Source organism: Onychostoma macrolepis, chromosome 02, assembly GCF_012432095.1.
Source record: "Onychostoma macrolepis isolate SWU-2019 chromosome 02, ASM1243209v1, whole genome shotgun sequence".
Taxonomy (NCBI): Eukaryota; Metazoa; Chordata; class Actinopteri; order Cypriniformes; family Cyprinidae; genus Onychostoma; species Onychostoma macrolepis.
The window spans coordinates 13629656-13737627 of NC_081156.1; the positions used below are offsets into that span (position 1 = coordinate 13629656).

Here is a 107972-nt window from a genome sequence, read left to right on the forward strand (position 1 = left end):
ATTCGAGTGCCCAGCGTGGACTTGAAAATGATTGCCGTATCACGACTGCGTGTTATGCCTCGCAGTGAGTGACATTCTCCAATCCATATTTCGTCAACACACTTCTCTTACTCATTCGTTTTGTGATTTACATTTGATTTCAGTCTCTGCTGGAAAACTTTTATTGCCGTGTCCTCAGATCCGGCCCTGTTAGTACTATATTTATGAATAGATTTCAGTTGAAATTTGAGCTTTCAGAAATTATGCCTTGACTGTAGAAAACCAGCTACTGAGTAATAGGGCCATTTACATTAACACCTATTCATTTTGCACACACTTTTACCCAAAGCGACTTGCATTGAAGGTTTTTACATTTCACCAGTTCATGCAATTGAACCCATGACCATTGGTGTTGCTAGCACCATGTTTTACAGTTTGAGCTACAGGAATGTCATCCAGTAATTGATAATTTGGGTACATTAAAAATATAGTTCACCCAATCATTTACCCACAAAGAGAGAGAACTTAAAATAGAACTAAAAATATAAGCCAAATACAGTATATATTATATACTACAAGCTTGTCAATAAGATTTTTAAAAATGTTTTTGAAAGTCACTTGTGCCCACCAACACTGTATTTATTTGATCAAAAAATACAGTTCAAATAGTTATATTACAAAATATCATTACAATTTAAAATATTTATTTTCTGTTTTAATATTATTCCGATGATGGCAAAGCTGAATTTCCAGCAGCTGTTACTTCAGTTTTTAGTGTCACATGATCCTTCAGAAATCATTCTAATATTTTGATTTGGTGTTTAAGAAACATTTCTCATTATTATCAGAGTTGAAACCATGATAAATTTTTTCAGGATTATTTGAAGAATAGAAAGCTCAAAAGAACAGCATTTTGAAATAGAAATCATTTGTAACATTATAATTGTCTTACTGTCACTTTTGATCAATTTATTCCATCCTTGATGAATAAAAGTATTAATTAAAAGAAAATCTTTCTGATCCCAGATTTTTCAACAGCAGTGTATATCAGGCTATTTACCAAGTACACACAATAGCATAGTTGCAGTGTTTAAATTTGGTAAGTTACCATCTAATAAATAGGATAATGATACTGTCAAGTAGTCATACTCTCTGATCACCCTGATGTGGTTTATTCTGGATAATGCTAAGTCTAAACAGAATCTGTCAATGAGGCCCATCATGTTTAAATTCCTTTTTCAGAACACTGACATAATTAAGCCGAACATGTCTTTCATCTATTTCAGTTTTCAATTTTGAGTTCAAAGTGTGCATACTTTGACAGATGAACGTTTCTAACATTTTTGCACCATTCTTAACAATTGTAATGTTTGGGAAAGTGCTAACCGCTAAATTCAATACACCTGCAATTTGTACAGTTTCTAAGAGCTTTGAAAACATGCCTGAACTTCTGAGAACATATGAACAGAATACACCTCTTATCTTTGAAGATTTGCTTTCACGAAATGGCAATAAAGTTCTTTTTTCATCTTTAATTCACAAACATAGTTGGCTTCAAGCAACAAAGGATTTCTCACCAAAGCCCTTTGGTGAAACCTTTCATACAGTTCGGTCGGTGAAAATGTAAACGTATGTTTTAAGCAAAACAATTAGCAACTGAACAGGAATATTCAACTTCATCAGGGCAATAAATGACCAACCCAAATTCTACAGGTTGTTGCAGCGATGCAATAAATCACGTTGCTGATCAGGGTCTTTCTTCTTGTTCCAATTCTCATTGCATGAAAACATCCCAGTACAAAATGTCAACATTTGTCTCTCATGTTACTCTATATTTGATCTTACACCAGCTCTGACTGATAATCTGGATCAATTCTTGTGTGACATACATCATGGGACTTTTACATGACTTCACAGAGTTACAAGAAGAAGCAAGAGGGTCAGGAAAAGGTAAGGTGTGAGAAGTTTGACAACCAGTCGTGTTGGTGTGTGCGTAAATTCAGGTGGCAGTCTACGAGTACATCTTGATTCATCTTCACATTGATGATTTGTCTCCAAAAAAAAATTGTATTGCAGTGTTTCTGCGCTCTGAGGCTTGAGATGAAGTTTTATCTGAAGGATGGCTTCAGAGCAGTGTAACAGTGTATTGATTTGATTTCTTCCTAACATTTTCAACAAAGACAAAGACGGTCATTAGTGTCAGATTTTTTTATGTTGTTGCTGTTTTTTGGGGTTTTTTTTTTTTGGAAATTTCCTCTTGCAGTTTCAATTTTTTTCAGTTTATCCATCATCTCTGGCAAACTTTAATTGACATAGTACTGAGTAGAAAACTTTACGGTTTCCTAAAAAGATGTTTCATTTTTTTTCCCTCATCAAAGGAGCATTTATTTTCAGTCGTTGTGTGTCCTCTAACAGGAAGTCATGATTGGAGCCCCCATGGAGAATGTCTTTGGGGCAAAAGCGTTCCCCTTAGAGTGATGTAAGGCCCCGGGTGGCCAGCAGGGAGGAGATGAGAGATAGAAGAGCCAGCGGGAGAGTCTGGGCCGTGGGCGGGGGGCGGAGGGACGGCTGGCTGGATTGCAGATCCTCGCAAGAGTCACCCTGGCACTGGGCCTTCTCACACAGTATGCCGCCAAAACCAGCCGGACACTGGCAGCGCTGGTGGTGGTGACACACACCACCGTTCTGACAGCGCAGGAGCACATTGTCACACACTCGAGCTGTGGGGAGCAGAGAAAAAGAGAGGTGAACATGCATCGCTTCCCTCCCCCCGCCAGGAAACACTTTCCAGGAAAAAAAGTGCATCCATCAAGATGATCATCAGGTTGCTGTGTGTGTGATTGTTTATGATGGGCGCTGGCGAGAGGCTCAGCGGTGTATTTTAAGGACACCACGGGGGATGTTAGTCCCACTGTAATATTGCAGAAGTGATATGATTAATCATAGAGTGAGAGGTGGGATTTGGGACAGGAAATATATCTTTGTGTGACACATTTTTCAGTGTGACCAAAATCGAAAACACCATTGCTGACTTTTGGCAAATATCTAGCATGAAGCTACCAGTGAAAATCCAAATGCTGCCAACACAATCTCACGGCAATTCCCAACTGTTTTACATTTTGGCAAATTGGTAGCTAATTAATCGAATTTTACTACTTCATAATTATTTTTTTCTGTCACACTTTATTTTAAGGTCCAATTATCGCTATTAACAAACCATTAACTATGACTTTTGCCTCAATAAATTCCTAATTTGCTGCTAATTAATAGTTAGTAATGTAGTTGTTAAATTTAGGTATTGGGTAGGATCGAGGATGTAGAATATGGTCACACAGAATGTGTGGTAACACTTTAGAATAGGGAACACTTATTCACTATTAACTACAACTTTTCCCTCAATAAATTCCTAATTTGCTGCTTATTAATAGTTAGTAAGGTAGTTGTTAAGTTTAGGTATTGGGTAGGATTGGGGATGTAGAATAAGGTCATGTAGAACAAGGCATTAATATGTGCTTAATTACTACTAATAAATGGCTAATATTTTAGTAATATGCATGCTAATAAGCAACTAGTTAAGAGACCCTAAAACAAAGTGCTACCGAATATGTGCTTTATAAATACCAATAAACAGCCAATATGATAATAATAGGCATGTTAATAAGCAACTTGTTAAAAGTGAGAATTGGTCCTTATACTAAAGTGTTGCCTTTTTTTCTTCTTAAAATAATTAGTTTTCGTATGAATTCATATGTGATCACCTTGTAAAGTTGTTGATTTTTCGTGAGACCGGGTTGATGCTGCATTGCTAGTAACTCCAGGTTGATTGGTGCTTTTTAGCATATGAAGGTTACAGCAAACTCAATCAACACCTATTGTTAAATGAACCGTTCAACAATGCTTTGACACTTCTGATGTTGGATCCATAATCTAATCATTGCAAAATGAAAAATAAACACCACATAATTAAGATTCAAGGCTTTTCCACCCCTTCAAATTTCAAGTTCAAATTCAAGACAAACAGGGAAGTGGTGTGCAATGAAATGTACGTCATGGTGCCAATCCAGTCCGAATTGCTCTAATCTCCCTTCCCTTGACCTGTAAACAAGCTCTTTAGTGGAAAAAAGATGATTGCTATTGCATTGTACTAGCTTCCATTATTGAGGAAAATGTTTGCTTTGGGAGGAGAGACGGGACTATTTGCTCAGAAACTGGGTGTAATTACATGCTGCTTTCTTCATTCAGATGGATTTCATCTTGGTCCTCTGAGAAGCAGGGACAGAACAAAACTAAAGAAAACCAGCAATGAGCAATAGTCCTAATAAACCCCATTTAAACCAGCCAGCTTAGATCTTTACGATGGTCTCCCAGCCTGGCCAAACTAGAGTTTAACTGGTTTAGTTTTTTAGCTGACCCTCTAAAACCAGTCTGACCAGAGGTGTGTTTCCCATACATAAGATGTAACTCGCTGCTTAACTAACATTAATAACACTGCTTTATTGGAGAAATTAACTAGCTCATGACTGTTTGTTTAAACTGCGGTAACTCTTCACAGTTGTTGTTCGAGCCACGTTGCTTCAATAATCAACAACAGTTGTTAATGACATCAAGCAGGCAGTGGAGTAATAACTTTGAAAAATTAATCGGTTCAGGATTGAATTCATGTCAGATTATTGTTGTAAATAATCAACTTGGCATCTGAGGAATCCTTTGCTGTTTGTTCTCCATTGTTTTGCTTTATTTCCAGATGATTTATCCAGTTGCAAGTTCTCTCTCACGTTGTCACATAGGCACTCACAAGATGTCTGCATACTCTTGAGATTTTATTGAGAACAACAGTTCAACTCTTTAACTCAGTCTCACGTACAAAACTATATCTTATCCGTAAACCCTAGTTCCCAGTCACATACACTGACGTAACCTATCCCAAAGCCTTATGGGTAATGTAGTGTAAGACACACCCCAACACACACGTCATACTCCTGAGCTTCCCGCGGTATTAAACCACTTGTTCACATGCACACTCTTCATTCTCTTGACAGACTAATAAAAGATGAGTTTTTACATATTTAAAATTAAAAATATGGATAGTGCAACATGTTTGCTTATTTTGTTCATGAGCATGATCTATTTAGGCCCACATGTTGAACTAACAAAAAAACATATTTCTAACCACAGACCAAGAGCTGCATTTCCAATCACACAAATTTTTGAGGCTGTTGATGCATGTTCATTGAATCTATGGTTTTTGGAAATAAAATCGTTAAACTGTAATATGCTGATAACGACAGAACTTTCGATCATATATTGGATAACATTGGTTTCGGGAAACACACCCCCACTCAGGGAGACTAATAAATCACTAATGTAATCACAGTTAAAAGATGCTATTAGGCCCAACACAAGTGTGTACAATGTAGAATGGCCACGAAAAGATTGCTAAATAATACTTAAACTTATTATAGGACAAATTATGTATTTTATTTTTTATAATGATCAGCTGTGTGAGCTGCAAAGTGACATGGTGAAGAGGTTTTCCGCATCAAAATCGTTACTATATTGTTCATTTTAGCATTGCTGGAGCAATGTATCGATCAATCAGAAGCCATTTTTCATTTACATATTATTAAAAACGTAATATACAGTAATTTGACTCATTTTATTATTTTCACTCTGTTTTTCCTTAGTTTAAATATAGACAGTTTTTCTGCACTATTACTAAAATTCTACTATTATACAAACAAACAGAAATGCATCACTTCAAAAGAGACACTTTTAAGCATTTTAAGTGCTGAGGGCAATTTTAACACTGAAATATCATTTTTTTTATCATATCTCTCCACGAAAAGCCCATCTGGCATGGTTTAACTGGTGCTCAGAAAAGCTCAGTGTCCGTTTTGAGAGACAACTCTGGATAGATTTTGCTGGGATTTAAACTTTAAATCTCCAGGCTTGGAGTTTACTTTGTTCACTGTGTATGGGATTAACCAAATGCTGACAGGCCTCCAGAGGACCCTACAGAGCTATTGTCTTTCCATGAGCATCTGTACCCAAGATTAGATTCGAGGGAAGGGTGAGGTTCAAGTGTACCCAGAAGACAGACCCGCTGCTGCTGCTCCTTTGACTGCTTCTTTCTTCAAATATGTACATACGCACCGAGGGAGCATTGAACACACAGACACACACGTCTGTCCCGGTTCTTCATTTTCATTGTCAAAGACGTGCAAGGTCATCCGTCATATGCAGTGTACAGTGGCTTAGATTGCATTTGCACTTGTGTTGCGCTTTACCTTCTGACCTAAGAAAAAACTGAGGTGTGAACTCTGGCCGAGGTCTGTCTCTCCCTGGGAGACGTGTGCTGTATTGCACCTTCGCCGACTATGGTGACTTTTTCACACACTAACGGAACAGAACAGGCAGCTCCTGAGTTGAGCAATAGTGACGCATGCATGCGACAGATCCATTCGTTCCCTGACAGGTCAGAGAAGAGGTTTCAGTGCTCCTTTTTGAGATGAACCTCAGAGTGGTGTACTATTATGGATGAGACTGAGATCTTCTTCAGTTTAATGATAATGCTTTAGAATAATGGTAACACTTCAGCTACTACTGTCCTATTAACTAATATGGAAACAGGATTAACTAATTATAGCGAGAACTGAGATAGTGCTTAATTAGGTAATCAGCAATGTCTAAATGAGATTAAAGTAAACACAAAATTAACAAGTCTTAGATGTGTACAGTTTTCTGTTTTGCTGTGAACGTGGTCATAAAATGCACCTTTAATTACTCCAGTGTTACGTCGTTGCTCTGCAGGAATTACTAATGATCTGGAGCATTATTTTAAAGTGAAAAATTTTACAGTATATGGCCCAGTTCACTAGAAGTTACTGCAGAGTAACTAGATAACAGGGTAATTAGTGGTGCATTCTATGACCATGTTTAAAATTTTGGTTACATATCAGATAAGTTAATGTTAGTGATTAAATGAGGAATTTCTCACAAGTGCTGTAGGTAAACAGTGCGCTGATATACAGCCATTTCTTCTTGGGTTGTGTTTAAAGACAATCTTTTGCACAGAAGTACTTCCTTCCACCACAGAGCCCAAGCCTCCATTACTAATTCGAAAATGTCAATTCAATTTAGTCAAAAGTACAAAGGCAGCACTTTGATATACAGCATTGAAATTACACAAAATATAACGTGATTAGATTTTGCCCTCTGCCAAAACTATTTGCTATGGATCAATTAATTAATTAATGAGACCAAAGACTGCCCATTAGATTTACCCAAAACAAATTATATCTCATGTTTAATCACTATAGAGACATCAGAGCCAGCAGCAAATTCTAGAAGAACTGGCTGAGGTAAGGTTGCTCTCGGTGGGTTTATGAGCACTGAACGGCCGCTGATGCCCTGGAGCTCACATCTCCGAAAACATTTAAGCAAATTTTCAAATAGACGTTATCTTTATTAACAAACCGCATATTTGAAGTCTATACAAGTAAATTCTTGCCTAAAAGTGTTAAAACTACATTCTGTGACAGTATTATTTATAAAATTATAATGAATTTGGGCATCTGCCATGCCACTCGCTGTGAGAAATACTGCAAGCGGAGTGATACAAACGGTGAAATGGTTGGAGCTCTGATATCCCTAGAATATTGCACTCTTGTTGTATAATTGGTAATATTTAGGTAACACTTTACAATAAGGTTCATTAGTTAACATTAGTTAACAACATTAGTTAACATGAACTAAGAATGAACAATACTTCTACAGCATTTCTTAATCTCAGTTAATGTTAATTTCAGCATTTACTAATGCATTATTAAAATCACAAGTTGTGTTTGTTAACATTAGTTAATGCACTGTGAGCTAACATGAACTAACAATGAACAACTCTATTTTTATTAACTAACGTTAACAAAGATGAATAAATAGTGTAATAAATGTATTGATCATTGTTTGTTCACGTTAGTTAATACATTAACTAATGTTAACAAATGACACCTTATTGTAAAGTGTTACCAATATTTAAAAATGTATCATAGTTATTTACTAGATTGTAAATAAGTTTAATTTCATTCAGTAATTACTGATTAGCTAATATGGAACTATTCCTGTCCTAATTTTGCTATACTTACTGATTAGTTAATCCTGTTTCCATTTTAGTTAATAGTTTTAAGTAGCTTAAGTGTTACTGTAGTACAACTCGTTGGTCTTGCATTGTATTGCCTAGATCAGTCATTCTCAACTGGTTTTGTTTCAAAAATAGGGATATTTTTTTTATTTTCACTGTTTAATGTAATAATTAACTAATGTCAACATAACTATTCACTTTCCATACTGTACATTATTATTGATTGTAGTTTTTATTGTTGTTTTTTTAAAAACAATAAACAAGGCACATTTATATGGTTAGTTTAATTTTATTTAGAATTGTTCTTTCCCCCCTTGCAGAACAGAACAGACCTTTAAGACATTTTTAGAATAAAATAAAATAAAGATAAATTTCACTAATAGAATATTGTGCCTTCTGCTCATCATCTACAAGCTATTTTACTGTAAGTTCCCATATATCATACACTGTCTTTATTGATTTTCAATATTTACTCTAACTCATTAACAAATTTCAGTGTCCACACTGTAAAAAGTGATAAGTTGACTTAACTTTAAAAAATTGAGGAAATCTGTTGCCTTAAAATTTTAAGTAAATAATAATTCAATTAACAAAACCTCCGTACACCTGACGGCAATAAATAGGTGCGTCGGAAACAAAGACCAGCCAGGTCAAAACTAGTTTCCATCCGACTTCCTTAAAAAGGGACTTCCTAAGAACCAATTTTATAGATTGAGAAGGATTTGTTATTCTGATGAAGACTTTATTGAAAAATCGAAAATCATGAAAAATAAGCTTCTAGATAGGGGTTACCCTTCGGGATGGATTGAAGAAGCGTTTAATAGTGCTTTTCAAAAGACGCGTCTGGAGTTGTTAAAAAAGAAAACGAAAAAAGTAAAAAAAATTTCTTTCACGTTTGTTACAACACATTCAACTAAGTATTATTTTTTAAAAACCTTTTTTCAAGAAATATTGGTATTTGTTGTCCTCTGACCCGGAGTTGGGTACCATTTTTCGACATCCACCTTTGATTGTCTATAAACGTTCCAAAAATTTAAAAGATTCTTTGGTACATGCTCGTTTTCATACAGATACGCTTGAGTCGACTCAGAGATTACTTACCCCGATACCAAATGGTAATTATCGATGTGGTAATTGTGCTCAGTGCAATAATACATCAAAAACTTCTTTCTTTTGTCATCCAAGAACCGGTAAGAAATATAGAATCAACTCTGTTATTACCTGTGTGTCTACGCATGTTGTTTATTTGATTCGTTGTCCTTGTGGTTTAGCTTATGTTGGAAAAACATCACGTCAACTTAAACAAAGAATTAGTGAACACAAGAGTTCTATTAGGAGAAAAGATTTGAATTATCCAGTTGCAGCTCATTTTCATGCCTTGAATCACGATGTTCCTACGTTACGTTTTTGTGGTATTGAAAGGGTTAATGTGCCACCTAGAGGTGGCGATATTGAATTGTTTTTACAGCAACGTGAGCTGTTTTGGATTTTTACTCTTCAGACATTATCACCTAATGGCATGAACGATGAAGCTCTATTCAATGTGATGTTATAATGTAATTTGTTCCTGATATGTGTGTTAGTATGTATGTACAGGATGTGTTTATGTGCATATATATATGGGTTAATGTTGTTAATGATGTACCCATGGTGGGTTGTTACCAATTAATGGATCTCAATAGAGATTGGTCATGATTTTGTTTTTAAATGTGGTTCACTTTGTGATTGTTTGAAAAATTCCTGATGAAGGTCATGCGACCGAAGCGTTGTTAATAAATATTTTGATATAGATATTTTTTAAAAATTGAGGAAATCTGTTGCCTTAAAATTTTAAGTAAATAATAATAATAAAAAAAAATAATAAGTTAAGTGAATTATCAAGTTCGCTTAACTTTTTTAAAAATTATTATTTACTTAATAATTTTAAGGCAACGGGTTTCCTCAATTGTTTTAAGTTAAGTCAACTTATCACTTTTTACAGTGCAATGCACATATTTCCCAGCACACTTTTCTACCCTGGGTATCTCTTTTATTATTTTTATGGTCTGAGTGATGGTTTCTCCACTGTATTCATCTGCTCGACATATTAATTTCAATCAAGCCTTTGAAATCTGTGTTCATAAACCTACCACCATCTCATCTTTTTTTTTTTTTTTTCTCACTTTCACTCTTCTATTCCACGAAGAGGCCAGGCAGAAGAAAACAGATACTTGAGCCTAATTACATTTGAGAGGTTATTAGAAGAGCCTGATATCCGGGAGGTCATCATTAAACACTACTGTCCGCTGGCTGCTTACTAAAAGAAGGTTTAGATCTAGAAGATGTGAGGTGTTGAACAACCAGACAGATTCTCACAATCTCACAATCCTCTATTTTGTTCTGCTTTTGGTCCTGACAGAAAAGAGACCACTCTCTGTCACTCACAATCAGCAGGAGAGCTGAAAATGAGAAGCCTTCAGTTTTTTCAATCCTCTTTTCTTAAAGACCCCATAAAATAAAAATGTCTTTTAGTTCATCCTTAAGCTTTGAGACCATCTATGTACTGTATATGCTAGTGACAAAATGCATTTTAGCAGCCTCTGACTAGCATTAGAAACTATCAAATCACAGTTCATAGCCATGGTGGGTTTTTGAATATGACAACGCTAACATTTTTTTCATGTTATATTTTTCAAATTCTAAACATATTGTTGTCATCAACAACCTAACAACAAACAACACAGACAATGAGTCACTCAAAACTGTTTCTTGGACAGTCTTTTGAGATTTGAGGCTGGACTGAAATCGTAGAGGAGATCAAAGTAGACATAAACAAAGGCACTTTGTTAGTATGAGGGTTTGGATCCTCAAGCTGGAAAAAAAAAATACAAATGTGTGGTTGGATGTTTTACAGGTATTAATGAGACGATTTCTGAAAGTCTTACCTTGATTTCGGTTTGCTGCTCCAAGAGAAGAAGCATTCGGTCGAACTAGATTAAATGAAAAATAAGAATCTAAATATTTCTTGGCTTTTATTCAGTATTATTTATTAATCGAGTGTTAATCTACTGGGTTTAAGTCACTTTTATCACCAGACCTTGAATTAGTATGTTTGAATATTCGAAAGAATTCAGTTTTACATATTAAGGTCTCCTTATCTATATAAACACAATACAAATGATGTCCATTATGCCATGAGTGAAAAACTCACCAGAGGTGCCAAGATTATTCGGGATACCTGGGGAAAAAAAGAAAGAACTTGCATGAATTAAACTCAATTTACAGAAGCCTTTTCAAAAAGTCAGATAAATATGTGATAACCATGCATCACAGCTTCATGTTTTCAGTGGCGACATCAGATATGGAGGAAAAAACATAATCAAACCAGCTCATATGATTCTGGCCACTCTCTGATTGTAATGAGCAGTTCTGTGTGCCACAGTATCATCACTGGCAATTACAAAACTGGGTTGAAAACTGTTATTTGTTTCAAAAAGCACACGTGCATTGGCAGGGATCAACAATGAGGGTTTTTTTTTTTTTTTTTCTTGACCTTTTGTGCCAGTAGTTCATTTTTAAATGTATTTATGTATGTATGAATGTATACAAAAAAAGTTATATATTTCAAGCACCTGGTTTATTTCTAAAGAATATTTTTTAATTATAAAAAACAAGGCTGAAACTCAAGGACAGCAGTTAGAAAATTATGGGATACTTTGCAAAACATTACATTTAGCCTAAATGTAAACTAATCACATTATAAAATAACACCAATGGCAGCATGCAGGATTTTTAAACTATATTGAAGGAGTTTCCATACTTGTTGACTGGTTTTCTGCTACTACCCATTCCAACATTTAGAATAAATACAGATGTTAATTTTGTGATTAAATGCATAGGCACAGTTTGCATTTGTCTACAAAATTAATTGTGTAGCTCTTTCTTTTAACTGCTGGAGTACATGCGGCCTGCCAGAGTGTTTTATGTTATTTATTACTCATTAATCAGCGGTGCTGTTAGTTAGCACACATTTTAATAAATGATTTAACTTTCCTATCCATCAGATTATTTTTTTATATTATTATTTTCAATCATCAACTATTATGACAGGTCTGACATTTCAAACCACTGCACCTACGTGTTGCTCTCCAGTCAGTCTACAGGACACTGTTCAAAGAATAACAGCACTGAATATCTCAGCATGCAATTGCTTCAGAACCACAGACCACTGAGGTGCTTTACACTTTATGTGATCTTTTGTATTATAGTTTCCAGGTTTTTTTAGTACAATGCTTAACCCAGCAACAGCGACTAACAGATATTTTATCGCCACATTATATTTAGCCCCAAAAGAGTTCAGACTCTGACGTGGTTGAATTCTTGCGTTCGACTCTCACAGCACATCATAGGCCTCATTACAGCATTAGCGACTCAAAGCTAATTGGGAATTCTGCTCACCTGAGCTATGAATGACAAGTCTGGAAAACAGGCAGAAGTGGACAGCTGGTAGATGAGCTCAGTGTGCATTGATTAAACCAAAACACATCTTATTTATCACAAAAGTACCGAACACACATAATTCTTCGCTTCTCAAGCACCTGTTCTTCCCACATGGGACACAACAAGAGCACAGAATTGAAAATCCTCCTCTGCAAACATAAGATCAAGATCTTAAGGTTCTGCCTGGTTAAGGCTGCCACACACGCATAATAAGCATTTCATGCATTTTTGCTGTTTATATGAAGAATGCATCTGTATGCAATGCTAATGTGACATTTGTGCATAAACGAATATGACCAATTCCACAAAACTATATACTGTAGTACACAGAGCATAAATTAATCGGCATGAATTTCATGAAATGAAATCGGCTTCCTTTCAGTTCATGAGCTGGAATTTCAATTGAATTTGTCACGTCCCGCTGAATGTTGAATTGGAATTTGAATTGGAATGACAGGAAATTTACAGAACTGCAATACAAAAAACTTAATGTAGTCACAAAACATTGTGTTGTTCTCGACTAATGAAAGAGAGAACTTCTTAGGTTTCATGTGGTTTGAATTTATCCTGAAACTATTCAGTTCTGTCATTGCTTGTGATGATGTGGAATCTGCAACTGCTCATTATAATCAGAACATTATATAGACTGTCCAGAACCTCGTTTGATTGTTTGTTTTGTTTTTTTTCCCCCTGCATATCTGATGTCCTTACTGAAACCTGGAAGGTAAATAAAGCATACCATCCACAATATGTATATATTATAAACGACCAAACAGGAAATGATATATACAGTATATACAGTATATACAGTATAAAGTCAGAATATATAAATGTAAATCATGAATATACAGAACTAAATCTGAATATGTAAGTCCGGATATATAAATGTAAATCTGAATATATAGTTATAAATTTGTATATATACATAAATATGTACAAATATGTATATACAAATAAGAATATATATTTAATATCTATATATTATAGAGTTATTATTATATATTTACATTTTAGTAAAATTACCCATTAACGGGATCATAGACATAACATACCTGAATGAAATTTTCATTCACAATAATAACATTAATTGTAATTGTTATTAATGTTAATGTAAAATAACATACAGGTTATGTATCACAAAAATCAGTGTTGGGAAGGTTACTTTGGAAATGTAATAGGTTACAGATTACAAGTTACCCTATTTAAAATGTATAAGTAGTGTAACTATTTTAATTACTTTAATAAAGTAATGTAACTAATTACCTTTGATTACTTTTTGATTACCTTTCTAAATTTCTAATGAATGTTTTCAACTGTTAATCATTTTAAAACATTTAAATCAGTCAGGGTTAACCTTACATAGGACTCAAACACCGATTACTCTCAGACACTTGAATTAAGATTATAAAAAAAATTAATTTAAAGCACAGTCACCACAAAATCAGTCTTTAGCACTTCTTACTTTGAGATAGTTCTGAGGTTAAACACAGATTGAAAATCACAAGATATAGTTTAGTGGTTATGATACTGTTTTTGAAATCAAATCTTTGCATAGCTATGACAGGAAACACTGGCATCTAACAATGCATTGGAGAAAAAACAAACAAAAAAACAATTCAACTTAAAAAATAAAGCATATACATAAACCCAAATATGAAATAAAACAGTTATCGAATAAGCATGTGTCCTATTCTGTGTCCTAAACTCCTGAAACATTGATGTCCCATATTTTAGAGAAGTCAATGCAATTTGGGAATGAAATCAAATAAATCTGTCTGTGTGTGTGTGTGTGTTTGTGTTTGTATGTGAAATCTCCTTTGTAATCACTAACATTTTCATATGTAACTGTAATTTAATTTAACATTTATTTTGTAATTAAATTACGCAATTCCGTTACATGTAACTACTCCCCAAAACTGACAAAAATACACTGAAATTTGTCTATATCGATGTCTTCATAAATTTTAAATGCAATGTTAAAAATCCAATTTAAACCCAGGAAATAAATTGGACACATTCTCAATCCTCAACCACGACGATTAGCATTTTGTTGCAGCAAAAAAAAAAAAAAAAAGAAAAGAAAAAAGAACAGTATCCCAATAGTTAACTCAAACCCAGTGTAACCAAAAACTTATCCCTTTCCAGCCTTGTTTGATGCATAGAGAAATCTCCTCTACTGTGTCTGGCAGTATGGTGCTGGTGTATTGGCACAGCAGGACACTTTCGCTCTCAAACAGAATGTTCCTTCCTGACTCTTTAAGCCCACCCCACCAGACAAAGTCATGGATTTCATTTCCTGCTGAATTATTAGATGTGAGGTCACATGCAGCCATATATCTGCATGAGCAGGGTCCTGCATACCATGAATCTTAACATAGAAATAAATTGCCCTTGTGATCAAGAAGACTTGATGACAGATGAAAGCTATTACAGCTTAATTAAATTCTGCACTTTCAGCAAATTTATCTTTATGTGAGAGCCATATGTTTCATAACCTCACATGTAATATGAGCAGCGTAGGAGAAGCGGCATGTCGCTGCGATCGTGCTCATTTGCGAGAAGGGGAACGATGCAACAGTCGAGGACTATTGATTTCACCAAACCTGCAGGGGCAATAATGTTATTTTGATTTCATATGCCTGTTGCATTGTGGATTTCTTGCCAAAACAGGTGCTAATATTGCTTTTGATAGGTGGTCCTTGGTTTGCTCTGTTGGGCACAGATGTGTCCTGGTATTGGGTTTTTAATAACTGGCTGTCAGTCTGAGCTTTGCCCCTGCATTATGAGGGCCTTCATAACGGGGGGAAAGGCTAGAGCGATATTAAAGGCTTTCAAAAACATGTAAACTCATACAAAACCACCTACACACTCACACAAAAGCACTTCAGGTGCACTGAATCTAATATTGCCATAAAATATCACGCATGCATCACTGCAGTGTTGAGAATGCAGAAAAGAACATTCATAAACCGAAATGTCGCTGCCGCATTCCTCCTTGCGATGCAGCATCCGGTACAATGTCCTTTGCTTGGGACTGCATAAGTATATGGCTTGTGCTTAATGGCAGTGACTAAGTTTTGAGTGGACCTGCACTGAGGGGGCCAGAGGGTTCTCCTCCCACCATCTGGACAGTGCCGAGCCTCTCGCTGTCCCTGAGCTACAGTTACTGACTTCATTAGATTTATTAGGGCAATGAGCCCCCTGCCTTGGGTTGAGAACTTGACAGATGTGCCACTACTCAATGCCAAGATGAAGCTAAAGAAGAGGATGACTTCTGGCTCTCACAGGTTGGGAGAAGCACAAACAAGCTAATAACAGAAAATTTTTGAGTTTATTTCAGGGGTGTCTGAGGATGCAAGAGTGGCAGTGCAGACATGCAGAAAAATAAATATTATATTATATTATATATATTAAGTAAGTCTAATGCTCATCAAAGCTGCGTTTACAGTATTTGATAAAAATACGTAAATAAAAGAAGATATTGTGAAATATTATTACTATTTAAAGTGACTATATTATTAAAATGTAAATTATTATATTACTAATATAACAATTACTAAAATTAAATGTTTGTTTATATCTTTACCTCCTAATTTCAAGTGGGGTTATTATAGTTAACTAAAACTAAAACTGATAACTAAATAAAATGAAAACCCACCTTTTAAAAAATCTTAAACCTATTTTAGCTTGCTATCAAGGCAACATTTCTTGAAGTACTAAAACAAATAAAACTAAATATAAAAAACCTACTAAAAACAACAAAATGACTAAAAACCTAAAATTCAAAATATTCACAAACCTTAATAGTATATCAGTGATACTAAAATAACACTGATTTCAGAAGCCTGCCATTTGCTACTAGTTAGAAATTTTTTGCAGCTGTAGGAAAACCTGAGTTGCTGTAATATGTGCTGCCTACAGGCTTATTGTCGGTCCTTTTTTTTTTTGTTGCTCTCAAAGTAAAATGTCATTTGGAACACGACTGAAAAGGTCACGTATCGGTGCTTGATGGAGCACTATGCTTTCCCATGAGTCATGTCAAGAAGGAGATGGCAGGATGTACTCACAGATATTGGCAGTACCCTTGGGGATGGGCAGGTAGGAGCCCATGCTCCAGGCTCGGCCCTGGTAGTGTCTCTTGCAGCGTGCGCAATCCGGCCCTGTAGTGTTGTGCTCGCACTCGCACCCCAGCTTCCCTTTGTCAAAAACACAGCTGTTGGCATGCAGATTGCACTTGCACCTAGCAGGATGAAGAACAAAACATCATTACAAACGGGAAATGTCAGCCCAGGCTACCGTTGCTATGTTGGTGGCACGAACAAAGAACCAGCCACAATGTTTGACGTCTTATCCGAAACGTAATATTAATTTCTTTTGCAATGCGTTCGGAGCCTCTTTGTGGCATATCCATTACAAACTCCAACCTTTAACGTTGGCTTCCCATGATGCTGCGGAAGAGAGCTTCATTATGCCATTAAAAACAGAGCTCATTTGAGTGTGCCCCTGCGGAGATACTGAATAGAAGCGTGGGTCACATCTGTGACACAAAAGCAGAATGAAAGCCTCTCAGTGGTTGGGCTTTAACATTGAAAAAAGGGAAAGAATAAAAGAAGAGGAAAGTCTATCGACACTAACAGCACCTCTTCAAAGTTCCTCTGATGTCTGCTGGGAAAGAGATTTTGACAGAGTCACTGTTTTTTCAGAGTGTTTAGAGAGCATTAAATGTTAGAGGAAATCACGATTTGTGAAGTCTATGTCAAAACAAGGATGCTTTCCATGAATTTTATTTTATAGGAAGCCGCATGCAGTGACTTTTCAAAGCTGTAAACTAAAACAAAGATTAGTGGAGTACATTTTACACAGAAATACTGTTCCAGTGTTTTTAAATTCCATGTTTGATTCGTTGTTTGTGAAATTTACTAGCAATTTCTGAGTGAAATTTGTTTCTTTTTTAATGCATGTGTAGTTATTCATCCTAATTTCCTAGTTAAAGCGGCGAGAGCTTCAGAGACACTCGGGCGATTGCGGATGATTATCTTAGCTGCCACTCGAGATGAGTGGTCTCACTTTCCATATCTACTCTAAATATAATTTGCAGTCATTGATTTTGCCAGGAGACAAAAGGTTACAACCGTGTTGTGTACTTCTGACCTCCGCCTCCCTGTGAGATGGGCAGCGGTTAATGAGATCATTGAGCATTCAGGATATGCTACACCTCTCTGGAGGGTTTGTGTTCGGTATGATATCAAGGCAGTATTTGTTTTTCTGCAATGCGTTCGAGGGAGGACTTTTGCTCTTTGGAGAACCACGGCGGTGAGGATACATGGCTGCCTCCCGCTGTGAACTCGAGACAGACGTGTTACAGAAATACATCCATTCCAATTGACTTTCTACTTTTCGTGACATTGCGCATAAATGATTAATAACTGCGGGAAAACAGTGGAACAAAACCTCTAATTTCAGCTTTCATGATGGTCTATTTAACGTCAAATGGAGCTACAGTAAGTGCTTTCATCGGCATTGACTTTGATGGACCCATTCAATATCGTCGTTCAGTTAGACGATTTTTTCAATAGGGCATTTGGTATTATTATGCAGTGTATGTTTTGGCATTAATACGAATAGGCTACTTTCCAATTTCAGCATTACGGAAGTGCACGTATTCATCGCCTCTCTGGAGTATCATAAAGGGTAGTCAATTAAATCTCCTCCATATCTTTAATCTGTGGATGTATCTAACCGTCCTTCATCCAGATAGTAAAATTCCCTAAAGTGGTGTGCTTTGAGATCTGACCCTCGGGTTAATTAAAAACCAGCCGAAACTGGATCATCAAGCCGATGTCACGAAGTTCAGTGTATCTGCGGCGCAGTGGCGAGGGACGTGATGCTTTTGCCGTTGGCATTGTCATATTGAAATTGGAGGGACCGTTGAATATCATTCGGTGGGTGCCGCTGGGAGAACGCCTGGCACGGCAAGCGTTTGTGCTGGCAGAAAGATGAAAATCCATTTAATAATTTTTTACTGGCCTTTTTTCTCCTCGCTCTCCCACAGTGGGCTTTGTCCATTATCTAAGAGTGGCACCACTCAGTGACTCATTTAACTCCACTCTCCTCCCTCCTGTTATGAATCGAGTACGTAAGTGTTTTGCTTTGCGCGCGCGCTCTCTAAAGATATGGCTCAGGGCGTTATACTGAGCTCTATTGTCTGTGAGGTGTAGTTCATAACTCATATTCATGAATTTTGGCCACAAAGGGGCTTCTTTTCACTATTCGAATGAATCTGAGAAATGGTTTTGAATAAGAATAATATACCCTGTTTTTTAACGTTTTAACAGAAGACGTGTGTGGCTTACGTTATGAAATCTTATGATGCAACGCAGTCTAAACGTTAGCCCTCACACAGAGGCGTCTATACTCCCATGCCTCATTACTATGAAACATAGCAATGACTGAAACATATAGTCTGTCTTCAGAGCAAGTAGAAAGCAGACTTTCATGTCAGATCCTCTTGTTATGTTCCTGACCTTGGTTTCTCCTGGAATGTGTTTTCCTTCAGAAGCCTCTCCCATTTTCTGTTTCCCTATAGCTCAATGCACAGTATTTGTGAGACCACCCACTATTAAAAATAAATCCTTTGCAATTGCTATATTTAATGAAATTACATATTTAAATTATTGTGAAACTCTGTTATAGTCCCAATCAGAATGTAATATAGGAAATTTGATGATATACCTCTGCAAGCTCCACTCGATCTAATAGTTTATTGTTTTATGTTTGTGCTTTCCTTTTTATTATGCTCTATGTCTCATAAAAAAAATAATAATTCCAGTGTGGGAAAACAAATACCAAAAACTATTGTGTGGCAATTTCTCCATTATTGTTATTGTGCTTGAATACCATAAGTATATTGCTGAATAGAATGCATGTTATCTTGTATTTTTATTACTCAATGGCCTCTGCAAATGAAACTCAATGAAAGAGTTCTTTTCAAGCTGATGTGTATCACAGGCTCATCACAGCCCTGCTGTTTACTATCAATTGTAAACCTTATTTTATATTGTTTGCAAATGCCTAAGGCCATGAAGGCTGTAATGTGAAGTCTTATCAGGCAAAGCTAATTGTTCAAATATGAGATCATAATACCATTGGTAAGTTAAAGGTGGAATTTTTTACCTTGTTAAAAAGTTTGGCCCAAGAAGAAATTATTAGTACTTCTTTAAAATGATAAATATATATTATAATAAATGACCCTTCCCTAATGTGTATTGTGAGCTGTGACTTGGTAATGGTAATGGTAAAACATCTCCTTTTAAAATCATAATTTATATGTTGTTCGCAAAAAATGACTTTGTCAAAATACATAGCTAATTTTAAATGGCAGCCATTGCTCAAAAATGCTTTTAACCTGCAGAAGTGTGTAACTGAACTGCCTGCACCAAATAAATTAAAATAATTTCTAGCAAAAGTATAATTTAAACAAATAGTTTAAACTACATGTTGAAAAATGCTTGAATTAGTTTATTAATTGAACTAGTTTATAAATGCCAAAGAAAATGTTGCTTCTTTGCCATTCATCAAACTGTATTGCTTAGAATTTTGAAATGTTTTCTTTTTCAATTTTAAGGGTTAATATTTTAATTTATTTGAATTAAATATATTACATATTCTGAATTTAGAATATTGATAATTTAATGAAGCATTTGTCATGCAATTTAAATGAGGACTGAAAACTGCCTAAAACTGAATAATATACATATTTTACAGTATATGCCATCACTGCATAAATGCACATTGAACTCATACCTGCAGCAAGTAGAACTTAAATATTTATAAGCGATCTTAGGAGAATTTTGAGCATGTCCAGTAAGTAAACTTTACCAGTATCTGTGAGTGTCATGGTTTTACTCATGCTGTTTGACCCCTGGAAACTTTCTTCACCTTCTGGCCTTGAGGATTAGAGAGTCTTAGATGTCTTTGTAGTGAGAAGCAGACTTGGACTCCAAATGTAAACTCTAGTGGAGGCACAGAGACATCTGACAGCCATCTCATCAAAAAGGAAGGCGAGAGAACTCCGTAGCTGTCTGTCTTCCTGAACTTCACAGATGTAGCTGAAGGTTCGCTCGCTTTTGTATGTCAACCAACCTTAGTTACTGGAGAACCTGCCTGGCTCTCGACATCTGCCCTAACATGTTTTGTTGAGCGACAACTGTGATGTGACCCGTATCAAGAGGAGAGGTAAACACAACTCAAGTGAAGACGGGAGAAGAGGAAATGTAAATGTGCCGCAGGAAAAGGAACAAAAGTCTCGATAACAAAATTGCTGAAGAAAATGTTTTATCTTTTTTTTTCCATCAATGATAATGAACTAGGGAGCCTGTAAGATGAAATGTTGGTTCAAAAAGATATATATATATATATATATATATATATATATATATATATAAAATAAATAAATAAATAGATTTGATAGATAGATAGATAGATAGATAGATAGATAGATTAAAAATCTAATTTCATTTTGCAGTTACAAAAGGTTTGTGACCAAATGCAAGTTTTTTATGGAACACAAAAAGTTTTGCAAATAAATGCAAAAGCATTGAAAAACAATTTTCCCTGTTTCAAACAATCCAATCATATTCAATAATGTCGACCTGCTTTGAGCTGCTTGAGCTGAAGATGAACTAAATAAACTGATCAGTGCTCAACATTAGATCATGTATTAACTAACATGAACAAACAATGAACAATGCATTTATTACACTATTTATTAATCATTGTTAATATTAGTTAATGAAAATACAGTTGTTCATTGTTAGTTCACAGTGCATTAACTAATGTTAACAAACACAACTTGTGATTTTAATAATGCCTTAGTAAATGCTGAAATGAACATTAACTAAGATTAATAAATGCTGTAGAAATATTTTTCATTCTTAGTTCATGTTTACTAATATTGTTAACTAATGTTAACTAATGAACCTTATTGTAAAGTGTTACCGAATAATCAGATATAGGCCCTATAAGAAACACAATGTTTTTGATTTGCTTCTGCACAAAATAACACAAATGCATTAAATTTCAACTATGTACTAGTAGTTAGTATGTGTAGGCACGTTGTGAATGTACTCTTTCCATAACAATGCACTAAAACACAGACAATGAATAACTAACAAAGAATTAAACATAACGGCAAGGGAAACATAAATTTTGTGTGTGTGTGTGTCTATACAATAATAAGGAATTTATGCACTTCAGTGTTTTAGATATGTGGAGTAAAAATTATAGTTTTTATTTTTAAGCAAAAGAAGGCACAGAAAGCCCCAAGTGGTATGTTGTTCCTAGTATTATCATTTTTAAATTCAATACTTATTATTTATATTATTGTTATACAATTATGACATTATTATTATTATTATTCAACATTTCCATGAATTAGATGTACATTTCAGACATTACATTTACATTTTACATTTAGTCATTTAGCAGACGCTTTTATCCAAAGCGACTTACAAATGAGGACAATAGAATCAATCAAAACCAAAAAAAGAGTAATAATATGTAAGTGCTGTGATAAATCTCAGTTAGCATAACACAGTACACATACACATTTTTAATAATAAATAAAAAGAAAACAAGCAGACAGAATAGAAAAGGAATAGGGAATGCTAGTGTTAGAGGGTCATTTTTTAGAGTGTCATGTTAGAGGGACATCTTCGGTTTTATTAAAATATAGTATAGTGAGTGAAACTCTTCAACTTGAATCCATAGTGTCGTTATTGTGACATATTACATTAAAATATGGGCAATTAAATATGAAGAGTTCAGATGTAAAAGCCTCTAAGTGTCAGTCCTGTCTTGTGTGTTTCCCCCTCTATGCCCATATTTGGTCCGTCCTGTTCCTGTCCTAATTTAGTTTGATAGCTTAGATTCTGTTCAGCTGTGTTTAATTATCATGTGTATTTAGTTTCTGCCTGTTTAGTTAGTTTTCGTCTGGTCTACTCGTTCTTGTGTGTCTGCCCTGCCTTGTCTGGATTAAAGACTGTTAATTTGAGTTTCCTCCTTGTCTCGTGTTCCTCGTTCCTCCCCGTGTGTGTGCACCGTGACAGAAGACCAGACCTAAACCGAAATAAGTGGCGCCCCCTTTTCACCGTGTTGTTTTCCGTTTTTTGAAAGTTTTTTTTTTTTTTTTTGTTCCTGTTTGATTTCCCCGCGGCATGGAAGTCGCCACTCGTCCTTCCGCCATAGCCTGCAGATAATGCGTGGGAGTTCGGCGGGATCACCACGAGCGCTGCAAGTCCACTGGCCGCTCGTCAGTCAAGTCTGCCGGCCGTTTGTCTATTTAGCCTGCCGGCTGTGGCTAACCCAAGCCCGCCTGCCTCTCCTGTCACGGAAATGGAAGCGGTTCCTGAGTTTACCCTGTGAGGGCCCCTGACTCCACGTCCAGCCCAGTTCTGAGCCTAGCCCACGGAGGGCCCCGGAGCCCGTAAATTCCCCCAAGGAATTTTTTTGGGGGGGTAGTAGGGTTCTGGCTGAGGTCACGGCCATAAAGACCACCTGCCATGGCCTCCAGAGCTCCTTTGCACCACCATGGCCCCCTAAGATCCCTGATCCACCATAGCCTCATGGGCTCCCTGCCCTACCATGGCCTCCTGAGCTCCCTGCACTGCCATGGCGCTCCGAACTGTATGTGGTACCGTTACGTCACGGATCGCGCCTTCTGGGAGGGGGGAGTTATGTCAGTCCTGTCTTGTGCGTTTCCTCCTCTATTCCCATATTTGGTCCATCCCGTTCCTGTCCTAATTTAGTTTGATTTGTTTAGATTCTGTTCAGCTGTGTTTAATTATCCTGTGTATTTAGTTCCTGCCTGTTTAGTTAGTTTTCGTCTGGTCTACTCATTACTCCCGGTGTTCCTGTGTGTCTGCCCTGCCTTGTATTGCCCTGCCTCGTCTGGATTAAAGATGGTTAATTTGAGTTTCCTCCTTGTCTCATGTTCCTCGTTCCTCCCCGCTGTGTGCACCGTGACACTAAGTGCCGTTTGAAACTTTCTTCTAAAATGAGCATTTTTATAAGGCTCCTATGTCTATGTTCAATTATTGCACTTAAATGGCAATGAAAAGATCCTATTCATTGCCATTAAAGTGAAATTACTGAACCTACACATATGAGCCTGATAAAAATGCTCATTTTAGAAGAAAATTTCAAACAGCACTTAGGGGCTTTTGCATCTGAACTCTTCATATGTAAATATTTATATTTCTGTATATTACAGAGTAAATGTACCTGCCATTGATTATTCAATTAATAATGACAAAATTGTCAAAATACAGTATTAAATAGAATAATTGATTTAGTATCTTACATTAACAACACTATATATATGTAATTTATACATTCATGTAAAAATTTTGCCTGGGGCTTCTTGGCCCAGGTAGGGAGGTTATCTTACGTCAACAGTGGGGGTAAAATGATCTCTTTCAATTTAATTTTTTTTGCTCTAGCAACTAAATTAGCAAATTTATAAATATGCACAATGTCATTTTAGTCAGAGTAAAACTGACTTAAAGCATAAGTTCACTGCAGAATAAAAATGCTTTGATAATTTACTCATAACTCGAAAAGAAAAGGTTTTTGAGGAAAACATTCCAGAATTGTTCTCCATATGGTGGACTTGAACAGGGACTTTTAACCACAAATGCTCATCTTGCACTAGCTCTGCATTCCACGTAGGCGGAAGTACCGACCCAGTGTTTACAAGTATAGAGAAGGAGAACCGTTCAAAATTTGTATGTTGAATGACACATTTATATTTCTGTCATGACAAATCTCAGAAGGATTGGCATGGTAATGTACATGACAATGTTAATGTATTTGGTCTTGGCGGAATAGATCTGCAACACTGCTGCTGCTGCGGCAGAACAAGTACCAAGACTTGCTACTGCCAATACATCCACAACATGCTGCTATGAGCAACTAAGAAATACTGCTGCTATACAGGTGGAGCCTGTGGAAGGTGGAGGGTTTCTGAAGCACGCTGCAAACTGCTACAGCAAGCACTAGTCATCATAGCCGCGGGAACATATTTTATCTGGGGGGTGCTGGGGGGCGGGGCTTGATGTTGCAGGGCGGGGCCACGGTGGGGGATTTTAGACAAAATCCCAATATTAAACAGCCTAAACTCATACAAATGAATGAAGAGTTATATGCAAACCAATATATATTTGTGCTTTTGCAATTTTAGTTATATAATTTCTTTAATAATTTCTTAAATATTTCTATTATCTAAGGGGATTTTACTAAATATTAACATCGTTGATATGCCAAAGTTGGTCAGTGCACTTGCAGATGTACATGCGATGTAAATAAGAGATTAATTAATCATACACTGCAGACAGCTTCACTTATTATATTATTAGGTATTATAGCCTAACTGGAGCTTTTTTTTAGAGTGCTCTAAAAAAAAAAGACTCATGCTAGACTGAATTCAGTGATATTCTTTGATCATGCAAATGTTCTTGTCTCGCTAATTTGTTTGTTGTTTGAATAATCGTGGACATGCGGCTTACAATTCAACTTAAAATGTCTTTTTATTAAACATGCGATCAGGTGAAATACAAATTCAATCTTATTAAAATATTTTATGACATAATATGGTAGGCTACTTGCCTAAAATGTTATGCTTTGCGTGGTTAAGATTAGGCTACAGTGGTTTGAGCGCGTTTGACCAGAGACTAGAGTGCAATTAAAGAGCTGTGCTTAGGTGATTGTCGGTGGCCGTCTTGAGAAGCGAGAAAGCTTCGGAAGACGGCTCATAAAAAGGAAAAAGACGTAAATAGTTTTTACAAGTTGGAATCTAAATTTAATCGCATGAACATTTCACATGAAATTCTGTCAGTGAGAGGCAGATGTAGGGACGCGGGACGCGCGGCGTAAGGCGCGCAAGAAAAATACAGCCGCATATTTCTGGTCAGTTTAATATAATCACAAAACTATCACAAAAATCAAGTATATTGGGGATGATCGAGGGGCACAAGGAAAATCTCAGGCCCGGCCCTGCGGCGGGGGGTGCTGCAGCACCCTCAGCACCCCTAGTTCCCGCGGCCATGCTAGTCATATATTTGAATGTTGAGCAGTGAGCTTATTGGCTACCAATACAGCACAGAACCAATCAGCTGTGCCATGTGATAATGATGTCGTTAGGTCAGATTGAGTTAGACCTATCGGACTGTGCCATCTAGAGTTTCATGCCAGAACTCTGTATATTTTTGTGTAAGTTTATTGTTTAAAATTGTCCAGTTGAGTGCGTATCCTGGGTGTTTAAAACTTTTGAAACTTAAAAGATTTCTTCCACTAGGAAAAATCTTAACCTTTCCAATGTGATTACGTAATGCGTGAAGTCGTGGACGCACATCGCAGTGCAAGAATAGCATTTGTAGTTAAAAAGTATATAAATCTGTAATTATTTAATTTTTTTTTTTTAAATGACCGATCGTTTCACTAGATAAGACACTTATTCCTCAGCTGGGATCATGCAGAGCCCTTTGAAGCTGCATTGAAAATGCAATTTGGACCTTCATCCCTGTTGGTCCCTGTTGAAGTCCACTATATGTAGAAAAATCCTGTAATATGTTCCTCAAAAAAACAAACCAAAAAAAAACAAAAAAAACAATTTAAATTAAATTTACAGGATTTTGTCCTAAAAAAAAAAAGTGTAATCATAATACTGTATATGACCATGAACACAAATCTGAGGTCAGCTACTATGTCTAGCTATTTCCCACAATATAACAGCAGCTCCAGTGAAATACTTTAAGCCTAGCCTATGTTATTCCGTTTTATTCAGTTTTACATGATACTATAAGCAGCAATGCGCAAGTCTCACAATTGTATTTTGACATGCCTTGTGGCTTGGGTGTATTGAAACTTCAATAATGATGCTAAAAGTCATAGCCACATAATTTGCCATTGTGATGCTGTTGAAATGAGGATTCCTATTAGGACTGACTGACTCTGCGCGGTGGCCAATTTCCTCACTCGTCTGGGTGGAATGTAATACATCTCAGGCAAATTGTTTGTGTCTCACCTCAAAATGTAGTCGACCCTGGAGGGGCTCTCCAGATTTCTGGGGAAATATTAGGAATTCATCACAGCGTAATTCGCCTACTCCGATTATTCCACCGCGGCCAAATCCGATTTGAATTTGTGGCACTCTGGTTGGCATTGCTGAGAGCTACGCCTGCAATTTGTTTCAACGACAGGCCCTATTATGGAGCATTTACTCTGATCTGCATGAATATTATGCTAATAAGGGACTCTGTCCCATCCCCGCTTTGATCAAACACAACCTCTGCCTCATCTTCAAAGCTGTTTGGATAAACAGTGAAGTGGGGACACAGCATATGTGGAATATGTGATAAAGTGCTATGATTATTGATAAGTATAGCGCGGAACGGTTTCTGGAAAATGGGGAATTAAATGGTGCGTAAATATAATAGAAATAATTGACATTACTGTGCTTTTCAATCTAATTTGATCAGCATATGCGTCTGTGTTTATATTCACGTAAGTTCTGTTATAAAAGAAAACGTGCATAATGTTGGCTCCAAAGCAGCTGGGATAAATGAATAATGTAGTGTTATTTTTGAGAATGCAAAATGTGTTGATATTCAAGTTTACTGCAGTGCCTCAAGGGAGAGTTTATGTTGATGTTATTTTTTTCCACTTGCTCGTTTATTATTGATGACTGCAGCAAAGCTTCTCATTAGGCATAATTAAATATCTTAGATGTGAATCAGAAATGATTGGCAGGGAACATGGTCAGTTGTGACAAACATCTGTACTCAAAGGCTCAGTCTATGACTTTCAAATCAAGCCTCATGCGAATAGAGCAATTTGCCGTTTAACAATCTGAATTGCCATTCTGAATTGCACTCCGAAGAGTTCACGAGGGCATGTTATCATCGACTGACACCTTCTGAATGAAATATTACATTCAATATAAAAGTAATTCAGTTTTTATGAATTAAATTGAGAAACTCTGTGATTGTTGATAGTTTCTGAAAAAACGTTTCTGAAATGTTTTCATATCCGCTGTGGTTTTGCATCAGTATGAGTTCAAGGAACATAAATCACATGAGTGAAAAATGAGGATAACAGAATGGGTTGAACGACTAGATCTTTGTGCGAGATGCTGTAAGTTGGCACTCTTTGACGTATGAAGCATTTATTTTAGTATTACAACGTGAGAGTCTGCTGGGACTGAAACAGCCAAAATGATGCAGCTTTTTTAGAGATTTTTCCTTTGGACTGTTTCATCTGAATAATCTCTCCTCAGATCATGCATATTTAAATTGGGATGAAAAAGTTGCAATGGCCTAAAAATATATTTTATTGAATGTGAGATAATCCTAAAAGTGGAGTGCTATGGAAAGGGATCTTGAAGGCAGTTTTTAGATCATGAGTCCTTGCATGGCCTGTTCTCATTTAGCTGTTAAAAATCTAGTTAACAGCAGTCAATATATGGATAATTCACCTACAGATGAAAGTTCTTCCATCATTTATTGACCCCCATGTCATTCCAAACCTGTATGACTTTCTTTGTTTTATGGAAAACAGAAGGTTAATTCTGAAGAATGTTCTGGTTGCTCTTTTCTATATGGACTTACAATAAAGAAGACGGTTTTTTAAACTTCAAAAAGGAATCAAAATATCACAAAAGTGGTTCATACAACTCATGCATATTCGAAGTCTAGAAGTATGACAGCTTTGTCAAGACAAGTAAAATTTATTTCTGCAGCACTTTTCATAATGCACATTGGGCCATGTGCTAGTCTGTTTTTGTGCCATTACATAATGCCCCAAAAAGCATGTATTAACCCATTTTGCGGCTGTGTTGTTAGTAGGTTGCTCCTGATTATTGTGCATTGTCAGTAGATCACCCACAGAACTTTCCACTCCCATCTGCGCTTTTATGGGATTGCGGAATTAGACTAATTTTAGTATAATAGATTTGGGCGATGATAAAGTTTACATTTTGCAACTGTATAAGCAATCAAGAATTTGCTATATAACATATATTATTCTACATGTGTATATCCAACTTTATAAAGGAGTTGGGTGATAATATTGCTTATATTTTGCAACAACATAAAAAATCAAGAATTGAAGATTTGCTATAATGTATATATACACTTAACAAAATTATAAACGCAACACTTTTATTTTTGCCCCCATTTTTCATGAGCTGAACTCAAAGATCTAAGACTTTTTCTATGTACACAAAAGGCCTATTTCTCTCAAATACTGTTCACAAATCTGTCTAAATCTGTGTTAGTGAGCACTTCTCCTTTGCCGAGATACTCCAGCCACCTCACAGGTGTGGCATATCAGGATGCTGATTAGACAGCATGATTATTGCACAGGTGTGCCTTAGGCTGGCCACAATAAATGGCCAATCTAAAATGTGCAGTTTTACTGTATTACTGTCCGAAAACCAGTCAGTATCTGGTGTGACCACCATTTGCCTCACGCAGTGCAACACATCTCCTTCGCATAGAGATGATCAGGTTGTTGATTGTGGCCTGTGAAATGTTGGTCCACTCCTCTTCAATGGCTGTGCGAAGTTGCTGGATATTGGCAGGAACTGGAACACGCTGTCGTATACGCCGATCCAGAGCATCCCAAACATGCTCAATGGGTGACATGTCCGGTGAGTATGCTGGCCATGCAAGAACTGGGATGTTTTCAGCTTCCAGGAATTGTGTACATTCAAAATGCCATCAATAAAATGCACCTGTGTTCGTTGTCCATAACATACGCCTGCCCATACCATAACCCCACCGCCACCATGGGCCACTCGATCCACAATGTTGACATCAGCAAACCGCTCACCCACACGACGCTATACATGCTGTCTGCCATCTGCCCTGTACAGTGAATACTGGGATTCATCCGCGAAGAGAACACCTCTCCAAAGTGCCAGACGCCATCGAATGTGAGCATTTGCCCACTCAAGTCGGATACGATGATGAACTGCAGTCAGGTCAAGACCCCGATGAGGACGACGAGCATGCAGATGAGCTTTCCTGAGACGGTTTCTGACAGTTTGTGCAGAAATTCTTTGGTTATGCAAACCGATTGTTGCAGTAGCTGTCCGGGTGGCTGGTCTCAGACGATGCATGTGGAGGTCCTGGGCTGGTGTGGTCTGCGGTTGTGAGGTCGGTTGGATGTACTGCCAAATTCTCTGAAACGACTTTGGAGACGGCTTATGGTAGAGAAATGAACATTCAATTCACGGGCAACAGCTCTGGTGGACATTCCTGCAGTCAGCATGCCAATTGCACGCTCCCTCAAAACTTGCGACATCTGTGGCATTGTGCTGTGTGATAAAACTGCACATTTTAGAGTGGCCTTTTATTGTGGCCAGCCTAAGGCACACCTGTGCAATAATCGTGCTGTCTAATAAGCATCTTGATATGCCACACCTGTGAGGTGGCTGGAGTATCTCGGCAAAGGAGAAGTGCTCACTAACACAGATTTAGACAGATTTATGAACAATATTTGAGAGAAATAGGCCTTTTGTGTACATAGAAAAAGTCTTAGATCTTTGAGTTCAGCTCATGAAAAATGGGGGCAAAAACAAAAGTGTTCTGTTTATAATTTTGTTCAGTGTAGATTTGCTATATTGCTATATTACATGAGTGCACCATGTATATGTGGATAAAGTTGGGTATACTATAGATATGCTATATATATAGTTCTAGGCAACAATGTAGTTTGAAGTAAATTAACAAACAAGCAGTGAGTAGATGTAAATAAAGACAACTTTTGTTTGCATGATTAAGTTTAGCAACATCACTTTGTACAAAGTTATATAAATGCTAAATGTAAGTTAAGGTCAATAGCAAAATGTGTTTAGCACATATACATTTTTGTTCATTTTCACAGTTTAGCTTTGCATGTTAATTAGCATGTACAGGTCCATTTATGTTTTGATAGAGAAACTGGAGAACAACCTGATGATTTCAGACCTGGTTTTCTTGTTATCAGGGTTTTTTTAATGAGCCTTATTTTTCATTCTCAGTGTTGAAAACACACTCAATCTTAGTTTTAAAATGTTTGAAGGACATGACTGCAGTTTCATCAATCTACCATTAGAATGTAAATGAAAAACATCTAATTAATTTACAGCATAACATTATTATGAAGATGCAGATCTTATTAGAAATCATACCTTTCTAAGCTCTTCGGAGTGCTGGGGACTTCTGAGGCATTGCTTCCTTCAACACTACTAACCCCATCCAAGTGAATAACTACACAACCCTGGTCAAAAGACCTCCACTGTAATATTCTTCTCTGTGTCAGAGATTTTTGGGATTAAATTGAATTGAAAACCCACAGGCAGGAGAAGTTATTGGATGTACCTGTATTCACCTCTGATTTGCCTCAGGAACTCATAAATGGCAAAATATGGTGACTGCAAAGAAGCAGAGACCTCAGATTTAACACTTTAATCGTAAACAAAAGTTGCTTCCTGAAACATACATTACTTTTCCTTCCTTTCTATTACCTAAAGTAGTTTTTCTTCATCTGAAAAGATAATTTTCTCCATTATAAACAATGTAAAGACTTTCTCCTTACATTATTAAAAAAGAAGATCAAAGAATTTCATTTTTTTTTCATAGAAGACGGTTGCCAGTAAATTTTAATTGATGCATCACAATTATAGCCTTTTTTTTTTTTTGAAAACAGAAAGCAGTATTATTATTTATTTATTTATTTATTTTGTATGAGGACTCAATTGTAGCTTTTAATGAACCTAAGACTGCCTGCGAGGATAATTTAGTCTAGACTGTGTGAAAGCCGTAGTTCATAAGGAGACTATAGGTGGAGGTCCTTCCCAACATCAAGCACTGCCACCTCCACACCTCCCTCTTGCAGACTCTCAACACATCAAAGCCAAACAACAGCATCCCCTCGTGCCTTCATTAAGACATAGAGCAGCCCACTTATCTCTTTGCTCTATTATAAGTTCCAAAAGTGAACATTAGGGGTGCTGACAAACTCATTTTAGATGTGCACGTTCAGTGTCTTTTTACACAAACATATTTAGAATTAATTGCAAAATCATATTTAGAATTGACTGTTCTCTTTTTTGGGGAAATTTTGTTAATGAATTTGGACATACAGGTTTGGAACAAAATGAGGCTGAATAAATGATGACAGAATTTGTCCTTTTAAAAGGTAAATGTTTTGTAAATGTAGTAAATTCAGTAAATGAAAATAGTAAATGCACTCTAGGATATTTTGTAATATTGTGTTGTTGAAACAAAAGTGAAAATGTTTGCATCAGGTAAAACAATTTGCCAAATGTCAAACATTTTCTTTTCCTTATTTTGTTTGTTTATGCCTCAGTGATGGACCATGTGCATGATTTCCCAAGCCTAACTTAAGATTTGTCGGCTCATTCAACTCAATAAGCAAACAATTCCTGACACAAGAGGAGTACTGTCTACTGGGGCGTGCATGTGTACAACTTCCTTTGAACTATAAAATCAGTTTGAAATATTGTGCAATGGGTCTTCAAATGAAAATGTGTGCTTTAAAGTCTAAAGGAATACAATATGAAGGATCAAAAACCATGCACCACCATCTACATAAAATACCCTCAGTAATCATTACAGATGCAAAGTCATATTAATGTCGCCCAACAGGCACACTTGCATGGTGATGCGTCCCCAGTGGTTATTATTTAATCAGCAGTAAATGGTCTTAATTAGTAGATTAGTCTCTTTCCAATTAGCTCACTCTGTAATTGCCCTAATCTACCACTGCAGTCCTTTGAATCCTAATTTAGAGCTGTGCATTTAGATTCACAGGGGACCTATCAAATGCGTCATTATGAACCAAGTTATTCTCACATAAACCAACTGCTTATGAGACATTCCGGCCCAATTTGGAGAGCAGCTGCTGTGTTTTTGTTTCTATTGTGCCATCATTTGACTTGTGAAGACATTGCGAAGTCATGCTGCACTTTTTTTTTTGCTCTAAATGAGACCTTTGAGGTCCATTTTATTCTTTATTGCCCATTGCAATGTCCCTCCATCCGGCTTGACTTCTAATTTTAGAGAAGAATATGAGTGGTCACTCATTATGCGTATTCTGTCATTGACACCATGTGGAGCCTTGCAAAAGCTGGGCTGGGCCTACATGCATAAAACTTGGCAATCCTGAAAGTTTGAGAACACACAACTGAGCTTTCCAAAAAAAAAAAAAAGAACAAAAAAAAAAAAAAGTTAAGTAGATCCTTTGCAGATCCTACTTTTGGCATTGTCATTATATCATTGTCATTACGAAATATTCATCTCAATTGTGCATATAATCATTTAATGCACATTTTATGTTTCCATCTAGTTATTTTTTTAATATAAAATAATTTTATTATTAACATTTTTAGTTTTAAGTAACATTTGACAGAATCTATGCTGGGTTCATTGTATAAATTTTGCCCCTGAAGTAATTGTAACCCTTAAGTAGTTACATTATCAAATATTTCTGGCAAATGATATTATGCGGCATCTTGCATGTTTTGTGATATTCACGTCACAACATTTTATTGCGTTGATTGTTTTTAATGCTCTATGGCATTTGAAAATTACTTACCACCTACACTAAACCCTACCTTAAACCCAAACCAATGTGTTAATGAAAGCAGTGTTAATAAAAAGCAGGCATGAGATAAAAAAACACTTCTGTCTTCTGACTTCACTTCAAGTCTTTGAGCTCTTTTATCGTGACTGATTTCACAGGATTCGTACCTGAGCACTCTGCACCACAAGTACAACGCTGTTCCAGGTGAGCTACCTAGGAAGTTTACTATGTCAGAAAAGCCATACATATGAAGCTAGTTATGTTATGCAAACAGGAAAATGCATGATTTAATTAATGTAAAATCATGAAAATCATGTAAAAGTATTTTGAGATTATAACTGCATTTTGCAAGAAACCACATGAAAATAATTTGGTAAAACTCTTGTATGGAGCAATTCTCACTATTAACTAGTTGCTTATTAGTATGCCTATTATTAACATATTGGCTGTTTATTAGTACTTATAAAAGCACATATTCTACCTGACCATATTCTACATCCCTAATCCTACCCAATACCTAAACTTAACAACCACATTAATAACTATTAATAAGCCGCAAGTTAGGAGTTTTTTGAGGCGAATGTCGTAACTAATGGTTTGTCAATAGTGAGAATTGGACCTTAAATTAAAGTGTGACCAATAATTATTTTTTTGCCCTGTAATCATAATTGCATTGCAGTGAATTGTATGTATGTATGTATGTATGTATAGTAAGTAAGTTGTGCAAATATTTAGGTAAGAGGCACGCTCTTCCAATGAGCCTATACTGAACAATTATTCCACCTCAATATGTTTTTAATGGGCATTTTATTGGCATTTTATTTATATACTAATGTTTTTATTTTCAGAAGTAATTATGCAAAATTTTTAAAACTTACCTGCCCTGCACTTTAATGTCCGAGATGGCATAGAAGTATCTAGAAAGGTTGTTCTCATCCACCATTGTGGCTCCGGTGGCAGGCCGAAGAAGTCTTATGCGAAGGTCAGTGAGGGTGAAGAAATCCCTTAGGTTCTTGGTGGTGTCCAGCTGCCCATACAGAGAAGCCATATTGTGCAGTCTCGGGCCAGCAAGAAGGGCGAAGCGGTCTTTGATCTCGAAGCGCACAGTCTTATCGTACTTCCACACATAGCCTGTTGAATAGGCCTCAGTGCAGATGATTTCTAGCATTGTGCTTGGGGTCAGCTGATGTACTGCTTTTGGCTCCATAGTAAAGGCATCCAAACAGTCAGATGCGTAAAACTGATACGGCTGCCACGTATGACCGTAATCTAGCGACTTCTCCAAGACCAACTGCTCGGGTCGGCCAGACTCAAAGGTGAGGACAATGTCATCTGTGAGTTCTATTGTTTTGTTCCAGGACAGCGTGATGTTGACCTGAAGGGGCTTGGGGTATTTCTTCCAGGAGGTCGACTGCCAGAACGTGGTTGGGTTTCGTCCTTCAGAGTCAAACATGAGCTCGGGCGGGTGGGCCAGCTCTTCGGTATCAGCGTCGCATTCGTTATTACACATATATGGGTTTTCCTGAAATACACACAGAGAGACCGGATGTGTTAATTATGCAGTACGCTAATAGTAACGGGTTTCCCATTAGACAGTGGCACTCATTTGAGGTGAACCCACACTGAGATGTTTGATTGTCCACATGAATCACAATGTTAATGAACATATTCTTTGGTGAAAACACTTCAGCCTCCATTAATGCAGTAAATTGGACGTTTTCCTGACTTGACTGCTGAATACGACGCTTTGAATGGCCATCACCTGCTTTCAAAGCGGTGTGCCTCATGAGAGCTGCTCAACGGTTACCCACTAGCTCACTACCACCCAAATTGCTAATATAATTGATATTCTTGCTTGTTGGCCAGTTGGAATGGGAGTGGAATTCCGATGAGTGAAGTTGGAGGTACACACGGAGCTCCATGCATTTTTCATGCGTCTGTGTCTGCTCTGCACCGCTGAGCCACTGTGTTTCAGATCAACTTTTTCATTAACATTCTGCACACCTCTGAGCCACAGCACAAATGACAATCAGCCATGAACTTTGAGGAGACGGCCATTAATTTCCATCTTGTATACATGTTTGATCGGCTGCAATTGTCATAAATCTTGTTTTGTTTCAGGCACAAACAGTGGCGGAATGCAATTACAAAAGATGCATAACATCTAAAGGCTCTTGGGACAAAATATTCAGCTTTGTTTGTGGAATAATTTTATCCCCATCGCTGCTGTCAGTGGAAGAACTGACAGATTGTGATGCTTCCTCTCATCAAATTAATTATCTACTCTGCGTTGTTGGATCAAAATGTATTTCCCTTGTTTGTTTAGTCCAGGAATGTTCACAGGGAGATTGGATCTTATGCTGTGCTGAGCAAAGTCAGGCAGAATAAACACATCTTTAAAGGAAAATTCATTTACTGCTATTCATGTCACTCCAAACCCATATACTGGTTTCCATGAAGCACAAAATATACATTTTTGAAGAATCTTTACACAATTCTTGCAATATAAAAACAATTAATATTAATCAGAGGCTTTCAATCACATTGTCACATTCCTTCTCTTACTTCATATACTGTAATTGTGCGCAATTCAGAATTGTTTTTTTTTCTGAAACTGAAATGTGGTAGCAAGCAGAATATTTTATATATTTAAGTTATTTTAGCTGTCTGATATGCTGCTTGATGTTGCAAATTGGTATTTGATATCATATTATTTTATTTATTATTGTAATCATAAACACACTGGTTTGTAGCCCAAACGGGTTAATACTGTTTAAACAGTAAACGTTTCCTGCACTTTGTTATTCTTTTAGTTATAGCGACTAATTCATTGGAAGTCTCACGCACTCACAAGAAATTGCTTTCATCTACATTGAAAAATAAGGTGAATATAACTGTATACTGAATTTATTTTTATTAAGCCAATTTATGGACCAAGATGAAAGACTTAATCTCCCAGAATGCCAGTACCTGCTATATTTCTCAGAATTGTTATTAAGTAAATTCTCTTTTTTGAATCCAATTAAAACTCCAATTTGTCTTCCTCTTGGCTGTGGTAAATTGAATTAAAGTTCACTCATGAAATGGAGTCAGTTCTTAAATTCACGATTCAACTCACCCCCCCCCCCCCCACCCAATCCCCCTGTCATTTAGCAACATAGCCCCACAGAAAATACATAAGGATTTAAGAACAACACGAGGAAGATAGAATTCATTTTTAGCTTAACTATTGTAAGTCTACATGTTACTAAATGATTGGTCTCCTCTCTGTGTGCATGTAAGGAAGAGAAGTGAATTACTACCTGCACACACACTATCATTGATTTCTTCCTCCACCACATTACAACACTTACATACCCTGATATAGACAAAACTGAGTGGCTAAATGTGACAAAGAGGGCCAGACCTTCCACTGGATTCTCCTGCAGTGGCTCCCTGTCCAAAAACAGCTGCCTTATCATGATCAATACGCTCTCTCTTCTCTTAACACTTGGGGATAGAGTGACCAGTGTTGAAGGTGGCCATTGAAAAATCAATGTAGATTATATCCCATTCCACGTATAGTCTCTGTTAGAGGGGGAAAGACAGTGCAGTGGTCTCATTAGAATAGCTGACATCTCCATCAGCTGCACTGGACTACAGCAGTAATTTCCAAAGCTGCTCTCTATTAATCCCTGTTGATTAGACTACCGCCATAGAAGTGTGCATCACAGACACTTCAACATAAAGGTCATGTTAGACTGGTCGCTAATGAGGTCCTGCCTCATAAAGCCAAGGGGGCAATCCAATATTGTGTCTCTGTGAGCGGGCCAATGGTTTGAACTAGGATGTTAGGGCGTTCATCATGCGAGCCTGTGTTAATTGAGTATTTGTGTGCTGTGTTCCAATGAAAGCATTTAATGTTATTACCCCAACTGACCCAGAGCAGAAAAACAGATTGTAAATTTCAAACTTAAAATGAATTATGGTACAGAATTGATAGATTAATATATATGGTACATAATATCACGCACACATTTTTAATCATTTGGCCACTGACACAAGCCTTCAATTAAGTATATGGTTCAGGTGATATGTGCAAAATTTGAGGTGATATGTTCACTTTTACATAAAAGCATGAAACTTTGCACAATTGTACAGTTTAGGGCCCTGAACATTTTCAGAAATGGAGCCATCGCAAAAACACCTCATGGTTGCCATGGCGACCATTTTACTTTCCGCCATAACCAAATTATGTATTTTGTGTCATATCTCCTGAACCAAACATGATAACACAGAAAAGGTGATGTCTACCCCTATGTTTTGATGGTCAAGGATTACAATGATACAATACAACAACATAAACTGTTCAGTTGATGGTGAAATCAGCAATGTGAGAAGGAAATAACAGTATCTGAGCATCACAGTATCACAGCATTTACAATAGTCCATAGTAAGTCTATTAATTTTTTCTTTCTTTGATAATTAACTAATATTTTATTCAATAGTACAATAAAAGATTGTTTTAATTAATTAATTAAATCGTTACATTTATGTAGCGCTTTTCTGAGTACTCAAAACGCTTTACATGGAAGTGGGAATCTCCTCAACCACCACCAAGCAAATGGTTTCTCCTAACATTGCTATGCTGATGACACACAGCTCCATCGTTCATTTTAACCAGACAATCTAATAGTAGCTGCATGGATCTCAGGCTGCCTGGCAAACATCTCGGCATGGATGAAGGAACATCTCCTGCAGCTCAACCTGGCAAAGAATGCTTATCGTTTTCCCTGCCACTTGGACTCTACAGCATGATTTCATCATCATTCTTGGTTCATCAAAAATCATTCTTTGGTGACCAGCTGAGCTACAAGGACCATAAAGACAGCTCGATCATGCAGGTTTGCATTGCACAACATCAGGAGAATCAGAGCATGCTGCACAACTTCTTGCCCAGGTCCTTGTCATTTCTAGGCTGGACTATTGCAGTGCTCTTCTAGCTGGACTTCCATCGTGCGCAATCAAACCTTGGCAAATGTTTCAGAATGCAGCGGCACGACTGGTCTTCCATGAGCCCAAAAGGGCCCACTTCACTAATCTTTTTATCTCCCTGCACTGGCTACCGGTTGCGACTCGCATCAAGTTCAAGACATTGATGTTTGCGTACAGAACAGCCACAGGCTCAGCATCCTCCTACTTCCTCCTCACTCTTATGAATCTACATCCCCTCCAGAAGCCTGAGATCTGTAAGTAAGCGTTCACCTTTCCTGGCTGGTGAAATGATCTTCCCACAACCGCAGTTATAAACAGAACACCCAACACGTTATCTGACAGCAACACTAATTTAATCCCATACCTGACCATTTGACAAAAACTGGGATCCGAACCATACCTGCATTAAATCTCCTATGTGAGGTAGACAAAACTCATTTATTAAAACTTGTATTAAAATTGTGAATAGATTAAATACAGAAAGCAAGCAAAGAGCGCTCACTTTAATATAATCACTACAGCTGTCAATCTGTGGCAGCGTGATTGGCTACACTGCTCAGAGTGTACTGGGCAGAGCCGAAATAGTCGTAGTTACTGGACCCGCAACCCGCCCGTGCTTGTCACCATCTGGCCCGCACCACACCCTACACATAAATATTATTCCACCCGTTACAGCAAATATTAGCAATTCACCTGCGTTTACCCACCTGCATGCAGGACTCTGGCTTCCCCCTTTTGGACAACATAATAGACAACTCTGGCCCCAGAGAGTGATTGTAAATTAAGGTTTTAAATTAAATTTCATTCAGTATCTTCTGAGATTTCATTGTAATCCTTCTCATAACGTCACTGAATTAACCATTAACTGTTCACCCGATTGCGTTGCCGTCTGCGTGTGATGTTAGAGCTTTTTTGAGAGAGTACAATAATATATTTGAAACACACTACCACTTACCTGACTCTGCCTGAGAGTCAAGGAAAAATACACTTACTTGAGATAATTTTCTCTGAAATATATGATAGTATTCTTGAAAATACAAATGCCAATCGGTTGTGCGGATCACTCCACTGTGGCAACCCCTGATAAAGGGAGCAAGCCGAAAGGAAGAGAGAGAGTATTCTTGAAAATAATCTTTTCATGTATTATTGAATAAAATATTAGTTAATTATCAAAGAAAGAAAAAAATAATAACCATAATACGGACTTTTGTAAATGCTATGATACTGTGATGCTCATTGCTGATTTCACCATTAACTCTTCACCTGAACAGTTTATGTTGTTGTATACTGTATCATTGTAATCCATCAAAACATAGGGGTAGACATAACCTTTTCTGTGTTATCATGTTTGGTTCTGGAGATATGACACAAAATACATAATTTGGTTATGGTGGAAAGTAAAATTAAAATATGCACTACCATTCAAATGTATGGGTCATTAAGATTTTAATGATTTTATTTTTTTTTTTTAAAGAAATGAATACTTTTATTCAGCAAGGATGCATTAAATTGATAAAAATACATTTATAATTTCAAAAAACCTATTTAGAATAAATGCTGTTACTTTGAAATTTTTACTAATCAAGGAATCCTGAAAAAGAAAAAAAGAAAGAAAAGCATTACAGTTTTCAAAAAAAAAAAAAAAAAAAAACTATGCAGCACAACTTTTTTCAACATTAATTATAATGAGAATTGTTTCTTAAAAACCAAATCAACATATTAGAATGTTTTCTGAAGCATCATACAAAAAAACAGCTTTGCCAGAGGAATAAATTAAGCTATCAAACTAATGCAATTATTGTGTTTTTGTCTTATAGAGTTAGTGAAATGACTGAAAAAAAACAATAATGGCAGCAGATGTGATCGACTTGAAGGCTGTGAGACTGACAGGCGGAGCCTCTGTTGATGCGGTCTGGGACAGAGTATGTGGATGAGGAACATAAATTCATTGCCCAGTGACAGCAGGGCCTGATGAAGAGGTCCAAGCTGCCCCACAAATCAGCTGATGTGACAAATGTTTGAAAATCGCACCCCAGATAACACACTAAAGCCTCTAAATTTCCCATTTCTTCCATGCACCGAATCACTACCTGAAACATAGACTGAGTTTTTAAGGGACAAACTGTTTCCTGTGATAAAATACACCGAACCACATGCATGTAATTTTCAGTCACATAAGGAAAAAGAAAAGGCCTTTCAATGAAATTACGGAGATTACGGAGGTTGTGTGATTCACTGTTTAGACTCAGATCAAGGGAATGCCTGAGGAAGTCTGGCTTTAACGTCATGTCTGATTACTTGTCTTTATTAATCTGTCTTGTTTCCTTCCTAGACAAAGATGGGATATGCTCCTTGTGGAGTTTACAAAGCAAGATTATTTTATAATATTTTACTTACAATTCAGTTTCTTTAAGCATGGAAATCTTTGTCATGTTATTGATAGATATAATGCAGTAAAAATATTTGACATTGTGGTTATGAGTCTGGTGACTATGAGCCAGAAAAGGTTAGTATTAACATTTCCATTCATAAACTAAAACTGGTTAACTGAAATAATTCTGAAATGAAATAAAATAAAATATTAATATTAGAAAAACCTGTTTTAAATAAATGCTGCTTTTTAAATTTTCCATTCATCATAGAATCCTGAAAAAAAGCTAATAAAAAATAACTAAATAATTAAAAAACTATTAAGCAGCTCAATTGTTTTCAGCTTTGATAACAATCAGAAAAGATTCCTGAGCATGAAATCAGCATATTAAAATGATTTCTGAAGGATCCTGTGACACTGAAGGCTGCTAAAAAAAAAGGCTGCGAAAAATGGCTGCTAAATATTCAGCTTTGCCATCACAGGAATAAATTACCTTCTCAAATATACTGAAATAGAATTTCAAATTTTAATATTTTATCTCTTAAATCTTCTATCGTTCCAATTTTTTGGGAAAGTGAAGCTAATACAAATATTGTGTTTTTGTCTAATAATGATACATTATATAGTGTGCTGTGGATCAAAAAATAAAATAAAAATTATATATATAAAAAATAAAATAAAAAATAAAGCAGAGGAATTAAAAAAATAACTAACTTCAAAAACAAAAATTAGAAATGTTGCAACATTAATTGATGGACTGGAGTCATGTGGATTATTTTGATGTTTTTATCAGCTGTTTGAAATCTCATTCTGACGGCACCCATTCACTACAGAGGATTCATTGGTGAGAAAGTGATGTAATGCTTCATTTCTCCAAATCTCTTCTGATGAATGAACAAACTCACCAGAGTGTGAGTCAATTTTCAGCAAACTTAATTTTTTGGGTGAACTATTTTGTAATTTACAATATAATTCAATTTGAAATCTGCTATAGAAAAGTGATACTGTATGTTGCTTCCAAAATATGCGTTTAGTCAGAAACATGGCTTATTTCAAATGGCCCCCAACCGGGCAATTTTCCCTAATGGGAAAAATTTTAAAATCAGATGGTGTAGTTCTATTATCTACCACCAGGGGTGACTGCATCAAGCTAACTAGCCAAACCTTGACCCCTTGTTATGTGTAAAACTTCTTCACATCATTCCCCTCTCTGAAACTCAATGATTCCTTCTTTATCTGCTCTTCAAAAAGGCCTTCCCCACTGCTATAGGAAGGATTCACTCGTCTGTTTCATGACGCAGAGCCTTGCTTCAATTACTACAAGGGTCTTCACAAGCAACTATATGAGATTGAGTCCCCAATCTCTCCCAGAGGAGCAGAATTGCTAAGGCTTATATTGATGAAGGGTTATGTGTTTGCCCAGAATCACAAGGATACATCACATCCTGCCTCACATAGACCTTAAAGCAAGGGTTCGATGGCTGAAACTAATGCAGACGCTGTCAAGGTAAGGCAGTCTTAGCTATGTCTATGGTGATGTTGAGCCATGCTGGCTGGAGGGGCCTGATAATGGAGAGGGCTGAGAGCAGGGACAGTGAGAGATTGTTGGTGTTGGCGATTTGACAGAAACTCAATAGCACTTTAATGGTCCATAGTCATCGAGGTGCTTTACTGCAGCACAGGACTTACCCCACTGACCATGGGAGAAATGAAGCAAAGCGGTGGTGAACTGTGAAGCCAGCGAGACCTGCACACGCTGCAGAATAAGATCTGTGGCGTAGGCCTGACAGATTGCCAATCGGATATCTGGAAATCACTTCATTGGCCGTAAAATGAAAACATTATGATAAGACCCACTCGGCCAAGTAAATCCCCACAGGATCTCAGCATGTTAAATATCTGTGGCATTGGGTCACACAGGAAACACAACACGGTTCTGATCAGGTGCGGGAAAAAATGATGGATTTGAACAGTCTTGCTGCCATTATATACCATACAATTCAAAATTTCAGTAAAACCAATTTTTTTATTTAGCAAGGACACATTAAATTGATCAAAACTGGCAATAACAATGTTGCATGAGATTCTACATGAAATTCAAGCACACACACACGCACACACACACACACACACACACACACACACACACACACTTTCCAATGGAGCTTAGATTGATCAAAAGTGACAGTAAAGAATTTTATAATTTTACAAAAGAGCTCTATTTCTAATAAATTTCTAATAAAGAAATGTTCATCAAATTCCATTCCATTTCTACAAAAATATTAAGCAACACAACTGATGTCAACATTTATAATAATAAGAAACATTTCTTGAGCAGCAAATCAGCATATTAGAATGATTTCTGAAGGATCATGTGACACTGAAGACTAGAATAATGGCTGCTGAAAATTCATCTTGACAATGACAGGAATAAGTTACATTGTAAAATATATTAAAACATGAAACCATTATTTTAATTTGTAATGATGTTTTACAATAACTGTTATTTTTGATCAAATAAATGCTGCCTTGGTGAGCAAAAGAGAAAATCTTACTGACCCCAGACATTAATGTGTCTTAGCACACTCTTTAATGAAGAGATAACCAAACACTTGTACAAAAATATGTTATTTTTAAATACAAATAACACAAAGTCCAAACAATGACAAATATCAACTATACCTATTTCATGGGTACTATTTTGTGTTACTATTGTGTTGTTTCTATTTCTGCAGTGTCAGGGCACTCCAATGTTTCTTTGGACCTTGGACCAAAATACCTCTCCTTATGTATATTAATAATACAACATCTGTGAGAAGAGACTGATTTTGTACGTTAAAAGTAGTAGATATTACATAACCAATCCCTCATCTTCCACAAGAAAAACCATAAAAAGGATGCTGTCTGGAGAAACATCGCAAAGTCATAAAAATACAATGCGGTTTCTGCTGTGCAGAGTGTTGTGAATCCGAGAATCTGTGCACACAAACAGAACTCTTCCACACACTGTTCTGGTTGCTTGTGATTTGTGATTTTGTTGAATCATGCAGCATTTTCACATTTAGTGCAGACAGATAAATGACTTTTCTCGTCTAGTTAGGACACAGTGTTATTATAATGATTTGACATGTGAGTGGTAGAAGCTGTGGTTGCATCTAAACAGAAGTGTACACATTGCTGTCTTTCCTCCATGCCATGCAGTGTGCCCTTTAGTATAAAGACTCCAAGAAAGCAGGGACTCTGAAAACAGCAGAAGGAGCCTGAGCTTTGAAGTGAACTAAAAAAAAAAATCAAGTGCAACATGTTGTTAAGCTTCAGACTAATTGGGATTCACAGAGCACACAGAGACCAGGAGAACTTCACATTAATTAACAACTGGCCTCATTATCTATCCCATGGGGCTTCGTCCGGCTGGGGTAAACTTATCACCACTTCATTATCCAGAGGGGGTGGAAGAGGCCGGATACACCAAGCTGTCAGAATTCAATCAACAGTTCTTCCCACCACTTCACTCTGCTAGTCCTCTGTCTCATGTTTAAAAGCACATGGGCTTGGGTTGGGTTGGGTTTTTTCATTTTATGCTCTGTTTATGCTTTTTAACTCATATCACCTACCCATGATGTACGGAAGAGGATTAGGATCAAGACTGTTTCAAGAGAGAAGAAAAAAAAACTTCTAAAAATTCTATAAAAATCTACATAAAATGTTAAGAACAAACTCATTAAATTAAAAGAAACTCATTGTGTTTTGAGAAAAAACTCTTTAAATTTCGAGAGAAAAAAAGTCAAAATAAAATGTTGAAAAAAGTCATGTTTTGAGACATCCTATTACTTTAGGATTGTTGATGGTTGTGTACACCTCTATCTATATAATGAAACAACTGTAACCATCTGTACAGCCATTAATGGCAATGCAGTATGATTTTAGTTTAGGGCAGCAGCTATTTGCACTAGGTGAAAATAGCAATAGATACTGTTTACACTAAAGTGGAAATAGCCATAGATGCTATTTACTAGGGTTGGGTATCGTTTTTTTTTTTTTTTCGATACCGATGCCAAATCGATACTTTTAAAACGGTACCGGTGCCTAAACGGTGCCTGAACCGATACTTAAAAATAATTTAAAAAAAATAAAAATTACCAATTAATAATTGGATTGGCCATTAGCACTAAACACATGATGTCTTTCTTATTCATACTGGATGCCAGAGAGCACCCTTGCACAAAGAATCCACATATCCAGTCACAGAAGTAGCGGAACTCATGAAGCTCCAGGAAATCCCCAAAATGGACAAATGCATTGCTATGGATGTAACTGAGTAAACAAGATATAAACGTTTTGAATGATAAAACAAATACAATAAACACTCGACTACGACAATATATAGTTTATCTGTGTTATTCAAGCCATCTCAGGTATTTTCATAATAATTAAGTATATTTATAATCCATTGCCAATCGATGTATTAGTAGCCTATGGAACATATTTTCTGCCTCATTCTGTGACAAGAAGCTACATCAGATCACAAAAGGAAGCATTTAACTGGTGTTGTGGACTAAAAAGGTTATAATGTTCTCTTTTGTTGGACAACAGGTTTAAAAACGTGAATGCAAGATCATTTTAGCTTTTGGCATTTTAATTTAAGTATGTTTAGCTTAGCTAGTTAATGGAGGGCTACCTGTTGCCGTCAGAGCAAGTGTAATTTCTGCATTCACGCGCTCCTTGGATGCTCTCATTTCCCGAGTTGTGCTTTTAAGTTGGAATGTGAAAACAGCACGCTCGTGTTACTACAAAGATTTGTTGGACTTGTATTATTAGAGCTTTCCAATTTGAGTTCAAGTGCATTTTCTCAGTCGGGAAATTATTTTTCACATGAGGTACCGGTGATGATGCTTCTTACGTTCATTTTGGAGAAACAAAGGACAAATATTTCAATCGATCACTCAGGCATAGCACCGAAATGAGGCACCGAAATCTGCATTCTGATTCGGTTCTAGTACATACCGGTTACATAGGTACCGGTGCCGTATTGGTACTGGGTTTCGGTACCCAACCCTACTATTTACACAAAGTAAAAATAGTGATATATTCTATTTTCACTAATGGAAGTAGTGATATATTCTATTTACACTAAGTGACAACAGCAGCATTTGTTAGTGATTCTATTTACGCTATGTAAAAGTCGCTAATCATTTCAATAAGCGTAAATAGTAACTACATGCTATTTCTACTTATACATATTGACCGATACTATTTGCACACCAGTATTGTTGTACATTAACAGAATGCAATAATAATATAGAGTGTACATTATTTTATATATTAAAATGATTAAATAGACACTGCCTATTGGGACAACAAAGTCATCTATATATCCTACCTACCCCTGAACCTACACATTCACTAGGCAATTGATTTCCACTTTTCCAATGTGATAAGTGATGAGAAAAGGAAGAAGAGAAAAGTTTGGCAAAAGGCAGATTCGAACTTGAGTCGATCGCATCATATGCTACATCCATAAGCATTACTCTCTATGACCTATGCTACTGCAGACCCAGTTTAACTGTCACGAATCCTGTCCGTGGTTTTCCGTCTGCTCGCCACCAGATGTTGCCTTCCAATTACATTGACTCTCACACTACACAAACTGTTGCATGTCACCCCGGACTACATTTCCCATCATCCATTGCACTGATTACACACACAGCTGCAACCAATCAAACACACTTTATAAGTCATGGACTTCCTCTTTTTGATGTCCGAGTATTGTTTGCGTTTATCTTGATGTTAGCGATACCAACATTACGGAGCCTGTAACTAAGTCTAGTCTAGTCCTGTTCTTTGCCTGTTTACCCGAGTTTTGTATCCTAGCCTGTTTATCTTGTCTTTTCTGCCCTGGAATTATTGCCTGTCTTGGATTATCCCTTTGTCGAGCCGTTTGGACTCTGTTTGCCCCTGCCTGGATTATTACCATGTACCTGGATTATCTCTCTTTGTCTTGCCCTGTTGGATTACGTTCGCCGTCGATTGACCCACGCCTGTGTACTGGACTACTCTTTTGTGTGCCTTTGTCTGACCCTAGCCTGTTTCATGACATGGATAAAGCTCTGCATATGGATCCGTAAGTTTCACGCTCTGATTACTGCGTTACTTTAACACTGTCCAGCAAGATAAAATAAACACGATATGAGTGTATTTATTTAACATTTTATTTTATATTAACATTTTATTTATTTAATTTTCTCAAGATGTAATGTTTTTTTTTTTTTTAAATACAGTAAGTTTATTCTCAACATTTTATTTGGACTTTTTCCCTCGGAATTTGACAAGTTTTTGCGTGAAAAAAAAAAAAACAATTCTAAAGACTAAATTTTTAGTCTTTAATCTTACATTATCTTATATTATATATTATCTTTTTATCTTGTAGTTATAATTTATCAAAGCAGTCCCCCCCCCCCCCCTGTGGTGGAAAGGGGACAACAGAACCATTAGATTTTTATTTGTGCACAATGCATGCAAGGGATATTATGCCTCATTGCTGTTGTCATGAATACATCATTATCATATCTTTTGTATGCTTTCTCCTGGTCCATGCATAAAATGTCCTTGAGGTTCATGTGTGGCACATGGCAGGGCTGCCAGCAAGCCAGTGACCTCTGAGCCCATCACCAACGTTGTTCACCCATACCACAACAAAGCTGTTATGCTCGCGCTCCTTGAACTTTCACATCTGCCCTCCTGACGCTTTACTCCCCTTTCACCTCTTTGTTATTTAATTGTATAACACAAATGCAGCTCTGAGTCATATCAGCTCTAAGCTCTCTGTTGCATTGAACAATACAGAGGTAGTTTCTGTAAAACAAGTGACCCTCGCTAATAATTTAAATATGTCACACCTATGAAGAGAATTATACAACAGACTCAGCTGATTAACCATCTGACTATTCATGTATTCTTGATTGCCACTTTACTGTAGGGTTAGTCATAGAAATGTCATAGCATGATTAATGAGCTGTTTCTCAAATCAACTCTAGTGGAGAAACTGAAGATGAGTTCAAGCATTGTGACTCATTCTGATTAATATTAAGTCCTCACTTACTCACACCACACCAAGTGTTGTCAAAGGTCCCTTAGAACCTTTTTGACTCCATATCTCAAGGTTTGGCTGTCTAGCATGTCTGGCCTCGTTCACCCATCCTGGTACGTATATTCTGTAAATACACCATCTGCTTCATTTTTGCATATTTCTTTATTAGCTGCGTGTAAATAATTTTTTTTTTTTTTTTGCATAAATATATAATGGGAGCGATCAAATTACAATGCTCGTTTTCAGTGTAGTGTCTGTGTCAGAAAGTTAAAGTGAAATACTACTACTTTTGAAATGGGAGTGCTAAAATTTTGATGCTCATTTTCAGTGTAGGGTTCAGAAATTCAAAATAATACTCTTGAAATTGTGAAGTGGGGTTATAGGCTACTAGAAGTGGTCCACCTTGTGGTCCAAAGTATTTTTCATCTTCTCCTGGTGTCATTAACCAATCAGCATTTTCATGACATAATTTTTTCATGCAGATTCAGAGTGATTATTACTGGTCCCTCCTTGAGCAAAGATGTCACATTTCAAACCATGTACTTCCAGAGGGTCTTGTCAACCAATGGGAATGTTAACAGACAGATTTTTTGTTCAGGTATTATAGACAAGGGGCACATTTCTTGAAATATAATGTAACTCGCTGCTTAACTATAGTATGATGCTTTGTTGGAGAAACTAACTAGCCAGACAGCTGTTTCCCTAAGGGCTTTTGGTGCAAAAAAGGTGAATTGCACATCCGCGTTGCATATTCGCGCTCAAACTGTTGTTAATGATATCAGTCAGGTGGTGGTGTGATAACTTCTGCTAATTAATTAAGATCAAATTAATGTCAGATTATTGCTGTACATAACGAGCATGTAGGACACACAGACATGCACACTCTTCAAATTCTCTTTAATTCTTTAATCTCTACAAACTAAAAAACTTAGAATATAAATGTTAAATGTATGGAACGATTGTACTACATGTTAATTAACTTCTTTTGCTCAAGCGGATGATCTATTTAAGACCATGTCATATGACAATAAATTGTTTCTGCTGAGAAATGTAGTTCCAACCACACAACTTTGTGATGCTGTAAATTGCTTTTATTGGAACTTGTGATCATAGTTAGTTAATGATGCTTTTGGGAAACACACCCCGGATCTCTCCCAGTTTTTTTTTTTTTTTTTTCCCAAGAAGCTCTCCATAATATGCAGGCTTTCAACAAATCTCTCATAATAACAGCCTGTTTTACACATAACATGTGCAAGGTGTTTTCACAAGGCTATTGCAGGTGAAGCTACTAAGAGATATAGGACGAATCCTTTTTAGCTGCCAATTAATGCTACAAATTGCAAAGCTGTCACCACCTTGTATTATTCCCCAAAGGAATATTCAGAGTTATTTTCAACCTATTCTGTAAGTACTACATCTGTTGTATGCTGCCAAATATAACAATGGTAATTTCAACACATCCTTCAGTATGAACAATCTAGGGGGAAAAAAAACAAAAAACATTGTAATACACTTATAAGTGGAGTCTAGCAGACAAGTGAGTCAAAGCAAAAGTGATATTTAAAAATAAATAAATAAATAAAAATAATAATAAAGAAGAAAGGTTGGCTATTTGAGATGTAAAGTTTCTCAAGTATTGATTGAGGTAGGGCTACTTTTGTTGGTGGAAGAACCCAACACTGCCCTACTAAGGCAAGATCGATATCGACAGATGTCTTTTTTTTTTTTTCAGTGCTGATGTAATTTTCCTGCAGCTTCAGTGTGATTAGTCACATAGTATATTTATGACTCAGGTGACTGGCTAAAAAACCTGGCTGCAGAACTAAGCGTCCTGAAGAAAGACTGCTTGTGGGTTATAGGTAGAAGTCAAAATGAAGAGTTCAGATGCAAAAGCCTCTAAGTACGTCTGATGTTTTTCTTCAAAATTAGCATTTCTTACTGGCTACTATGTATGGGTTTCTATGTAAGTACTGGTACTTCTGAATGGGTTGAGGCTGGGATTTAGTGCTTTTGAAGTGAAAGTACTTGATGAACATGTACTATGTGTGGAGAGCATTCACTCAGTATCACTATCTCATTTTTGACCAAGATGGCTTTTAGAGGCTTTTGCATTGGAACTCTTCAAATGTCAAAGTAGACATTAAGTTGACTATAACCCAACAAATACTTTAAAATTTGTAACTGTAAGTGCATTATAGCAATAGCAAAATCAACTATCCATCCATTATAAGTCTGACATAAAAGGTTGTTAATAGTAGAAATGAGTAGAGGCTTTGACCCGGAAACAGTATTCCTTGCGTCATGACTAAAAATAAAATATTAAAAATTGTTTTTGTTAACTGAAATGAATCCGAATAAAAGTTCTTAAAATATTAATCATCCAAAAATAATTGTCTTCTGTATTATATTCATAAGAAGAGACCAGGGCTATTTGTCAAATTGCACAGGCTATATCTCAGTAGTGAAAAGTTAGTTCAAATTCTTTAATTCTTAATTTTGTGAAATAATTGGTGATGCACATAAGTGGTACAGAGGTGCACATGCAAGACCCCCTCAAAAAAAAAAAAAAAATTGTGCTGGGTAAATAAGTTCATACCACTCAATTGCGTATGATTGGCAGCTGTTAACGCACAATCATCATTTTAGATCAACTAACTGTAATAATGTATAAGATTTCCAATTAAACTGACAACATAATCAGAGCAAAACGCACATTTCATATAATGATGCGCTTCACTTGGCAGCACTAAAACACATAGGCAGCACACATAGTCACTTATTGGCAACTTGCCAAAATAAAAGCTGGCTGATTTTAGGTTTGAAAATGAGGAAAATGTATATAAAAATATAAAGTAATAAAGAAATAAAAGAAAAAGTAAACATTATCACTATATTTTTGAAGTGTACTATAAAATAACTGTATTTTTATTTGTATTGTATTTTTAACACTCACTTTTTTAAATATAATAATATTATCACACTTTATTTATTATTATTTAATACTTTTGGTATTATAATTATTATTAAATAATTGTGTTGTGATAATACTATTATTGCTATTATTAATTATTTTATATATATATATATATTAGTGCTGGGCAACGATTAATCGCGATTAATCGCATCCAAAATAAAAGTTTTTGTGTACATAATATATGTGTGTGTATTGTGTGTATTTGTTATGTATATATGAATACACACCCATGTATGTATATATTTAAGAAAAATGTGTTATGATTATATATTAAATATATTCATATATCATATAAATTATATTAATAAATATATACATGTAAACACATGTAAATCTTTTCAAAATATATACTGTATGTGTGTGTCTTTATATACACATAATAAATATACACAGTACACACAGATATATTATATAAACAAAAACTTTTATTTTGGATGCGATTAATCGCGATTAATCGTTGCCCAGCACTAATATATATATATTGTTATATTTCATGAGTCACAGTATGTGCAGTGTGAGCAAATCAAATCTCCAGGCGCTCTCATGAGAACCAGACTGAAAAACTCATGTTCACCCCTGAATAAAATATTCAATATTCAACTACATAACGCATTTTAAAAGAGTGGCTACTGACCACTCTCCCTTCACTGCCAAACCTACACAGGGCAGTGTGAATTCCTCTCCTTCAGACACTCACACAGGTTTCTTTGGCCCAGCAACACCTCAGGCTGACAAGTCCACACGGAATAGTTGAAGAATGACACTAGTACTTGTACTAAAGAAAAGTCTCAAGTCATTAAAGCAAGTGTTGTCCCCACATGCCACATGAAGCGCTCGTGTGTTTATGACCGTGGCATTTTATGAAGTACATTACTCATAAACTACCTCTCCAGAAACTGTCCAAACAAATGCGTCTTTCAACTGCTTCAGTGCTTTTGTATTTCTCTGAGTGAAGAGGCTTTCAGCATCTGTGACCCCTGTGATCCTGAACAAGCCTTCAGTCCAGCACTCGCTCTCTTCGGATGCAGGTCTGACACATGCTCATGAGGCTCTGCCTCAAAGACTGCCAAGCCACTCAGATCAGAAGGAGGATGGGAAATTCACAGTGCCAGCCAGCAGGCCAGATTCTGAAAGGAATCCCTTGCCGTCTGGAGCACGTTGCTGGCAGACAGTTTGCACTGGATTGCCAAAAGCCCTTAGTTTCATTAATTTATTTGCTGGATCTTGGCTTCAGATTGGCTTTTTGGGGAAATGAGACTAAGGCAAGTGGATTCCAGGTAATTTATGTCTGGTTGGTTCTCCCATAACACCAAGAAAGTAATGTACAGCGTGTGGTGGAATAAAATTATAAGAGTATAAGAGTAATACATTTTGGGAAACCTCATTAACAGCCATAGTGTATACAATAACCAACGTGATCTCATGATAATTCGTATGTATTTTACATAAAATGTGGTTCTATAAAATGTACATTTACTTACGTTTTTACAGGCACTAAAACTTACAATACTTACGTATTTTCAGCATTTAAACGTACAAAACTGACGTATTGACGACATCTAAAAAATAAATCCTTATGAATATTGAAATCGCTGCATTAATTTTATTATTAGTTGTTTTTAGTTGTCATATCAATTACCTTGTTTTCAACTGCATCATTAAATAGTTTACTCGTTTACTTAATACGAAATTATAACATTTCGTTTTGTTGTGTGATTTCTGCTGCCAGCTCGTTTCCAATAATAGGCCTACATAATGTTAAACAAGACTTCACTTTAAACCTTAAAATAAATAACATTTGAAATCGTTTAACCTTTACTTGTCATGTACTTTGTTTGCCAAGGGTCACAAAAGGCGTTTTCTCCGACAAGCTGTGACTGACAACAGAACTATACAAAAAACACCAAAACCGCAATTACGAAATGAAACGATTTTATTCGTGCGCTGTAATCCAGATCTTCAGAATCCATACGACTGCGAGGAACAGACCCAAATCCAAGCCTTTATTCGGCGATTTTCATCTCCATCCAGAGCAGCAAGTCCAGCGACCGTAAACAGCAAAGCCCGCGCTGACTGACGCGTTCGTTACAAATTCAAATGTTGCCCTCCCATAGAAAAGAGTTATAAAGTTATAAAGAAAAAAGAAAAACAAAAAAAAACTTAACATGGCTTAATGCATTAAGAAAGTAATATTGAAAGGCCAACTCAGTATACTGATGATGCAAACTATATGCAGGCAAGCAGCCCAGCATATGAACGCAAAGTGCATGCATGTTAAGTGTTTTCCTCTGATAGAAAACTTTTATAAAGAAAATAAAACAACAACGTGGCTTAATGGTTGAAGACAGTAATACTGTATAAAAAGGCCAAATTCGGTAAATTTAATGGGTCTGGCTTCCAGTCTCATCCGCTTCCAGCAATTTAACTGTACAAAAATTTAATTAAATTTTATTAAATTTAATTTTTAACTGCTTGCTTGGTATTGCAAACTGGTGTTTCTTACCATATTATTTTAATTAATTGTCTTAATTATAAACACGTGGTGGATAGCACAAACAATTTTTTGTTTATTTTTCTCATGATTTCCCTACTGTGCCTAATGACCACGGACTTAATTAACCCCCAAATCTGTGGTGGCATCACGGAATCGCCGAAAATTCCGTGATGGGCTCACAGAAGTGATACCAATGTAAGTCAGTGACAGGCATCAGCCGTGCTCCACGCAAGGATCCACTGGTTCAACACTTTAAATAGGAAACCCTTAGCATCAATATCCTGACGCGATAATGGGAATTTTATCGTCATCATTATTGTTCAGAACTGGGTAGGTTTAGGATGGGGCGGGGTCAGGTACTCCAGCGAAAGTATACATTTATATACAAAATATAACTGCATCGGAGTCACTCTTTTTACGATGCAGCGCTGGTGTTGAACCAGTGAATCCGTGCATGGACCACGGCTGATGCCTTCTGTGAACCCATCACGGAATTTTCGGCGATTCTGTGATGCCACCACAGATTCGGGGTTAATTAAGTCCGTGGTCATTACACGGGATTCTGTGACATCAGGTTGCTAAGGAAGTGGAAGTCTCGCACATACAGTCTATGAAAAGCTTACTTCCACGTTGAAAAAGGTGAATAAATTTGGTGCTGTTGCCACAGTAGCGAATTTCTACCGTTCAATCTCTCGCTGTAGCATAATATCCGCTTGCGCTTGGAGCCGCTGAGTCACGTGATGGCATAACAAAACACTAAAGCAGGGGAGGAGCAGTAATGTTTGCATACGAGACGTGAAAAGAGAGGTATATAAACACAGAGATATGTCTATTCTTTGTTGAATGTATTAAGCAATATATTAAGTGTAGAGGAGAGGAACCTAAAGTATCGATCTAATCAGGCTAGTATCGATCCGATACCACGTTGGTATCGATACTATCGATATTAAAGGAACACTCCACTTTTTTTGGAAATAGGCTCATTCTCCAACTCCCCCAGAGTTAATAAGTTGAGTTTTACCGTTTTTGAATCCATTCAGCCGATCTCTGGATCTGGCGATAGCACTTTTAGCATAGCTTAGCATAGATCATTGAATCCGATTAGACCAGTAGCATCGCGTTCAAAAATGACCAAAGAGTTTCGACAGTTTTCCTATTTAAAACTTGACTCTTCTGTAGTTATATCGTGTACTAAGACCGGCGGAAAATGAAAAGTTGCGATTTTCTAGTCCGATTTGGCTAGGAACTATACTCTCATTCCGGCTTAATAATCAAGGAACTTTGCTGCCGTAACATGGCCGCAGCAGGTGCAGTGATATTACGCAGCGCCTGAAAGTAGTCCCCAGCTAGGTAACTAGTTATAATATAGCTGGGGACTACTTTCAGGCGCTGCGTAATATCACTGCGCCTGCTGCGGCCATGGTACACGGTCTTAGTACACGATATAACTACAGAAGAGTCAAGTTTTAAATAGGAAAACTGTCGAAACTCTTTGGTCATTTTTGAACGCGATGCTACTGGTCTAACTGGATTCAATGATCTATGCTAAGCTATGCTAAAAGTGCTATCGCCAGACCCGGAGATCGGCTGAATGGATTCAAAAACGGTAAAACTCAACTTATTAACTCTGGGGGAGTTGGAGAATGAGCCTATTTCCAAAAAAGATCGATCCGCCCACCCCTACTTCACAGAGAGCGAGAGGATCAGGGAAATCTGGATAATATTTTCAGCGATTAACAACATAAATTCTGCTCTTCACCTCACACAAACCTGCTGTATTCCGTCAGAGAGGACTGCGGCTGCAACGCATTGTCATTTGGATTACTTTTGGTAGTGCTTTTGACATTTTTGCAATAAATAAATTATTGTAATTGTATTTACCTGTCTGTCAGGTTTTTCTTATACTATACAGAAATATGTATGTTTAGGTTTAGATACAGGAGTGGAAAACATAAAACATTTTTAATGCTATATTGTTACTAAAATGATTATTTTCCTATATGTTTCCGTCAATTGCGTTTTATATCCTTTTATATTCGCTATAAAATGGGTAGGTTAAGGGGTCTAAAATCTAAATTGCTTATTAATAAAATGTTAAAAATGCATATTCGCTGTAAAATGGGTAGGTTTGGGGGTAGGTTAAGGGGTCTAAAATCTAAATTTATTAATAAAATAATAAAAATGCATATTCGCTGTAAAATGGGTAGGTTTAGGTTTGGGGGTAGGTTAAGGGTCTAAAATCTAAATTGCTTATTAATAAAATGTTAAAAATGCATATTCGCTGTAAAATGGGTAGGTTAAGGGTCTAAAAGTCTAAATCGCTTATAAATAAAATGATAAAAATGCATTGATTCAAATATCTTAATGATATAAAAGATACGTAAATATTTTTATGTTTTTTAGTTAAAAATACGTATCGATTTGTACATTTTAAACATTGAAATACGTCTAAATTGTACGTTTTAGCATCAATAAAAACGTACAAAAATGTACGTTTTGTGTTTGTAAATGTTACGTATTAATACCTACGTATGAACATGAGACCAGGCTGCAATAACATGCATATAGATTATTGACATTTACAATATTTCTAATAGATTGATAGACAGATAGATAGATAGATAGATAGATAGATAGATAGATAGATAGATAGATAGATAGATAGATAGACCATATATTTCTATAACATAACTACTTAAATGTTTAGACTTTTCAAATTACTTTTAATTAATGAATTAATTATTATTATCATTATTATTATTAGCACTACTATTACTACTACTACTACTGTTTTTATTAACAATGTGAAAATAATCCAATGTGGAATAATATTAATATTTTATATGTAAAATTCATTCATTCAGTCATTCATTCATTCATTCATTCATTCATTGTTTGCTGTCATAACAGGGTTTTGTGGTTTTGGTATTTCACATCTCTTTCTCATTCTCAGCACATCCACAATGGGATTACTGGTCCTGGAAACCGGCAGTCTTGTTTATACATCTCTGCATTATTTATCTCGTTATCTTTGCACATTCACTGAGAAATTAAACGTCTGGATGCTTCAAAGTCATATGTCCCCACACAATGGTATTTTATCCTCATCCAAATACAGGCTGAGAGAAAGTACCATATGGCTTACAGAAAAATTGTACATAAGAATAGTTCTGACAGGAAATTGCCTTTGTGGCCTTGTTGAGCATAAAATTGTTCGCCCTTATTGAATAGTTGCATAAGTGCAGTTCTCAACCCAAAAGCCACCTTGTCAGGGCTTGTCATGTTGTCATTGTCCGTAGAGTGTTTTGTACTAAATTCAGTGACTGACAATTGAACCACCAAACAAGAGGCTCTATAAATAGCTCTGCTTATCATTGCCAAACAAAGACAATTCTGCCATAAAGCCTGTCAATATTCAGATGATCTCAGAGCAGCTCTAAGCCGCACGCTCATCCTCGTTTTCTTGCTTAAGCTGCTTGGGGACCGCATTGTAATCTGGCACCTCTGTTCACTTTCATGCATTCTGTGAGAGCAGGTCAGAGTTCAGAAGAATTATAGTAATCTAGCGACTCAGAGCACTGCTGTCCATTGTGCTATAAATGCTCATCAGCTCTGATGCTTGGAGCTAATGGAGTCTCACTTTCGGGTCTGGACCACTCTGAAGCAAATTCAAATTATAATTTGTATTCCAATGTAATTTCTAATAGATGGACCAATAGGTGGTCTTATTATTTGTTGTGCAGAACCATCCAAGATGTAGGTGAGCTTGTTTCTTCATTGGAACAGAGCTGGCGAAATTTAGCTTTAATTTACCTAATTGATGGACTGAAATCTAGTGGATTATTTGTAGATTATTCTGATGTTTTTATCAGATGTTTGGACTCTCATTCTGATTGCACCCATTCACTGCAGAAGATACATTGGTAGCAAGTGATGTAATGATAAATTTCTCCAACTCTGTTCAGATGAAGAAACAAACTTATCTACATCTTGGAAGGCCTGAGGGTGAGTAAATTTTTATTTTTAAATAAATAATTTAAACAAATTTAAATTTTAGAGAGGTTAATAAAGGCCTTCTGAAGAGAAGTGATGCGTTTGTGTAAAAAAGAAAATACTAAAAACTTTATGATTACGTCCTATTTCATGCACTGGAATGCCACTCTCTCGTGAATGTGCGTATGACAGTTAGAAGACGCAAGAGATTACATTTTATAAAGTTTTAAATATGGATATTTTTCTTACACAAACGCATTGCTTTGCATCAAAAGGCCTTTAATCAACCCCCAGAGCCGTGTGGAGCACTTTTTATGATGGATGGATGCACTTCATTGGACTTCAAAATCTTGACTACCATTCACTGCCATTATAAAGCCTGAAAGAGCCAGGACATTTTTTAATATAACTCAGATGGCATTCATCTGAAATAAGGAAGTCATATGACTTGATCGCTTGAGGGTGCAAATCATTGGATAAATGCCATTTTTTAATGTAACTCCAAAAATGAAAATTCTGTCATAATTTGCCCACACTCAAGTTGTTTCAAACCTGTATGAATTTCTTTCTTCTGTTAAATATATATATATATATATATATATATATATATATAAAAGATATTTTGAAGAATTTTAGTAATCAAACATTTGACGGTAGTCATTGACCTCCATAGTATATATAAAAAAAAATAATTAATAAAAAAAAAAATACCATCAACTGTTTGATTATTCACATTCTTCTTTTCTGTTCAACAGAAGAAAGAAACGTATACAGGTTTGGAACAAAATGCGGCATGTGTGCTCCATTTACTTAATATATATAGTGGCATTCAGCATCCAAATACCAGAAATTGTGTCATATATGCATAACCGTTAACATCTTAAATAGAAAAAGCTATTAGAATTTGATGAAAAAGCAATTCAGTTTATTTATAATGGCAAGTCTTTCCTTGGCGATTTTTCAGCATTCTTTGAAATGATTTAATATTCGCTAGAATTCAAAAGTAACAGCATCTCTTTGGTGCTCTGCTTGTCCCACTTTAATAGTCATAATTGATCCTTAAAATCTTGCAAGAACATCCTTGTACTCATAGCCCCTCCCCAAAACAATTAGAATAGATGTAGAGTAATTGAACATTTTGTTTTAATTAACAAGATTAATGTGTTATGCTAAAACCGGTTTATTAATAGTGCAATCTAGCTTTGTAGGCAAAATTATGTTGTGAAGCCTCAATATCAAATTATCATCCCTAACAAGTCATTCTGTATATCTGTTTGCACGGTACAATGAATGGACAAAAGGAGAGAACTTTGCATTGTTTTGTGTTTTATGCTGTATTTTTGTTGATGTTGCAAACAAGCTGAAGATGTAAGGTGAGAGAGAACTAGAGGAGAAAAGGCTCATCTACATGTTTTTGGACACATTCCCTTGTTGCTGCAGCTAAAAATAATATCAGGGTTAACTCCCTGCTGCAAAAAAGCTGTCCCATACACTCCATCTTCTGCTATGTGTGTGTGCAGCCCAAACTCCCACCTCTGTGTAGGTGATAAATGAGTGAAAGAGGTGATAGATCATAAAACACAACAGATTCATTGCTATTGTGGAACCACAGGTCATATTGTCCTCATGTTCAAGCTTCATATAGAGTGAGGTAATATTTAGGGTGCACAAATTAGACCAACAATGACTGTTTGTTTTCTCTGTGTAATAATAGTGTCCAATGTCACTTTTCTAAGGATACAAGGACCAGCAGCATCATGGCCATTTAATTTGAAGGAATGCATCATCTCAGAATTGAAACCAAGTTGAATTTAATGCAGGTTCTAAAAAAAAATATTTGTATCTTCGATAATTGTTCAATAAAGTTATGCACTCACATACATTTTAGTCATTTTTGACTCAAACATGCAGTATGATTTTTTTTTTTTTTTTTTTAATTTATTAAAACTAAATGATAAATAATAATGATATGTTGGTAACACTTTACAATAAGGTTCATTAGTTAACTACATTAGTTAACATTAACTAATAATAAACTGCACTTATACAGCGTTTATTAATCTTTGTTAATGTTAATTTCAACAGTTACTAATACATTATTAAAATCTTGTTAACATTAGTTAATGCACTGTGAGCTAACATGAACTAACAATGAACATCCGTATTTTTATTAACTAACGTTAGCGAAGATTAGTAAATACAGTAACAAATGTATTGCTCATGGTTAGTTCATGTTAGTTAATACATTAACTAATGTTTAACTAATGAACCTTATTGTAAAGTGTTACCGATATGTTTGTTATAGGAATTGAGTTTGTATGGAAAAGATTTGGAGAAATTTACATCACATTACAATACATTGCATTACATTCTTACAAACATTCCAATAACATTTTAATGATCCTTTTTTCTTCAAAACAAGAAGATAATACAACCCGAATTCCGGAAATGTTGGGATATTTTTTAAATTTGAATAAAATGAAAACTAAAAGACTTTCAAATCACATGAGCCTATATTTCATTCACAATAAAACATAGATAACATAACAAATGTTGGTAACACTTTACAATAAGGTTCTTTAGTTAACTACATTAGTTAACATGAACTAAAAATGAACTGCACTTATACAGCATTTATTAATCTTTGTTAATGTTAATTTCAATATTTACTAATATATTAATAAAAATCTTGTTAGCATTAGTTAATGCACTGTGAATTAACATGAACAAACAATGAACAACTGTATTTTCATTAACTAACATTAATGAAGATTAGTAAATACAGTAACAAATGTATTGCTCATGGTTAGTTTGTGTTAGTTAATACATTAACTGATGTTTAACTAATTAACCTTATTGTAAAGTGTTACCTAAATGTTTAAATGGAGAAATTTTACACTTTAATCCACTAAATGAGCTCATTTCAAATTTGATGCCTGCTACAGGTCTCAAAAAAGTTGGCATGGGGCAACAAAGGGCTGAGAAAGCAAGACATTTTGAAATGATTCAGCTGGGAGAACATCTAGCAACTAATTAAGTTAATTGACAACAGGTCTGTAACATAAAAGGGATGTCTTAGAGAGGTAGAGTCTTTCAGAAGTAAAGATGGGCAGAGGCTCTCCAAACTGTGAAAGAGTGCGTAAAAAGATTGTGGAATACTTTAAAAACAACGTTCCTCAACGTAAAATTGCAAAAGCTTTGCAAATCTCATCGTCTACAGAGCATAACATCATCAAAAGTTTCAGAGAAACTGGAGAAATCTTTGTGCTTAAGGGACAAGGCCAAAGAACTTTGTTGGATGCCTGTGGTCTTCGGGCCCTCAGACAACACTTCATCACTCATCGGCATGATTCTGTCATTGACATTACTAAATGGGCCCAGGAATACTTCCAGAAACCACTATCGGTAAACACAATCCGCCGTGCCATCTGCAGATGCCAACTAAAGCTCTATCATGCAAAATGGAAGCCATATGTGAACATTGTCCAGAGCCGCTGGTGTGTCCTGTGGGCCAAGGCTCATTTAAAATGGACTGTGGAAAAGTGTTCTATGGTCAGACGAGTCCAAATTTTATGTTCTTGTTGGAAATCACGGATGCCGTGTCCTATAAAATATTATCTAATTTATGGATTTTGTAAAATTAAATAAAAATATGAATGATCATTTATGATAATAAATTAATTTACTGTTTATGTACTCAATACTTGGTAGGGGCTCCTTTTGCTTTAATTACTGCCTCAATTTGGCGTGGCATGGAGGTGATCAGTTTTTGGCACTGCTGAGGTGGTATGAAAGCCCAGGTTTCTTTGACAGTGGCCTTCAGCTCATCTGCATTTTTTGGTCTCTTGTTTCTCATTTTCCTCTTGACAATACCCCATAGATTCTCCATGGGGTTCAGGTCTGGTGAGTTTGCTGGCCAGTCAAGCACACCAACACCATGGTCATTTAACCAACTTTTGGTGCTTTTGGCAGTGTGGGCAGGTGCCAAATCCTGCTGGAAAATGAAATCAGCATCTTTAAAAAGCTGGTCAGCAGAAGGAAGCATGAAGTGCTCCAAAATTTCTTGGTGAACGGGTGCAGTGACTTTGGTTTTCAAAAAACACAATGGAACAACACCAGCAGATGACATTGCACCCCAAATCATCACAGACTGTGGAAACTTAACACTGGACTTCAAGCAACTTGGGCTATGAGCTTCTGCACCCTTCCTCCAGACTCTAGGACCTTGGTTTCCAAATGAAATACAAAACTTGCTCTCATCTGAAAAGAGGACTTTGGACCACTGGGCAACAGTCCAGTTCTTCTTATCCTTAGCTCAGGTAAGACACCTCTGATGTGGTCTGTGGTCTGTGGTTCAGAAGAGGACAACTGTAGCCAAATTCCTTGACACGTCTGTGTGTGGTGGCTCTTGATGCCTCGACCCCAGCCTCAGTCCATTCCTTGTGAAGTTCACCCAAATTCTTGAATCGATTTTGCTTGACAATCCTCATAAGGCTGCGGTTCTCTCGGTTGGTTGTGCATATTTTACTTCCGCACTTTTTCCTTCCACTCAACTTTCTGTTAACATGCTTGGATACAGCACTCTGTGAACAGCCAAGGGTGTCAATGATTGTCTTCTGGACAACTGTCAGATCAGCAGTCTTCCCCATGATTGTGTAGCCTAGTGAACCAAACTGAAAGACCATTTTGAAGGCTCAGAAAACCTTTGCAGGTGTTTTGAGTAGGGTTGTTCCGATTCCGATACTAGTATCGGAAATTTCACCGATACCACAAAAAATTCTGGCATCGGTATCGGCGAGTACTTGAACCCATGTACCGATCCGATACCATTTTCTTAAACAAGACCTATAGTTATGCGCGCTAGCTTTGCTTAACGCTGCAAATAGGAAATAAATTCTTCTTCGCTGCTCAGAATGCAAACACAGGAAGCTGTGCTGTGTTGCCACAAGCAACCACTATTTAGAGCAGCGAAGAAGTACAAACGTGCAAGCACATTGCCAGTAAATCACTTGCATATGCGACTAAATCTTCACCCTGGGCGACTATGTGATGTCTAATATTAGCCACTGGCTGATAAATAATCAGATTTTATAGTATGTGAGTTGGAGGCTATGTATAAGTTTAGCGCAGATATATTGTCACTCGCCGAACACTCTGACTGAGCGCTTCAGTGTTTCTCTCTCCGTCAAGCGATCTATTTTTCAGATCATCTGAATGAATGCGCAGCGCACCTGTATTTGACGCACCGTAAGCTCTAGTGTGAAGTGCACGACTCGCAGTCACTTTGCTTTTTTCTCACATGCAGCGAGAGAGAGAGTCTTTTACATGTAGCGTCAATTCTGCTTGGTATGTAAACGATATTCTTTGTTGTATTTTTCTGTCAAAGTGGAGTTCCTTTGGAATTCTAACTGCCGGGTTCTCCGGTAGTAGGCGGAGCTAATGAGCAAACGACAATCTCATTGGCTGGCGCTCACCTATTATCGTCCCTGTTTTGATTTCAGCCAATCAGTTCGAGCAAACGCAGACAACGTGATTAATATTCATGAACCCAGCAGCTCATTGATCCTTAGTGCGTTTATATTGTTCTTAGTAGAATTCATAGTATGATTATTATCTTATCAGTATTATTGATAGTTTTTCCCCATTTTACAGAAACACTGAATGATCAAAAAAGCACCACCACCCTTTTTCCCTAAGTTCAGTTAAAATCACTAATATGCATTCATACATGGTTACCAAGTTTTAATTCTAATTGCTAAAGTTCTATCATTAAATAATACTTGATTATCATAATATATTTATAATGCTTGACTGACTGATGTTAAGAGTGTACTTTTTTCCAAACATTATATATTATATTTTTTGTTTACTCACCAGACTATCTATCTATGGTGAAGCGCACCGTAAAATAATTGTATGTATCAATTCATACAGGGCTAGTAAGTATAGCTGTATAACCAGATACAGTATCGGATCAGTACTCGGTATCGGCCGATACCCTGAGCCTAGGTATCCGAATCGGTATCGGGAAGGGGAAAAGGGTATCGGAACATCTCTAGTTTTGAGTTGATTACCTGATTGGCATGTCACCATATTCTAATTGGTTGAGATAGTGAATTGGTGGGTTTTTGTTAAATGTGAGCCAAAATCATCACAATTAAAAGAACCAAAGACTTAAACTACTTCAGTCTGTGTGCACTGAATTTATTTAATACACGAGTTTCACAATTTGAGTTGAATTACTGAAATAAATGAACTTTTCCACGACATTCTAATTTATTGAGATGCACCTGTATATATTGTGACGAGTTGGTTGCCTCCCCCTTATTATCATCACCACCACGTCCCTTATTCGCCGCCCTTCACCAGGCTCCCGATGGGAGTGGGTGTGTGAGAGAGGAGGGGCGCTGAAACAGCTAGGGCTGGCGGCGTGTGATGAGGCACACCTGAACTGAATGGAGCTTCATCATCGCCGCTGTTTAAATGCCGAGCGCGCCTCTCCTCAGGAGACCGGTCTCTTCCTTGTGCATGCACACTGGTGTCCTCGTGGGTCCAGGAAGGGAGCGTGGAGGGACTTCCGTGCCACCAGAGACATGAGCTGCCAGACCCATGGTCCGGACGAAACCGCACCCGTGTTACGGCTGTCGGGCCATGATGCTGCTCCGAACAATTCCCACCGAATGCCGTGGACCAAGAGGAAGAGCCGCCGCTATGATGAAGCCGCCGCCCCTCGCGCCCCGGACCCGAGTAGGAGCGCGTGCGGCCGCCGGACTCCGCCCCTTACCTGGACCCTTCCTTCCTTCCAGAACACTGCGGCTGCGTCCGAAATCGCATACTACTTGTGTAGGTACTACATTTGAATTCGAACGTACTACTCGACCGTTAAAAAAGTACGTTATATATAGTATGAATGAGGGTAGTATGAATGGAATTCGGACGTACTACATCCGCCATGTTGATGTTGTCACGTGTCATGCGTCTTCACAACAGCGCGAAAATTTAAAGAGCCCACTTCACTGCGCGAACATCGTTAATGATTTAAATTCTTAACGCTTAACGAACTGCTTATTTAAAGAAAGCAGCGTTAACAGGCTGATGTATTACAATGAGGTTAACATAACTCCATCTGATCGGTAATGATTAGAGATCTTTTTACACACAATTCACACAATCGTTTAATCTGTTTGTTAAATCCTCAACAAGTCAGCTGTTTACTTGGATGATGTTAAACAAGTACAAGTTAACCACAATGAACAACAATGTTTTTCCCTGAGGTACTTTACACTTGAAGACAGCCGCGTTGTGGCTTTCCGCCATTTTTTGAATATGACGCCGCCTCTCCGTCATATTCGGCCTCATGGGATAGTAAAGTGTCCATCGTATGCCTACTAGAGATGTTCCGATACCCTTTTCCCCTTCCCGATACCGATTCGATACCTAGGCTCAGGGTATCGGCCGATACCGAGTACTGATCCGATACTGTATCTGGTTATACAGCTATACTTACTAGCCCTGTATGAATTGATACATACAATTATTTTACGGTGCGCTTCACCATAGATAGATAGTCTGGTGAGTAAACAAAAAATATAATATATAATGTTTGGAAAAAAGTACACTCTTAACATCAGTCAGTCAAGCATTATAAATATATTATGATAATCAAGTATTATTTAATGATAGAACTTTAGCAATTAGAATTAAAACTTGGTAACCATGTATGAATGCATATTAGTCATTTTAACTGAACTTAGGGAAAAAGGGTGGTGGTGCTTTTTTGATGATTCAGTGTTTCTGTAAAAATGGGGGGAAAACTATCAATAATACTGATAAGATAATAATCATACTATGAATTCTACTAAGAACAATATAAACGCACTAAGGATCAATGAGCTGCTGGGTTCATGAATATTAATCACGTTGTCTGCGTTTGCTCGAACTGATTGGCTGAAATCAAAACAGGGACGATAATAGGTGAGCGCCAGCCAATGAGATTGTCGTTTGCTCATTAGCTCCGCCTACTACCGGAAAACCCGGCAGTTAGAATTCCAAAGGAACTCCACTTTGACAGAAAAATACAACAAAGAATATCGTTTACATACCAAGCAGAATTGACGCTTGCATGTAAAAGACTCTCTCTCTCTGCTGCATGTGAGAAAAAGCAAAGCGATGGCGAGTCGTGCACTTCACACTAGAGCTTACGGTGCGTCAAATACAGGTGCGCTGCGCATTCATTCAGATGATCTGAAAAATAGATCGCTTGACGGAGAGAGAAACTCTGAAGCGCTCAGTCAGAGTGTTCGGTGACAATATATCTGCGCTAAACTTATACATAGCCTCCAACTCACATACTATAAAATCTGATTTATCAGCCAGTGGCTAATATTAGACATCACATAGTCGCCCAGGGTGAAGATTTAGTCGCATATGCAAGTGATTTACTGGCAATGTGCTTGCGTTTGTACTTCGCTGCTCTAAATAGTGGTTGCTTGTGGCAACACAGCACAGCTTCCTGTGTTTGCATTCTGAGCAGCGAAGAAGAATTTATTTCTATTTGCAGCGTTAAGCAAAGCTAGCGCATAACTATAGGTCTTGTTTAAGAAAATGGTATCGGATCGGTACATGGGTTCAAGTACTCGCCGATACCGATGCCAGAATTTTTTGTGGTATCGGTAAAATTTCCGATACTAGTATCGGAATCGGAACAACCCTAATGCCTACTACAGAATTCGGAAGGAAGTAGTAGGTCATCCGGGTACTTCTCGCCTACTATTTTTCGAATACTATGAATTCGGACATACTACTCGCCTCGCATACTGTTTTTCACATACTATATAGTAGGGAAGTATGCGATTTCGGACGCACCCTGCCTCTCCTTCACAAACCCTGCAGCACGACGAGGACACCAGATCCCCTGTTTATTCTGGACAATTTATCCCCTTTGGACACTTTATTTGATTATTTCTGTTTAATAAAAGCCTCTCCGAGGCCTGACGCCACACCCACTGTGTCTGTCGTTTGCTCCCGTCACAATATGAGTTTATTTGCAAAAACGGATAACTTCAAAAATCATGTTTTTTTCATTATGTTATCATGTTTTTATTATGTTAGTTAGCTGTTTTTTTTTTTTTAACCTAGTCAAAAAAAACAAAAACAAAAAAAAAACAACAACTGCAGTTTCATTGAGATTAATTGGAATGCACAATGAAAAAACATGTTTTTTGATAATTGTTAAAAACGCAGTTATCCGTTTTTGCAAATGATCTCTCTCTCTCTATATATATATATATATATATATATATAATAAATTACTTGTATTATGTTAATACAAATGGTAAGGACGGCTGGACAAGTCCAAGGTTTTTCATATTAATTCTTCATGCAGTATACTGATTATGCAAATACAATATGCAATGGCCATGAAAGTTTCCCTTCTCTTTAGTGTTATTAGAGACGATACTACTGATCCACACTGGAATATAACTGCTGGCTGGGTTCACGAGATGCCTTTTGTGTTTTTAGTTTAGATTATTTCAAACAATCTCTCTCCCCAGGAATATGTTTTAAGTCTTGCACCGCTAGCTGCTTAAAATTCCTGTCATGAATCTACCTGTGGGCAGACTTTTCTGAAATCTAAGACATCTTCAGGAAAACAGTAACTTCAATAAGATAAGTTTGAGTCAGATTTCCCCACAGACATACTTAATATTCGAGAAACAGTAAATTATACAGGGTATTTTAAATACACCCTGTTATTCACTTATAGACAGAAGATTCTACTGGTGGGTAATTTTAAGGAAAATAACTATTCTCGTAACAATGTCTGTGTCATAATACAAACGCTTAATTGGGTTTTATCTATTTAAAGGTGCAGTCATTTTCTTTTGCTTTCCTTGTGCTGACTGATGTGAAAATCATCTTGGACTTAACACACATACTGATGTGAATGCAGCATCATGCTAATAAAAAAGTGTTAATTTACCAATTCCACTGGTAATAGATATAATTAAAATTCACTTTTCAAACAAAATTCACTGGTAGTGAATTTCACAATTACAGTAATTACATGGAAATTGTAAAAAAAAAAAAAAAAAAAACAAAAAAACCAATTAAATTTAAAATTCTAAAGTAGAAAGACTGAGATATATTAAAATATTATAATACAATTTTAATACATTTTTACAGTGTAAAGGTGAATTTTAATATGTCTGATGGCAAACTTCTCCATATAGAATAAAACTTTATTAGGCAAATTTTATTAAATGACAAGTCTTTATCTCATGTAAGTGAAAAGATGATTCCATTCATAGTCATTAAAAATAAATCATTTTTAGCTTATCAAAAGTAGTTTGTTTCTTGCCTTGTAAATGTTCTAAATTTCTTGTACACACACACACACACACACACACGTTCGTTTTTGTGAAAAGTGGGGACATCCCATAGGCGTAATGGTTTTTATACTGTACTTACTGTATGTGCTATTGCCCTACACCAACCCTACACCTAAACCTACCCCTTACAGGAGACTGTGCATTTCAACTTTCCCCAAAAAAACCTCACTCTGTATGATTTATAAGCGTTTTGAAATGTGGGGACATGGGTCAATGTCCTGAAAAGTCACCTTCATCTTGTAATACCTATGTCATACCTTTGTCATTATACAAATCTATGTCCTGACTTGTCACAAAAACGCGCACACTAAATATCCTGTTATGTAGTGTTTTTTCAGGTTTCATGCAGCTGTCCCCGCAATTCAAATATGTAAATGAACATACTAATGTATTTATTTATTTAATGTAAAAATGCAGAATGTTTTCTGTGAGGGTTATATTTAGGGGATAAAAAAATATCATTAGCGTGGTATAAAAACCATTGCGTATACGGAAAGTCCTCATAATGATAGATGTACCAGCGTGAGTGTGTGCGTTCACTGAATTTATGTTCCACACAAGGTGAACTGTTGAGCATGTTGGGAAGGGGCCCACAGTAGTGCTTTATTTCCTTGTTTACTTTACACCAGTCATCTGTGTTCTTCTATCTCACATTAGGGGGGTTACTCATAAAAATTTGATAGCATCTTAAATTAACCATCTGCTGTTCCTTTTCCCTTTATCATATTTGATCATGCCAGGAAGTTTAAGCTTCTTAGCAAACACAACTGATTGAATCTTTTAATGGATAGAAGCCATGGTGTGGAGTTAGTAAATTAGTTTAACTGTGTAATTATATCAGAAATATTGCACTCGCCTCCCACTATAAAAAGCCTAATGAGGCATCAAGAGAAAATATTGCTGAGTAACAAGATACTCTGTGTTCTGTACCAGCAACCACTGAGCATTGCTATTGTGCCCTTGAGCACTGCACTTAACACATAACTCCTCATTGCTGTTACATGACACCCCTGTTTCCCCAACCTCACTTCCCCCAAGGCACGATGGAATAGAAAAAAAATCAGCTCTCATTGCTTCACTGGCTACGAGATCAGCATGGACCTCCGTGACTGGCTTGTTATCTCAAATGATGCTGACCTTACATAGGTTAGACTGACCCGAAGCACTGTAATGCTGACGTCCATTACACTGACTGTCAGTTTATTGTAAGATTACTGTAATGGAAACTTGTCAATATTTTACAACAAGCTATAGCTGGCTGTAATTTACCTAATGCAAAGGTACACACAGTGGAAAGATATATTGGACAAACAGAAACTGGTTTGTGATCCTGAGAAGAATTACAGAAAAAAAATGACAATTATTCATAGTTTTCACCATAATAATGTAGTAGAGGAAATGTGTTGTGACAATGTGACAACTATTCTATTTTAATCCAGTGAATATTTGTCAGGGTAGATTTATTTCTGAAAAAGTTGGTTTCTGTAAGGTAGGGCTGACATGATATGGATGTTGTCATACTATATGGGGTAAGTTGTCACAAGAAGAACCTGCCTGTTATAGGCTTTTCAGCAAAAGCAATTATGAAACATGAAACAAATAATTGTTTTGGCCAAAAGAGATTGTGATTTTATTACATTTGTAAATAATATAAAATGTATAAATCATAAAATTACAACACACAAAACACACAACTTTTATGAAAAATAACCTTGTCGCAAAATTATACCTTTGCTTATGGTCCAACTCTACAGTCCACCATCAAAAATATGATGTTGGAGTATTCTTGTTAATACTCCAACATCATTATATAATATTATTGTTAAATAAATATTCTAATTAGTGCTGTCAATCAATTAAAAAATTGAATCGTGTTAATCACAGTCATGGACTGTGATTAATCATGATTAATCGCAAATTTAAAATACTAGGATTTACCTGTAAATGTGTTGAAAAAGAAATGCATGAAACTAGTTTAAGGAAACAGAACCTTTCACACTTCCGCCAGGTATGAGACATAATTGTTATTTTTTTTTTTTATCATTATTCTTTTGTTTTTATTCAGCCATTATCAGCCTTTACACTGGCAATCAACGTTTACCAAGCCACATTGCTTCAAACCCAGTATACATTTACCCAACTATTATCACAAGTATTTCTAAATAAATACAACAAAACATTTCTTGCGACCTTATGTGAAGTATTATGACAAAATGCATTATGAAGAAGAATTGGACCTGTTCTGCAGCTGCATTAGAGCTAACATTAGCATCATGCTACATAAGACAATTTATGAGATTAATAGTACACTTTTACTCAGAACTTACTTCAAACTACCATCCAGTGTTTGTAATAACTTCCTTTTGCGATTAGATGTGGTATTTGGTCGATTACTGTTGTTAAAATATGGTATTTATAACCTTTTATATAGCTGCACAAATTAGCATTTCAGATGTACACATTCAACTCAAGAAAATCACATACAAACCATATCAATCGTAATTGTGTGTTTATTATCTAATAAAATATATAGTGGCTGTTGTCATGTTTATTTTTGCTGTGTAAAAGCCTTAACATGTATGCTCTGGCTGAAACTCACATTGTTTGACGTTACACCCGCCTCTCCATTCTTAAGTTGCCAGGGACACATTCCAAGTATAATACACATTAGTAAAAGGATCTATTTTAATTTTTATTTGTCTATATACACTTTGGGTGGCCGCGGTACATTATAAAAGTAGCCCAAAAAACCGCAACCCACGACTTCGTAATTTTTTCCCGCGACTGTATTTTCAAAATAGCCCACTTGTGCCGCTGCCCTGGCAACACTGGTCCGCTGTACCCTCATCACACAATGATAGATAACCTTCCGCGCTGCGATGACGGGAAGAAGTTGGGGTCAAACCTTATCAAACGATTAATTTGCGTTAAAAAAAAATTAATGCGGTAATTTTTTTTAATTAATCGCATGCGTTAACGCGTTAATGTTGACACCCCTAATTCTAATTCACACGGTGATTGAAACTAACATACAAAGCAACTGCTAGAGAAAACACACATTTGTGTAAATTAACTTCTAACTCAGAACTCTATAGTTGCTGAAATACAGCTTTGTGACATCTAGCCCCGGTCTCTACTGTACAGTGCATAGAGACCAAAGACCCATTTATCGCTTTCCTATTTCTGACATTTTATCACTGCTTGACACTATTTCTTGGATGCACTTCTAAATAAAGCCCCTCATGAATAAAATACATTACCTTCAAACATGTTAAATAATTCACATTTCACTTATATCAGGTGATGTGTCACTCTACATTCCAAGAGTCTCTCGCATTTTCTCCGGGTTGATTTGCTAACCCATAGTTTATTGCAAATTAACAATACCCCCCCACCCCCACCAAAAATATAATTATAATGGAAAATGTTTTATTAGTATTAGTATTTATTCAGTTTAATTAAACATATGCATGCACATTTTTAGTAGTATCTTTTTATTAGTATACTGTTATGTGATGTGTTGATAATTCAGCCTGTTGGTATTAACTGTACTTATCATATTAGCACATTAACACCTTGCTGCAGTTTTGTTGACCATCTGTGAGATTTTCACAGAGTATGTCGTGAATTCAGTGAGCATGAAATAGATTAATATTTAAAGAACATTTTATGACCTTGCCTCCTTCGGTGTATGTGTGCCGCCAATGCTGTACACATTGAAAAAAAATTAAAAAAATAAAAAGATGCCTAGCTTTGTAATATGTTGCATGGATAAAATTTTTGATGCTTCACCTAGGTTTTATTTTGCCCAATATTTAATTTATTATGTTATTGCTGATGTAGACTTTTTAAAATATTTTTGAAAGAAGCCCTTTATGCTCAACAAAGCTGCATTTATTTGATCAAAAATAAATAGACCAATTATACTGTGAAATATTATTACAGTTTAAAATAACTGTTTTCTACAGTAATATATTTTAAAGTGTAATTTATTCCTGTGATGGCAAAGCTGAATTTTCAGCAGTCATTTCTCCAGTCTTCAGTGCCACATGATCCTTCAGAAATCAAATAATCTAATCTAACATGCTGACTTGGTGCTCAAGAAATTTTTTAAATTATCAATGTTGAAAACAGTTGGACTGCTTTATATTTGGTGGAAACGGTGATACATTAATTAGAAATTAATAATAATTTTTTTAATAAATCTTTTGTAACATTATAAATTGACCAATTTAATGCCTCCTTGCTTTAAAAAAAAAAAAAAGTATTAATTTCTTTTGACCCCAAACTTTTGAACTGTAGTTATGCGGCTGCTTATCAAATAAATAAATAAATGCATATCGATTTTTGAAATGATTTCATTATGTGAGGTGAAATTTTTTTGTTTTTTTTTGTTTGAGTGCATAGATTCAGTTTATAAAACATCCATGTCACGTGTTGGCCCGTCTGAGTTCCTGTTTTTCCTTATTTGGCTTAGTTCCTGTTCTTGTTTGTTAATTATCTTTCATTGTCCCCACCTGATTTGAATTATGTTGTTTGCTCTTTTGTTCTCTTCCATTTATAAGTCCTCAGTTTTCCCCCTGTATTTGTCTCGTCTTAAAGTCAATAAACGGAATAATGTGTTTGTTTATTTCGTTCTCCAAGCCTTTTCTTTGTATTTGCTAAAACCACATACCCGTGACTACGGAGCCCTTTACAGGACATTGTGGTGGGAAAAATTCAGGGTGGGAGGAAAATTTTTTTTTCAAATGTTTTGCGTTCTCTCGAGAAACTTTGCGTTCCCTCGCAAAGATATTTGCATTCTCTCGCAAAGATATTTGCGTTCTCTCGCAAAACCATTCGAGTTCAGACAAACGCTTCCTGTTTACTTTGCAACTTGCAGTGGTTATAGCTTGTATGTTCACAATGGAGCGGTTCATAGAGTTCTATTTTGAACTTGCACTCAAAGTAATACAGTCAGTGCTTATGTCGAAGCACGGTTTTGGGACATTCTAAAACGCTTAATGTGGCTTAATGTTTTAAAGCAGTGACATTGGAGGACTAAATTCGATAATAATAAATCCTGATAAGAATTATTAGGCTAGCATTAATAACCTTATTAATAATTTTCAGTGATGGGGATAACGGCGTTATTTTTTTCAGTAACGAGTAATCAAACGAATTACTGTTTCCCCCGTTACAACGCCGTTACCGTTACTGACAATAAAATGTGGCGTTACTATATTATATTATTAGAATTGAATTTTTCAGTTCATCTGAATGGATGCGCAGTGTAGCTGTATTTGACGTACCATAATCTCTAGTGTGAAGGTGCACGACTCGCCGTCGCTTTCTCTCACATAAACGCACGCAAAGAAAGATACAGAGCAAGAGAGTCTTTCATAACATGCAGAATTGACGCAATACATGTAAACGATATTCTTTGTAGTATTTTCCTGTCAAAATAACGGAGTTCCTTTGGAATTCTTCAGCTTTTAAGAACTGCCGGGTTCTCTGGTAGTGGGCGGAACTAATGCACAAACGACAATCTCATTGGCTGGCGCTCACCTATTATCGTCCCTGTTTTGATTTCAGCAAATCAGTTCGAGCGAACGCAGACAACGTGATTAATATTCATGAACCCAGCAGCTCATTAATCCTTAGTGCGTTTTATATTGATGACAAATATGCATTCATATTTGGTTATTCTAATTACTAAAGTTCTATCATATTAAATTATCATAATATTATATTATAATGCTTGACTGACTGATACTAAGTGTCAGTAGATAAATAGTGTAGATTAATGTACAATGTTTTATAATAATAATTTATTCTTTTTAGTGTCCATTTCATTCATTTAACATATTTAATATTGGGGGCATCCAAAGTTATTTGACATTTGAACATTTTTTTAAAAAGTAACGCAATAGTTACTTTCCCTGGTAATTAGTTACTTTTATAATGATGTAACTCAGTTACTAACTCAGTTACTATTTGTGAGAAGTAACTAGTAACTATAACTAATTACTTTTTTAAAGTAACGTGCCCAACACTGATAATATTACTATTAATAAAGCAGAATATGAACGCAACGCCCTGCACGTTAAGTCTTTTCTTCCCCATAGAAAACGCTTAAGGTAGGCTATAATGAAAGGTTCGTGCAGCTCGTATGTTCACAATGGAGCGGTTCATAGAGTTTTATTTTGGACTCAAATAAATTAATAAGTCAGTGCTTAGTTCAAGGCACGGTTTTGGGACATAAAACGCTTAATGTGGCTTAATGTTTTAAAACAGTGACTTGGAGGACCAAATTCGATAATAATAAAAGCTGATACAATTATTAGGCTAATATTAATAACCTTATTAATAATATTACTAAGCAGAATAGCCCAGAATATGAACGCAACGCCCTGCACGTAGCCTAAGCTTTTTCTCCCCATAAAACGCTTAAGGTAGGCTATAATGAAAACGGTGATTTAAAAATACCAAATCCGTTGCATTCATATTCTGGGCTATTCTCCTTTATTAATAGTAATATTATTAATAAGGTTTTTAATATAAACCTAACAATTTTATTAGTGTTTATTATTATCGAATTTGGTCCTAATGTCACTGTTTTAATACATTAAGCCACATTAAAGTGTTTTAGAATGTCCCAAAACCGTGCCTTGAACTAACCACTGTCTGACTGTATTTCTTTATACTTGAGTCAAAGTTCAAAATAAAACTCTATGAACCGCTCCATTGTGAACATACGAGCTGTTACCACTGCAAGCTGCAAAGTAAACAGGAAGCGTTTGTCCGAACTCAAATGGTTTTGCGAGAGAATGCAAATATCTTTGCGAGAGAACGCAAATGTTTTGCGAGGGAACGCAATGTTTCTCGAGGGAAAAAATTGTTTTCCTCCCACCCTGAATTTTTTCCATTCACCCCGAATTTTTCCCACCACAATGTCCTGTAAAGGGCTCTGTACGTGACAGAAGATGAGACCGACCAAAATATGGAGTTTGTGGAATGTTTTGCCGCCCTAGCCCTCCAGAATCTTCCGTTTTATGATTACGCCGGGGAATTCTGCAAGCTCGCCGCGGCAACGACGTAGAATGACGCCACCATCATAGAACTGTTCCGACTCGGAGCCAATCTCCACCGTCCCGTAGACCTCCCAGACACCACGGGATTGTGTTGGAGAGAGGCTGTTCTTCGGTGTCTGGGAAGCGTCCGGGCCCGAGCCGGAACCAACCCGTCAGCCGCGACTCCCCCTCGTCAGTCGTCATCCCCGGCACTCTCCAATCCGCCGCCGTTCGCGGCCACGGCAAGCCCGCCGACCGAGAGTATGGCAATCCGCCGCCAAGGAGTATGGCAAGCCCATAGGGACTTTGGTGGAATATGAGGGGATGCCGTGCCCGCCAGTGCCTGCTCCTCGCAAGTGCCTGCCAGTGCCAGCTCCTCACAATAGCCCTCCTGTGTCTCCGCTGGTCCCGTCCAGCCCTCCTGTGTCTCCGCTGGTCCCATCCAGCTCCGCGCTGCCAGAGCGCCCCCAAGAGTCCACGCCGCCCGAGCGCCCTCAAGAATCTCCGCTGGTTTCATCCAGCTCCGCGCTGCCAGAGTGCCCCCGAGAATCCGCGCTGCCTAAGCGCCCCCTAGAGCCTGTCTCTCCAGAACGCCCACCAGAATCCCTCCAGAGGTGGAAGGGCCCTAATTTCACCCTTACAATTTTGGGGGGGCTATACCCCTGAGAATCCTGCTCCATCTTGGGCGCCCAAGCTCCCTGCTCCGTCTTGGGCGCTCAAGCTCTCTGCTCCGCCATGGTCACTGGAGTCCCCTGCTCCGCCATGGCCGCCGGAGTCCCCTGACCCACCATGGCCCTCAAGAGTCTCCTGTTCCGCCCTGGATGCCTCCCCAGTATCCCTGTCCTGCACCGGCTTCCAAGGCGCCCACCCCCCCCTCCCCGGTGGTAGTGTTACGGCGCGGGACGCGCCTTCCGGGAGGGGGAGGTACTGTCACGTGTTGGCCCGTCTGAGTTCCTGTTTTTCCTTATTTGGTTTAGTTTCTGTTCTTGTTTGTTAATTATCTTTCATTGTCCCCACCTGATTTGAATTATGTTGTTTGCTCTTTTGTTCTCTTCCATTTATAAGTCCTCAGTTTTCCCCCTGTATTTGTCTCGTCTTAAAGTCAATAAACGGAATAGTGTGTTTATGTTTATTTCGTTCTCCAAGCCTTTTCTTTCTATTTGCTAAAACCACATACCCGTGACAATCAAAAAGGCAGCAGCTATTTTCACTATGTGTAAATGGCAATGTATTCTATTTACACTAAGTGAAAATAGCAGTATTTTTAATGATATGCTATTTACACTATGTTAAAATAACAAGATGTTCTGCTATTTATACAACTTATTGCAAAAAGTGGCAATTATCTGCAACTTGGCAATAACGTATTGAATGTAAATTATAATTTTAATTCAAATTAATAAATGGATGCCACCTTTTTGGGACAATAAAGCCCTACCTACCCCTACCCTAACCCTACCTGATACTTTAATTTCAACTTTTTGATTATTTCCTTAATTTTTATTGAAAATAATTGCCTTTCTGATGTGATATAAGATTTGAAAAGGGAGAAAAAAAAAGTTTGGCAAAAGGCAGGTACGAACTTGGGTTGATCGCGTCAAAAAGCTCACACTTTACCATCTACGCCACTGGAACTGATGTTTAACAAGTGTCTTTTGTAGTGTTGACTACCCCAATCACACATTGGTGGGCGGAGTTAGTGTAAATAGCCTCTGCCAACAAGGCGGGCTATTTGCACTTAGTGTAAATAGACACTCCGATAAAAAAAAAATCTGCACACCAAACAAATTTAAATTTCATGATCCATTGAAAAATAATATTTTACTGAAGATTATCATATAAAGTGACAACAGAACAGCACTTTATATTTATGTTCAGTAAAATACTATTTTTTTTAAATTGATCTTGAACATTAAATTTGTTTGGTGTGCAAATTTTTGTTTGTTTGTTTTTCATGAGCTATACGAGAGACATGAAACTAGCTAAGTTATATAAATTGTTGCCTGTCACAATGGACAAAAATACTAATAAAATAAAAATGCCACGATTGACCAATCAGAATCAAGTATTCTACCCACATAATAAAAGCAATGTAGTGTGTTGTTGTATACTGGTTATGTGATTCTCTTAGTCACTCATCAAGTTTGTAAAAATGTATCAAACTCACCAGGGCACAGTACATCTCAGGTGGGTCTCCGCAGGTAATGTTGGGTGGGTCCAGAGACACAGTCAGGTATTTGGTCATATCAGTGGCCTCAGGCTGGCAGGCCATGTAGTGCCAGGCCAGGCGGTCCTCTGCATAAACCTGGGACTTACAAACATCATAGTGCCCCCATGAGGCCGGGTAATGCTGAGTGGCATGACACCAACTCACCCACAGGGCCTGTAGTACAAACCCTAGCAGTAAGTACATGGTTGCGCCTTTCTTCTGATGCCTCATTAAATGGTGTCTGATAGATAATAAGCAGGCAGAGGATGATGAGGCAGACTGCCTCTGTGGTAACACTGAACTTTAAAGTGGAAAAAAGGCTGGCATCTGTGCCAGTTTTGACTCCGATTCCTTAGGCCGCTCTAATTTCACTCATTTGTTTCTTTTCATCTGATTGTGTTGCAGGAGCACTTGAACGTGTTTTGACAAAGTTGCGGTAAGCACGGGTCACCGGTGTGAAAGAATGATATTAATTCCTTCTTGAAGCCATTAGTGGAGGCCATTGCAGATCATCCGCCTGTCCATCGCTGCTTCCCGTATGCTCTCCGCAGTCTGTGGGGATAAGAACAAAAGAAGAGGAAAACAAGAATGTGTCAGCGGAGGAGCTTTCAGGACTGGTGTTGTGCGAATAACGAGGAGCCCAGTGGAAAAGGTGAGGAGGTGCAGGTCAAGTGTTTTCTATAGCTGAGACGGACCTCATAGAGAAATATCCTAAAAATACCTGCTTATTACGGAAGACAAATAGACAAACATCCCTGTAGGCACAAACAGACCGTGTAAGTCTGCACATCTTTCCACAATGCAACCCTCAAAAGTCTCTCAGCAATTTGAGATTTCAAGGATTCTGTTCTAGTGTGAGTCAAGCTGTGGTGGAAAGCGGCCAATATTTTTTCTAGATATAGAAATGGTATGCATACTTCATATTTCATAGACCTTAATGGATTTCATAGACCTTTTAATGTCAGAGACAGATGCCCTTATTACTAGTGCTACACTGCAGAAAATATTTTGTCAGGTGGCCTAAAATGTGCTTCATGCGATAACATAAAAGTAACTGGTTTTATACAAGTAAGAATATTTAATTGGATCCATTTTATAAGACTGAATCAACCAGGCCACAGCAGGTTACAGCAAATGAAAGCCATATTTAAGGGTCAGGTCAGGTTGAAATAGCTGTCGGGCTAGTTCACCTAAAAATGAAATTTCGGTCATCATTTACTCACCCTCATGACAAGGCACTGTCAAGTTCCAAATGTGACAAAAAAAGCATCATAAAAGTTTCATCAAAGTGGTCTGTATGATTCAAGCACTGCATTTAAGTCTTCTGAAGTCATTCAAAAGCTTTGTGTCAGGAACTGAAGAGAAGGCAAGTAGGTATTCATAAAACATCCCATCTATCATAGCTCTCAAATCTCTCTCTTAAAATTTGGTACATTGAGATAATTTACAACACATAAGAAACAACGACCTTTGGCATTGTTGGCATCAAACCTGATGTGACACACATTTTAATGCACCATATTTGAATATGCATGAACATTAATGAGATTTGAAAGGTGCACTTGGGGAACAGATTATCAATTAATAATGTTTTTTAATAAAATTATGGCTTTTCCTCTTGCAAAGCTATCATATAGTTTCAGAAGACTTAGAATATATCATGTACAGTAAGTAAAGGCCTGATCACATCAAGAATAACTTCATATAACTATAAAGGTAAACTGTTCTAATTCTATGAGAATACTGAAGTCCACACCACAAATACAATGATAATGATACAGAAAAATGATATCACTGGAATTGCTTGCAGAGCAATTTTTCTAGCTGATGAATTATAAAAAACATTGACAGCTGATCAGAATCCATCCTGCTTTAAAGAGCTTGAGCCATTGACATATCTGCAATGCACACTTATAATAAACAGAACATTATCGTCCATTAGGATGCTAATATTGTTCATTGTTATTTTTCTTGTTCTTCTTTTATGGTGCTTTTTCACATTTTGGCTTTAAAGTCCCTTGTCATCATTCACTTTAATTATATGGAAAAGTGCAGTATGAACATACTGCTAAATGTCTCCTTTTGTGTTCCACATACAGTAAGTCTAGTCCTTTAGAGTAACATTTCCACTTTTTACAGTGCATCAGTAACTATCAATCATTTAAAATCAATAACGAAAACATGCACACACACTGGCCATACAGTACAAAGAAGAAAAAGAAAAAAAAAACAGGTTTCTGAATCCTCCATCATATCCATCAAAATAAGGAATCCTTGATGTTGGTGTATGATTGGTTGACTTGATTAGGTCCATGCCCCCTCAGATAGGGGGACGAGCCATGACAGATGAGACAGAGCAGCCTCTAAATGTGCTTTGTCAATCATGCTGACGTCTAACAAGGAGCCAATTACCACGTTCAGCCCCTGGCACGGGGCAGGATGTGATTAATAAGACATTACTGTATAGCCGTCAGCATCATGGGTTTCATAAAAAATGTCAGTAATAGGACTGAAATAGTGGTTGCTCTAAAGCACAAGAACAGGCGATAAGTTAAAGGCGGCAGTCATGGATAGAGGGATAGATAAGGTGCGGTCCGATATCACACAAGTGTTTTATCACACTCCTAATCCAGATAAAGCTTCAGACTCCCAGTCCTGTGATTGGGTTACAGTAGAGATGGGAGAGACTTTTTTCCATGCACTTAACACTAGGAATTTGAGAAGTGTGAGCTTATCATGCTTGCATTAGAGAGGAAACTAATACATCGGAGGGAGATAACAGAGGAACGAGAGCTTCCTGGAATTTTCTAGAGATGTATGGAGACTGTGCAAGTGCCAGCTCATCACAAATCAGTCAGAAGTGGCTTCCTCACCACCTTGGTATTGAGATTCATATGTAAAAACAATCTTTCTCACAACACTGCCCTATCTTTATATCATCGTCAACATTTAAAAAATTTATATCGGTATTTAATCTTTAGGAGATCTCCATATCCATTTTAACTTTAATTATATTGTTGTGATGCTTAAATTCACTTGTTGCCTCTATTTTTAAATTATTTAATTATTATTATTATTATTTTTTTAAATAGTGCAGAATTGGCCAATTGTAAGTTATCTGTCATAACATCAAAATAAATAAAACTAAATGTTATTTAGTTTTTTTATTTTATTTTAATAAAATTAATTTATTTTATAAACTAAATGTTATTTATTTTTTTATGTATTATGTATATATATATATATATGTATGTGTGTGTGTGTGTGTGTGTGTTGTCAAACGATTATATACAACCCAAATTCCTAAAATGTTGGGGCGTTTTTTAAATTTGAATAAAATGAAAACTAAAAGACTTTCAAATCACATCCAGCGTGTTATCAGCATTCAGTACAAAGGCAAGCATCTCTGATGGTGTGGGGGTGCATAAGTGCATACGGTATGGGCAGCTGGCACTATGAATGCTGAAAGTTATATAAAGGTTTTAGAGCAACATATGCTGCCCTCCAGATGACAAGTTTCAGGAAGGCCTCGTGTATTTCAACAGGACAATGCAAAATCACATACTGCAGCTATTACAACAGCATGGATTTGTAGTAGAAGAGTCTGGGTGCTGAATTTTCACCTATAGAGAACATTTGGCGCATCATTAAACGGAAAATACGTCAAAGATGACCACAAACTCTTCAGCAGCTGGAAACCTATATTAGGCAAGAATGGGACCAAATTCCAACACCAAACTCCAGAAACTCATAACCTCAATGCCCAGACGTCTTCAAACTGTTTTGAAAAGAAGAGGAGATGCTACACCATGGTAAACATGCCCCCGTTCCCAACTATTTTGAGACCTGTAGGAGGCATCAAATTTGAAATTAGCTCATTTTGTGTTGTAAAATTTTTAAATTTCTCAGTTTAATCATTTGTTATGTTATCTATGTTCTATTGTGAATAAAATATTGGCTCATGTGATTTGAAATTCTTTTAGTTTTCATTTTATTCAAATTTAAAAAATGTCCCAACATTTCCAGAATTTGGGTTTTGTATATGTGTGTATATATATATATTGTTTTTATGCAATCTAAGCAGATCTCAAAATGAATATCCATCTTTCATAATTTCAGTTATTTTGTTGATGACTAAATTCAATTGCAGCATTTAAAAGTATTGTACTAATTTTTTTTTTTCTCACAAAAATAGTATAGAAGTGGCTATTTGTCATTTAGCAGCCATAACATCAAACCAATTATTGCAGAACTGAAATGTCAGTACATCCTAAATCTATATAGGAATAATTCACCCAAAAAGGAACTTTCATATTTCATTGATGATGAAACCTCAAGTACCAAACCCACTTGACTTTCCTTCTTCCGTGGACCACTAAAGGATCAATTAGTTGCTCTGTTGAGGTAAAGATTATAAGTGAGTAACTACTAAAATTCTAGTTAGTTCATGAGTTCTGTGAAGTACCTTTATGAAACGTTTATCGTTCTTTTATGTCTTTTTTTTCTTGAAAGCTTCAGTCATCATTAATTTTAATTGCATGAAAAAGATCAACCACTACACTCCTCAATATATATATATATATATATATATATATATTTTTTTTGTATTTCACAGAAGAAATAATGAAGGTTTGGAAAGATAAGGGCGAACAAATGACAATCTTTAATTTTTTGGGCAAACTATCCCTTTAAGAGGGGCAAATTCCATTTGAAAGATTCTCATATTTCTCTGCTGCACAGAGAGCATTACATTTTTTACGTTGATGCATGAATCTAACAGCAGAAAAATATGGGATTTTGCTATGAAAAAAAGGACCATGAATGTTTTACAAGTGTCCCATATGTTCATGTAAAAAAAGTGTAGCGGTGGGTATTTTTTATTTTTTTCTCAGATCCTCTGAAAACACCCCCCTGTGTCCAATTGTATTTTACTCCCCAGGCAACCGAAGCATACCAAAGTGTTTTTAAGTCGGTAGACACTCATGGCACATGGCTTGTGTTGGTTACAGCCTCTCAGGTACCCTGTAAAACCACTATGAATACTTCTATTTATTCAATGGTCTTTCCACTAACCTTGTTGTCCCTTACAGTGTCAATGCTTCTGACATGCCTTGATCATTCCTACTTTTCCCTTAACCCCCTCTGCGCTGTTCTCTTCCTCTCAAACACACACTACCACATGCTTTACATGGTAGCTTTGTGCGCAATGGGACTGGAGCTGTTCAGGTGCTGAAATTGAAACAAGCTCTAACAGCTTTGCACCCTGTAATCTTTTTTTAAGCTTGTGAAGCTTTGTTTTCTGTCAGTTTCTGAACTGACAGATCAGCATCTGCTATGGTGTTAATGATGTCAGTAAGAAAAAAGAATCAAGCATATCTGCACTCTTAAAAATAAAGCATCAAAAAGGCAGGTTTCACAGCTATGCCTTGGAGAACCATTTTGGATTCCCAAAAGAACCTTTCAATGAAAAGTTCTTAAAAGAACCATTATTATTATGAAGCACATTTTAATAATCTAAAGAACCTTTTCGACTGCAAAGAACCTTTAGTGAAATGGCAAGTTTCTGTAGATGTTTATCACTGAACCATAGATGCCAATAAAGAATTTTTAAGAGTGTACATTTCAATTCTAAATCCCTTATATATATATATATATAGCAAGCTGCTAAACTTTACAGGGAAGCTTCACACATCTAAAGTGCTTGGCATGTTCTTCCAAACATGTAAGAATACATCAATCTTTTCATGAGTAATGCCAATCAGTCCGTCGCTTGCGTTCCATCGGACCATATTCACCACATACCAGAGGAACATGTATAATTAAATGCCTCTTTCGTGAAAGGTTTGCATGCTCTGACACACACAAAGTGACATGAGGTCTAAAGTGCTACTCTCATTCTCATATTGATGTACCGCCACACCACTGAGATCAACAAAGACTCACGTCCTTCCAGTTACCTCCATTGAAGTGAACATATATGAACATATCTGTGATGAGCTCCATTTAAGAGGGAAACAAATGCCAATTAATGAATAATCATTAAGGGACCAAAGCGTGATCTATCTGTAATCTTCCCTTATTAGATTTTTTAATTAAAACGTCCTATATAGTTATGACATTCATGATTAATGGACAGTCTCTTATTATGAAAAAGTAAAGGTTTTTCAATGGTGACTTGGTAAGCTGAGTAAAGATCTTTCTTCTCATTTGCTGGCTTCTTGAGCTGAATATACTGTATGGTTCTTTAAAGATTAATTTAAACGTTTCATTGAGGTTCTTCAGTACAATAGTTTCTGAGTTCTTAAAAACACCTACATATTGATAATTTAGATCATTACAATAAATGTTTTACTTATTCTCCTGATGCAGCAAACCATAAATGCTTTTTTTGCTTCTAATTGAAACCTTTATTTTAAGAGTGTGAACGAGAAAGAGCAACAGGGTAATAGTTTTTAACTACAAATAACTAGACAAATCGCTTTGTTTTGGTGACAAAACACTGTTGATCTTCAATGTCTTTACCAAACCGCACCTGGAAATCTCGTGCGCAAGAGGAGTGTAAAGGTAATGAAATAATATGAGCTTGTGATCAAGTTATGCGAATTACAAACTGAAAGTGCGATATGCATAACTTTAAAACAGAAAGCAAAAATAATGACTATAAGAATAAGTAAACTGCGCAGTTTAGAGGGAAATATAGTTCTAAATTTGGATAAAGCCGTTGATCGATTAATGGACAAATTGGAGGTGTCAGAAATAACTAATTAGACAGAAAAAAAACACCTGAACGATCTCTTATATAGAAACACGGGTCATATTATAGAGAACGTCAAGTATTTATACCTGCCTCAGTTGATTTCCTCCAGATATGCTGAGAAAATACCTGTACATGGATGATGATTAGACTCTTTTTGCAACATGCGAGCGACAAAAAAATAAAAATAACCCACCTTGACAGTTTTCCAAACAGAAAACATCCAGTGAATGAATCCGGTCTTTACTGATCAGATCATGTCCCAGAAATGTTACTCCACAGCAATTGAGTGAATGCAGTGCACAGGTTCTCCTACACGTCTGTCAAATGTTCATCGGCCAGCTGAACATACTTTACTGATAAGAACTCCAGCCTTTGTCAATAAAAGTCATTGTAGCCTAATGACACTCAGTCCATAAAATGCGAGTTATTACAGCCAAACCTCCAGTTAAATTCAGTTGCTCCCAGCGCTTACCTATCCTGCCCGGGAGAGAACAACTAACCTGCTGAAAGCGATCATCTCCAAATGTAAGTTTGAGGGAATGAGCGTATTCAAGCCGCGCATTTGAGCTCTCCGCTGGGTCCTAAAGTACCCTCAGCCGCGAGAACACTTGGGCATCTGCTTAACCAGGTTAACCTTTCAGATACCTATACATACAGGCTGTCTCAAGCCCTAGTGAGCCTCCCTAGACAACACATTGTCCATTATGGGAACCACTGTTAAGTTCTATAGTAGGCTATGTCTTAGAGAGAAAAAAAAAAAAATCATAATAATAATCAAAGCCTATATTAATTTTGCTAAACGTATCCAATAGAATAATCAGTATGAAGAATTTTAATTGCCATTTATTTAATACATAGCAAATCGCAAAAATATATTTTTCTCGTTTTCAAACATGCGTCCGCGGGAATTAAATAAAGTGACAGTAAAGCTGTTATTTTTAAATAGTAATTGACGGTTACTGACCTTTCCGATCTCTTACAGAAATAACTAAAGTGTTGTTGATGACCACTTAGGACTGAAGATAAGGACCATATAGTCTCCTTCCTCGCAAGTGTTTTCAGCAGAGTTCAGTTCGTGCGCATGTTGAATGAGCAGCAGTGATTCCATATGAGCATGTACATCGACTCCAAGCATTTGAATGATTACTTATAGACCTTTCTCAGTTTTTAGTGCAAATTACCTTAAAGTTGAATTGAAACGTTTGATTTATTGATAAATTTGATATTCAGAGGCTATTACAACAACAATACTTTAACAAACACTGGATTACACAATACAACGTTGCAATTAACAGCAGCGTTTTCTCTTCACACTCTCTTCCTTATATTGCTGTTCAGTGCATTATAATCTCAAATCTTTTAGATCAAATCATACAGCCACATATATATATATATATATATATATATATATATAACTAAAAAAAAAAAAAAAACTCACCATTGTTCCTCATGTCTTACCATTTTGCTTGTGCTTTATATTGAATGAGAACTGGGGCTGTCAGACTCCAAAAACGACAAAATGTTCCATTCAAGTCATGCTGGATTTCAAGTCCTTCCAAACTTTCAAAAATTTACCTCAAATTCCTGTGCCTATCATATGTAAGGCAGTTTTGAATGTACTAGATTTGAAAGCTGTCACATGGCATCAGAAGACTTGGAATACAGTGAATGAATCATATGGACATTCATGGTACGTTTCGTCCTTTTTTTGTGCATGACAGCTCCAGTTCCTATTCACTTTTGTTGCATTGAAAAAAAAAAAAAAAAATGCACTCTTCTTGATATATCGTAGATTCAATTCTGGTTAGGTTGCGATGGGGTTGCAGTTAGCCTTAGGAAAAATGCTCAGTCTGAATTTGATTAATTTGAAAATCTATTGATTTTCCTCAAGGGGAGTAGTTGTTACATTTCAGTATGAGCAAACTCATACTGCGTCATATGAGTTTGCCATCTGTTTAAATGCAAATTATTACAAGTTCAACATGAGATCACATGAGGGTGGGTTTGTATTTTTCCATTTTCAGGGTGTGGGCAGTTTCTACACAAAAAGAATGAACTGAATTGCAAAGGTTAAAAGGGTACTTCTCCCATAAATAATAATTTAGTCAAACTTTATTCATCCTTTCATTGTTGCAAAATTTTATGAGATTATTTCTTCTGAAATGTTTATTTTTTATTTTTTGTCCATATAATAGAAGTCAGTGGTAACCAAAATGTTCTGGTTGCTAATATTCTGCAAAACATCTTCTTTAGCTGAAGATCTACAGAAGAAAGAAAGTCTTACATTTTTGGAACAACATGAGGGTGAGTAAATTATGACAGAACTGTAATTTTTGGGTGAACTTGCCTTTAAGGAAATGTCAATTGCCTAGAGTGTTTCCTGTGATATTGATAATTATATATTACGTTTTCATTATTTGATGCTAGAGTGAGTAAATGAGTTTATAAGGGAGTGAGGGAGATCAAACCAATTGTGTCATTGGTTTCTTAAAGACAACTGATGTGTACCTTTAAAAGAACTAGCTCTAGTGTAAGTGGAGAATGCTTGTAAAGGCTTTATCTTCGCAATACAAATGACTTTAAAATGCATGTCTTTGCTGATAGAGATCCTGTGTGATTGTGATCTTGCATGTGACTCAAGCACACATTGTTATTGATTACCTAAGCCATTTATATGCAACAAAGCCCTATAAACCCATTAAAAAGTTGCAAGGCAATTTCCATCCTGATGAAGGGGATTTCGCAGCAGCCAAGTCCTGAATAGCTATTAACATTTGACTGAAGCACACAACTTGGTGAGGGTTAGAAGGTGCAGCCTTTGCTTCCAGTCAGCGTTGCGCTGTACTTGACATTTCTATTAAATCTTTGATCACTGAATCCGCTTAACCACTACACTAGCTACCGGTCATCCACATGAGCTCAAGCCCTGCATTTGTGTGCTTTGCATCGACTGGATCAATAACGGGCTCTATAGATGCTGTCAGCGTCAGTGGTTTGCTGCTAGCCATCTATATTTTCTGATAGCCGAGTCTCTTTTGATTTATTCCAGCTGGATTACTAAGCAACAAGTTTAGCGTGATGTTTGGTTGATTGTGTGGTTGTTTTGTTGACTTGTGCATGCATCACTTACCATAATTCCCTATTCTTGGCCCGACACCTGTTATGGAGGACTGGAAAGTTTTGAGTCCTGTTTGGCTGTTAGGTCTACTGATGGCTTCAAAAAGAAGCCCACCTGCCATGGCTTTTATCAGTTACAAACTCCCACACAATGTAAGCAACACACAGTGCAGTTGAGACATCTGGGAGCTGAATTGTTCTTGTTGCTTCGCTATAAGAAAGACCTTAAAACTTCATGAAAACACATCACTGTATCAAACAATGCAGAACACTACTGTGCCACCGTTCCCTTCCCTAGCAACTGTCTTCATTCCAGTGACTTATGCTGTCAGTTATATTATGTAGTGGTAGTGTATAAGGATTCCTCATGTGTCCTTTCAGTAGGGCACTGCAGGGATGCACTCTGATTATTGTCTGCCTTTCCTGTATTAAATCTAATCTGATTTTTTTTTTTTTTTAAGGTTGTAACCAGGGTCGAAACACTCACCAAACACTAAATGCAAGTAAATAAATAAACAAAGCTGAAAAAGAAATACAGTATATAAAAAACAACTTATACTTATACTTATATATATAAAAAATAAACAAAACAAACTAAAATTATTGGCTATAAACTGAAAAATGGTTTTAGTCAAACTGTGAAAATGATAATCTGACCCTAGCTGATGTCAGGGATTCAAATTATAGACACAAAACTGTATACAAAACAGTATCTCACAAACTGTCATTTTAAGTAGGCCTATTGTTTATATACTATAATAATTTTATTAATATTTTGAGTAGTCACCAAGGCAGCATTTCTCATTTTCATTTAGTTAAATGGTTTTATCTGTTATTTATATTATATTATTCCAGCCTTAGTTTAATAAACAAAAATGTTTTTAATAGTTAAAGTTAAAAATAACAACACTACCCACAAATTGTGACTTTCACCTCAGTATAAAATTGGTCATCAACGATAAAGTTTAAAATCCATCCATCCATCAAATGATTCAAATCACAGTTCCATAGCTAGTCAAAAACATTTATGGCTGGTGAATTGTTGGCATTGACAGGTGTGGAAGGAAAAATTGCATCCTTGTTTTAACTATGACATACTCAAGAGAAGTGATATGAGGATAAAAGTTGTCTTTTTGTCGTCTTTTTCTGCAGTGTAACTGATCTCGTTTTTAGAGCGGAATCAGAATAAAGTGGTTGTGAGCCGTCTGACTCTGTCTGGTGAAGAACAGGCATCATGCCCATCTCCCAGGCACCTGAGCCATATTGCCTGATGTGATGGATGGTATCATTCATTTTGATGAGCAGAACATTTTAGCACTCACATTCCACTAGATCCTTTCATTAGGGACTTGTTTTATGGCAGTAGTATTATATCTCATGCTCAAGCTCAACTTCAAAGTTTCATTAGCTCTTAAAATTTTCTTTCAGTTGGTTTCGGGTTTTGTCACATGGCTTCTAGCAAACTCCAGGTGTAACTTTAAGGTCAGGCTTTTTTTTGAGAAGCTTCCTTGCAGCCATTTTCCCACAAAGGCAAAATCTGTGAGGAGTGCTTCCATTTTGCTACAAGAAAGTTTTTAGAGATGTGCAAGTTCTTAATAACCTTTTTCTAGCTTTTTTCCCCTGTGACTGCAGGAGTGATCTGATCTTTTTATTTATTTTTTTCTGAGATCTCGCAAAGTGATATTATCTTTCTACCAAGCAACAGAACACACATGTTGCTTCAAAACTGACTTTTTTTTTCTTTTAATTTGACAGGGCAAAATGAAAAATAATCAACATGCGGTAAATATTTCTGAAAGAACAATACAAACGGCTGTATTCTAACGGTTTAAAAATGTCTTTTTATTTTCACTTTCATTGTGAAACTAAAGCAGAAAACTGAAAAGTGCAATTTGTTCTTTAAAGTGACCATATCTCACTCAGACTCAGCAGCACTCACCATTTAAATGCCATGAACAATTGACCTTGAATGGGCATTACTATAAAAGAACTAGAGTACTTGAGACAATACAAGCATTATAATAGGTGGAATTAAGTGGATGTCACCAGCGTAAATAATGAATGAAGACGCCACAGGGGAAGGCTAATTGTAGAGTGCATTTGCCGAAAAATAGTGGGTTTTTGCCATGCTGCACACAGAATGGAAATTCAACAACCCAATAATATATTTAAACAATGCCCATGAGGGCCGTGAGTTGTGGTTTCATCTCTCAGTGAAATTAATCCTTGTAGATGTATATGTGATCTAATGGTGTCTGTGATGTAACCAGATGAATTGGTTTTCAGTAAACATAAAGTGCAAAGAAAGCAACTATACAGATGTAAATTGTAGGAAAATATGACTAAAAATATTTTACATTCTTAAGAAGGCAGCCAGTTGTCATTTTCAAGACCAGTAAGAGAGATACATCATGCAGCTCTCTGGACTTAATAATTACAGGACACGAGCATTTTGTAAGACCTGCCCTAAGTCTTGGCCTGGATCAGTTACATTGCTACAGAATTAGATTATAATGCATTACAGAGAACAACCTGCTACATGAGACCTAATGATACTTCCATGGTTCTTAAAAACCTCCAAAAATTGCATTCTATCCTACTCTTTATGTGTAAAACAATTTTGTAAGACGGTTGAGGGAAAGGCTGAAATGCAATACTACTGACACCTAAAAGTGTAATTTATTAATTAATCTATTTTGTTCAAAGCTCTATGATGGCTCTGCGATTCTGACAGTAGTTTCTTCCTTAGTTTCATGTTTTAATGGCTTCATTAGTTCACTTTGGCCATACATTTGTCATTTAGCTTTGGGCCGCATAAAATCTTCATATATTCAGAATTCACTTATTGATTTGTCACATCCATAACATTCAGAATAAATACTGTATATTTGACATGCCAAGGGTCCTTTTGATGGTGAAAAAAAGCATCATGGGAAAAGATTGAAATAATAAAGTTGAATTTACACCAAGGATGATAGCTATAACAATAGCTGTGCCCCAATTTAGAGGCTGCATCCTTCAAAGATTGCAATCGAAGACCAAATGCGTCACAGCGGCACATTTTGAAGGCTTCTTTAAATGCAGCCTCGAAATGTGCCCTTCGTTTCCTGAGCCACAAGGGATAAAACAATTAAGCCCAGACAAATAGGCCCTTCATGGTCCAGACTATCTCAAGATTCAATGCACGCTGGTGACGACACTAGCTTTTTGAGAGAAAAAAAACAAGTATTGGGTTTCAACTATTACTTGGGTATCTAACAATACAAATGTGTAAAGCAGTTCAAATGCCAGCTGCGTCCGAAATCTCTAAAAGGCTGCCTTCGGAGGCAGCATTCCAAGGTGGGAAGGCATCAAGGCACGTCCGAATCGAAATTCTGCTTTACTTCCTGTCTCCAGAGGTACCTTCTTCTGATTGAATTTTGAAGGCAGCATAGATGTATCCTCTGCTGCCTTTGATATCCCATAATCCTGTGCGTTCCATTCCGTGACAGTTGAACTAAAAAATAAAGATGGTGTCTGAAAGTTGCATTTGGTGGTCAGCTTGTGTGTAAATGTATATTTCTGACTACCTTTTTGCACTTTTGATGTTATTTCTAACGAGAAATCAGTTTTATAGTAATTACACATTCGTTTAGTTATCACCAAAACTTGTGCTATTTTGTTGTAGATCATTTAACTGTTACGCTGCCTCAGAAGCCTGTCCGAAATCAGTTTCATGAGGTACCTTTGTGCAAAAACGCTGCCTGCAAAGTCATTGCCTCACAAGGCAGCTTATATATATATCTATCAGCTTAAATCTTTCTAAGATGTGATTTTATAGATGGCGTATACATTTATTATGTATATAAATGGACATATTTAGACCGGTGAACCCTGTTTGTTTGTTTTTTTCAGACAGTTGAATAAAACGATAATGGCACACCGTAAAAATATCACCTGAATGACTTCCTTTTTTTTTTTTTTTCCCCAGCTGATGAATGATTAAAAACATTGACATAGTTATCTTTATAATTATCTAGCTGTGAATAGGCCTCAAGGTTTGTAAGTAAGGCAAATTCAATGATTTGTCACTGAGAAATTATGCAAAAAGCCAAGAGATTGTCTGTGCTCACATTGGGTTGTTGATGTCAGCCTTTAGGCCGAACCAAGCAGATACATTTAATCCAGAAGAAAAGATGATGTCGCCAAATTCATTCTCAAAAGAGCTGCTTTGACAACCCTCCATGTTCCAATTTAGAATAAATCAGGGATTAAACTCTGCTCTTTGATGCACTCACTTACCTCAAATTACATGCCTGTCTCTGTTGTCCTTTTTGTGTGCCCTTCAAAGAAAAAGATAAGCCAAACAAGCGGGTGTTCTCTAGCTCACTGGGAGCTCTGCTTTCAAAAGAGCTTCTGCGAGTATTTAGGCTGTATTTAGATGATGTTGATAGCAATGTTTATTGGAACTGTAGTAGTGAAAAGGGAAAAGCTCAGTAGTCTGCAACCTTAGGTTGTACTATAATTTTATTTCAGATGATGATTGCTAAGCTTGCAGATTGGATAATATGTGGTTAATCAGTGAAATGATTACAAACAGCCATGAATCGCTGCATATGATCTCATTTCATCCATGCTAAATGTTTAAATGTGATCCTCAGATTCACATATCAATGGATCCATCCCATCCCTACCAAAGGAGCCCAGGGATATTAAACCAGCTATGTAATAACACTCTATAGGTCCAGTGGGGAAATGAGTCTGACTCAGATCCAGTTCTCTCTGATGGATTGACAGGTTTTCCAGTGGGCTTTTTTTGCTGCCTTGGTGGTCTGCTCTCTTTTTCATTTCATCTGACTAGACGTGGGTAAATTTTCACCAGAGCTATCGATGTACCTGATAGACAAAGATGAATGTGTCTCATTTTCTTATATCAGTGAGAGATGAGCTATAGTTTTACCTCTCATGATGTCGATTGAATCCTTTTATATTGTCATACTCTTTTGATTTATGACATGGTTACGAATATTTATTTATTTTTCAAATAAATTTTTACTTTTATTCTGCAATAAATTTGTATGTACACAGTCTCCAACATATAAGGCAGAAACGGTTTTAAATATTGAATCAGAAATGTTCTTGAGCACCACACAATAATTTCTGAAGGATTGTGTGACAAGATTAAAGTAATGACTGTAAAAAAAAATGATCTTTTCTATTTTAATTTATTTGAAAATGTAATTTATTCCTGAAATGGCTGACTTTTATTTTTTATTATTGTAATAATGTTTCACAATATTGTTGATGTATTGTATTTTTGATAAAATACATTTTTATTATAAACCTTTTGTATGGTAGTGTATAATGTCGCCTTAGTAAAGAAAGTTTCATAAAATTAATATTAATCATACTTATGGTCACTTTAAAAAGTTATACATCGGCATAAACTGTTTGTTCTAAAAGCATGATATATACCTCAAATGATTAGACTTAGGCTATATTTGTCTGCCATACAATTAATCCCACAGAAATCCTATTGACTAATCTGTGATTTAATTAAACTAATTATGAACTAATTAAAATTATTGAAATATGAGTTGCAGACTGTAAATAAAAGCCAAGATACGAGTGGAACCTGGCACATAAACAATATTTCAGAAGTTACTTTTCCTTTGATTTCTCTTCAGCTAACCAACACTTTAGAAATTGCCTAAACCAGCAAATATTTACGTGCTTCAGGGCATTAATGTTCAAATTTTCAATTTGAACTCTATTCAGAATCACAATGTTCACTCTAATGATTATTGTCTAGCCTCACACTGACCCATGTGTAACAAGGCTGTGACAGAGAGCTCTACAGAAGTATAAACCAGTGGGGAATATAACAAGTTAGATCAACCATAATTTAGAATTCTGATTAGGTCAACAGAACATGACCCTGAATATCATGACTGAGTGAAATATGTTTGTCACAGTGCTAGGTTTAACAAAATGGACTGCATTTTCTTCTATTATCACAAATGCTGCATATATATATATATATATATATATATATTAGACCCTCTCTGTGTTCAGTAATTATCAGTATTTATTATAAAGTAAGACTTTGGTATGTTTCTCACACAAAGCTCTCATATGGCTTCAGAGGAGTCTGATATAGTGCACAAGCATGATATTAATAGTGCTTTTGTGTTCTTTTGAAGCTTGAGAGCTTTAATGTATGGTCACATTAAGTAAAAAGGGGTCCATTGATCATTGTCTATAGTATAGCGACGCATGTATACTCCTTACAGCTACAGTCACAGAACGAACCGCACCTTTCTGTTCCTTTACAATGAGCCACAAAGTCACTTTCCAACCTCCACCTGAACTGCTAAAACCAACACAATTTTCAAGAAGCAGTTGAAGACATTTTCCACTAGCACTTACCTACTACAAAACCCTAAATTTTTTTTTTTTAACTCCTAAACCGCTTGTCGTAGACTCAAATATTTTATATTTTTGGAATCCTTGGGTAAACACGATTAAAAACCTAAAAAATCTGATTCGCCCTGTGAGGTCTGGTTTTTCCGCAAAAAAGAGTTATGTCCAAAACCTACATTTACGAACTAGTCCTAGGTTTTTCGCCCAAACTTTTTTCTGAACCAAACTAGTGCAGATACATTGGACAGTGAATATCAATAATTATGAAAAAAAAGTTGAAATCTCAACTCACTCGCCAAAACGTTCGAAAGTCGCGGGCCAATTTTACGAAAAAGGCTATAACTCGTGAACGAAATGAGATATCTTCACTAAACTTGGTACACGTGTATGAGCTCAATCTTTGGTCAAAGTTAAAAAAAAATTGCACAGATCTGCCACTTGGTGGGACTATAAGATCAAAAACCATTGCTGTCAATCAAATTGTTCATTAAATATTCACAAATATGTTAATAAGCTACTTTTGCAAACTAGTCCTAGGTTTTCCGCCCAATCAGAACCAAACGACTGCAGTAATATTCTCTGGACACTCTAGATCAATAATTATGAAATTTTTTTGAATTTTGTCCTTTGGTTAGCTATAACGGGGTCATTTATTAAAGGGGCGTGGCCAAATACACCCAAAAGCCTATAAAACCTAAACGAAAACTCGAAACTTGGTGAAAACATTTAATTGTTGACTCTTAACAAGCATGCAAAGTTTCATGGAGATCGGACAGATGGCGCTACATCAGTCATAACTGTTAAAAATCATCATATTTCTTTGGTAAATTACCTGCATTTGCCCAAAATGCTATTTTTAATCATTGATACAGCCATGTTAACACAAAATCTTTTTCCTTATGTGCTTAAATGCCTTAAGTGCTTGAACGCCGGGAATCACTGCTTGCAGCTATATTTTATTTATTTATTTATATATGCAATGTCTGGATTTCACCCATGAAATATTGTTGAGTGTCCATTCATTGTAATTACATGGAAACTGTGACTACCACATTCTTAAAAAAAAAAAAGGTATCCTTTTGTGTTCTGTTAATAAAAATTATTACAAAAAATAAAAAATGAATGTGACGAAATGATGAAAGATCTTCATTTTGAAGTGAACTAGCCTTTTAAAGATGACAGCAAATTCTTACTCATTAAATGGCACTATTAAAAAGTCAAAAGCAAAGCACAATTTTATGCACCATTTGTTAGTTTAAATTTTTCTTTTTAATAAAATGTAGTAAATGTAGTGGAAATGTTTTATTAGCAGATGGCATATCTTTACCATTAATAAATGATCTATTATCAAACAATCTTCATAAATTCTATGTTCTAATTCCCTTTTTTCTTTATTTTTTTGGCAAGCCCTTTACATGATTTTTCACACAATTATTCATTGTCACTGAACAAATGCTTGGTTTTTCATTGCTCCTGAACAGTGGGGAAAAACAGCTCCCGCGACTTCCTCCTAACTACTAAAAGTGTGATTCATCCACAGTATGTCTGTAGAGGAGTGGTGATGCTGTGAGGAAAGAGAGGGAGAGAGACAGAGAGGATGAGATCAAGGTCATCTCTGTCTAAAACGAATGAATCATGCATGTCCAGGCAACAGCAGGATGACTGCAGCACCTGACTTTCACATCCTGATGAAACCCAAGAAATGAGATGGGTGACATTTCATTGGTCATGGCTTTGGCACATACTCCTCTGATGAAATTAAAAAAGAAGTGCTACTTAAACGAGGGGGAAGTTTCAGCGCAATTAACCTTTGAATTGCACAAAGCGTATTTCAGTTAACCATTTTAGTCAGCATGTTAAATTCAAAAATTGCATGATACCTTTGTGAAAAGTGAACAAATAAAATCAAAGCCAATTTCAAAGCTGATATTAAAACCAATACATATAAGGATACAATGTGTAACTACACTGATGGATTTTTTTTTTATTTTTTACAATCAATCCACCTACTTCCACTTAAACTTGTAAAAACTTGCAAAATTTGTATTTCAACTTAAATGATGATAAACCGACTAAAATCTGAATTTCTTATAAATCTCATATGGTTTTTTCAGTGTATAACTATTTAACATTAAAAAGCAGAAAACAACCTTTTATCCTCTTCTCTTTTTTTATTTTTTTATTTTTTTTTGCTGTTATTACTTCCACAAAGGATGATTATACATGAAATTCCATGTTAAATAAATAATATAACTAATAGTATTTTTTTTTTTATTATTATTTTAAATCCATAATTTTGTGGATCGATTTTCTTAATATAGTATCGAGGTTTAATATTTCATCATCCATATTTCAGATTATCAGCTCATCCCTGCTAAAATGGATATTGGATGAACAAAATCCAGCAGAATCTGCTTTTTGTATGTTTTTATAAGCCTATATTCAGTTCCTTCCCGAATGAATAAGTGCAGAATAACAGCAAATATCCTTTCAATGGCTAAAGTTATAAAGGATGTTTATGCTGCAGGGTCCTTTCAAGAGTGACAGCAGTACTTTTGCTTTACCTGAACCAATAAAGTTCAGCTTAACTCATGGGGACACATTCTAGTCCTGTCACAGCGAACATAGAAGTCGACGGGAGGGGGACGGGGGACAGAGAACCCGCCGGATGAAGAGAGCGTGTTACAGGCAAGCAGGAGCTAGCGGCTGGTGAAAGGTGCACACCGTCTGAGATCATGAATTGGCTCCAGATGGGACCTGGCAGCCGGAAAAGGTGGAAGCGAATTGTATCGACAGGCTGTGCTGGCCAGGCCCCGAACAAGGCCATTAGTGATGCTGTACAGTCACCTGGGAGAGCTCTCTCACACTGAGATTTCACTTTAGCTAAGTGTTGATTTGAACTCTCCAGCCAGGTTGAGTGCGATGGGAAGTACACTCAAAATGTTCAGGCCGTAGCCTGTATTGTTCAAGTAACAATGGAGCATTTCCTGGATTTTTTTGGGGCATATATTTCCAGTAGTTTTCTTTTCGGAACGATATGAGCCTGACAGCCCTGATAAGTGTTTGTTAACACCCTACCACAGCACTCTCCACATTTTCACGCATTAATTACGTGAGTCATCTTTTTTATTTTCTGTGATGGAACAGTCACCAACCTCTTCAAAATATTAGATAATGCTATCAAGAGCTTATTGTGATGTCGTCTCATCTGGCTCATCTCTGTCTGGCTCATCCCTGATTTTTTTTAAGTGAAGAACCAAACACCTGAAGCATTTACACACAACAGCAGTATGCTATATTGTGGTTAATATGAAATATGTGCTATTGTGTAATGTGTTTTTGGTCCCACTTTATATTAGGTGGCCTTAACTGCTACAGTATGTACTTACATGAAAAATAAATACAATGTAGTTATTGTTTTTATATTGTATTGCAAAACACTTTAGCTGCTACTGAGGTGGGATACGGGTAAGGTTAGGGACCGGTTTAGTGGTATGGGTAGGTTTAAGGGTGGGTTAAAGTGTAAGAGATGGATCGACAGTGTAATTATAAAAGTAATTACAAATAAATAAATAAATAATAATTACAGATGTAATTACATGCAATTATTTTTTAAAATATGTGACCCTGGACCACAAAACCAGCCATAAGGGTCAATTTTTCGAATTGAGATCTATACTGTCAGCCTAATGGGACTATTGAAAAGTGTTACCAACAATTATATGTACAATATCAGAAATCTGTCCATGGCTATATAGAGTACTCTGTGAAAATTGTTGATTCTCACAAATAGTATGAAAAACATGTTTTATTCCTCCCTTATTGAGTTAATAAATGTGCTTACAAGAAGCCTTGCGATTGTACATAGGAGGATCAAGAAGATGGCTGTTTATGCCATTTTAAGGTAGCGGGGCTCATATTGTTTGTTCTATAACTAGTTCCTGAGGGAGTGTGCATTTCTACTGACAGCCTCTTCCTGACAGCGGGCAGAAAGAGCATCTGTGGAAACGAGTGTGTTGGAGACACCTCAGCACTCAGTCTTCCACCTCCTCTTGTCTGGAAGTGCGTCTAAACAAGCTACAGTTCCTCTGGGGCAGGAATGTATGTATTTAAACACAGCTGCAGCAGAAAGTGTGAGACATCCACTTTCTTCTGTAACATTTCGTGGCTGCTGGCTTACACCTTGATTATAATGTAATTACGTATATTTCTTTATTTTCTTTCTACATTGGAAAGTTCTATGCACAGTGTAAAAGAGTTTGTAAATTAAATATAATTTATGACTACATTTTGCCTTAAAGGTCATTTTGCAATATGTTTATGTGTATCGATTAAATTAGAATTCGACATTGTGTTAATTATATTTGTCCTCATCACATGAATAACTACTAGGCAGGTTATAATTGTGCTGTGCAAAAGGATGGTAGGTCCATTTACAAGGTTAATAGCAACAATTTGGAAACCCTGGATGTACGATGCTTGTATTGCGAATCTATTATTACATGGTGACTGAGGATCACACTTAGGACAGACTCATTTTTCAAAAGGGCCGACCATTTTCCTGTTGCTCTTTCATGGGCTGTTGATGAATTGAGTCTGACTACAGGCTATACCCTCTTTTAGCTGATGTAAATGAATCACTTCAGTAGCTGAACAGGTACATTTCCTACATTGCGCTGTTGAGAACAGTCCTAATCAAGCTCTCCCCTGATTCCTTGGCTTGATGTCACCACATCAAAATTACTTTTCTGATGGAAGAGGACTTGTGATCAATAAATAATTTGACTTGTAAATGGCTATATCATATATATATATAAGGGGTTATGTAATAGTTTTCCCAAGGACTGATGTCAGAGCTTTTTCTGAATATGAATACTTATATTTAGAATATGTAAACCAGAGGCAAATGTGTAATATATGTTCATACAGTACAGTACGTCATGAAAAGCTCATTAAATCTGACAGTAACGCATTATCAATAAATAGCTGAAATGTAATGTATAAAGAATTAGTCACTGCATTATAACTGCATTATTGTCAGTTCACACTTATGCTTAATCCAAGCAGTCATTCATGCTGTACATACAGTATAGATAGCTGAATTTCTAAAATCATGTGACTATGATCAAAATGCTTTGGAAAAACAGCACAATTGTGAGTGTAATATTTCTTTCATACATTCTTTTTATACTCCGTAAACACAATTTTATACAGAATAATATACATTTCAGACACAATATTATGTTAAGTTATGGTGTGTGTTACATTGATATAATGGCAGTTACATTACAGTTATGAAACCAGTTCGTTCCAGAATGAATCAGCATTTGTGAATGTATTGGTTGAATAAATGATTCAATGAGTCAGAAAGATAGTCCACTTGTTTTGTTCCCGAATTAATCAGTATTTTGAATGGATCGACTGAGTAACTGATTCAATGGCTCATTCAGAAACACAGCCATGTGTTTCATTCCTGTCTGAATCAGTGTATTTGAACAAATCATTTGAATGAATGCCTCAAAGATTCACTCATAAAGTCACCTGTTGCCACTTATTGGTGTAAAGAGATAATATGCAAAAAGAGCCAGCAAAAAACGCACAAACCGACAGTGTGGCTGTAAGGCACAAAAACAGGCAGAGTGATACAAAAAGAGAAAAGTCCCAGTAGGCTACTGCTGGACTGCAATTTAGTGCTTTTGGAGCACTGCTCCACAAAAATACAGTAGGTTACACTTTGTTTTGATAGTCCACTTTAGACATTCTACTAAATATAAGTAACTTTGCAACTACATGTCAACTGATTCTCATTCATTTGCAACTACATGTCTGCTAACTCTCAGAGTAGACTGTTAGGTTAGGGTTAGGGTTAGTAGAATAAGTTGACATATACTTACAAAGTTTCTCATAGTCAGTATGTTGTAGGTTGTGGACCCATCAACATAAAGTGTTAGAAGATATTAAGTGATTCAACCGCATGAAACAGACTTCGGTTGAAAACACACTGTCACCTCTCCCAAAAGGGGAGGGACTAACATCTTTTGGTGGTACAAAGCGATTTGTATTTTGTTCACATGGAGCATAAGCACAGATATTAAAATCATACAATTGCAAATTGTTCTTTTGAATGCAAATGGCCTAACAGCTCCTTCTCCATAATTTTGTGGTTAGATGACTCAATCTTCATTATTCTCTTCATCATATTTTCTTTATCTGATGTAAATGAGACCCACTGAGGCACTACAATAAGAACTGAAAAATGACAACAATTAAATACAATATATCAAAGTTACATAAAGTTATCTAAAGTTAACTCTATGACATGCAGTATTCTCTTATTTTCTAGTAAAACAAGTATGACTAGTTTGCCTTAGAACATTACATGGACACTTTTCAAGCTAAATTCATAAAAGAAAAGGAAAATATTACTTTTAACAGCAATCACGCCTCCTTAAGATCAGGTCTCTGATCATTTTTAGCTTACATAGCATGGTGAGGTAATGGATTCAAGTGTTTGGTATGAAGATAAGATAAGCTTGTACTTGAGCTCAGAGATCAAATGTGAAATTGGAACACTGTCACATTCTCTTTCAAGTCTGAGACTTATGAGTGACTGAGGAACAGATAAAAGACACCCTACACAAAAAAGATGAGGGTTATCGTAATGAACAAGGGGACATGCTAATACCATAGTGCTCAGAACAGGATTTGGCTGACAGAATGCTGGCATTTCTGTTGAAAAATATAGCAAAAATGACCTTTAAGTACTCTTGTGACCTAAGGGGGAGATCACGGCCTTGTCTACTTTGTTCTTTATTCAGTTCTTACATCAAATAGCTCTTTGATGTTTGTTTACAATAACCACTGATTCGTGCCAAACAAAAGTAGTCAATTTTTTTAGTACTTTAATCAGTTTCACCTTGAAAATGCTTGAAAAAAAGGTATTATCACTACAACCAATCTAGTAAAAAAAGTGTAGTTTGTGTGAAATAGTGAATTGTGACTAATTAAACAATGACATGGGATTGCAATATGCAACCATTCTCAATCAAGAACATAATGAAATGTTTGCTAAATTATCAAAATGTCAAGAAGGAACATGTCGCCAAATCAAATAAAGTTGTATACTTTATTTATCCTGAAAAGGAATATATTTTACCAGATGGTAATTGTGAAATGATATCTTTTGAAAGAAGTTTTGTTTATGAGTTGCTACCATGATGCCCCTTCAGCAAGGCACTTAATCCCAGGTCATCCCAGAAATTTGTTCCTGAAGTGTTCTGTGTTACTTTCATGAAGAAAGCATTTGCTAAATAACTTTATATATGAAATGACACTATTTTTTTCAGATTTCATTTCAAATTCTTCCCCAAAGTGCATAATGTACTTAAAAAAAGAGTAAATCTCAATCATTTTGTTGTAAAGCATAACTGTATCAGTTGAGGATGTTGATTTCATTCATGCTTTCATAGATTTCTGATCAGTATGGATATATTATACTTAGTTCTAGTTGAACCAGTTCTATGTGATATTTTTTGGTTTAACAGGCTGTAGTAATTTCATAAAATGTATCCTTCTTAGGGTATTGTTAGAACACTTACGGAATTTTAATTACTTTTTTTTTTAAGGCTCAGCAGACTGAATAGAGTTCTTAGTTCGTGGGTGACATGAAAACAGACACTGGATTCAGGATTCAGTAGTTGACATACCGTATACATGACTGTGGATAGCATAGCTCAAATTATTTAGTTATGGATGAATCTGATGAGAAGTAATTGAGTTAATATTGAAATATTTGTTAAACTTTATTTTAAGGTGTCCTTGTTCCAGTGTAATTATACAGTTAAGTACTGAGTGATATTAATTAACTACATGCACTTATTGAGTTAGGGTTTGGCTAAGGGTTACTTGCATGTAATTATGCATAATTTATTGTCATTATAATAGTAAGTACATGCAACATGTACCAAAGACACCTTGAAATAAAATGTTGTTGAAATATTTGACTTAATTGCAGAATTTGCACATCTGAACACGTTTATCTTATCTTTTCTTTATTGTCTCCATAAGTGTCTTGAGCAGTCAAGACAGAGAGCAGACCAATTTTACAAAATTACACAAATTACACACACACGTTCATTTTTGTGAAAAGTGGGGACATCCCATAGGTGTAATGGTTTTTATACTGTACTTACTGTATGTGCTATTGCCCTACACCAACCCTACACCTAAACCTACCCCTTACAGGAGACTGTGCATTTCAACTTTCCCCAAAAAAACCTCACTCTGTATGATTTATAAACGTTTTGAAAAGTGGGGACATGGGTCAATGTCCTGAAAAGTCACCTTCACCTTGTAATACCTATGTCATACCTTTGTCATTATACAAATCTATGTCCTGACTTTTCACAAAAACGCACGCACACACACACACACACACACACACACACATGTGTATAACATTTTTTGTATTTTATAAACATTTTTTATAAACATGTTTAAAAATTTTACTACAATGTTTATGTATATGATGGTCTTTTTTTAAAGCAAAAGAGTACATTTGCTCTCCATTTTATCTCATTGCTGTCTAGGAGAGGGGAAAAATTCATATTAAAAAGATCTAATTTGCGGCGTTTCTTTGCCTTCGGTGTTTGCTTTATTATTTTTTGGATCTATCAGATCAATAACCTCCTGACATCAGTCAATATCAAACACATGGAGTAAACATCCACCTTGCTTACAACTGTTTGAGTAATTTAGCTTAAAGATTAGAGTGCTGTCATTTTCTCTCGCCTCTAAAGCCTCAAGGTATGAAAGCGAATCACACTGGTCAAGACCTTGTATGGTCAGAGTCATGTCACTGAGACAGGATGATCAATGATGACAATAGCCATTTGTTTTTTAGCACACCATAACATCTTCAATCTTCAGACCCTATACACATTCAAAACTCATATCTGGATCATATAACAGAATAGCAGAGGATCTGATCTCCAAACAGTGACTGCAATACACACCCTTTTCTTGTGTAATTCCCAGAGCCATCTCTCATATTGGATTGCTTGTTGGTCCTCACATTGCTGACCTTTGAGTTACCGAGAAACAATACGGAAGAATTCATATTAGATTATCTCAAATCTTTTGAAGCTGTATGAAATATATCTATTTTGAGAGCACATGAAAGGCTCTGCCTTCAGTAATGTAGGATGATTGATGTATAGATGATTAAGTCTACAAGTTTTATGGGTTGAGTTTCAGAAAGCAGAAACATTAACTTTTCATGACGTCTCGTGGCAAATTGATTAGAAGTTACATAGTTTGGAAGTATGTCAGTGGCCAGTCTCACTACAGCACACCGTGAATAATGAATGCTTTTGTCATCTCTTATTCATTAAGACAAGGGGTCAGTGCTTCAGTTCCTTTGTCCTGTCCTGATCCTGCTTGGACAGCTTTTCTTGTAGTTTCTGACCTTGAGAATGGAGGCAAAAGTCAATGTGGCATGACACTGGCAGCTTTACCTGTGAAAAACAACAGAAGGGAACAGAAGACACAAACAACATTTGGTATTAGACTTTCACGCGTATCGTATTATTGGCATCCACAAAAGAGTGATGAGACGTACAAAGCAATATGGCTACAGAAGTGGCAGAAGAGCTAATTAAAATGAACGATTATGGATATATCCAAACACTGTTCAATTTCTCTCTCTGTCTAATTTTAAAGATATATCCTAACATTGTGGTTTCCTATATTATATTTTATATACCAGGTGTAACATTTGAAAAAAAAAAAAAAAAAATATATATATATATATATATATATATATATATAAATATATATTACTATAATAATAATAATTAATTATTATAATTAATATAAAATCTAATATATATATATAACAAAATTACTAAAACTTTAAAATAAAAATGAAAACTTTGTCAATCCTAAATATAAAATCTAATATATTTTTTATATATATATATTAGATTTTTTATTTAGGATTGACAAAGTTTTCATTTTTATTTTAAAGTTTTAGTAATTTTGTTGTGTCTTTTGTAATTTAATCAGTTTTTAATATGTCTATATAGTTTTAAATTTTAGTTTATTTAGATTTAGTTATTTTAGTACTTCAGCTTAAATTCAATGAAAATTAGAAATGCTACATTTATATTTCAGTTAGTTTATTTTATCTCAATTAATGATTTATATATATATATATATTGTTTTAGTTGTAATTTTAGTTAACAATAATAACCCTGATTTACATTCGCCAAATTTGATCAAATTAACATTTCATTCGGCTTTCTAAATACTGGTCAGAAATCATTAAAATAATAATTATATTCTGTTGGTAATTAGTAGTTCATAGTAAGAAAAGAAAAAATATATACTGTGAAAACAAAATATGTAATTGCCATCGTAGCATGAAAGATGCCACGGGGAAAAATACAAAATCAGCATTGATGTTTAATAATAAACGTGGGAAACACTTTACTATAGGGACCAATTTTCACTATTAATTAGTTTCTTATTAGCATGCCTATTAATAACATATTGTCTGATTATTAGTACCTTAAAATAATGTGTGAGCTAAAAGTGCTGTTATGTAAAGAAATTAATATGTAGGGACAATTTAAATTTGTCTACAAAACTAATTGCGAGCATTTTAAGCATAAATCTTCAGATCAAAATGTCATTATAAAAAAGTGAATTCTGTTAGTGTATTTCTGAAAAATTGAGATGTTTTTATTGTGTTAATGAGGGACGGTCAAGTGTCTGTGAGTATTTGTCTGGGCATAGGTGTATGTGAGTGTGAGCTGGCCTCATCCTGTCAGAGCTGGATTAGGCAGACTGAGCGAGTGTGAGGTTGGAGGAGGATGTCTCAGGGGAACAGCGGAGAGAGAGAAACGCCTGAGGCTCATCCCACCGTGTGGAAGTGCAGCTTCTCCATCTGCCTGAGAGCTGCCAGGCATACCTATTCACCCTCACCTCCACTGCCTTATCCCACTCACTCATGTGTGGACTCCTTTATAGCTCCACTCGCACAGGAAAGGCAGGGATAATAGGAAATCCACGTCCAATAAACCTTTGTGTGTTGAGCATAATAAACTTTGACAAGTCTGCTAAAATCATCTCTTAAAAACAAGGGCTTCATACACATTTTTTTCTTTCTTTTTTGAGTGGGCACTCGTGGTAGTCCTGTGACCTATGTGCGATATAACTAAAGAAAAGCCTTTTAATAACTTACTGGTTCGTTATGATACAAGTCTAGAAGATGTGAGTTTAAATCTTGATGCAAAATTATTATTTTATTTTACTTTACTTTATTAAGCTGCACAGCCATAACCATGTTTTGTTGTTGTTGTTGTTTGGCTTACTTTGTGCCCAAGTTGAGATATGACTAAAAAACTGTTTTTAACAACTTGCAGCTTCTTTATTGAAGATGCCACCACTTTTTTGAAGTTGAATTTTTTTGAGTTTGAATTGTATGTAATTATTCAATTGAATTGAATTGAATTGAATTTTAATCTTTAATGAAAAAGATTTAGATACAGCAGGAGTTGTAGTACTTGGACTCGGAACTTGGACTCAGACTCTGACTCGGACTGCAATTGTGAATGTACTTGGACTTGGACAGACTCAGGTGGACTCGAACTCGGACATTAATAAACGTCTCCCACTTAAACTCAATTGATTAAAAACCAGGACTCGACACTGGACTCGGATCCAACACTTTTAGATACAGTATATAATTTTTGTCTATAGTAATCATGCAACTAAGTTATCAAAAATGCAAATACTTTTTTATTTTTTTCTCTGGAAGTTGCATTCAAAATTCACTCAGAAATGCAAGGGTACATGCAAAGGCATGGTGCTTCAGCTTTAAAAATATGCACAATGTTGACCTTTTGGTTGTATATTGGGTTGTTTTTTTCTGTTGCCTATATAGATTGTCTCAAAAAGCTGAGATGGTGACGTGAGGCAGAACCTTTGAACACACACAAACATCAGGTGTATGAAAATACTCCATTAAGTTAAGAGGGTCCCAGAAAAGTGGTCCTCTATTTTTTTTAATTGGTCCTGATGAAAGTGACTTTTATCTGCCCTCACCATCACAGACTTAAGCGGTTCAGATTTTTACCTCTTTGATTCCACTGATTCCTGTGATCTGCTGGACGTGCCTTGTTTCTCATTCTGGTGCTTTTGTCTGTGATTGAATGGAGCCAGTTCTCTCTAAGCCAAAATCACAGTGAGTGTAAAATGTACATGGTTATGTTCAGCGCTATTGCTTGTTGGTCCCTTTTTAAATCAGATTATTTCTCTTCTTTCTGAACCTGGATATCTGCATATAGTTGATGTTTAAAAGTTAGGTTACCACTTACAGCCAGAGTAAAGCACTTACCCTGTTTTGGCATTAAAAAACTGTCAGGATTTACTAAACACATGCAGTGAAACAGTTATTTTTATGGCTGACCTTATTTCATACGCATTTGTAGGTATTTTGCTTTTAGACACAAAATGTATACGAGGAGAAATCATGCAACAACCAAAAACACATCTTTTTATATGTTTTGGCCGTTCATGGCATTTTGAGGGCTTAAAAAAACTTTTAAAATACAGCGGTTTTAGTCATTTTCGTAAATATGTGTGAGCAGAGGTTGTTTTGATAATGTTGTATTCTGTATTCCAAAACTTTTCAAAATGCAAAAGAAAAACTTTTCTGCTTTTAGGACAATTGATTTATATGCCCTGCCCCCCTAGTTACTGTTGCTAACTCAGGCAGACAAACAGAGTTGCTAACTGTCTTACAGCACAGCTGTCAGTGTGAAAACCCTGTCCCAACGTGTTTTTGATCAATTTTGAACACAGAAGGACCACCTCTCAAGGAGCATTGAAGTGGGGCTTAAAATTACCATGGAGGGATATATGAAAGATTTTTTTTAAAATATGGTGGGTAACAAGACTAATTTGGAAGCGAGGGCTTACAGATTACAATACAAGCGGGAGAAGCCTCATGTTATGGTCGCCATGATCGTAGATGACAACATCCAGGATCAACACTGCTGATGATACGGTTATTGTCAGTTTACTGAACAATGAGGAAACTTCACACGGTCATTTTGTAACATGATGTCAGTAACTGAATGTCTCTGCGCCTAAAATCAATACACATGTCCTTGGTCTTAATGTCATTAACACTGAAAAAACTAGTATAAATGGTCAGGAAATAGAGGTTGTTACAGAGTATAAATATTTAGGATCCATTATTGATGATAAATTGTGTTTTGAGTCAAATACCAGTTTGCTTTGCAAGAAAGGCCAGCAGCACCTGTATTGCTTGAGGAAGCTGGCAAAGTTTAATATGGACAAGACTCTGTTGACCCTTTTTTATAGGTTGAGTCGGTTGTTACCTTCTCCTTAATCTGCTGGTATGGGTCCATTACTTTAAAACAAAAAAAAAAAGGTTTATTAAGGTGAGCAGCTGTATCATAGGTTCTAAGCAGAAAGGCCAGGAGGAACTTTATCAGAAGCAGATTTTAAGAAGGGTTGAATCTATCCTGTCAGATAGTTCTCATCCCATACAGGCTGAATTTCAGATGTTGCCATCGGGATTACGCTTTAAACTCCCAAAATTCAGAACTAATAGATATAAACATTCTTTTGTACCTTCAGCCATTCTGCTTCTCAATTCTGTAAAGAACCATAGATAACTCAGTGACCTACTATTTATTGAGTGTTTACTGTTTTTTATTATTTTTAGCCATGCCTGCAAGGTAGGCAATCTTTGTATTGGTATTGTGTGTGTGATTTGTACTATACTATCTGTTGCACAACGAATTGCCCCATGGGTACAAATAAAGAATTTGAACTTGAACACTGTTCATGTACTGAAGGGGAAGATTAAATTAATTTACATTTAACCAGTTTAATATGGAGAGGAACTGAAATGTAAACCTTTGTTTAAGTGTTTTTGACCTACACTGTACATGACGTGAGAACAGTTAGTTATTTAGGTTTGTACGTTAGTATGGACTCACTAACTTTAACATTAGCTAGTTTTAGACAGAGATACCTTGCTGAAGCACAAGATGACATTAACGTTCTGCTTGAGCAGATGAAAACTGTAACTTAATGAGAGTATGACAACCAGAAAATGAACATTTTTTCTGACTCGTTTCGGTTTAGAAAATGGAATAAAATAAATTCTATTGCCTATCCTCTCAGGATACCTGGAATCAGTGTTACAAGTGAGAGCTTTGGATCTTCCAGTGTTTCTCTATGGTGCAGAAACCTAAATCTAAACCTAAACCTGCTTGTTTACAACCCTGTGCTAATGTAATTTGGTAATTATGGAATTGATCAGAGTGCATCTGTGTTCTTTAATTTGCACATTGTCAGTAGATCTACCATAGAACTTTCAACTGAGACTTTTATTGGATTGTGCTCTCATTGCTCTGTTTAGTAAATCTGGTCCTTAGTATAAAGTATAGTTTTTAGTTTAAAAAAAAAAACACATATCCCTTAATTCGCAAAAACATTTTTACAATCGCTTGAGGTGGTTTTTGACTTATGCGAAAAAGAGCTAATGCGAATAATGGGAGATGGAAACGCATTTGCTGAATGAATTCTGACGTAGCGAACATTAAACCCACGTGACTAATTGGCCATTTCTGTTGATGGCGTCCTTCCATTTTTTGTTTTTACTGTTAGTTACTAGGTTACCAGTACCACCGCCATCTGCTCTAACACCTTGATGGAAACTCACCCAATTTGCTTTTTTTTCTCCTTTCTTCTTTTACGAACACAGGTGTGTTGAAATCACATGACCAAGACAATACTATTACCTTTTTTTTTTTTTTTTACAATCTGCCTTTTACTGGACACTTTTGATTGTTAACTAAATTAATCATG

The 107972-nt window shown here is 36.3% G+C and overlaps 1 protein-coding gene and 1 long non-coding RNA gene across 3 annotated transcripts; one reads left to right on the forward strand and one right to left on the reverse strand.

Annotated features, from left to right (window-relative positions):
* Positions 1–1144: 1144 nt before the first annotated feature.
* On the reverse strand, positions 1145–84038 carry LOC131529479 (netrin-G1). Of its 2 annotated transcripts, none has more exons than XM_058759260.1 (7): positions 83737–84037; positions 76745–77338; positions 34120–34763; positions 16663–16835; positions 11307–11333; positions 11041–11085; positions 1145–2699 (listed from the first exon to the last, which is right to left on the reverse strand). In XM_058759260.1, the coding sequence occupies exons 2-7, from the start codon at positions 77015–77017 to the stop codon at positions 2449–2451; spliced, it is 1413 nt and encodes a 470-aa protein (XP_058615243.1). In that variant the 5' UTR covers positions 77018–77338; positions 83737–84037; the 3' UTR covers positions 1145–2448. The 2 variants fall into 2 exon arrangements, with proteins under 2 accessions (XP_058615243.1, XP_058615251.1); XM_058759268.1 differs by lacking the exon at positions 1145–2699 and adding an exon at positions 10867–10967 and having other exon boundaries at positions 83737–84038.
* Positions 83963–95195, forward strand: LOC131529627 (uncharacterized). The gene is made up of 3 exons (XR_009268161.1): positions 83963–84068; positions 85797–85847; positions 94603–95195. It is a non-coding gene; the product is annotated as an uncharacterized LOC131529627 (long non-coding RNA).
* The last annotated feature ends 12777 nt before the right edge of the window (positions 95196–107972 follow it).

What these genes read in the sequence shown, in the direction of transcription:
- LOC131529479 (XM_058759260.1), bottom strand. Translation starts at nt 77,017, where the DNA reads ATGAGGCATCAGAAGAAAGGCGCAACCATGTACTTACTGCTAGGGTTT. An exon ending in CTGAGATGTACTGTGCCCTG is followed by an intron (nt 34,764 to 76,744) that starts GTGAGTTTGATA and finishes TGTGTATTTCAG; the next exon opens with GAAAACCCATATATGTGTAA. An exon ending in GAATAATCTTGGCACCTCTG is followed by an intron (nt 11,086 to 11,306) that starts GTGAGTTTTTCA and finishes CATTTAATCTAG; the next exon opens with TTCGACCGAATGCTTCTTCT.